The sequence below is a fragment of the Primulina eburnea genome, chromosome 17, assembly GCF_022965805.1.
Source record: "Primulina eburnea isolate SZY01 chromosome 17, ASM2296580v1, whole genome shotgun sequence".
Classification (NCBI taxonomy): Eukaryota; Viridiplantae; Streptophyta; class Magnoliopsida; order Lamiales; family Gesneriaceae; genus Primulina; species Primulina eburnea.
Genome location: NC_133117.1, coordinates 1,066,776 through 1,191,538, shown reverse-complemented (window position 1 = coordinate 1,191,538; position 124,763 = coordinate 1,066,776). Strand labels below are relative to the sequence as shown.

Here is a 124,763-nt window from a genome sequence, read left to right as displayed (position 1 = left end):
TAATGCTCACAAAAATTACTTCTTTTGCGCGACATTATTGATCTCACGATAGCAATGTTGAATAGATTCAATGTATCTCTGCTTCAATAGCAGAAGGGAGTCTTTACTAGACAACTCGTCTCCGGTAAGTCTCGTGCCATCCGAACAGCTTCTCGAACAACATACATTTCTGTCCTTTATGGTTTGAGTTTATCCATTATATAAACAGAATTAGTCGAAAGACAAAAACTTATGTGAGACGGTCTCTCCATAAGTTAATATAGCCTATATTATTTGAGTATATCTCTTGTGAGACGATCTCACGAATCTTTATCTGTGAGACGGGTCAACCATACTGATATTCAGCATAAAAAGTAATATTTTTAGCATAAAAAGTAATAATTTTCATGTATAACTAAAATAAGATATCTGTCTCACAAAATACGACTCGTGAGACCGTCTCACAAAAGTTTTTGTCTTTCTTGAAAGAGCTATCACATCTTTAGTAGTTCATTTTTTATTTATAGTATCATGTTTTTATGTAATTTTGATTCTCGTGTTTTATATTTTATTGAAGAAACATAATTTATTTTTAGATATATTTGAAATTTTTATAGTGTTAAAAGTGGAAGAAGTCGGAGAGATTTTTTTTAAAAAATTATATATAAGATTTAATGTCCAAAATAAAAATAAAAATTTTAGATCTCAGCCTAAAAGTTGTATTTGTTGAAATATTATTTAAAATGTGAAAAATATTTGTGTTGAAAATGTGAATGTTGAATGTTGAAAAATAGGTGTTGAATATTGAAAATTAGTGTGTGATGATGTAGGTAATGATGTATTTTATTTTTGGATTATGTGTAAAGATTTCCTATAAATAGATCTCTCATTTGTGAAGAAAATCACAATTGAGTAGAGAGAAAAATATTATAAAGTGTATAGTTTGGTAAATTTTGAGTGTTTGAGATTTTTACTTTTTACCATAAATTTTTACTTTTTCACAACACGTTATCAGCACGAAGCTCTAAAAGTCCTACATACTATTCAAAGCTCCAAACAGAAGAAAAAGGTAACAAAAGTAATAATATTTATTTTACTGTTATTTATTTATTTTGTATTTATTTAATATACAATATAATGTTATTATTAGAAATAATAAAAATAAATTTTTCATAAACTTGTTATAAATCCTGGGAGGATGTTAAGACGACATCCCACACTCCCGGCAAGGGATACGACAAGTATAAAAGCCTATAAGGTTTTTAAACAAAATAAATTATGACAGTCGTTATAATATTATGATATGATATATATAATTATTTAAACATGTCTAATATTATATATACCATATTATTACCATAAAATTATACAAATACATACATTTATTCTTTTATTCACCAACGGTCATAAACGGTAACAAAACGGCTAGTTTTTGCCCTATAAATATGATCTCTCAAATTCATTCAATCACCCCAACTTTCTCTTCTTCTCTAAAAATTATTCTTCATCAAATTTTCGGAGAGAAAAGAAGATGGCTTTCGCAAGGTTATTTTTAATTATTTTAGTTATCATACTCACGAGTCTTGTATTTATCGGAGAATATCCTCCTCGTGTGTTTTCTTTATTTTTACGAATACTTGTACTTGTTGTTTATCCATTACTTTGTATTGCAATATTCATTAACTAATAAAATACATCGTGATTTTTAGTACCACCATGGCAAACTTGACAAAGCTCGAATTCATCGCTCTTGACATTACTGGGAAAAATTATATGCCATGGACTCTCGATGTAGAAATGCATCTTGAGTCATTAGGTCTAAATGAGACCATAAAAGAAAATGGCATATGCACATCACAAGAAAAGGCAAGAGCCATGATATTTTTGCGTCGACATCTCGACGATGGATTAAAATGTGAATATATGACTGAAAAAGATCCCATGGCTTTATGGAAGGGATTAAAAGAAAGATTCGAACATATAAGGGAAGTTATACTTCCGATCGCTAGGGATGAATGGAATACGTTAAGATTCCAAGACTTTAAAAAAGTCAGCGATTACAACTCGGCGATGTATAGAATAATCTCGCAGTTGAAATTTTGTGGGCACGAGATTACAGAATTGGAAAAGCTTGAGAAAACATTTTCCACTTTTCACGCATCGAATATAACTCTACAACAACAATATAGAGTGCGTGGATTTTTGAGATATTCTGAACTTATCGCCTGTCTCCTTGTGGCGGAAAAGAATAACGAGCTATTAATGAGAAATCATCAGGCACGACCTACTGGTTCAACGGCATTTCCTGAAGCAAATGTCGTAAGCAAAAATGAATTTAAATCTGACAACCAAAATCAAAGTTATAGACAAGATTTTGGTCGAGGACGAAATCGAGGTCGTGGTCGTGGTCGTGGACGTGGTCGGGGACGTGGAAATAGTCGTGGTCGTGGACGCGGCCGTGGTTTTGAAAATAATCGAGATAGTTACTTCAATAACTCATCTCAAAGGAACGTCCCAAATCATCCACCGAAAAGGCATCAAGAGAACATGAGTGTAAATGAAAATCACTCAAAAAGATTTGAAAGTTCTTGTTTCAGATGTGGTACTCCAGGACATTGGTCCCGTATTTGTCGAGCCCCTGAGCACCTTTGCAAACTTTATAAAGAATCAATAAAGGGGAAAGAAAAGGAGACCAACTTCGCTGAAAACAGTGAACCTTTGAGTAATTCAACTCATTTTGATGCTGGAGATTTTCTGATTGATTTCTCAGACAATGATCAATTTGCGGGTGGAATAAATATGTAAAACATTTTATTTTTCATGTAATTGTATGATAATATTTTATCGTGTGTTATATTTTGGCATATGTATTGTATTGTATTTTTATAAATGTATTGTCAGTAATTTTATTTCATTGCATATTTTTTTGAAGTTCAAATATGGAAAATACTATGAACAAAGATGAAGTTTGCATACCTGATAGTGGTACAACGCACACTATCCTCCGAGATAAAAGATATTTCTTGGAACTAAAACCAACAAAAACAATGGTGAATACAATATCAGGTCATGTAGACTTGATTAAAGGTTGTGGTAAAGCACAATTTTTGTTACCTAATGGTACAAAATTTTTGATCAATGATGCTTTATATTCACCACAATCAAAAAGAAATTTGTTGAGTTTTAATGATATATATTCCCATGGGTATGATACTCAAACAATGAATGAAGGGAATGAGAAATATATGTGTCTTACCACATATAAATCAGGAAAGAAATATGTAGTTGAAAAACTACCAATGCTACCTACTGGATTGCATTATACATATATAAGTCCAATTGAATCAAACATGGTAGTTGATAATTCTTCAATACTGATCAATTGGCATGATCGATTAGGACATCCTGGTTCAACAATGATGCGAAGAATTATAGAAAATACACATGGTCATCCACTGAAAGACCAGAAGATCTTTCAGAATAATAAGTTTCAATGTAAAGCATGTTCTCTTGGAAAACTTATTATAAGACCATCACCAGTCAAAATCCAAACTGAATCACCAATGTTTCTTGAACGTATTCAGGGTGATATTTGTGGACCAATCCATCCACCATGTGGACCATTCGGATACTTTATGGTATTGATTGATGCCTCCAGCAGATGGTCACATGTATGTTTATTGTCAACTCGAAATGTTGCATTTGCAATATTACTTGCTCAAATAATAAAATTGAGGAATCAATTTCCCGATTATACAATCAAGAAAATTAGACTTGATAATGCTGGTGAATTTACTTCCCAGACTTTCAATGATTATTGTATGTCTATGGGAATCATTGTTGAGCATCCTGTTGCTCATGTACATACACAAAATGGATTGGCTGAATCATTGATTAAACGTCTGCAAATGATTGCTAGACCAATGATTATGAAAACAAAGCTCCCTATTTCTATATGGGGACATGCAATTTTACACGCTGCTTCATTAATTCGCATCAGACCAAGTGCATATCATAAATACTCCCCATTGCAGCTTGCATTTGGTAAAGAACCAGACATTTCTCATCTGAGAATTTTTGGATGTATGGTGTATGTGCCTATTGCACCACCACAACGAAAGAAAATGGGACCTCAAAGAAAGGTTGGAATTTATATCGGTTATGATAGTCCATCAATCATTCGATATCTTGAACCTCAGACAGGAGATGTGTTCACAGCACGTTTTGCTGATTGTCATTTTAATGAGGAAATCTTCCCAATGTTAGGGGGAGAACAAAAACATACCGAAAAAGAAATTACATGGTATGTATCATCATTGTTACATCTGGATCCAAGAACAAAACAATGTGAAAAAAATGTACAACAAATTGTACACTTGCAAAGAATAGCAAATCAAATACCAGATGCATTTGCAGACACAAAAGGGGTAACTAAATCATATATACATGCTGCAAATGCCCCTGCTCGAATTGAAATTCTAAAGAAACAAATGGAAGATACTCATGATGTCATTAAACGCCTGAAGCGTGGAAGGCCAGTCGGTTCCAAGGATAAAAATCATCGAAAAAAAAAATTCATAGAGAAACATGATGATCACAAAATAGAGAATGTATTTCCTGAAGAAACACATGATGATGAAAATGTTCTGTCAGAACCACAAACTGACGAGAATCATGAAATCTCTATCAATTACATTAATACTGGAAAAATATGGAACCGAAAAGATATAGATGAAATTGATGATATATTTTCTTATAATGTGGCAATCGACATCATAAATGATAATGAAGATCATGAACCAAAATCTTTTGGTGAATGTAAAAATCGGCAGGACTGGATAAAATGGAAAGAAGCCATCCAGGTTGAATTGGATTCGCTAAATAAACGTAATGTTTTTGGACCTATAGTCCTTACACCTGAAGGTGTAAAACCTGTTGGATACAAATGGGTTTTTATTCGAAAGCGAAATGAGAAAAATGAAATAGTAAGATATAAAGCTCGACTTGTTGCACAGGGTTTTTCTCAAAGGCTTGGAATTGATTATGAAGAAACGTATTCTCCTGTGATGGATGCAATTACGTTTCGGTATTTGATTAGCTTGGCGGTATCTGAAAATTTAGAAATGCGTCTTATGGATGTTGTTACAACTTACTTATATGGATCACTTGATAGTAATATATATATGAAAATCCCTGAAGGATTTAAGATGCCTGAAGCACAAAGTTCAAAACCCAGGGAATGTTATTCTGTGAAATTACAAAAATCATTATATGGGTTAAAGCAATCAGGTCGAATGTGATATAATCGACTAAGTGATCACTTGATGAAAAAGGGATATGTAAATAATTCAATATGCCCTTGTGTTTTCATTAAGAAAACAACATCCGGATGCGTAATTATTGCTGTATATGTTGATGATTTAAACATCATTGGAACGAATAAGGAAATTCAAGAAGTTGTGTCATACTTGAAGGAAGAATTTGAAATGAAGGATCTTGGAAAAACCAAGTATTGTCTGGGTTTACAAATTGAATAAAAAGAATGTGGAATGTTTGTTCACCAGACAAATTATACAGAAAAGATCCTTAAACGTTTTAATATGAATAAAGCAAATCCTTTAAGTACTCCAATGGTTGTTAGATCATTAAACATAGAAAATGATCCATTCCGTCCATGTGAAGATGATGAAGATATTCTTGGTCCAGAAGTACCATATCTAAGTGTCATCGGTGCCCTTATGTACCTTACAAATTGTACAAGGCCTGATATATCTTTTGCCGTAAATCTGTTGGCAAGATTTAGCACATATCCAACAAAGAGACACTGGAACGGAATTAAACATATATTCCGTTATCTACGAGGAACGACAGACTTGGGACTTTTGTATTCAAAAGATGCTAATTCAAGTATGATTGGTTATGCTGATGCTGGATACTTATCTGATCCACACAAGGCACGTTCCCAAACTGGATATGTATTTACTCGTGGAGGCACTGCAATTTCTTGGCGTTCACAGAAACAAACGCTCGTAACTACTTCATCAAATCATGCTGAGATTATTGCACTACATGAAGCAAGTCGTGAATGTGTGTGGTTAAAATCAATGACCCAACATATCCAAATCTCATGCGGATTATCATTCGATGAGAAACCTGCGATACTATATGAAGATAATGCTGCATGTGTTGCTCAAATGAAAGAAGGATACATAAAAAGCGACAGAACTAAACATATTCCTCCTAAGTTCTTCGCATTCACCAAGGAGCTTGAGAAGAATAAATGTATTGATGTTCGTCACATTCAATCAAGTGAAAACTCATCAGATCTCTTCACAAAGGCACTTCCTACGTCAATATTCAGAAAGCACATATATAATATTGGGATGCACAATCTACGAAATTTGTGAAGAATTGTTCATGTCAACATCAGGGGGAGTTTACGTGACTGCACTCTTTTTCCCTTACTATGGTTTTTATCCCAATGGGTTTTTCCAAGTAAGGTTTTTAACGAGGCAGTACAAAACACGTAATGAAGACATCATCGTATCATGATCATCATCACAAGGGGGAGTGTTGAAATATTATTTAAAATGTGAAAAATATTTGTGTTGAAAATGTGAATGTTGAATGTTGAAAAATAGGTGTTGAATATTGAAAATTAGTGTGTGATGATGTAGGTAATGATGTATTTTATTTTTGGATTATGTGTAAAGATTTCCTATAAATAGATCTCTCATTTGTGAAGAAAATCACAATTGAGTAGAGAGAAAAATATTATAAAGTGTGTAGTTTGGTAAATTTTGAGTGTTTGAGATTTTTACTTTTTACCATAAATTTTTACTTTTTCACAACAGTATTATCAAATAAAACTTTCATATAATTTCTATAAATATAAAATAATAATAATAATAATAATAATATATTAAATGGACACGTGTAAGAAAATGAAATGGGGTGGTAACCCACCTGATATATCGTAGGCCCATCCGATAAATCGGAAAAATGTTGACCTGTCCATATTCGCCAGTTGGCTGGCTGCCATTAAAGAACGATAGTGATCATAATAAATAGAGTAGTTTGGATATATATACTCGAATTATTTAATTTGATATATTGTGGTAAATTATGTAGAATATTACTAACTGCATCTCAATTATATAAATTTCATTTCATTTTTCAATTATTTTAAATATACAACACAATATTCACATTTTGTTTTAAGTTTAGATCGGGTTGACTCGTCTCACAAAAATAAATCAATGAGACCGTCTCACAATAATCCTACTCAAAAAAATTTCATCATCATACCGAAATTATTAGTTAATTATATGTGAATTAAATATGGACAAAATAGGAAATGTGTAAATATTTTCATTTCCAATGTTTTTCTAAATTGTGTGAAAAAAAACAAATAAATATATATTTTTAAGACGAATAGAGCAATTTTTATTATATAAAATGATTTCCGGTTTTGTTCCCACTGCTGACTCTTGGGTCAAACCAACCGCTGGTTGAATTGTTGGTTCAATTTTGATTAAAACCATTTTTTTTATAGTTTTATAATTAATTTGGATTGAGATAATTTTTTTTTAAAAGTAAAACTAATTCATTGCTTCAGATTATCTTGATTTATAATACTAAGTAATCAAGTTGGTATATCACCAGAACACCAAACAATAGAAGAAAAAACATCAGAAGCTTCACGAGCTGTCCCATGAGCAGCCCGGTTGGCCGATATCGGCATGTGATTGATAGACAAAAACGCATCTGTCTTCAGCATATTGAGAATTTCGATTGTAAGCACTCCACTCGGACCAATGTCAACTAAGGAGCTGCTAATGGCTTGAACATCAAGTATCGAATTTGAGAAAATATTAACATAGTGAAGACCAAGATTCAAACTTGTTAGCACATAACTCCGCATTTTTAACCGATCCCGGATGACGAATAATGCAAGCCGAAAGCTCCCAAAACTCTACTATTATTATCTCGGATCACAGCCCCAACACAAAACTGATTTCTACCTCCATCAAACCCAGCATCAACGTCTATGCGCAACTTATTCGGAGCTGGAGGCACCCAACAAAGACTCACAAATTTGGCCAAAACTAATTTGGTGGACAAAGTCTTACCATGCTGCCGAAAAACGCTCGGGAAGGAGTAAATCTAACTCTTAAAATTTTTAAAACCCAATACCTTAGACCATCTTCAACTCTATGCACTATTGTAGTACAATTTTTTCTTCAAAATGATATAATTTCTGTGAAATATATAGTTTTTTTTTTCAAACTCACCAACTCTAAACTCGACTCTGAAAAGCATATAATATTGTTTTATTTAGAAATGATTATTTTATTTCATATACTATTAATTTATAAATTTATTAATTAGAAGGAAATATTAAGCTTAAATTATTATAAAATTAATTTTATGCTTACGAACAATATTGAGATGCAATAGTTGTCTATGTAGATAGAACAATCGAAATATGATATTTTAACTGATCTATTGTGTACAATTTAAAATATTTGAATTTCACAATTACCATCGAATATAACTTTTGGTAAAGCGAGAAGTTTTCGAACTTACAAACAATTAAATATAACTTAATTTAATATACATTAAAATCATTAATTCAAATAAGTTTATATAAATTAGATTTATTAAATTAGTAAATATACCACAAATGGTTTAATAAAAAAAATAAATTAGCTAAAAAATTATTCCATGAAACTTCGTCGGTCTTTCAAAATATTCCAAGGTGTAGTTAGAAGAAAAGGCATGGGCAGCGATCACATCAGCCACCCCATTTGCTAGAGTAGGTTTCATGTGAGACCGTCTCACGGATACTAATCTGTGAGACGGGTCAATCCTACTCATATTCACAATAAAAAGTAATACTCTTAGCATAAAAAATTATATTTTTTCATGGATGACCCAAATAAGAGATTTGTCTCACAAATTGAATATCACATCATTTGTGCTCACATAAATATTTATAATGAATATACATCATATCAAAATTATATATATAACATAATTCGATAGACCTAGTTATAGGTGGCCGACACCAAGTTGAATGCAATTTATTCAATAAATTTATTAACTCGTTTCCAAAAGAAAATAACGTCCATTCACTCATAATTCCATTTGCTTTCGTTTTCACTTCCCATCTTCCTGAAAGTTTACTAATTATTGACTTTTTAAATAAAATAAAATAAAAATCACTAGTTTTTCCATAGAGGCGGTAAAATCTCGGTTTAGTCCCAAATCTTAAGTGTGTTTCTCGGTTTGATCACAAATCAATTTTTTGACCCAATTTAGTCCCAAGTCTTCACATTATTTTACCCCGTTGGTATTTCCGTCAAATTAGAGGTTGGAAGAGCGTGTTCGATTAGGGATTCTGAATTGAGGAAAGGTAGAGCGTGGTTCTCCCGTTTATTTCAACCTCTAATTTGACGGAAATACCAACGGGGTAAAATAATGTGAAGACTTGGGACTAAATTGGGTCAAAAAATTGATTTGTGATCAAACCGAGAAACACATTTAAGATTTGGGACTAAACCGAGAATTTACCCAATCTTCTATGATATAGCTATAATAATATTATTATTTTGATCTTCTAAATTCAATTTTGGCTACTGTATAATAATATAATTATTGATTTGGCGTGATTATATTGAAAATGGATTTATTTATGAATTTAATTATTATATTTTGGCTAATTAATATAGTGATTGAAATTCTGAATGAAAGATGGATTATATTTCTTTTTACTCATAAACATAATCAAGTGAGAAAAAGAAAGGAGAGAAAATTCGTTGTTCGGCTCGATTTGAGTTTGATAATTGAAAATTTATTTCAAATTGTTAAAATTTTATCTATATGTATCTTTAAAAAAATTGTAATTATTATTCCATTCCAACACATTTGTAGGATGAGATGACCAAAGAAAAAAGAATAAATTTAAATATAATTCTATTTTTTTTATTTTAACTATTGTAAAACTTACAAAAATTTTATATTGGTGTTGAATCACATCGTTCGAACCAAACAATATCATCAATCTAAGTAAAACAGAGCCTAATAGCTCGTTTAGTTCGTTCCATGCAAATGTTTAGTTATAATTTTAATTTATCTATATATTAATTATTTTAATCGATATATTAGGAAGAAGAAATCTATTATCGATAAAACATTATTTTCAATAATCGGAAATATAAATACATTATTAAGTACAATAATTGTTCCTGCTTGGTAGAACGATCGAACCGTGATTCTTGAGCTGCTGTGCGGTTTAAAATATTTGAATGGTACGATTACCATTACCTATAATTTTTGGTCTAGAGGTAGGTAAGAGCTGATCTTAACAATTGATATCAGAACCAAGGTCACGAGTTCGATTTCCATTCTCGGTATAGCGATCGAACTATAATACTTGAGCTGCTGTGCGATTTAAAAGATTTGAGTTGCACAATTACCAACAGCTATAACTTTCGGTAAAGCGGTAAGCGTTCGATCCTACGTATATACTTAGAAAAACAAGAATGTGGTAGGCTGTAACAAGTTGAAATAAATTTATCATGGAAAATACATACAATCAACAAATATAGGATCCAAACATGTGGACAACATGGTTTTCTTAAAGCTAATTCGACCAATCACAGGACAATATTTTGAAGAACATATTGACGTTTGTTTCTCATGATACAATGCCATAACCAACACCAAACAAACACAAATTGCTACTCAGATAAACATAATATATATCTAATTATAATCATTCGTTGGAAAAAAAACTAAAAGAAACCAAAAGCACAAAAACAAAAACTTTAGATGATACAAGAAAAATGTTTTTACTTAGAAAATGGACAACTCTAAGTATAGTTGAGATTTGAGACCATTAAACGTCATTTCAATTTCATTCGATAAACGGTTTAGTTTATTACACAATTAAAATTTATAGTATCACCTTCACTATATAGTTTTTATTTTAGGGATTTTGTCAAAAACTCCCTATTTCCATTCTCAACTTCCTCTTTACTCCCTACCCCATTAAAACTTTGTTTCAACTCCCCATATCCTTCAAATTTCCAAGTTTGCCCTTATATCTTTATTTTAAATAATTGTTTTCCTTTTTTGTAGTAAAAGGCCCATCATGCTTCCGTAAAATAAATTGAATCTTTTACCTTTTTGACTAGAGTACCACCGGGTTGTATCCACCGTTTTTTACGAACTGCTCCTCACAGTCCAACCACACGATCGCAACCGATGGTTACTAAGCAGATTCCTTCAGCAATACTTAGCACAGCTCTAATTCGTTTCCTACCTTAGAGCGTACAGCAAAAGATCAAATTTTTGAAAATAATACATGATAGGGGCTAAGAGCAAAGATCTCTTTTATTCAAACACAAACATTTATTTATTACATAGTAACCTCCTGTAGAGGAGGAGAAACTTGTTTAGCTACTTATCGTAGCTGAACTCTTAACACTCATAAAACTTGAAAGAAAATATTACAACCTTGTATGAAAGAAATGGAGAAAATATTTGATGATCTTCACTTCCTTCTTCCGGCTTTATTTATAGAAGGCTCTTTCGGATTTGAAACTCGGATTTCAAATCTTCATTAGCCTTTACAGCTTGCTTGGGGACCATGTAGTGGTTGAAGGGTCCCTGTCTAGATTATTAATCTGGACATTAACTTCTCATCCTCCTTTATCTCTTTTAGATACCATTGACGATGAGTTTCCAGGATATCGGCAGTAATTTCATCTTTTTTATACTCTTTGAAATGATTTACTAACCATTTAAGAGCTTCTGCTGATTTCCTCTTGTATGTTATCCTTCTTTTCAAAACTTTCAAATATACGCGATACATTTTTAAGTTTTGATTCTGGTGTGTTAACTGGTTTCCTTTCTGTCCTTATTTATGGATGAATTTTCGGGACCAGTTAATTTACTTTTACTTATTGGATTCCTTTTAGATTGGTATCCAATGCTTTGCTGAGTCATCCACCATTTGTTATTGGTGGTCTATTTGTCCTTTACCACTAATTAGTGGTTGTCTTGATTCTACCACTCACATGGTAGTGGTCCTGCTTTTTATAATGGAGGGTCACATGTCCCTTTTAATTTTGTCGAGGAATCTTCGGTTTTTTGTATCCTCGAGGAAAATGTGCATGTGGTCCTTCCCCACTTGTCCTTGCTTCGGTAAAATGCTTCCGATCAGATCTTGGTTTGAAACCTTTACCGAACTCTGGTTCTTTCTGTATTTGGCATTCAGAGCAGATGTTCTCCGACCATCTTCCTATGTGTGCCATATTACAGAACTTTAGGCGAGTCTCTTTGCTTGCCGGTAGCTTGCTGTTCCACAAGAGATTTCTTTTCTTTTCAAATAAATCTTCTGCGAAACTTGTTGTTTTTCCTGTCATGGTATTCAACAGGAATGATCCGTTCACTGAATGATTGTAGAACTTGAACGGAAACTTGACTTTGTCCATCTCAGTAAGACAGACCCATAAACCCCAAGCTCTTCTGGTAGAAATGTCATCTTCAGTGATTGAAGCAACCAGGGGTGTTTCTTCTGTTGGAGGATCCTTGATAAATTTTTGGACATTTGTATCCGGCCTCCTTAGCTTGATGAAATGAAAGGCTTCGTGAGAACCTTTCCCTGCTGGTTCTGGTGCTGCACTAAAGAAGTATAGCTCCAAAACATCTCCTCTGGACAAATAATCATTGTTTGCCCAAGTCTCGTGAACAGCTTCCTGGATCCACTTTGGTAAACCTGAGATTTCCGGAAAGCTGGGTGATGTAGTATAAACTGAGGCAAGAGCCCCAAATTCATACCAAGCTTTAACCTCCTTGGGATATGAATTAGGTTTCATCCATACCCTTGGATATTTTCCTGAAACATCAACCCTATTTGTAGCTGGGTTAATGCCAATACGTGTTTTTAATTTCTCCCAATTCTGCTGATAAACCTGAAATGGAGAAATTACACCTTCATTAGTACCAACCTTAGCTTTGCCTTTGTCAATACGAGGCCTAAGGTTGATCTCTCCCTCTTCAATCCCCGAGGTGAAGGGTTGGCTTGAGGACTCAAGATAAGGATAAGGAGTCTCAATTTTTGTTTCAGCCGACTCATCTCGTGATGATCCCGACTTAACACTTGTGCAAGGGGTATTTGAATCCCCCGCTACAGGTATAGAGTCCTGTACTCGAAAACTCTCCATTTGAGAAACCAGTGGTCTCTCAATGCCCTGGAGGATAGGCCTTTGCGTTACAGACCATAACTGAGTATATGCCTGTAAACATCCTGTAATTCGATCAGAGACAATTCTCTTATCAGCTTGTTGTAGCCTTCCCGCAACTTCTGCGTTAACAGCTAACTTGTTGAACTCGGTTTGAAGCATTTCAAGGTGTTCCCTCAAATGCCTCTGCATCTTGATAATAGCATCAATGTCAATGCTGTCCATCTCTTGTTAAAAAATCTGCAAGAATATTTTCATGAGATTTTATTATCATAATATCAAAAATATAATTTTGACATAAAGCTTGCCATCGTAATAATCTAGCCTTCTCCGGTTTAGACTCAATTCTATTCCTCAAAAAGGCTTTAACTTGAGTGTTATCAACTTTCAAAGTGAATTTCTTTGCAAGTAAAAATAATGGCCATTTTTCAAAAGCCCTCTTTACTGCATAAAATTCCTTTTCGTTGATATGCCATCTTATGGCTTCTGCATCTGAGAATAACCCACTACAATATTTGCATGGTTGTTCTCCATCTGGTGTGAGCTTTGTTAATACTGCAGCCCACCAATGATCACTGGCATCGGTATATAATACCAGATCATCCTCGTCTTGAGGAATAGCCATCTTTGGAAGATTTTTGCAAACCTTCTTTAAATGGATAAGTCCTTTTGTGTGTTCGTCTGTCCATATAAATCTAGCATCCTTTTTCAATAATGGACTGAACACCTTCCTGTGTTTTGCTAGGTTTTTAATAAACATCCCAGCAAAATTAACAACCCCTAAAAAACTTTGAAGTTGCTTCTTGTCTTTGAGATTTTCTGGAAAATTCTGCACCTTTTCTACTATGTGCTCTTGCAGAATTATTCCTGACTCATCGATTTCAATTCCGAGGAATTCAATCTTTCTTGTAGCAATGACTGCTTTCTTTTCAGATAAAACCAGTCCTTCTTTCTTGCAAACATTAGAGAAAATCTCCAAATGTTTAACATGTTCATTCATATCTTTGGATGCTATTAAAACATCGTCGATGTAAACAAACATAAACCTGAAATAATCTTTGAAAAGATTATCCATCTTTCTTTGAAATATTTGGGGTGAGTTAGCCAATCCCATTGGTAATACTTCCCAAATATAATGTCCTTGAGGTGTGGAGAAAGCTGTGAATTTCTTGCTTTCTTCCTGCATCCGAATCTGATAGAATCCAGACTTGCAATCAAATTTAGAGAATATCTTGGCATTGCGAATGCAACTAATCAAGTGTTCTCTACTAGGTATAAAATACCCATCAAACTCCAGAATCTTATTAATTTCTTGATAATTAATAACCAATCTGGGTTTTCCTCGTTTAATTTCACCATGGTTTCTTACCAGAAAACCTGGACTGCTATATGGTGACATACCTGCTTTGATTAATCCAAGGTCCAAATGTTCCTTGATTATAATCTGCATATCCCTCTGATCAATGATGTTCATTGGGATGGGTTTACAACGGACAAATTCATACTCTTTGCCTTCCTTGATTTTAAGGCAAGCCCTGAGTTGATTTCTGTCCCACCATGCCAAGGGATCTTCGTTATAATTTTCTTTGATCCTCTTCTTGACATCTTCCAGTGATACCTTAGATTCAAACTCTACTTCATTTGTGTGTAGAGTTATCTTAAGGCATTCTATATCTTCTGGTTGGAGTTCCTTATCTGCTCTTAACTGGAGCATTGTTTCTCCAAACCGTCTTGAATCCTTCATTTTTGGGTTCAGAAGTTTTCCTGAATCACCACGCTTGCTGCGAAACTGGATTGGCAATTTTCTGTAAAATGCCTCCCGAAGTCTCTGGACTATGATTTTGTGAGCACATGGTGTTGTGAATACTAATCTTCTAGTCTCATTTTCCTGTGTATAGGATTTGAACATTTGTAGGAAATTATTTCCTAACAATATGTCAGCTCCTGTATCATGAAAATAAATTGGTGGTGTCTTTACCTTGTACCAAGGTGTTTGTCCAGCACCGCCAATCATGATTTCAGTCATCTTAATCCCTTTACATAAGATTAAGATTCTTCTGGAAAAATCTCTTCCAGCAATCTTGGGTAACTCTTCTTCCAAATTATTTGGAAAAACTCCTCGTTTTGCTGTACATATTCCAGCACCTGAATCAATATATGCAGCAAAGTATTCTGCCTTATATTGTTCATACAACATTCCTACTGGAATGTATATGGAGAATGGACTTGTGGTCATTGGATTTTCCACATTTTATCTTCTGCCATAAACTCCATTCCATACTCTAGACGTTTCCAAGGTTTATGTTCCTCGAGAAACTCTAGCCCAAGAATCAATCGTTCTGATTCTTTTCCTGGAATTCCTTGAATATGAACCTCCAATTCTCCGATATTAATCAGTCCTTGGTAAGTTCCTATCATCGGTTGTTCCAAATAGTATATTGAATTACAAGGAAATTGATTCCTTTGTTTTGTAATATCAAATACTATTTCTACTTCCTTCCAACCTTCTGGGCATCTGAGCTTTCCTATTGTAGAAAAACTTTTCAGCTCCTGTTGGGTTTCTATGACAGGCTTTTTATCCCATCTGTAACTTGTAATTCTATCTCCTTGAAAAGATAGTCTTCTTGGTTCCAATCTAAGACTTTGATTCCTCTGTAGAATCGGTTTGTCTTGGATCTGGATATCTGTTTCCTGTATTAAAGGAAACTCAATTCTTTCTGGATAAATTGCCTGCGCAACTTTTCCAAATATCTCAGGGATTTCAATAAATTCATTTCTAATAAACAACTCAGAATGATGTGTATTAGATAGAGCATATGAAATCTGATAGGTAATAGAATATGGTCTATTGCCTTCTTTCATCAACCTTTTTTCCTTAAAATTCTGATGTAATGTCAAGGCTCGGCTGAAATCTCGATCTGCCAGGTTGTAGGCTATCCTTGGATAGATTACTCCTACAATTTTTCCTGCACAGAGGTTTCCTGAGATTGTTCCCAGTACTGAATCTTGTAGATTCCCCATTCTTTTATCGCATATGGCGATATCAATTGGTGAATCTATCCCTTCTTTGAAAGTAGCCTTTATCATAATCTGGATTGCTCCTATATGAATCCAGGACATAGTCCTTGCTACTTCTATCTTGAGTTTTTGTAATTCCTCCTTTATTTCTTCGGAAGGAATTAACTGCATCTCCATTCTATTTCCTGTAAGTTCCATTGGGATTGCCATTTCCCTTCTAGAAACTTTATAGATTAGATGATGCTTTCTGTTTCTTAGGCCAAGACTTCCTAAGAACTTTTCTACCTGTCCTGCAGAGAAACCTTGGTATCTCTGTAAACTCGGATTTTCTCTCATGATTCTTTGAACCATGTTATGAGATATTGTTGTCTGGCTAAAAAACCCAGACAAATCTTCATGTGTTTCGTGTCGAAACAGCTCGTCTTCAGTCAGATTCCGATTCTGTTCCATCAGATTCTTCTTGACTTAAGACGACTTCTTCTTCTTCATATATACTTTCATCTGAGGCGATATCCTCAAATCGGTATACTTGAATAAGATCTTGGTAATAAACTGCTTCTTCAATATCCGGAGTAGGATCAAAACGTTTAATACCTCTTTTCTCATTCTCTGGACAATTGGTCGAGATATGACCTCTTGCTCCACATGTCCAGCAATTACAATCCTTGAAACTTTCATTGGCTCTAGTATGAGCTCTTCTGAAAGTTTTCTTTGTAGGTGTTCTTCCTGTGCTTCGAGATGAGCTCGATGCTTGGGATGATATCCTACTTCTTGATGGTCCGCTTCTTTGTCCAGATTTATAAGATCTGGCTTTCTGTCTAGACCATATGGTTCTTGGTTTCCAAGAACTTCTTCCACTTCGTGCATAAGGATGAGTCCTAAAACTTTTCCTTTTATGCTTCTGTGGTTTACTTCCAATAATTGTTGGAAGATCATTTTCCTTACAACACAAAGGAGTTCTTTTGTTGATACCCCTTAGTCGTTTGTAATTCTTTTGTAATGCTGCCATGTGACACCATTCTGCTAATTTCCCTTTAAGGAAAGAGGCTCTTCTTGCCAATGTATCTGGATTACCAGGTACGTATTCCCTTATGAGCATTTCTCTCCAAGGGCTTGGCATTTTTGCGAAGAAAAGCTGCATAGCTATATCTTCTTCGACTCCTGAATTCCATCTATATTTGGTGAATAACATAATGTATTCATCTACCAAACATATATCATGTAATTCAAGACTATACAGAGCTTGAGTATATTTTTTCTTCTTCTCTGTATCTTGACTGTTGAAATAGTCTACCCCTATAAAGTGTGCTTTGAATAGGGTAGCCATCTTTCCAGCGATCTCGCTAAGAGATTCCCCAACTAGGACTGACTCTTTCATGTCTGCTGAAGTCATGTCCCAAGCAATTTTTACTGATCCCATAAGACTCATTTCCAAAAGTTTAATGAATCCTTCTTTGTTGAGATCAAGTGTTCCTGCTGCAATTCTCATAGCAGATGTCCAATCGTCTATGAGATCTTCTCTGTTTTTGAAGTCCAATACATCAAGGTTAAGCATAACCCCGTAAGGATGTATAGGATCTAAAACAGTTTTCCCATAGGGTGTTTGGTGCAAAGGAATTTGAGTTCTCCTTGCCCTTGTTCCCGCTGGGTGTGATCCTCCACCGGTATGGAAATCAGTCTGAGATTCTCTCATATTTACATTATGAGATCCCATACTTTCCCTTGGTGGTTCCTGAGAAGATGACCAGGTTATTGCAGGTGGTGTTTCACCTACTGCTGTATTCATCTTTAGATCTACTACTTTGAGATTTGCGAAAGATTCCGCAAGCTCTTGTAGATCCTCCAAACCAATCCTTTCTAAAGTTGTCATCAGATCAATTTCTTTTCTGAGACAGACTTGATTAGATTGATCATCTTTTCTTCTTCAGTTAAAGGTTTTGACACCACTCTGGCCTTCCCTTGTTGATGTAACAAAGGTTCGGTACCAAAGGATGGTGGTAACCAGCCTCCTGAAGTTCTTCTACTAGAACTTGGTTGTTGTTCTAGTTTCTGTATTCTTGTTTGAATATCCTTTAAGATTTCAAGAATTTCTTCTTGTTTTTCTAGGACCTTTTCAATCCTTTGAGGTACATAATATAGCATATTGCCATAATTTTGTACCGTTTTCTGTATTTCTCTAAGATCCAGAGAGAGCTTAGAGGAGTCTGGTACTATCTCCAGAAATTTATTATTCTGAATCATAAATTTTTACCTGAGGGTGCTGTTGTTTCCCTTCGTAGATCTTCTGTCTATACAGATCCATTGTTCTCTGAAGAATTTCTTCTGAGTAGATTTTGAAGTATGTTTTTACGGTTCTTTAAACCTTGTAAACGCATACCTTTCGTTCTGAGTTCAGTGAAGCATGTACTTCGCTGTAATTCTTGTTCTAATTGATTTATTTCCAGGGAAATAAGTTCAATTTCGAACTGGATGGTAGTCCCTGGCATATTTAACAGATCATTGAAGATCTGGTCTTTTCGGCCTGTAAGAGTCTACCTTTTGTGTATGCAAGGTTTTGCAAACACTGCTGTCTTTCATCAGGAGATAAATTTCCTGATTCAATGAGTTGTTTCAGATGCTTTATAGAACATCTGAATAGCTCTATTCGGAAACTAATGTTTCTGGAATAGAGATTGAAATGATTTCGGGGATTCCTAAATCCTTTCATTTCTTGATACATGACATATACCGTCATTTGTCTGATGTTTCCATCAGATCTGTACCATAACTTGGTGGTCACCATTGGGACATACCTCTGTTCTCCTGTTTCTGATATCTAACGATAGTTAGATAAACTTGTGTATATTCCAAAATATTGGAATAGTTCTTGTAAATTATTCTCCTCGAACTAAAGTTCGGATTCATAATTTTTTCGAAATTCTCCTTCTCATACATTTAGTTACTAGTAATAATAAAATTTTCGTGTTTGAAATAAATTAACCATGCTCTGATACCATTTTTGAAGCGCGGAGGATCAATTAAAAGAAAATAGAGAATAAGGGTAGTTTTGTCAATTTTATAGGTTTAGGGAGTTAAAAGAGAGTTTTTGATGGCTAGGGAGCTAGGGACAAGTTAAGTTTGGGTTTAGGGATTTATGAGCAATTTCTCCTTTATTTTAATTCATTAATTTTTAAAATTATAAAATGATAATTTATTATTTTATAACAAATTCAATCGATCAAATTAAACATATTACTCTATCCGTCTTATATATATAAAAAATTATATATGTTTTCATACATATTAAGAAAATGATTTGAACATAAAATTTTTAAATAAATTTCCTAATTTTCCTTTATTTAGTCAGAGTTTTTTAAATTTTTTTTTAAAAGATCATTTTTATCATGATAAAAATGGTTAGAAACAATTAATGTATTTTAATGATATGATAAATATAATAAAAAGTAGAGAAAAAATATTAAATATGAAAATCGAAATATATATTTAAAAATAAAAAAAATACAATCTCTTTATTTTTTTAAAATATTATTTATTGGGGATTTTATATCTAACTCAAATATTGTAATAATCATATATATTTATGACATCCAATTGCATTAAATGGGCGGTAAAAATGATATTTTTGGGTGGTTCTGTTCTTCCCTCTGACTTTTCAACGCCAACCTGTGGACTTGACTGGAGGGAGTTTAATCAAAGCTAAAATCGGGCCTGAATCTGCTTACAATTCAGATGGCTACAGTATTTTTGTGGTTCTTGGAACTTTCTCTTCTTTTTTTATTATTAATTATTATTTTATTATTATGTACTCTCTCTCAATCTTCCCTTTGTTTCTTTGCCAGGACAGAGGAAAATAATTTCTAGAAAGAATTATCAAGGGGAAGGAGAGGGGAGAGATAGAGAGGGGGAGAGATTACAGTAGACGCCAATGGAAAGCATCACAGGGTGGCAAGTAACTATTCTTTGTGGGATAGCATTGTGGATCGTGGTTTCTTCGATTTTAAATCTGACTGGAAAGATCAGATCTTTAACACAGCCATGGGTTTCGCACTGTGTCCTTTCCGGAACTCCCATTATTCTCAGGATCCAGGTTGGTTCATTGGGGTGTGTTTGTTGCAGATTTTTTTTTTCGTTTTGGCTTTTTTCATGGACGACTTTCATTGGGTTTTGCAGAAATGCCAGAATACGTATTTGGATGCCTTGTTTTCTGGGATGTCTTGTGTTGTTTCCGTGCCTTTTTACACTGCCTTTCTTCCTTTCCTTTTCTGGGTATGCTCGCTGTTACTCCTATATTGTGCGTTTTCTGTTTGTGATTGAGCCAGGATTTGGCTGAATTTTGAACATTCCACTCGTAGAATTGTTTATAAAGTTTTTCTTTGTTGTCTTTTAGACCGGGCATTGCAAATTGGCTAGGCAGATGACTCTCTTGATGGCCTTTTGTGATTACATTGGAAACTGTACAAAGGTAAGTTTCTTGCCGTACTTTTCATCGGATTAGACTCCTGCAGATAACAGCACCGTGATCTATTTTGTAGTGTGTTAATTGATTTATTTTTATGATCATCGCTAACAGGATGTAGTATCGGCACCTAGACCTAGTTCTTCACTTGTTAGGAGATTAACAGCGACCAAAGACGAGGAGGAGAATGCAATGGAATATGGATTACCTTCTTCGCACACTCTTAATACCGTTTGCTTGTCAGGGTATGAACTATGAAAGTTTTCTTGCATCACGACTCATGTTATTTTTGGCCTACTCAAGAGGCAGTCTGCCTTTGTTATTTTTGCGCGCCACGTGCCAATGGAATATTATGTTAGTATTTGTTGATGCGAGAAAATTGATATTGTGTTCCGTGTTATTGGCATGCTTCAGTTTCCCAATTCTTTATCTAATCTTCCCGAGTTTCTCTGTTGGGCAGCGCAGGTATCTGTTTCATTACATTCTGTCCTACTCTGGTTATAATGTCTACACTGCTGTAATGGGATTCATCATGGTTTGTCTGGTTGTGGGACTCATTGGCTTGGGTAAATACTATGTTTCAGAATTTTAATGGTTTCTTATTCTTGTCCTACATATCCTGATCTAAGGTTGCTGTATTTTCAGGAAGGATATACCTGGGAATGCATAGCTTGATTGATGTTATTGTTGGTCTAGCTATGGGATTGGGGATCCTGGCAATTTGGCTCACTATGTCTGAATACTTGGATAATTTCATAGTCTCGGGTCCAAATGGTAAGGATGCTCTCCATTGACGAGTCATCATTTTTACCCTAACCGCTGTCATGTCATAATTGTTGGGAATCAGTGTCAATCGTTTAGAGAAGCTAAAGGTGATGATTTTTAAAAAAATCATGGTTCAGAATTCAGACATGGTTTTGCAGAATTCATGTCCACTAGAAATTTTCAATTTATTTATTTATAGTGATGCAGAAGTGAGGTAGATCCTTAACAGTTGATAATGGCCCAGTTCTGTTGCCGTTCTCACTCCAATTAAGATACGACATGCCAAGGGTCGGTTCTTGGTGACACTATCTAGAAGAAGCCCATGAACATGACATGAAGAAAATGCAAAACAGTATCATATCAGAGGATATGAGAATGCACCTGTCTGTGAAAAATCGTTTTGTCAGTTCAAAGACCAAGAGCTGATTGCCTTTTGCCTTCATGTTTTAGTGTCCAAAAACGTGGAATTGCATGTGAGCCTTGCATGATGTATTTTGGATATAGTTACCTAATCGTGTTGTAGACCTTCCTTGTTTCGTCACCTTTTCAATTGATTTAGTTAAAGCGCATGCTAAATAAGGTGCTTGAAGTGTCAAATCAGAAGCCACTTTGCTTTAGCATTTTTAACCAGGGGAGCTCTTAGCATTTGACTCACACATAAATGTATGATAAAGTTGAGAATTGGACTAATTTGATAAGGGAAAACAGTTTTTTACAAGGGAAAACAGTTTTTTTCTTGGCTGTAAGTTATATGTTACAGAAACCTTGATCTGGGGTTGCTTTACGCGTTTGATCCCCAACTGCCGTTTGATTAAGTAGATTAGCTCATGGATATCTTTGATCTCAGTTTCCACCGAATACCTTGTTACTAGCATTGTAGCACCTTTATCGGTTCCTCTTCAGCAAATTTATGCAATTTCAACCACTACCTCTTAGAAATCTCAATTATGCGACTCAACCATTAATATTTCTTTAGATTTATTTTTGATGGATTCTTCAAGTGCACAGGTTTGTTTATCAAGTGGGAATCATACTTAATTTACAACCTTGGATTGTTTTTACAATCCATTTAACCAAGATTTGTTTATCTAGTAGATATTCTAAAAGTATTCTTTCAATTTTGAATGCCTTACTATCTATTTGATCCAGTTTGGTTGACATCATTAACTGGGAACACCAATATACCAAGAATGTGATTTCCATTTCTTCTTATTTAACAGCTAGTCATTTGTCAGTAAGGTAGAAAACCTGGAGTGGATGTTTTTTTTGTTTTCTATCATTGAAAAATATGTTAGCACCATTTTCGTTGTTATAGTATGTGAAGTGGACGTTTTTTTGTTTTCTGTCATCGAAAAATATGTTAAGCACCATTTTCGTTGTTATAGTAGGAATTGATGTGAATCTTGCCCTTCAGGAAAAATGATAAGTATAATCATTCCTAGATTCAAAATGGTGATGGGTGTATGCTTAGCCTGCTTTTTTTTTTTTAAATATATTTTGGTTGATATCTATAAATTGGATGTTTTTTTGTCTGCAGTTGCATCATTTTGGGCCACCCTTAGCTTCTTGTTACTCTTTGCCTACCCAACGCCTGAATGTTCGACCCCTAGTTTTGAGTTCCATACCGCCTTCAATGGTGTTTCCTTGGGAATTGTAAGTGAACAAACTTTTTTCCCGTTTAATTTCTCGGCTTGTTTGCTGCTGTAGAGGTCAATATATTCGACGGCCTTTTGTGGAATTCCATTGCATTAATGTCATCATTTTTTACCTCCTATATTCTTGTTTATACTACTTTAGCTACATATATATATATATATATATATATATATATATAGGTCTTCACGGCCTAACCACTTGACTGATGTGTTATGCTGTGTTCTCTTTCACATTGTTCAGATACGTCTGAACTTTCAGCCTATTTTGGTTTATAATCCCCACATGTATGTTACACCAGCGAAATTATTGACGGCAGTCATATTATTCAGGTAATTGGGGTCCACCTAACGTTTCATCAGTTTCACCATGAAAATGTGGCACAAATATTTTCCCCTCAGTTGCCAGTTCCCACATTTGTTGGTAGAATTCTTTTGGGCATTCCAACCATTCTTGTCGTGAAGTATTGCAGCAAGGCTATTGCGAAATGGATTATTCCCATTCTTGCGAATGCTCTTGGAATTCAAATAAGATCAACGAGCTATGTACCTGCTTTAAAAGGTGGGATGTCTCCTGATAAGAAGTTTGGTGAAGTGAAGCAATCAGGGTATGTCCAGAAACTCTTCTTTTTCTCCGAGCAGACTTCATTTGACGTTGATACTGGCATAAGGTTCATTCAGTATTCTGGTCTTGCATGGTCTGTTGTTGATCTTGTTCCTTCTCTATTTTCTTTCCTCGGCTTGTGATACCATGTACCATATGCTTTTTTTTATGGCGAGCTATTCTTTTTTGGTGCATTACTTGTAATATGCACATATGTACGTGGACGATTAAATTCTTTAACCGTTAATGCCATGACCAAGCAGTTTAGAAATTGGAAGGATAAAATTTTCATCAAACGAATGTTTTTGAGCCACTTGGGTTTGAAAATTCCTTGGTGTTGTATATGGTACAAGATTTGCAAGAAACGCTGCTACAGCTGGAGCTGGTGCTATGTATGCATCAATGATAGCGATCAATTAAAAACATGGGAGTTCTTGCAGATGTGGTTTAAGTTGTCTGCTGGATTGGTGATTCATTAAACAATACGTGTGTTCAAACAGACAAGACACACGTACATAGCTGATAATCTATATGTATTATCACAACAACCATACACTAGCAACTCTTATTTTTGTCTCTACTGGTATCAGGAAATTACACAAAAGAACTTGTAATATATTTGGAAGAAGAAAATGTTCAGCTGCTCAAACCTCTACCCTTCATCACATGCCTTCTCAACCCCGGAATATGAACATTAGAGATGTAATCTTTCCAATCTATATTCTCCACGTCAAATCCAAATTGCAGTTGTTCTTCGGTAGACATAGATCCCAGCAATCTTTTAGTGTTGCTGTTATCAAACCTGTCATATATTTCATGTTGAGGGAAACTATATACAGAAAAGCATGTTGGGATCATGGAAAACTTGAAAATGTGTACCTGCCACCATAGAATGTATAGGGTTCATAAATATTAGCCAGATTTTTGGCTTGCTCCACTGATTTTCTGCAAATGAGTTGGAGTTTTTGTGACAACTTTCCATCAAGATTGGACAAAGCCCCCAATCCAGTTCGGTTGATAGCATGCCTCCAAAGGTGAGAGGAGAAGTCATCCATGGAGCTGAATAGCTTCATCTGTGGAACACGAACTGGGACCCCTGTAGAGTCGATGAATGGCAGAGAATTGAAGTGCTCGAATACTAGCTTAGCCAGGTCCCTGAAAATTAGGGGGTTCACAACAGATGAAGCTATCTGATATATGCTAGTTTCTGCTTTTCCAGATGCCCCATGCTTAACCATGGCTGCCAAAGTTGCGTTCACAACCATATCTGCTGGAACCTGAAACAATCCCTTGACATATCAGACCTTTTAATCTCTATCTTCTAATTATATAATACTCTGAATATATTACCATTATTACTATACTGAAAATATACAAAAGTTGTCGTGATCAGACTTACAACATCAAGAACTCCATTTGGGTCAACCAGAAAACCCGTGAGCTGACCCTTTCCATAGTGAAGAATAACGGGATCCATCATCCTGGTGAAAAGAGATAAACTACTTTCATATCTGTTTATCCAAGTAAAGTTGTGATCTTTCTTGAAATACATACCTGTTCCCCTCCATCCAACCGGGGAATGGTTCTTTGTAAGTGCTCTCGATGACACTTGGTCTAATTACGACAACTGGTATGTTGCCTCTAAGATTATTTATCATCATCTCTCCCATTGCCTTCGTAAAAACATATGTATCTTGCCATCCAAATTTGTTTGCTCTGATGATCATAACATTGAAAACGATACAACAAAACTAGTTCTACGATATTTGAGCAACTACAAAACTAGATATTTATCAGAGAAAGAACTCGGCTGTTGTTAAATTACCTTTGCATCCCTAGATCTTTCATTTTCTGAAGCAGTGCTGCATCATCTCCAAGAGCTTGCTTTGATTCCAAGACTAGCTTTATTTCATCTTCCACATTCAATCTGTGGTGTATGTGATCACCTGCTATACTTTCACCTAAGCTGAAAGGCTTTTCCATGATTCTGCCTTGCCTTTGTCCATTCACATAAGCTGATCTTGCCATAAATAAACGAAAATAAACCATCTTCTTCAAGAATGCACATATGTAAATCTATCCATATCAAACATGGAACGTTCGAGCTTAATAACTACATTTAAATTTAGACAAAAAAATCCAACTTAAAGAACTTTCATGATCACGGTGGGAACTTTGATAAAGAAAAATGGAAATTTGGAATCATTTAAAAAGTTTGCATGACAGCTAATTAAATGAATACTTGCAACTTGCCTGTGGATATTTGCAGGAAGAGCTTAAGTTTCTGGCATTTTCTAGCAAAACTCATAAAGCGCATAGGTCCACCAGTATTTATGTCGAGAGCTGTATCATACCTGAAATTCATCAAACCTTTTACCTAAGACATGCATTCTTTTTGGTACATAATTGCGTCGTAGATATTAAATGAAAACAACACAAAAAACTAAATAAATGCTTCAAGTGTATACCTTTCATCAAAAGTTGTATTAGCTGCAGAATTTATTATCACATTAACCTGTTTGCTGATCAAATCAGACGCTTCCTCATCTAAACCAAGATTCGATTCACAAATATTTCCAACCACAGGAACCAACTTGCTCAGCATGAAAGCTTGATATGATTTTCCATGAGTTTGTTTCAGGCGCTTGAAAAGCTCCGTATTTATTATCTACGAACGTTTAGGGCCATTAACTTTTGCGTAAATTTAATGCAAGAAAATATATACACAAAGAAATCGGTGCTTAAGAACTTGCATACTTCATTTTTCAACCTCCCAATAGCAGCTTCTTTGTTCTTAGCCTTGATCAAGACAAATATACTATGGACATCTGGTGCTGTCCTGAGTATTTTCTCAATGATAACTGAAAATTATACGTAGAAAAGACATGTAAATATTAATTCATCATGCATATAAGTGATATATAGCAACATCATCTTCGTAACATAAACTATAAATCTATCAGTTAACTAGAAAATGGCATGGTAGAAAAGAATCGCTCGTGCACACATATTGAAAATTTCTCCTCCCTATACGTGCGTAATGTTGATGAAGAAAATTAATTTAGTGAAGCAAAGAGGAATTACTTTTTCCCAAAAATCCAGTAGCACCAGTGATAAGAAAGGACTTCCCTTGAAGAAACTTGACAATGCCAATACCATCATCGTGCATTTCCACATCCTTCCCTTCCGGACTTAAAACCAGACTACTAGCTTCCATAAAAGTGGTCGCCCCATGATCCGAGCTAATCAACGATGACGTTTCCGTGAAAACAGAAGAAATCCCACTGAACTTCCTCGCATGATTATTGCCACTTTGACAGAACACCACCACACTCTTGTTATTTTTATTTTTACTATAGTTTGAGACATTCACAGCGCCGTTTAACGCAACGGGGATGGAAGAACTGAGAGACAAAGCCTCCATTGTTGCCCTGAGATATGTAAAAAGATATAACAAAAGAATAATGCAAGACAACCCAAAGCTTTCTGTGAGCTAGGTGCAATAATGGTTGGCTGCAAAGTTAGCTTAACAATCTAGCTATTTCGTTCCTATTTTTTCTTCTTGAATTTTTTAATACAAAAACAAGTTAAAAGCTTGTTTGTATAAGATATGAGTTTGGTTCGATTTAAGATAAAAGATGGTTAGTTTGGGGGGTTTTTAAAGTGGAAGGAGATAAGAATTAGGAGAATCAAAACACGGCTCTCTTTTTGCATGCCTCCCCCTATGCTAGCTCACGCACTTACTCACAAACGACTATTTTGCAGGAATCCTAATAATAAATAAATTATTACATAATTTAATTTATAAATCAATATAATTAGATGTTACGTTGTAAAAATCTAACAACAAAAATACACCAGAATAAAGGGTGTGACGACCTAGAATATATATTATACTCACTTGCCCCAACAATCTATATCTATATTTCTATATTTTTCTATATAAAAGCATGAAAAAAATCTCTATTTTAATGTATTTATCAATGTCTACATAAAAGTAGACCAAACTTGTGTGAGACGGTCTCACAGGTCGTATTTTGTGAGACAAATATCTTATTTGGGTCATCCATGAAAATATATTACTTTTGATACTAAGAGTATTACTTTTTATTATGAATATCGGTAGAGTTGATCTGTCTCACAGATAAAAATTCGTGAGACCGTCTCACAAGAGACCTACTCATAAAAGTATGAATAAGAATCTCAATTGTGTTTTATTTGTATGCCCTTAACATTTCTAATTTTTCGAAATTACCATTGACTCTTGATCTTCCGAACTTTGATTTTCCCTATTTTAATTATTAATATTAATTTTATTTTTATTTTCTATATGTTAATCATTAATTGATTCTTTATCATATACATGATGACGTATTGATATAAGCTACAAAGTTTGGATATCGACTATAGAAGTTGGATGACGTATTGATAAGTTTGGATATCGACTCTAGAAGTTGGATAATCAATATCGATTTACACGTGCATGGACCATTATTTATTATCATTAAATTACATTATTAAATGGGTTAATGAGGTATCAGTACATTTTGAAAAAGAGTTTTGGTTCTAGTATTTGGAGAGAGAAAATTTATTTTAAAATGCTAAAAATACCCTCCTTCCCTATTTGATTTTAATTGATCCTCGCGCTACCGAAAATTGTATCAGAGCTTATAAAAAGCCCCTAGCCTCTATCGTGTGATCTGACACGAAGCACGACTCTCCGTAGGGGATAACCTAGGCTCTTCTACAGAGTTTGAGGTTAGCAAACTGATAGGTATCTTTGTGGGTGTCACCTCGTGATTGATCACATGATCCCTCATCTCCTTATCCAAAAGCCGGAGCTCTGAGTTGAGGCACTGTAAACAATTTTAAAAATTTTATTTTATACTGTACACTCTTAGGTAGGAAACGAATTAGAGTTGTGCCAAGTGCTGCTGAAGGAATCTGCGTCGGTAACCATCGGTTGCGATCGCGTGGTTGGACTATGAGGAGCAGTTCGTAAAATACGGTAGATATAATCCGGTGGCACTCCGGTCAAAAAAGTATAAGATTTAATTTATTTTACGGAAGCATGATGAACCATTGTTTGAAAAAGGAAAAATCAATTATTTAAAAAAGATTGAAGGGTATTATGAGAAGCTATGTACTAAATTTAAAGTTTAAAAGATTTTTGTAGTGATACGTAAGTTGCCCTTATTAAATTACATTCAATCCAATTGAATATTATTTAACCCATGTGTATTCTATGCAATTGCCATCTTTTGTGGCTTTTTTTCTTTTCCTTTATCGAATAAATAAATAATATATAATGAATATAAATCTTTAGTCCTAATGAGAAATAGAAGATCGTCGGCGGGATCTTTCAAGGTTTTGTGAATTCCTGTTAAGATATATATTGTATTTGTGTGTCTTAGTTTTCCAAATTCTATTTGCTTGCGATTATTATGTTGTTATATTTCTTTTTTGCATGTCTTATGTTATCATTATGGAGTGGATTAGTGGAATGTAATTTGCTCGCGATCCGCCTTCTCGTACTGTTGTTTATCAATCGGTAATAAGCAACCCGAAAAATTGAATCATATATATTCACTCATCCATATGTCGCACTTTTGAATGCGCTTATGTTGTGATTTTTACATAATGACAAATTTCTCAAGTCAGAAAAGATGTTTTTTTTATTCAAACACAAATCACAAAGAAAATTAATAAAAATTTATTAATAGAATAATGGATTTTTGCAAGTCACTATTTATTTAAAAGGAATGCTGACAAACAATTATAAAAAAATCTCATAAATAACAAAAATTATCGTACTAACGTTAAAATAAAACAACTAAAATAGTTATTAAATTCAATATCAATTATTCTTATACTAAATTTTTAACATTTTTGTTGGGATCGAAAAATTTAAACAACGATGAATTAAATCGAGTTTGGTTTTCAAACTAAGCAGAAGACACTCGAAATAATCTTTCGTAGAAATCGATTAAATATTTTGAAAATTATTTAAAATATACTCGAGTTTTATGAGTAACATATTTTAGTTGAAGCATTTTATCAAACATTTGATATGTAATATTTTGGTATTTGAAGAAAACATAAAATGCTTCAACAATGCATATTTAAAACAATGAAAATGATAAGTAATTCAATAAATAAATAGACACACATTTTTTTATGGATGTTCGGATATTAACAACTCTTATGTCATCCCTTCTTCCCCTTGGGAAGGATCCACTAGAAGACTTTGATTTATACAACACCTTGTACAACTTATTTCAACTTAGGAATTATCACTTGCCTAATTTAAACTCCTAACACACTCTCGATTGTAGGTCGCAACCTCATAATTTGCATAATGTTTAACGTCTCTTATGCCAATACTACAAACACAATCTTTAATGTTTTTGTGCAAAAACTCACTCAACTAAACTTTGAAGTTCAACTCTCTTATATATATGTGAGTGATTGTGTGTGAGAAATTTATCCTTTAAAGTGTACATCTCAAATGTATCTCCACACAAAGGCTTGTGCTCTCAACTAGCAGATTTCTTCATTCTAACTGTCAATGCTTTGAATCCCCTTCAAAAACTCTCGTTTGATTTTAAAGATGTTGTATTTATATGCCCCAACAATGATATATACGTTAGACACAAGAATATGACCGTTTGAAAAGTTTCTGTACTGTTTCTTGGAATTGTTACGGTCAAATTCGTCTTGTTGGACATCTTCCCGAGCTTAAACTGGTCATTCAGCGGTTGATCAACGGTTAAAACTGGTCAATGCTTGAACTGGTCAGCGGTTGAAAACAGTTCAGCGGTTGAAACTAGTCAATGGTTTAACTGGTCAGCGGTTCAAACTGGTCAGCAGTTCAATCTGGTCAGCATCTCAACCGCAGCTCAACCGGTGTGCTGCACAGAACCAGTAGCTTCATTGTCATTTATCAGCATCTTAAGCTTCAATTCAAACTTTGACTTTTGAAGTTGATTTGTAGATCATCATCTTATCTTTTCAATGCACACTGAATAAGTTCATTCCAATAAGCGAGTTGAGATATATGGCAAAAATACCGCAACTGCTCATACTCAACTGATTGTTGTTTTTGTGCAATCAGTTTGGTCATTCTGTAACCGGTTTGGCCTAGATACCATTCGATTTTGCCCAGCTGATGTGTAATACGACTTGTTCCAAATTGAGTTTTCTGAATCAGAAAAGTTGGCAGATTGTCATTTGAATCATCCAGCTGAGAGATATGCGCAAAATACTAACGCTGTTTGTTTTGAACCGCTTGCAGAATCCGAAATGTCTTGTCTTAACTTCAATAAACGGTTTGACCTAGATAACATTCGAACTGGTCCGACCGCCCTGAGATATGACTTGTAGATAATTGAGTTGAATTTCCAACCATTTTGGCCTTAGGTCATTTTGATATTTGTTTTGTAAGATATGCTCAAAATACTGCACCTCGTCAGAATTATATTTTTCTAAAATTCATCTAAAAAATTAAATTTATAATTTTTTATTTGTTATTCTTTGCATTGAACATAAATAATTAAAATGGACAACTCAAAGGGTAAGAGTATGGTTCAATCAAGGTAGATGAACAACTAGTTGCTCTTTTATTATAATCTGACAGTTAACTTATGGCTTGAACTTATGCCCTCTGTTCTTGGGTTAATGAGATGTTAAGAGTTTTGTACGAACTACATATCCAATGATCATCATTGATCCAATAGTAGTCATTGGATCCACCATTAAAGTAATATCCTCGAGGTAGATTGAACCATACCTTGTTTTTCCGATGATTAAATGCCGATAAAAGATTCAATGAATTGTTTCAAATGTGGTCTTTTTGTTGCAGGTGTTTTGTTTCAACGACTTTTGGTCTTCTGACTTTTGGGTTTGAATTCTTAAGTTGTGTTTGATTGATGTATTTTAAATATAATGATTTCACAACATCGAATTGTTTGGATATATAAAATTCACGTGGATAAGTCTAAATCAAATCATGTAATTTTAAAAAATTTCTCAAAAATAATTAGATAAATGAATATGGAATTATAAATAAATACAATAGAGAAATATGAATAAGCAGAATTGTGGGTAACTTAGCTCCTAATCGTTATTACAATGCAATTTGATTAAGATTAATTATTGAAAAATGAGTAAAAAATTTCTTTACAATAAGCCCAAAATGTGTCATTTATAATTATGATACTAAAAATATTATATGATAAAGTCTCGTTTAAACATATCACATCAGAAAATATGCCCACACATAATCAAAATCAACTACATACAACCAACTCATATCCTCGAGATATGCCTCGGTATATAGATACATATATACACTGGGATAGACCAATCAACCTCAACTCAGATGTGACTCTCTCTAGAAGTACCCTCGTCGGTCTCCTAATAACCTGGAGTACCTGCCATTGTCCACACACAAAGACAACAGGCCCCTCTTGGGGATGAGCAAACGCTCCGTATGGAACAACCATAATATATACAACATGTATCTACACAATTATATATGATATGCAATGCATGCATGTCGTATATATCAGGTCAAATGCTCATCCACTGAGCATGTATCAGAACCAATTGAATCGCTATCAAATCAATGCTCGAGCTGGCACACCGGCCTCAATCAAGTATAAGAGATGATCGTATGATAGCATCGATAAAGCGCCATCAAATCCCAAATCTCAATCAATCAATCATAAGGGCCACAAATGACTATGCTTTTAAGGGCCACATAATGCCAAACATAGCACCGTGTTCACAAACCCCAGAATCAAATCCAATGATATAAAGGTATCCAAGGATCATAGCTCAACGTGCATGTCAAGTAACAACGTGTGAATAAAATGATGTGTGTTAACAAAATATTTAGTTTATACATCGATATATTAATAATGAATGTCATGTATGCCACATCAACTCAACAAGTAAGGCATATAGACATATATTCTCAATCAAATCAATTAGACATATATCATATGACATAGATACCTATCGTATTTTACTCGATCGCAACATACCTCAATTATTCGTCTCCAGTCAATGTAGCTTTACGATTCAGTAGAGAAAATGTAGTAGCCCGAATTCCAAATTGGGTAATTAACGGATTAATGGTGATTAAGAAGGTTTAATGTGTAATTTTGACCGTGGTCATGATCGGACGGACCGAAGATGGTTCGGTAGCACCGAAGAGTTCGGACGATCCGAAGTGGGTTCGGTGGATCCGATCATGAGGTGTCAAGAGTTGATCGACACGTCAGTTTACATGCAAGTTCGGATGATCCGAAGTGTAGGTTCGGTGGATCCGATCATGAGGTGTCAAGAGCCGATGGACACGTAGGAGTTCGGATGATCCGAAGTGGGTTCGGTGGATCCGAACATAGCCTATAAATAGTGCTCGGATTTCCTCATTTTGCATTGCAAATTCTTGAGTTGTGTCTCATATTTGAGAGGTTTGGAAGGTTTCTAGGGTTAGTTGTCGGTCGAGCGATAGCCAAGAGCTGCCAGGATTGGTAGCGTAGCGACGCCTGAGTTACGAGGCAATCGACATCAAAGGGCTGTCGACGGACGAAGGTAAACCCTAAACCTTTGGTAGTACTGGTTTTGCTAGTCTAGCATGGTAGTATTGTTCATTGGGTATGCTTTTGATGCGTAGGCTTGTTCTAGACCTGATTAGCGGTGTTGCGTAAGGCTAGGCTTGCTGAGATAGAGGTACGAAAGTACTATCCGAGATATCCTGGTCGAGTATACATCCTTATATGTGTTGCATGATTATGTGGTGCATTGATATATGTCATATGATGCATGCTATTATGTCACGCTTTATGATGCATGTTGCATTTCATGTTGAGCCGTATCTCCTTCGAGATAGCCTTTACTGTTGAGCTGTATCTCTTTCGAGATAAGCTATATCTTGTGGGGCCGCTCAGCCCTGTCTTGTCTTGTGGACGCATGGACACCGAGAGTACACAGTGGCCGACGGGTCCGGAGGGCTTCGGTGATCCGGGACATTTTAGGTCCACGTCTGTTCTTGTAGTGGATGCAGTGACCCAGAGGAGTACCGCGCGGCACTATCCACTTGGCGCCTTTAGACTGAGCATTTTGAGATCCTTTGTGACTCCTATTTCTTGACTACCCTGGTATCATATCATAGCATGTGCATTTCATATAGGTTTGTATACTCATGCTTTTGTACTGGGCGTTCTTATCGCTCACGTCCTCGGTTTTGTTTATCTTGGACACCCCATTCCCACGGGGCAGGCCTCAGGTTGGACAGCTCAGGAGAAGGAGGAGGAGGACGTTGAGTAGCTGGTTGGTTTAGTTCTTCGGTATCTTTTTGTTTCGATATGATTGTACCGTATATTTCAGTTTAGTTGAGTTGTTCTGGATTTTCGATTGGGTTGTATAACTATCTTTTGGTGACAGTTTTCCGCTGTTATCTCTGATTATTATTAATTAAGTTAATTGCATGCTTAGTTTCTTGATTAGTAGGTGATTCTGGAACGGGTCACTACATTTATGGTATCAGAGCATGCTTACGATTTTGGGATATAGATTTCTGTTTTGGGATTTTCGTTGACCATTTTACCATTTTCCCCATTCTATCTTGTAGCGATGGCTGACCACTTTGGTGATGAGAGTAGTCAGGGAAGTGTAGGTCGTTGGGGTGACCAGGACGATCGTAGGCGTCATCGTGAACATCGTCATCGTCGGGATGGTCCTAGGCGTTTTGATTTGCACCGTTTCATTCAGATGGGGCCTAAGCCTTTAGTCGGCGGTGAGACTCCCGATGATGCTGAGGATTGGTTAGAGCGCATGGAGAGTTGTTTCCGTGCATTCCAGTGCACCGAGGAGCAGAGGATGGAGACCCTTAGTTTTCTTCTCGAGGGCCGTGCGCGCAAGTGGTGGCGATCGACTTCTGCACCGATAGTCCAGTCCCAGGGTAGGGTGACTTGGGCCGATTTCCGTGCGGCTTTCATGCAGCTATACTTTCCTCCAGCCCTTCGCCAGGCAAAGACGATTGAGCTCCTGAATCTTAAGCAGGGTAGTATGTCTGTTGATGAATATCAGCAGAAGTTCTTTGAGTTGTTACCTTTTGCTCCTCATATCAGTGGCAGTTCTGAGGCCAAGTATGACCATTTCCTTCAGGGTCTTAACCAGGAGATTTTTGATCGAGTCACTGTCTGTGATAATCCTACTTCTTATGATGGGTTAGTGAACTGGTGTCGCCAGGCAGAGATCAGTCTCTAGCGTGGTAGGGCTATTCTTTCTTCTAGACCTCCGAGTACTTTGAGCCCTCGATCTCAGTCTTTCAAGAAATCTGGTTCTTCTTCTTCTGGATCTGGATCACGGTCTAGCGGTGTTTTCCGCTTTGGTAAGAAGAAGGTTTCTTGTGTACATTGTGGGAAGAAGCATCCATCGGAGCAATGCCGATCAGCCGCGGGAGCTTGTTTTCAGTGCGGAGAGATGGGTCATCTCAAGAAGAATTGTCCTCAGTTGCGAGGTGGAGCAGGATCTGGTTCCGGATCTCAGACGACTGTTCAGCAGAGGAGGCAGGGTCAGGCAGTGGGTAGTTCAAATCTTCGACCTCGTGCCCAAGGTCAGGTTTTTGCGCTGAACCAGGATCAGGCTGCAGATGAATCGGAGAGAGTCATAGCAGGTACTTTTTGTTTATGCGGTATTCTTGCTTTTGTTCTTATTGATACCGGAGCATCACATTCATTCATTTCTGCACGATTTGTTAAGCGTCATAAGTTACCGTATGTTTCTCTAGACGTCATTCTTTCCGTTTCTACCCCGATGGGTCATTCGGTGTTAGCAAAGCGTCTAGTGATGGGTTGTCCCTTAGATTTTGAGGGTAACGAATTGGTTGCGAATCTTATGATCCTGGAGATGGAAGATTTTGATTGTATTCTAGGTATAGACCTATTGACTACTTACCGAGCTACCGTGGATTGTTACCAGAAGCTTGTTCAGTTTCGTACGACTGAGAGCTCTAGTTGGTTTTTCTATGGTGAGGGAGCGCGACCTCCGATGCCAGTGGTATCTGCTCTGAAAGCCTGTCGTGCTTTAGAGGCGGGCGGGGAAGGCTACCTCATCTATGCGATTGATTCATCCACAGGTAGTGTTGGTATAGAGGATATTCCAGTGGTTTGTGAATTTCCTGATGTTTTCCCAGATGAGATTCCTGGTTTTCCTCCGGTTAGAGAGGTGGAATTTGGCATTGAGTTAATGCCAGGGACTGCACCGATTTCTCGTGCCCCCTATCGTCTTGCTCCGTCAGAGATGAGTGAATTGAAGCAGCAATTGCAGGATCTTCTTGATAAAGGTTATATTCGCCCGAGTGTTTCACCTTGGGGAGCTCCAGTATTGTTTGTCAAGAAGAAAGATGGATCTATGCGATTGTGCATTGATTATCGCCAGCTGAATCATGTGACGATCAAAAACAAGTATCCATTACCTCGTATTGACGATTTGTTCGATCAGCTTCAGGGTACCTCTGTTTACTCCAAGATTGACTTGCGATCGGGTTATCATCAGATGAGAGTTAGAGATGATGATATTTCCAAGACTGCATTTCGTACTCGATATGGGCATTACGAGTTTCTAGTTATGCCATTCGGATTGACGAATGCGCCAGCGGTGTTCATGGATCTGATGAATCGAGTCTTTCGGGATTTTCTAGATCAGTTTGTTGTGGTTTTCATCGACGATATCTTGATTTATTCTCACAGTGTGGAAGAGCATATCCAGCACTTGAGGATTGTGTTGCAGATTCTTCGCGAGAAGCAATTGTATGCTAAGCTGAGTAAGTGCGAGTTCTGGATTGATCGTGTAGTATTCCTTGGTCATGTGATTTCCAAGGAAGGAATTTCTGTGGATCCCAGCAAGATCGAAGCAGTGCTGAATTGGTCACGTCCTACGACGGTGGCTGAGATCCGTAGTTTTCTAGGTCTGGCAGGGTATTATCGTCGCTTCATCGTGAATTTCTCTCAGGTAGCTAGACCATTGTCGCAGCTTACTCGGAAGGATGTTCCATTTGAGTGGTCATCTGAGTGCGAAGATAGTTTCAGAGAGCTTCGTCGACTTCTGACTTCTGCACCTGTTTTGGCGTTACCGTCAGGATCTGATGGTTTCAGTGTTTACACCGATGCTTCTTTTCAAGGCTTAGGGTGTGTGTTGACGCAGAATGGTCATGTGATCGCTTACGCATCCAGGGAGTTAAAACCTCACGAGGAGAAGTACCCTATTCATGATCTAGAATTAGCTGCTATTGTGTTTGCGCTAAAGATCTGGCGTCATTACTTGTACGGGGTTAAGTTTGAAATTTTTACTGATCATAAGAGTCTGAAGTATCTGTTCACTCAGGCTGAGTTGAACATGAGACAACGTCGTTGGATGGATCTACTTAAAGATTATGACTGCGAGATCAAATACCATCCAGGTTCTGCGAATCTTACAGCCGATGCTCTTAGTCGCAAGGTGAGAGTCTCTGCACTTCAGACCAGTGCTATGATTAGTATTATCCAGGATTGTTGTTCGTTGGGATTTAATTTCAAACATCGGAAAGGTATGGAGAGCATTCGTGTTGCTACCATTTTATCTGAGCCAGCTTTGTTCGCTCGGATTCGAGATGCTTAGATGTCTGATCTCAAGACTCAGAGATTAGCTCGGTTGGCTGGTGGAGATAGCAATTTCCATTATCAGTCTAATGGTCTTCTGTGTTTGTCTAATCGGGTTGTGGTACCAGAGGATGATACTTTGAGGGAAGAGATCTTGGCTCAGGCTCATCGAAGCAAGTTGAGTGTCCATCCAGGAAGCAACAAGATGTATAAAGATTTGAGGACACGATTTTGGTGGAAAGGGATGAAGCGCATCGTTTATCAGTTTGTTTCCAAGTGTCTTGTTTGTCAGCAGGTTAAGGCAGAGCACCGTCGACCGGGAGGATTATTGTTGAACTTACCTATTCCCGAATGGAAGTGGGAGCATATCGCGATGGACTTCATTACTCACTTACCATTGTCTTCGAGGAATAGTGATGCTATTTGGGTAGTGGTGGATCGACTCACCAAGTCTGCTCATTTTCTGCCTTATAACCGGGATTTCACTTTCGATCGTATGGCTCGATTGTACATTCAAGAGATTGTACGTTTGCATGGGGTGCCAGTTAATATTGTCAGTGACAGAGATCCTCGTTTTACCTCACGATTTTGGGGTAGTTTCCAGGCGGTATTGGGTACGTCCCTAAGTTTAAGTACAGCTTATCATCCAGAGACCGACGGTCAGACAGAGAGGACTATCCGTACACTTGAGGATATGATGCGAGCTTGTGTGATGGATTTCGGAACCGCTTGGCAGGATCATTTGCCTTTGATTGAGTTCGCGTACAACAACAGCTATCATCGTAGTATTGGTATGGCACCATTTGAGACGTTGTATGGGCGACGTTGTCGTACTCCATTATTTTGGGATGAAGTTGGGGAACGACATGTTGAGGGACCGGAGTTAGTCCAGCAGGTTATTGATAAGGTTGCAATAATCAAGAAACGGATTAAGATCGCTCAGGATCGACAGGCTAGTTATGCGAACACCAAACGTCGACCTCTTTATTTTCAGCCAGGTGAGAAAGTGTTTCTCCGAGTTTCACCTTTTCGCAGGATTTTGAGATTTGGTCTCAAGGGTAAGCTGTCTCCGAGATTTATTGGTCCATTTGAAATATTGGAAAGCGTGGGAGATTTGGCTTACAGACTTGCATTGCCGCCGTACCTATCAAGTATTCACGATGTGTTCCACGTATCTTTGTTGAGACGATACATAGCAGATGAGTCTCACATTTTGCCTCCCTCTGAAGTTCAACTAAATTCGGATTTGTCCTACGTGGAACGACCAGTGCGGATTCTCGATCGCAAAGACAAGGTATTGCGGAATAAGATCATTCCTCTTGTCTTAGTTCAGTGGCAGCGCAGAGGCACTGAAGAAGCCACTTGGGAGTTAGAAAGTCGTATGCGTTCGGAGCATCCAGAGCTCTTTTGAGTTGTACTATGGTTGTAATATGGAGGTGTGTGTGTTTTTCTGTTGTAATCCAAATATCAGTTGTATTCAACGGCAATTGAGATGTAATAACGATGTTGTTATTTCAGTTTTTGTTCATCCTATAAACTTGATTTCGAGGACGAAATCTTTTTAAGGGGGGGAGAATGTAGTAGCCCGAATTCCAAATTGGGTAATTAACGGATTAATGGTGATTAAGAAGGTTTAATGTGTAATTTTGACCGTGGTCATGATCGGACGGACCGAAGATGGTTCGGTAGCACCGAAGAGTTCGGACGATCCGAAGTGGGTTCGGTGGATCCGATCATGAGGTGTCAAGAGTTGATCGACACGTCAGTTTACATGCAAGTTCGGATGATCCGAAGTGTAGGTTCGGTGGATCCGATCATGAGGTGTCAAGAGCCGATGGACACGTAGGAGTTCGGATGATCCGAAGTGGGTTCGGTGGATCCGAACATAGCCTATAAATAGTGCTCGGATTTCCTCATTTTGCATTGCAAATTCTTGAGTTGTGTCTCATATTTGAGAGGTTTGGAAGGTTTCTAGGGTTAGTTGTCGGTCGAGCGATAGCCAAGAGCTGCCAGGATTGGTAGCGTAGCGACGCCTGAGTTACGAGGCAATCGACATCAAAGGGCTGTCGACGGACGAAGGTAAACCCTAAACCTTTGGTAGTACTGGTTTTGCTAGTCTAGCATGGTAGTATTGTTCATTGGGTATGCTTTTGATGCGTAGGCTTGTTCTAGACCTGATTAGCGGTGTTGCGTAAGGCTAGGCTTGCTGAGATAGAGGTACGAAAGTACTATCCGAGATATCCTGGTCGAGTATACATCCTTATATGTGTTGCATGATTATGTGGTGCATTGATATATGTCATATGATGCATGCTATTATGTCACGCTTTATGATGCATGTTGCATTTCATGTTGAGCCGTATCTCCTTCGAGATAGCCTTTACTGTTGAGCTGTATCTCTTTCGAGATAAGCTATATCTTGTGGGGCCGCTCAGCCCTGTCTTGTCTTGTGGACGCATGGACACCGAGAGTACACAGTGGCCGACGGGTCCGGAGGGCTTCGGTGATCCGGGACATTTTAGGTCCACGTCTGTTCTTGTAGTGGATGCAGTGACCCAGAGGAGTACCGCGCGGCACTATCCACTTGGCGCCTCTAGACTGAGCATTTTGAGATCCTTTGTGACTCCTATTTCTTGACTACCCTGGTATCATATCATAGCATGTGCATTTCATATAGGTTTGTATACTCATGCTTTTGTACTGGGCGTTCTTATCGCTCACGTCCTCGGTTTTGTTTATCTTGGACACCCCATTCCCACGGGGCAGGCCTCAGGTTGGACAGCTCAGGAGAAGGAGGAGGAGGACGTTGAGTAGCTGGTTGGTTTAGTTCTTCGGTATCTTTTTGTTTCGATATGGTTGTACCGTATATTTCAGTTTAGTTGAGTTGTTCTGGATTTTCGATTGGGTTGTATAACTATCTTTTGGTGACAGTTTTCCGCTGTTATCTCTGATTATTATTAATTAAGTTAATTGCATGCTTAGTTTCTTGATTAGTAGGTGATTCTGGAACGGGTCACTACAGAAAATATAGCTGCATAATCAACATATTCATTTAAATCAATGAAGTCATTTAAAATCAACAATTCAAGTTTCAAAAATCTTTTGAAAATTTGAAAATTTGAAAATTCATATCAAATTGAAATCAGAACATAATTCAATTCCGACTTTGAAAATTAGTTTCTTGTCGGTTATTCTATCTCATATATTGAAATAAAAATCAAATACATGATATTCTAGCGATTCAATAAATAAAAGTTCTGAATCAAGAAGAAAATTACCTTAAAAGAACGCTTTCAACACAAGGATTCCGAATATATAATTTGTTTCGAGTTTTGACAACGTTTCGAAGTAGATTCATATGATAGAACTTGGTTTCCAAACTTTTCTTTCAAAAGTTGCAGAGGAAAGAAGCAAACGTTATCAGCCAAACTCATTCTTATCAACTTTATATATTAGTGTGCACGCTGGGGCACAAAATAAGAGGCGCCATAGCGCACCGAATTCTGCCCGGAACATTTTTCTGCTTAACTGCGTGCGTCGTTCTGTCCGGATGGTTTAAGTCTCGAATTAGCAAAATTGGTCAACATAAATTAAATTTGTAGATATTTGTCTTGAATTTCACTGACCTCACTCAATTTTGAATATTGGATGCGAGAGTTATGCCTATTCTCCCAAAATGTGTCAGTGCAAGAACTTCAACGCATACGATACTCTTCGAGATGATTTTGCCCATATTTCCAAATGGATTTGGACAAAACTCAAAATATGAAAGTTTTAGTAATATGTATTAGCTTTTTAATGAAATTGGTTTCATTTCATTTGGACTAATACTCGTATAATTATGCTAAAAACCGTAACATGTGTCACTTATCTATTGTTGTTTAGCATACTATTTAAACACAAATAAATTACTACTACAATCTTTCTTTATCACAACATATTTTTTCAATTTCATTGTCACTTATATACTTCATACACTTAATAACATGACAAGTTCATAAATTATCGATAATCAAAATATAATTTACGATAATACGATACGAGGCCTTTACAAGAATATACTCGTTGTACTTGAGTTAATTACCATATTTTGGTTAATGATATCGTGAAAAGTATTGACTACTAAAATAATCGATTCAAAATAATATGGACAAGTAACATTTTTTAAATGTAAGTACATATATATTATAATGTAAGTAAATATATATTATAATTAATTTTAATGATATCCTTAAATTTCCTAATTATAGAGATCGTTTAATATTTTTAAATAATATGTGTTTCAGGTGCAGTGTACGTGTGACTTGCTAGTGTGTGTGTGTGTGTGTGTAAAATCAAAAAATCCAGTGGAGCTGTGGAGGTTAGGGATGGCAATGGTCCGGGGCGGGGGCGGGTTTGCCATCCCCATCCCCATCCCCGAATGCCATCCCCACCCCCATCCTCGTCCCAATCCCTGCTTTTTCGGGTTCGGGGAATCCCCAAACCCGAAACTTCGGGGATTAACTTCATCCCCGCCCCCGTCCCCGTTTCAAAAATATTAATATGATAAGACGATGACGGATTCAGAGATTTTCTCAAACCAAAAATTATTATTATCTATTATTATTGGAGATAATTTTAATATTAATATCAATATTAATAATAATATTATTATTAATATTTTAAAAAATAATATTATTATTATTATATTATTAATACTAATAATACTATTATTTTATTATTGATAATATAATTTCGGGACGGGTTCGGGGATTTCGGGGATGGGGATAGTAATCTCATACCCGCCCCAAACTACATCGGGGATTTTTTTAAATCCCCGAACCCGAACCCGAAAAAATCGAGGATCCCCATCCCCGTTTCGGGTTTTCCCCGCGGGGCCCCAAACCCATGGGGAAAATTGCCATCCCTGGTGGAGGTAGTTAAAGTTTCGATCGAAGTTATCCCGCAAGAAGATGATAGTGGATATGATCCAATGGAGAATCAACCAAGCAACTCGATATACATATCATCAAAACTCGTCAATACTCCAGAAAATCAAGTCTTTATATTTTAGCATAGTATATGAATTTTGAACGTTTCGAATTATATTTTCAATCTTCATTTTTTAAAATGCTTATTAAAATTTTAAGTGGCATAATTATAGGCATACTCGTAACTTTCGGAACTTTAATTCCGCATCTTTTTTTGAATAATTTTGTGTTTTTTATATATCCATTACTACTAAAGAGATTAGAAATGACAATCAAATTAATGATTTGATTTTTAAAAATTAGTTTAGTTTATGTATTTTGCACCTGGTACACGTGAAACCCGAAATTTGGATCAGATAGTTTGATATTTAGATGAATAAAAAAATAATTGAAAAACATCATCTCATTTATATAAATGAAAAAATGAAATTCGTCTACATGTAGCAAGAGTTTCAATCGTTTGAGATATTTTATTGTGAACATAAATTTTCAAGTTGTCGATGAAATATGGATGTGATTTAATTAATTTGATTTCATTTATTCCTAACAAAATATTTTTAACCAGTCCAATGTTATATCACCACTTGGAATAACAAGACAAAAAAACTGAAACCAAATATATATGGCAAAAACTTGTGTGAGACGGTCTCACGGGTCATATTTGTGAGACGGATCTCTTATTTGGGTCATCCATGAAAAAGTATTACTTTTTATGCTAAGAGTATTACTTTTTATTGTGAATATGAGTAGAGTTGACCCGTCTCACAGAATAAGATCCGTGAGACGGTCTCACATGAGACTCACTCAATATATATCACATTTTCTTCACTGCTATTATATTACATATTGTTCTTATTATTTTTAAAAAGCTATTACATTATAGATACATAATTTCTGGCATGGTCACATCCATTTCACACGTACGTACCATAAACATCATGATTCAAATAAAGAAGTTTTGGAAGTGGGATTTGAATTTGTCCATGTCCGGAGGAGGCAATGAAACTAAGGCATTGATTCCATGGCTGTCAGGAAAAATCCAACAGATATCCTTCCTATGGCTGGCCACCGGGCAGCTGTATAATGGCTTCCCCCATGGATACTCCACCTGATCAAACCCTAATTTTAGCCATGAACTCACCATATACTCACCACATGGGAGTAATTTGTGTATCTCCATCGAATCTATGACAGATCTTGCGTACTCACTCGTCACTCTCGCCGGAGCCGCTGACACCATTTCCACCAGATTTGAGAACGGCCCGTGTTCTATGTCTGAGCATTTTGCGGATGAATAAGCAAGCAGGACTGCGTTGCCGCAGTATGGCAGAGGCAGAGGTGGGTTATTCAGCCTGGACCTTAAGTCCACCACGTTCAGCAAAGTGGACACTCTGTCTGATTCTTCTTTGTTGTGCTCCTGCATATACGACAAGGCTTTGCATCGCCACACGAGCGCCACCACCACGTCGAAACTGGAGATCTTCTTCTTTGTATCTTTTGTTGCCTTCTGTTTTAGATAGGTGATATCATTTGGTGTGAATTTCAAGATTATGTAGTCCAGTGTTTCCTGTTTACAGTCGAAAACAGGTGGACTGGAATTGGGGAGTTGAGGTTTGAAAAACTCTGGATGTGGATACTCAACAGTGGGCGGAGATCTGGCAGCAAGGAGGCGGCGGTCGAGGCATGGAGTGAAAGGGAAGGGCTTGTCTTCGTCCAATGCTTGGGAAGCTAGAATATCACTGAAGGTTTTAGCACTTATTCCGTCATGCAGTATATGATTCACCGACATTCCAAATGCAAAACCTCCACACTTAAATGATGTTACCTGCAATTGCAATAAACTTCATTATTTCATGCCTCTGTTTTACATATATATATATATATATATATATATATATATATATATATATATATATATATATATATATATGATGCAGCTAATACGATACAGATAGATATATTTGTTAAAGATTGAGATTTTGACTTAACTCATCCTAAATGTTTTCTTAAGGAGGATTGTCCAAGTCCATATATGCAACTCTCAGATATTTTATCCAACCCAACGTTGGATAACTAACACACTCCCTCACTCCAGTTGACAAGACAATGTATGGTCCAACTATGGGCAGTTCATGACTACATAACAATGGAATCTGAACCTGATATAATGTTAAGATTGAGACTTGGAATTAACTCAACTTCAAAATTTTCTAAAATTTTTGTTCAATCCATGTAAAGCATCCGACAATATTCTTTTATTTGTCTCTCTCATCTCATATATAAATTGTTTAGTGTTTATAAGGAAAAAAGTGGTGCCGGGAGAAGATTTATTTGGAAGGTACATATACACTTGTAGTGTTTAGGAACAAAATATATTTTATAATTTAAATTTGTTTCCTTGCGGATGTCTGTTGGCACCGGAGCTGAGAGGAAGTTTTGCTTGCATATAATAACCTGAAAAATGCAGAGCGGTTGATCATCGTGATCATCAGCGGAAGACAGCACCAGATTCTTTAGAGAGTGGACAGCAAGTTGCTGGAATCCCAGATTGGGACAACCCAATTCGCCTATCTCTTCAAGTGAGTACTCAGAAGAGGCCACCACAAAGCCAGCCCCGGCCGAGTTGCACTCTATCTCCAGCCGCCCGGATTCCTGGTTCAGCTTCAGTCTTCCGGCCATGAAGTCGAAGAAGACGAGCACTTTTTCCAGCGCAGTTTTGAGTCTTTTGGCCACAGATTCGGGTGGGAACTTCGGGTCGGTGGAGAAAAAATTGGCTGTGGGGATTCTGTAATTCAGAATTTGATCTATGTTGGACAAGAAGATGGATTTTTTCTCATGAGCTGACTCTTGTGCTGGGAAAACCAGCGTGGATTCTTGGAATGTGACCTTAAGGTCTTGCATGGCAGAATTGGGCAAGATAATTGCCATGGCCTAGTCTTATTTCTGTATGAATTGGACAAAAACCGACAAGTTTTTGTATGAATTGTGCGTATAGAAATGTTATCAGCTACAGCTATTTATTGACAACTCCATGCAGGGTTGATTGTTGAATGGAACCAAGATGGAGCTCCCTCCATAGTGAAATCCCATTTTAATAATATATTTCTACATTGATTGCATCCCAGCACAATAAAGTCCCTTTTTTCCCAAAAAAGAGAAAATTAAATTGTTGATTGTTCGTTTTTTTTTTTTAAGATTTGGTCACATGTGTTGTGATCAAATTTCAGTTTTAGTCTCATATATTCTGATTTTTGGTAATTTGCAATTTTTTCAACGAAAATAATGATGTGAGAATGCACATAAAATTGTTACACTAATTTCGTATCGATGTCACATTAGCATCAGCATCATGTAAGAAAAATGAGTAAAATTGATTAAAAAAGATAGAGGATTGAGATTGCAATTTGAAAACACAGATAGAAAAACTTTATCTTATAAAAAACACAATTTTCTTAAAAAAAATGCATGTGGGTGTATGTATTATATAAAAAAATATTTTTCATGTTCATTAAATCATGAACTGATCCTAAAAGGGGCCCTGCCTTCTTGAATAATTTTTTTTAAAAAAATTAATTGAACATGTTAAATGTGCAACTATGTATGACAAGTATACAAAACTAACTAGTTAAATGTTTTCAATAAATTCTACACTAATCGCACCAAAAGAATGAGAAAAATCGGTTGGGCTTTCTTTTCAATTATATATAAATATGGGCCATACTTTTGGTGAGAAAGCAATTTTCATTAATTAGATAAGTTACTAGGAAGGAAAAAAGTATTTTAAAATATCTCTCGGAAGGTTTATTTCATCATACTCATGTGGGCATTATACTCTTAGACCAAGATTTATCCATGTATATATAGGACTCATTTTTTTTTTTTGAAAATTGAATGTGTGGCAAGATCTTACTCGTTGAAATGAAGTGAGGATAATATCCCACATAAGTCTTTTCTTTCTTTGATTGATTTATTTCCCTATTCAAAAGAATTTCTCCTCTCATTTATCAAAATCTTTTCACAAGTTTTTTTAATATATATATATATATATATATATATATATATATATATATATATTTTCATAAACTCCTTATCAAGACCGGAGTTCGCATGTTCAATTCTTTACCAATTTCGCTTGCTTGGTATTGTTTATCTAGTTAACGTAATTTGTATGCTATTGTATTCTGTTCGAAAATTTATTTAGTGCACATATGAATAACGGCTTCATGTTCCCAAATTTTCAAAATTTAATAAGATAAAATGTTTATTTCCAATCTCCGTTAGTTTCCAAAAAATTGATTATTCAAGTGTGAGATGGATTTATTATGCGATATAAGTAGCAATATTAAGTACTGGTAAATGAATATAATGATATCTAATATTAAACTTTTACTTTCAATTTTACCTTTTTTTCCGTCGGCTTCAAACGTTAGATTTTTTACTCCTAAATAAACAATAAAAGTTCATACTGATTATGGATTTTCTTTAAACAAGGAAATTAAATACCTGATGAAATTTAGTGTTTAATAAGAGTATAATGTTTATATTATGGATTTAAAAAACAATATTAAAGGTAGACAAAAACTTGTATTAGACGATCTCACGGGTCGTGTTTTGTGAGACTGATATCTTATTTGGGTCGTCCATGAAAAAATATTATTTTTTATTGTGAATATCGGTAGAATTGACACAGACAGATAAAGATTTGTGAGATCGTCTAACAAAAATGTAACTAAACATGTCCATAGCAAATATAAATAATAATAAACTTAATACATAATTCACCAAGTGCTAACGTCACTATCTTGTATAGCGACATAAACCTAATTTAACATGAGATAAACCTAAGTTCGATCCTAGCGATTGTGCGGCTGTGCCATCGCACTCTGTAATTTTTTTTAAAAATGCTAACCGATTTAAAAAGTAAAAAAAAAATATTTGAAATATAATTTTTTAAAAAATAATGATAAAAATTGACAAAGAAGTGAAAAAGGGCCTTATCTAGAGTAGCCCACATAATAGTGGGCCTGTCCAGGCTTAGATCGGAGGTTCGTTGGTTTGAGCCTCACTGCAAGGTTTTGAACCGGGTCAGCTCCTGATGTGTTGCAAATGTCTCCTTACCAGTTAACAATGACACAAATTGAGTCACTCGAGTATTATTCAACAATATTATATATATATATATATATATATATATATATATATATATATATATATATATATATATAATAACACCAGTTTTCTTGAATTATTTTGTTTGATAATTTAATTGTTGCTCGTGAATTTAATGTGTCAGGTAATCTATTTTCAATAGTGTTAGAATGAAAGGTGTTAGGTTTATTTTGTTCGACAGATATTATTAAATAATAAATATATCAGAATATGATGTAAAATAGTAAATTAGTGTTTTATCAGAATTAAATGTTGTGCCAGATGTTACAACATCTCGGACAACATCTACACGCAGCGGAAAATTAACTTTTATAGCACAAATTGATTTAAAATAAATAGATGGACAAGATTAAATATGCACAAGTATAAATACTTGTGCAGTGCCTTATGACAAAAATTAATCACTAGAAAACTACAATGTTTACACAAAAACCTAACACTAGTGATTATGACAAAAATCAATTTCCTCAACAAGTTGATAAAATAAAGCTTTCTAAAAACTACAAACAATATTAAAACGTAAATAAGAAAGCAAAACTTGATCCCGAAAAGCACGATCAATTAGATGTAATCTTCAGTCAACATCGTTACGAATGTTGTCTGTAGATGTTGGCAACATTCAGAGCAATACGGGATCACCACTCTTCAAAACACAGCACGTCTCTTGAATAGGATTTTCTCTGAAATTCTGAACGTGCACAAGTGAGTGAATATTGACCGAGGAAGAGAGACCACCACGAAAACTTTCCCACGAAGAAAACTCCAAGAACCTCACACGAAAACTTTCCCACAAAAAAACTCCTCCACTAAAACTCTATGAATTTCTCTTAGTCTCTCTCTCTCTACAATCTTCTCTCTATTCACACTCCATCACCTCACGTTGATACCTCTTATGTATAGCTTGTATCTCTCCTCAAGTTTATCTTTCATAAAGAAATCTATAAGATATGATAAACAAGAATTTTAATAGAAACAAATCAATAATATCATATCATGTAAATCACTATCATAAATATTATATCTAGAAGATATTTATCACAAAGATAATATCTGGAAAAGTAAAACAAAATATTCTACATGGTATTATATCACAATAAAATCTTAACATAATTATCTAGAAAGACAAAACTACAATTAAATATTATACTCAATCAAATCAACAAGGAAAAGATAATATTAGGGAAATCAATTTAATATGAAAATTATATTTCCCTTCAATCTCCCCCTTTTTGCCTTTCTGGACAAAATCAAATCAAACTCAATTTTTCAATTGACCTCTAGTTAACTCCTCCTTAATATCAGAATTTTTCTCCCCCTGAATAAAACCAAGTTGGTACGGGTGTTGTTCGTTGTGTGGGCAACACTTGAGACAACACCTGCAAAAATCATTAACCGTTCATTAAAACGGAAACACATCAGGGCAACAGAATCTTAACAAAGCAGAACATTAAAAACGAAATCAAGCAAAGGTATCAAATAGATGGTATCACGTGATCCTTTCAATTCACAGTCCCTTGAGTTTGAGTCGCATCTTCTCCCACTTTTTGTCCAGAATGGACATCTATCTTTATAGTCAAACGATAGTCAAAAACTAAGTTATCATAAGAGACAATATCAGCTTTAGTCCGTAATCACTATCCAAAATTACTGAGATAATTGCGTCAAATATCATTTCAAAAAAAATTCCAGAATTGAAACCCACATCGATTTTAACACCACTGGACCATCAAAAATCACAAATATTGGATTTCTAGCAAAATCCGGATTTTCATCGAATTTTTTTTTGTTGAAATACGCATACCCTCTTGACCAACAAAATTCACAATGTTATGTTTATGCATGACCTATTTATGCCTAATAACAGAATGTAACAGAAATGAAACATGGAAACAAATATGAGATATGTTCACAAATGAAGTGTTGGCACAAATGTTGGCAACATCATCTGACAACACACACAATTCCAGAAAAACAATTTTGATTTAACTTTACATTTGATGATTTAACAACTTTCTGATCATAGAAGTGGTAGCTCCTACACTAGAAGAACGGTCTTCTTAAGGACTCCTCTAGGTAGCTTTTTCTAATTTCTTCTATTTTACATTCTGTATGAAATTCAGAAAAGGTAGCTCCCACACTAAAAGCACAATCTTTATTGGACTCTTTTAGGTAGCTTTTCCCATCTTTTCTTCTGATACAGAGCATATGCATAATTGATTTTTCTTTTTACTCAATATTTTCAAGTCACTTTTCGTATGTGATAATGTCATGGAGTACATGAACATCCTTCAACTACTTTGTGATTTAATCAGATTATTAATCATATCCAAGTGTGTTAAGTTTAGATAGAACAAGAAATTGTAAGTGCAACAGAAGATTATACAACACTGTGATAACACATCATATAACAGTATGAATATAATGCAGAATGCCGAGATCCTAAAAATGCACATGCATGTTAGGTGTTGTCCGAGATGTTGTAACATCTGAGATAACATCTATGAATGATCACACAGAACACATGCTAAGAGATTTCCTAAGGTTGGAGAATCTCTCAAAGTCTAATGATTTTGTGAATATGTCAGTCAGTCAAATTCAATTCGAATCAATCTTTTTTCTACTAAATCTCGAATAAAGTGGTCTCTAATGTCAATGTGTCTAGTTCGAGAGTGTTTTACTGGATTTTTTCGAGATATCAATTGCACTAGAATTATCGCAGTATCTGATTTCTCTCTAATGAAACTAACCCATGAAATTTGTGAGAAATTATCAACATAGACTTGAAAAAATAAGAATCTCACCTTTAGATTTCTGAATAAAAAGGTTTTGTCTACCTCACCTCGTTTGAAGCCAATTTACAATAGATATTCACTCAATCTGTGAGTATAAGGAGCTCATGCAAATAAGTTCAGTCATCTTTCGGTAATCCACTTTTTCTTTCTGTCGAGTTTGGACACCTTCATGCATACTTCAAATTATTTGAGATGATGGATGATTTTTCTGAATTTTACTTGGAATATTCTGTCCATCATCGTTATTCGTTTCGTCCTCAGCTTTAGTGACTTTAGTGTCAAATGTTGTGTCAGATGTTGCAACATCTGGGGCAACATCTGCATTTTCCAGTGATATTGAAATTTCCAGAAACACATCCACATCATCTTCAGCTGTTTTCTTTTTGAGATCTGCAAGGTCATCAAAAACAATATTAATGGATTCCATAATAGTCCTAGTTCTAAGATTAAACATCCGATAAGCACGACTATTACTGGCATATCCTAAAAACAAACACGTATCACTCTTTGAGTCAAATTTTGCAAGTTGATTCCTGTCATTCAAAACATAGCACACACAACCAAAAACATGAAAATATTTAAGGTTAGGCTTCTTTCCCATAATTATCTCATAGGATGTCATAGTCGAACCACTTCTCAAATATGCCCTATTTGAAATATGACATGCGGTGTTAAGGGCTTCTGCCCAAAAACGCTTTGAAATGCACTTTGAAGTCAACATCACCCTTGCCATTTCTTCAAGTGTTCTATTCTTACGTTCGGCTATCCCATTTTGGTGTGATTTCTTTGGAGCATAAAATTCATGTGAAATACCTTTTTTGTCACAAAAAGATGAGAATGAGGAGTTTTCAAATTCCTTACCATGGTCAATCTTTATCCTTGTCACCTTCAAATTATGAAAGTTTCTAATCCTTGTGACCAATTATTTTAAATACATTGAAAGTGTCTGATTTCTCCCTAATGAAACTTATCCATGAAAACTGTGAGAAATCATCAACAAAAACAAATGAATACTTCTTACCTCCAAAACTTTCCACTTCCACAGGACCCATAAGATCCATATGTAGTAACTCCAGACAACATGTTGTCCCAGATGTTGGCAACACTGGGTGCGACACATGCGTCTGTTTTCTTTTTTGACAATCTCCGCACACAAATGGTATATCAAATGAAAGATTAGGCATACCTCGTACTGAATCGTACTTACTCAAGTTCTTTAAGGTTTTGAAGCTTGCATGTCCGAGTTTTTGGTGCCAAAGGTCAAGTTCGGTGATTTGCACATGTTTGCATGAAAGATCTTCACCTATTTGGTAGAAATTATCCGAAGACCTTGTACCTGTCATAATGCACATATTAGTTTCATCAAAAACTTCACAAGTATGTCTATCAAACTTAACAAGCAAATTATCATCACACAATTGGCTTATGCTTATCAAATTCGAATTTAATCCTTCAACATGAATCACATTGTGGAGCTTTGGTAGTCCTTCCACATTTAAAGTTCTCTTTCCCACAATCTTTCCTTTAGCTCCCCCTCCATATATTACTCTACCACAATTTTGTTCAACATAATCGATGAGATGTTCTCTTGAACCTGTCATGTGGCGTGAACTTTCACTATCAAAGTACCAATGACCTGCAGTGTTAGTTCTCAATGAAGTATAGACAATATTACAGTGAGTTTTTACTTTTGGTACCGAAATTTGTCTTACTGTAGGTCGATGGTGGGAGGTGTTGCGGGAAATGTTGGACAACATTCCGGGCAACATCCGACTCAACTTTCGATTCAAGCAGTCATCCCGGAGTTTAAAGCAGTAGGTCCTGATATGTCCAGGCTTAAAGCAGTATTGACATACGTACCTTCATTTTCTTCTCTTAGGGACATGTGTAGTATGTTGTCTTTTTGGTGGAGATATTTTGATCGGCGGTTTGGATTGTGGTTGTGTGGATGTATCATCCTTTCCCTTCACAAAGATAGTCGACTTGGAAGATTCACCAATCTCAAACACATTTTCTTTGAAGCCTAAGATTTTTTTGTCATCTTTTCCCATTAAAAGTATGGAATCAAACTTGGATGTGCTTGAATTAAACTTGGACAAAGTTTCTGTTGCCTTTTGAAGTTCTTCTTTGGTTTTACCAAGTTCCAATTTTTTTTTGCTCAAAATTACCTCAAGTTTGGCAACTACGGCTTTTAGATCAATGTTCTCCTTCATAAGACTTGAGTTCAACTTGTTTCTTCTGGTCCAATCTTCAAACAACTCTTCATAAAGCTTTTGCACACTCTCAAGAGTGATTTCTTCATCATCAGCTTCCACACCATCTTCATTGAAATTTCCAGAAGACGTGGATTTCATACAAACTGATTTTTCGCAGATGTTGCGGCCAGGAGTGGCAACACCTAGGGCAACACCTAAAGGATTCATCTGCAGCCAGCGATTTTCTGTCAACAGTGCAGTCAAGGAGGTGTCCATTAGATATTTCTGTCAAACAAAACAAAAACCAGAATCAGCACTTAGTATATCAAGAGTAGGCTCTGATACCACTTGTTAGGTTTTTTGTCCGAAAGATATTATTAAATAATAAATATATCAGAATATGATGTAAAATAGTAAATTCGTGTTTTATCAGAATTAAATGTTGTGCCAGATGTTACAACATCTCGGACAACATCTACACGCATCGGAAAATTAACTTTTATAACACAAATTGATTTGAAATAAATAGATGGACAAGATTAAATATGCGCAAGTATAAATACTTGTGCGGTGCCTTATTGCAAAAATTAATCACTAGAAAACCACAATGTTTACACAAAAACCTAACACTAGTGATTATGACAAAAATCAATTTCCTCAACAAGTTGAGAAAATAAAGCTTTCTAAAAACTACCAACAATATTAAAACGTAAATAAGAAAGCAAAACTTGATCCCGAAAAGCACGATCAATTAGATGTAATCTTCAGTCAACATCGTTACAGATGTTGTCTGTAGATGTCGGCAACATTCAGAGCAACACAGGATCACCACTCTTCAAAACACAGCACGTCTCTTGAATAGGATTTTCTCTGAAATTCTGAACGTGCACAAGTGAGTGAATATTGACCGAGGAAGAGAGACCACCACGAAAACTTTCCGACGAAGAAAACTCCAAGAATCTCACACGAAAACTTTCCCACAAAAAAACTCCTCCACTAAAACTCTATGAATTTCTCTTTGTCTCTCTCTACAATCTTCTCTCTATTCACACTCCACCACCTCACGTTGATACCTCTTATGTATAGCTTGTATCTCTCCTCAAGTTTATCTTCCATAAAGAAATCTATAAGATATGGTAAACAACAATTCTATTAGAAACAAATCAATAATATCATATCATGTAAATTACTATCATAAATATTATATCTAGAAGATATTTATCACAAAGATAATATCTAGAAAAGTAAAACAAAATATTTCACATGATATTATATCACAATAAAATCTTAACATAATTATCTATAAAGGCAAAACCACAATTAAATATTATACTCAATCAAATCAACAAGAAAAATATAATATTAGGGAAATCAATTTAATATGAAAATTATATTTCTCTTCAAAAGGAAATATTTTAACGTAAATTGTAACTTTTCAAGTTATTCACCACTAGAAAAAATTTGTTTGTGTGAGACAGTCTCACGGTTCGTATTTTGTAAGACGGATCTTTTATTTGGATCATCCATGAAAAATATTATTTTTATGTTAAGATTATGACTTTTTATTGTGAATATCGATAAGGTTGACCCGTCTCACATATAAAGATTCGTGAGACTCTCTTACGAGAGACCTACTCCAAATGGGTCGGCCTAGACTTTTCTCGGAGGAGAGAACAAAATATCTGATAAATGGACTTGGTAAAGAAACACCGGATAATCAAACAATAAAGATGAAAGATAGAGTATTTTTTATTTTGTGAGCCGGTAAATCTGATTCATACCTAACATTAGAAATAATACTTTTGATATAAAAATAATATTTTTTCATGATTTGTGATATTGGTTTCTAAGAGTTTTTTTGAAGACAAAAACTTTACACTAACAATACATACATAATAATTCAAGAAATTTTGGTGTCAATCATATAGCTAGAGTTGAAAATAAATTAACAATGCAATTAAGTAAGTGCTGTTTTTATCTATGTATTATCAGTACAATTATTATTACCTGAATAAGGTTGTTTGATTTCAATCCAAAGAGTCACATATAAACACTAATCTGAGGGGCACGTAGATGCTAAGAATACCAAAAGCTCAAGTAGAAGTGAATGTGAATATACCGAATAATTAATTGTTGCAAAAAAAAAATTGAAGTTTCAAAAGCGATGTAAGCTCGCAGTTAACTTGAATTGTCGAAACTCCTCCAACTATGATTGCACCAAGTGATTGAAGACAGTGATTTGATTTTAGTTGTATATTGGTAGTACATAAAACATCGTACTAATTGTTTTTTTTTTATAGTATCATTTAGTTGTATGAGGTTGTAAAAAATATAGCAAATATTTAAATTCTTAATTTAGTTTTACTTTTTTTCTTATGGTGTAGGTTTTTATAAAACGGTCTCACGAATCTTTATCTATGAGGTAATAGTTTTAACAAGAAAAGTAATATTTTTTTATGAATGACCTAAATAAGAGTCTGTTTTACAAAATACGACATGAAAGACCGTCACACGTAAATTTTTACCTTTTTTTATGACATGAAAACTTACAATTTTATTTTTCGATTGTATATTGTAATATGTTAATTACGCTGATCAAATAAATCGCAATAAAGCAAACACGGGCTAAGAATTTTCCAGACGGTCACAAATCTTACAATAAAAGCATAAACAAAAACAATATATTATGAGTGAGCGACAATAATGGTCTTTCAAATTTAGATTCATTCAAACAAAAGAACCGCCGTTGATCCGAATGATTTGTCCATTAACCCACGCGCCACCGTCACTCACCAAAAACCCGACCAGCGGTGCCACGTCGGTCGGCTGGCCCAATCGACCCATCGGACAAGCGTCCACCAACCTCTGGACCATTTCTTCGCTCTTGCCAGCAAAAAAAAGATCCGAAGCAACCGGCCCAGGAGCCACGCAGTTCACAGTGATCCCACTCCCCTTCAATTCCTTCGCCGCAATCTTCGTCATCGTCTCCACGGCGGCTTTTGAGGCGGCGTACGCCCCGTACCCTGGTATCAGTGAGCCCACGAGCGAAGATGTGATAAACACTATCCTCCCTCCGCCGCCGCGCGCCAGCCGCTTCGATGCCTCGCGGCAACAAAGGAACGAACCTTTGGTGTTCACGTCGAATGTCGTTTCCCAGACTTCGACGGTCGTATTGGCTATGGATGGGAACGTTGAATCTAAGGTCCCGGCGCAGTTCACCATGATGTGGGCCGGTGCGCCGAATTCTTGCTCTGCTCGATCGAAGAGATGCTGGACGTCCGTTTCGCTGGATACGTCGGCTTTGACTGCTATAGCGACCGTAGACGAAGGCGATTTGGAGTTAAACTCTGCGGCTATGAGATCGGCCTGGGTTGAGCTGGTAACGTAGTTGATGACGACCTTGGCCCCAAGGGATCGAAGGTGAGTCGCGATTGCACGTCCGATTCCTCGTGAAGCACCGGTTATTATGGCTACTCGGCCGTTGAGTGGCGGAACATCGACGGCGGTGCTTGTTGCCATGGTCAATCGAACAGTCTCGATGATTGTGGAGAGGTTTTATACGATGCACTGTATATATAGTTACATTCGTGGGTGATGTCAGCCAATGCGTCAGCAAAAACTTGACTAATGTGGCAGGGGTAATCGCAGCCACCACCTATTATTTTATTTTGGAAAAAAAACTTATTTCTTGTCGTTCAATCCTTTCCGCTGCTGAGCCCTGCGAAAATTACCCAAACCTTCATTCCAAGTAGAAATGGCACCTCCTTCAAGGAAATCTCAACCGAAATACCTCCGGAATCCATCCAGAAAAGCTGCGATATCCAAAGGAAACCTCGCAGCCGCACTGGTTCGTCGCAAAAGTTACCTTATGTGGCTAAGCATGGTAAATTAACAAAAAAAAGTCACCTTGCCTGGATGGAAGGCATATAAGTTTGTCTATTGAGTTATGATCAACATTAATCTGAAGATATTTAGGATTTGTTTCACCGAGAAAGACAAACAGAAAAGGGACAAACTAGATGAGTCTAGTATCTCTTGCTTCTGATATAATGCTTATAGAGAATCTGTAAAAATTAAAGGAAAGGGTATTGTTAAAGCGATGAAATCTTCCTTAATTTTGCCAGTAGATACCAATCGTTCCATGAGTTCAAAATGATCAGCGTTCCTTATTTCTGTAACATATTCTAGTTCCTTGTCAGAATTCTTCTTTCAAATTTAACAAATGCTTTCTTTATGCTGACGTTTTTAGGTGGGGGAAGATCTTTCAGAGTAGAAGAGAAAGACGAGATTGGATCAATTTTAGAAAATGAGATTAAGGCCGACCGCAGATCATTGGAGAAAAGAAAGAAGGGAAAGAAGATGCAAAAAAGGAATCAATCCGTGGAGGATGATTTAGGTTTCCCTATTTGGAGATGGAATTAAGGGTAAATTGCCTAGATCTTCCAATAGGATCACTTTAAAGGTATGATTTCCATGTTATTCATTACTTATTCTACTTAATTCTGTTTGGTAAATCCTATTGGGAACTTTTTTATCATGTATTTTGATGGAATGGATTATTTCAATTTAAGCTGTAAGTAGTTTATAAATATGATTGTTTTAATAAGTAGTGTGTTGGGAATAGCTAGATTATAGTTGGACACAACTTTTGGTGATTCAGGTAACTTGGTGTACAAAAATTATTTTAAGCTTGTGAACTCCTTGAAATTATAAAGATTGTGTGGATTAGTATATCATAATTTCTTAGCCTCTTAATTTATATATGGGCATGATGTATTGACTAGTAAATCTTGAAGATTATCAATTCCTGCATGAGTTCTGTAAATAAAGGTTGGAGTACACCTGAGACTCAGATGTTGAGGAAGTTTAAATTTTGGAATCTCTCCAGTCTTCATGGCCCATTAAGCTCATCGAGAGTACCTATGAGGAGCATGCACAAATACACTTATATGCATCATGTATCTAGCCTTATCTTCATGGTGTACATATCGAAGAGTTTTAAGTTTCTGATGTGTCTCATACTCCAACTAGGCCTATACATTTTTCAGAATATGGGCACTATAAGCGTACAATCTTATATATCAAGTGTAGTTTTATCTTTATCAGTATTACATCTTGTTTGGTACCAAATGATCTACCTACAGAAAAAAATCATAAATAATGAGGACCATTTTGAAAACTATGGTGTACATGCATGTAATTTTATTTATGTTATGCATGTGGACATGCATGTAATTTTATTTATTTGCAAATTTTGCTAATGTTTTTAACATATTTGAATATCTCACCCATTATCGAAACTTTCCAAGCTTTAGTGAGCTCTATTTGGTTGTAGAATGTTACGCCTTAAACGCATACAAATCTCGAGGATGAGATTAATGTTTTTAATGCTGTAACATATCCCAAAGTTTTTGTTTTGATGATACCAAAACTTGGCTTAAAAATGTACTAATGTTTTATATTGAGGCATGCAGGAAATTAAGAACAAAGTTACGTTCGGAAGATCCGAAGTTGGTTCGGACGTTCCGAAAAGGTGCCGATCAGAAGCAAAGTGGAAGCTGTTCGGAAGCTGCGAGGAGCCAGTTCAGACGTTCCGAAGACGTGATCGGACGTTCCGAACACAAGCAATCAAATCACTTCAATGCGGAGACAAATTGATATGACTGATTGATCGAGTAAGATTTCGGACGCTACGAAGGACATTTCGGACGCTACGAAGTGTTGAAGATTTCAAATCTCCGGAAACGCGGGAATGTTCGGACGGTACGAACTGGAGTTCGGACCTTCCGAAGCTGTGCATAGACGGTCTGAAAGAACTGTTCGGAAGCAACGAAGTTTGATCGGTTCCTCCGAAGCATATGTTCGGACCCTACGAAGTCAAGAACGGACGATCCGAAGTCATCCCAAAATTACGGAAATTGATTTCAATCACATCGGACGTTCCGAAGCATAAACAGAAGATCCGAACCTTGGCGTCCAAGACTAGTATAAATAGGCCTTTGAGGATGCATTTTCAATCATCCCACTCCACTCTCTCTTGTCTCTTACAAAGCTTTCTACTATCTCTTGTGTGCGTTGATTAAAAGAGTTGTAATATCAAAAGAGTTGTAGAAAAAGAGTGAAAGTAATACTCTCGAGTGGGTTGTAAAGTTCGTGGCTATCCTTGGAGCCCTCAAGGCCAAGTAGACGCATCGAGGCGTGGTTGTAAAAGCTAGCTTGGAGCTCCTAAAGCCAAGTCGATATAGTGATACCTCGATCCTCATCGAGAAGGGGAGACGTAGACGATTCTTCGTCGAACTTCCATAAACATCTCTATCCCTCTTTACTTTACGCATTTACTTTACTACGCATTTATTTTACGCACTTACTTTACGCATTCATTTTATTTGTGATTGTCCCTCAAGTCTTCCGCTTGAAATTTTTGCAAACTCGTTTTAAAAACGCTAAAGGGCCTAAAAGAACCTATTCACCCCCCCCTTTAGGTTCTTCAAGTGGTATCAGAGCAAGGTTTTTCAAAATCTTTTAAATGGCCAATCTAGCAAGCGAGTATGCCCAAGGACAATCCACAAATCGTCCCCCTCTTTTCAATGGTACTAATTACGGATATTGGAAAAATAGAATATCTCTATACATCCAATCCGTCGATTACGACCTTTGGAAAATAACGGTGAAAGGTCCCTATATCCCCATGAAAACGGTGGATAATAAGGAAATTCCTAAGGGAATGGATGACTTCACCAAGGACGATATGAAACTTATCTCTCAAAATGCTAAAGCTATGAATATTCTTCATTGTTCTCTAGATATGAATGAATACAACCGAATCTCGGCTTGCACCTCCGCCAAAGAGATTTGGGACAAATTGGAGATTTGCCACGAGGGAACCAATCAAGTCAAAGAAACGAAGATAGACCTTCTCCAACTCAAGTACGAGACCTTTGAGATGGAACCCAAGGAGGATATCGACACCATGTTCCGGCGGCTCACCCAAATCATCAATGAGCTTGCCCAACTTGGTGAGAACTACCCAACTAAACAAGTGTGGAGGAGAGCCCTTCGAGCATTACCGGCGGAATGGGATGCAAAGCGCACGGCTATCATTGAATCCAACAAGGGAGATGCGGCATCCTACGACCTTGATCAACTTCATGGGACCCGAAAGACCCATGAACTTGAAGTATCTACCCGGAAGGAGACAAAGAAAGATGACGACAAAGTAAAGGCGAAAGGGATCGCCTTGACCAGTCAACTTGAAGATAGCGACGATGAAGAAATGGCACTCCTCACTAGAAAGTTCAAAAGATTCATGCGGAGTTCCAACTTCAACAAGAAAGACAAAAAGTTTGAGAAGGAAGTGACCTGCTACAACTGTCAACAAAAGGGTCACTATGCAAACGAGTGTCCCTCCAAGAAGAAGGCCGGCAAAGACAAGAAAAAGGCCCTTCTAGCCACGTGGAGCGACAGCGACAACGAAGAGGAGTCTACCCTATGCTTCATGGCGAAGGAAGATCATCTGACCGACTCGGATGACGACGAGGTACCCTCTTACGATGAATTACTCTCCGCGTACACTAGTATGTACAATAAGGCTAAGTCACTTAGAAATGAGAATAAGCAACTTAAAACTGAACTAGAAGCTAGGATGCATGACAACACTAAGATCAAAACAAACCTAAGAGACTTAGAGAAAGCCTTCAACAAGTTCAATGTAAGTAGCGGTAAACTAGAAAACCTCTTGAGCATGCAGAGGTGTAACTTCGACAAAGGAGGTCTAGGATATGAAAAGAAATCAGTCAACTTCGCTAGTCTTATCGCAAAGGCAAAACCAAGAACACCACCAACATGCACTTACTGTTGTAAGATAGGCCACATAAGACCTAAATGCAAGAAACTTAGACACCAACACAACAAGAATAGTTATTGGAAATGGATCCCCAAATCCCCAACTACTACTAACCTCAAAGGACCCAAAGAAACGGGTACCAACTATCAAACTGTATCTCAACCTTGTAGGGACAAAGGGGAGACAAGTCATCGAGCACTTGGTATCTTGACAGTGGATGCTCTCGACACATGACGGGAGAAAAGAAGCTGCTACAATCCATTCGACCAAAAGAAAAGGGATCGGTGACCTTCGGAGACAACAACAAAGGGATCATAGAAGGCATCGGCTCAATAGGTATATCTAACTCTACTATTATTGATGATGTACTTCTTGTGAAAGGGCTTAAACATAACCTCCTAAGCATTAGTCAATTGTGCGATAGGGGTTATGAAGTCAAATTCACACCACACGATTGCACTGTATCACTCACAACTGACAAAACCATTAGTTTCAAAGGTTATAGAAGTGAAAATGTTTACAAGGTCGATTTAAAGATTTCATCTTTTTCAAAAATAAAAAGCCTTGTAACATTAAATGTTGATGACAACATTCTTTGGCATAGACGACTTGGTCATGTTGGGATGAGCACCATAGAAAAACTTTTAAAACTTGACCTAGTTTCCGGAATGCCAAAGCTGAATTTAAAATTAGATTCTTTTTGTGATGCTTGTCAACTTGGTAAACACACAAAGGAATCTTTCAAAAATAAAAATTTTGTATCCACTTCTATGCCCCTTGAATTACTTCACCTAGATTTATGTGGTCCCTCGAGGACAACTAGTCTAGGAGGAAAATCTTATGCTTTTGTCATTGTAGATGATTTTTCACGTTTTACTTGGACATTGTTTTTAGCCCACAAAAATGATGCCTTTGATCATTTCAAAATTTTTGTCAAAAAGGTTGAAAATGAGAAAAATCTTTTGATCAAACAAATCCGTAGTGACCACGGAACGGAATTTCAAAATGAAAATTTTTCAATTTTTTGTCAAAGCAAAGGCATTGGTCACAACTTTTCTTGTCCTAGAACTCCTCAACAAAACGGTGTCGTTGAGAGGAAGAATAGGACCCTAGTAGAGATTGCAAGGACCATGCTATGTGAGCATTCTCTACCAAAATATTTTTGGGCTGAAGCAATGAGTTCTGCTTGTTACATCATCAATCGCGTATCAATAAGGCCAATTCTCAAGAAAACTCCATACGAACTATGGAGAGGGAGAAAGCCTAACATTTCTTACTTCCGCGCTTTTGGATCAAAATGCTTCATCCACAACAATGGTAAGGACAACCTGGGTAAGTTCGATGCTAAATCGGACAAAGGTATCTTTCTTGGTTACTCTACTTCTAGCAAAGCATATAGAGTCTTTAATAAACGTACTTTACTAGTTGAAGAATCTATTCATGTCATATTTGATGAAACTAACCCTTGCTTGCCTAGAACTGTTGTTTCTGATGATGATGATATAGATATCCTTGGCGAAAAGTTGGAGTCCACAAGCCTAGATGATGTTCCTAAAGATCAAGAGGACGCACCTCTTCCGAAGGAGTGGACTACACACAAGGATCATCCCATGGACCTCATCATTGGTAGCCCATCGAAGGGAGTATCTACTCGCTCTTCTAATATGTGCAATTATCTTGCTTTTCTTTCTCACATAGAGCCTAAGAACATAGAAGAAGCTTTACTTGATGATTCTTGGATTATTGCTATGCAAGATGAACTAAATGAATTTAGAAGGAATAAAGTTTGGAATCTTGTACCTAGACCCACTGATAGACCTGTCATAGGAACTAAATGGGTATTTAGGAACAAGTTAGATGAGCATGGTACAATCACTAGAAATAAAGCTAGGCTAGTAGCTAAAGGATATAGTCAAGAAGAGGGAATTGATTATGATGAGACTTATGCCCCTGTTGCTAGACTAGAATCCATTCGCATGCTACTTGCTTTTGCTTGCTCTAGAGACTTTAAATTGTTTCAAATGGATGTTAAAAGTGCTTTTCTTAATGGTGATTTGAAAGAAGAAGTGTATGTTGAGCAACCTATTGGTTTTGAAGATGTGCACTTATCTGATTATGTGTATAAACTTGATAAGGCTTTGTATGGTTTGAAACAAGCTCCTAGAGCTTGGTATGAGAAATTATCTACCTTTTTGCTGTCTAATGGTTTTTGTAGGGGTAAAGTTGATATTACCTTATTTACCTTGACTAAAAATAATGATTTGCTGATAGTACAAATATATGTAGATGATATTATTTTTGGTGCTACTAATGAACACTTGTGTAGAGATTTTTCTAAGCTTATGCAAGATCACTTTGAGATGAGCATGATGGGCGAACTCAACTACTTCCTTGGTCTCCAAATCAAGCAATGCAAGGATGGTTTTCGTAGTAGCCCGAATGCCGAATTGGGTAATTAACGGATTAATGGTGATTAATCATGATCGGAAGGTCCGAAGATGGTTCGGAAGCACCGAAGAGTTCGGAAGGTCCGAAGTGAGTTCGGTGGATCCGATCATTAGGTGTCAAGAGTTGATCGACACGTGGGAGTTCGGACGTTCCGAAGTGTAGGTTCGGTGGATCCGATCATGAGGTGTCAAGAGCAGCTGGACACGTGCATGTTCGGACGGTCCGAAGTGTATGATCGGAGGATCCGATCATGAGCTGTCAAGAGCCAATGGACACGTAGCGTTCGGACGTTCCGAAGTGGTGTTCGGAGGATCCGAACATGGCCTATAAATAGTGGTCGGATTTCCTCATTTTGACTCGCCAATTCAGAGAATTCCATAGCATTTCAGTCGTTTCTGACAGGTTCTAGTCGTGTTCCGAGATTTGGGCACTAGCGGGGAGCTGCTGGTCTTGTAGCAGAGCTGTGCTCTAGTTGGGAGCTAGCGGCATCAGCGGGCTAGCGACGGACGAAGGTTTGGAATTTTATCAGTATTTATCTCAGGATTATCTAGTTAAGTCTGGTAGATAAGTTTAGTGATGGTTTTCACTTGATGAATAGGCTTGGATTAGACCTGTTGTCTGGTTGTTCCAGTGGATTAGGATTGCTGTGATAGAGGTACGAAAGTACTATCCGAGATATCCTGGTTGAGTATACATTCATATATGTGTTGCATGAGTATGTGGTGCATTGATATATGTCATATGATGCATGCTATTATGTCACGTTTATTACTGCACGTTGCATTTCATGTTGAGCCGTATCTCCTTCGAGATAGCCTTTGCTGTTGAGCTATATCTCTTTCGAGATAAGCTATATCTTGGGGCCGCTCAGCCCTGTCTTGTGGACGCATGGACACCGAGAGTACACAGTGGCCGACGGGTCGGGAGGGCTTCGGTGGTCCGGGACATTTTAGGTCCACGTCTGTCTTGTAGTGGATGCAGTGACCCAGAGGTTGGACCGCGCGGCACTATCCACTTGGCGCCTCTAGACTGAGCATTGTTGAGATCCTTTTTTTTGATTCCTGTTTCTTGACTACCCCGGTATCATGATCATAGCATGTGCATTTCATATAGGTCTGTATACTCATACTTTTGTACTGGGCGTTCTTATCGCTCACGTCCTCGGTTTTGTTTATTCTTGGACACCCCATTCCCATGGGGCAGGTCTCAGGTTGGATGGTTCCGGAGGAGCAGGAGGAGGACGTTGAGTAGCCGGTTGGTTTAGTTTCGGTATCATTTGATTCGATATGGTTGTACCAGATATTCTTTACCTTATTTTGAGTTGTTCTAGAGTTCGGTTGGGTTGTATAACTATCATTTGTTAGTTGTTTCCGCTATTATCTCTGATTAGTAATTATTAGGTTAATTGCATGCTTAGTTCTTGATTAGTAGGTGAGTCTGGAACGGGTCACTACATTTATGGTATCAGAGCATGCGTATGATTTTGGGATATAGATTCTGTTTTGGGATTTCCGTTGACCATTTTCCCTATTCTATCTTGTAGCGATGGCTGACCATTTTGATGACGGGAGTAGTCAGGGGAGTGTAGGTCGATGGGGTGACCAGGATGATCATAGGCGTCACCATGAGCATCGTCATCGTCGGGATGGTCCTAGGCGTTTCGATATGCATCGTTTCATGCAGATGGGGCCTAAGCCTTTAGTTGGCGGTGAGACTCCCGATGATGCGGAGGATTGGTTAGAGCGCATGGAGAGTTGTTTCCGCACATTCCAGTGCACCGATAAGCAGAAGATGGAGACCCTTAGTTTTCTTCTTGAGGGCCGTGCTCGCAGGTGGTGGCGATCGACTTCTGCGCCGATAGTTCAGTCTCAGGGTAGAGCGACTTGGGCCGATTTCCGTGCAGCGTTCATGCAGCTGTACTTTCCTCCAGCCCTTCGCCAGGCCAAGACGATTGAGCTCTTGAACCTGAAGCAGGGGAGTATGTCTGTTGATGAGTATCAGCAGAAATTCTTTGAGTTATTACCCTTCGCTCCTCATATCAGTGGCAGTTCTGAGGCCAAGTATGATCATTTCCTCCAGGGCCTTAATCAGGAGATCTTTGATCGAGTCACTGTCTGTGATAATCCTACTTCGTACGATGGGTTGGTGAACCGGTGTCGTCAAGCAGAGATCAGTCTCCAGCGTGGTAGGGCTATTCTTTCTTCTAGACCTCCGAGTACTTTGAGGCCTCGATCTCAGTCGTTCAAGAAATCTGGTTCGTCTTCTTCTGGATCTAGATCTCGATCTAGCGGTGTTTTCCGCTTTGGTAAGAAGAAGGAGTCTTGTGCGCATTGTGGGAAGAACCATCCATCGGAGCAATGCCGAGTAGCCGCAGGAGCTTGTTATCAGTGCGGAGAGATGGGGCATATTAAGAAGAATTGTCCTCAGTTGCGAGGTGGAGCAGGATCTGGTTCTGGATCTCAGGCGACTGTTCAGCAGAGGAGGCAGGGTCAGGCAGTGGGTAGTTCGAATCTTCGACCTCGTGCCCAAGGTCAAGTTTTTGCGTTGAACCAGGATCAGGCTGCAGACGAGACCGAGAGAGTCATAGCAGGTACTTTTTGTTTATGCGGTATTCCTGCTTTTGTTCTTATAGATACCGGAGCATCTCATTCATTCATTTCTGCACGATTCGTTAAACGTCATAAGTTACCGTATGTTTCTCTAGACGTCATTCTTTCTGTTTCTACCCCGATGGGTCATTCGGTTTTAGCCAAGCGTCTAGTGATGGGTTGTCCTTTAGATTTTGAGGGTAACGAGTTGACTGCGAATCTTATGATTCTGGAGATGGAAGATTTTGATTGTATTTTGGGTATAGACATTTTGACTACCTACCGAGCTACTGTGGATTGTTACCAGAAGCTTGTTCAGTTTCGTACGACTGAGAGCTCTAGTTGGTTTTTCTATGGTGAGGGAGCGCGACCTCCGATGCCAGTAGTATCTGCTCTGAAAGCCTGTCGTGCTTTAGAGGCGGGCGGGGAAGGCTACCTCATCTATGCAATTGATACGTCCACAGGTAGTGTTGGTATAGAGGATATTCCAGTGGTTTGTGAATTTCCTGATGTATTTCCAGAAGAGATTCCTGGTTTTCCTCCGGTTAGAGAGGTGGAGTTTGGCATTGAGTTAATGCCAGGGACTGCACCGATTTCTCGTGCCCCCTATCGTCTGGCTCCGTCAAAGATGAGAGAGCTGAAGCAGCAATTGCAGGATCTTCTTGATAAGGGTTATATTCGCCCGAGTGTTTCGCCTTGGGGAGCTCCAGTCTTGTTTGTCAAGAAGAAGGATGGATCGATGCGGTTGTGCATTGATTATCGCCAGCTGAATCGGGTGACGATCAAAAACAAGTACCCATTACCCCGTATTGATGACTTGTTCGATCAGCTTCAGGGTACTTCTGTTTACTCCAAGATCGACTTGCGATCAGGTTATCATCAGATGAGAGTCAGAGATGATGATATTTCCAAGACTGCATTTCGTACTCGTTATGGGCATTACGAGTTTCTAGTTATGCCATTCGGATTGACGAATGCGCCAGCGGTGTTCATGAATCTGATGAACCGAGTCTTCCGAGATTTTCTAGATCAGTTTGTGGTGGTTTTCATTGACGATATCTTGATCTATTCTCATAGTGTGGAAGAGCATGTCCAGCACTTGAGGATTGTGTTGCAGATTCTTCGCGAGAAGCAATTGTATGCTAAGCTGAGTAAGTGCGAGTTCTGGATTGATCGTGTAGTATTCCTTGGTCATGTGATTTCCAAGGAAGGAATTTCTGTGGATCCCAGCAAGATTGAGGCAGTGCTAAATTGGTCACGACCTACGACGGTGGCTGAGATCCGTAGTTTTCTAGGTCTAGCAGGGTATTATCGTCGCTTCATCGTGAATTTCTCCCAGGTAGCTAGACCTTTGACGCAACTTACTCGGAAGGATGTTCCATTTGAGTGGTCATCTGAGTGCGAAGATAGTTTCAGAGAGCTTCGTCGACTTCTGACTTCTGCACCTGTTTTGGCGTTACCGTCAGGATCTGATGGTTTCAGTGTTTACACCGATGCCTCTTCTCAAGGCTTAGGGTGTGTGTTGACGCAAAACGGTCATGTGATTGCTTATGCTTCCAGACAGCTGAAATCTCACGAGGAGAAGTATCCTACTCATGATCTAGAGTTGGCAGCTATTGTGTTCGCGCTGAAGATTTGGCGTCATTACTTGTACGGGGTTAAGTTTGAAATCTTTACTGATCATAAGAGTCTGAAATATCTGTTCACTCAGGCTGAGTTGAACATGAGGCAACGTCGTTGGATGGATTTGCTGAAAGATTATGACTGCGAGATCAAGTACCATCCAGGATCTGCAAATCTCACAGCTGATGCTCTTAGTCGCAAAGTGAGAGTTTCTGCACTTCAGACCAGTGCTATGATTAGTACTATTCAGGATTGTTGTTCGTTGGGATTTAATTTCAAACATCGGAAAGGTATGGAGAGCATTCGTGTTGCTACCATTTTATCTGAGCCAGCCTTGTTCGCTCGGATTCGAGATGCTCAGATGTCTGATCTCAAGACTCAGAGATTAGCTCGGTTAGCGGGTGGAGATAGCGGTTTCCATTATCAGTCTAATGGTCTTCTGTGTTTGTCTAATCGAGTTGTAGTACCAGAAGATGATAATTTGAGGGAGGAGATCTTATCTCATGCTCATCGAAGTAAGTTGAGTATTCATCCAGGAAGTAATAAGATGTATAAAGACTTGAGGACACGATTTTGGTGGAAAGGGATGAAGCGCAGTGTTTATCAGTTTGTTTCCAAGTGTCTTGTTTGTCAACAGGTTAAGGCAGAGCACCGTCGACCTGGAGGATTATTGTTGAATCTACCTATTCCTGAATGGAAGTGGGAGCATATCGCGATGGATTTCATTACTCACTTGCCATTATCGTCGAGGAATAGTGACGCTATTTGGGTAGTGGTGGATCGACTCACCAAGTCTGCTCATTTTCTGTCTTATAACCGGGATTTCACTTTCGATCGTATGGCTCGATTGTACATTCAGGAGATTGTACGTTTGCATGGAGTGCCTGTCAGTATTGTCAGTGACAGAGATCCTCGTTTTACCTCACGGTTTTGGGGTAGTTTCCAGTCAGTTTTGGGTACTACACTGAGTCTGAGTACTGCTTATCATCCGGAGACTGACGGTCAGTCAGAGAGGACTATCCGTACGCTTGAGGATATGTTGCGAGCCTGTGTTATGGATTTCGGACCCGCTTGGCAGGATCATTTGCCTTTGATTGAGTTCGCGTACAACAACAGCTACCATCGTAGTATTGGTATGGCACCATTTGAGGCGTTGTATGGGCGACGTTGTCGTACTCCTTTATTCTGGGACGAAGTTGGTGAACGACATGTTGAGGGACCGGAGTTAGTCCAGCAGGCTATTGATAAAGTTGCAGTAATCAAGAAGAGGATTAAGATTGCCCAGGATCGACAGGCTAGTTATGCGAACACCAAGCGGCGACCTCTTTATTTTCAGCCAGGTGAGAAAGTGTTTCTCCGAGTTTCGCCTTTTCGCAGGATTTTGAGATTTGGTCTCAAGGGTAAGCTATCTCCGAGATTCATTGGTCCTTTTGAGATTCTAGAATGTGTGGGAGATTTAGCTTACAGGTTAGCATTACCTCCGTATTTGTCCGGTATTCATGATGTGTTCCACGTATCTTTGTTGAGACGATACGTAGCAGATGAGTCTCACATCTTGCATCCCTCTGAAGTTCAACTTGAATCAGATTTGTCTTACGTGGAGCGACCAGTTCAGATTCTCGATCGCAAAGACAAGGTGTTGCGGAATAAGATCATTCCTCTTGTCTTAGTACAGTGGCAGCGCAGAGGCACTGAAGAAGCCACTTGGGAGTTAGAGAGTCGTATGCGTTCAGAACATCCAGAGCTCTTTTGAGTTGTGCTTTGTATATGTTTGTGTTTTTCAATTGTAATCGAGATATCAGTTGTATTCAACAACAATTGAGATATAATAGCGATGTTGTTATTTCGTTTTGTTCATTCTCTAAGCCTGATTTCGAGGACGAAATCTTTTAAGGGGGGGAGAATGTAGTAGCCCGAATGCCGAATTGGGTAATTAACGGATTAATGGTGATTAATCATGATCGGAAGGTCCGAAGATGGTTCGGAAGCACCGAAGAGTTCGGAAGGTCCGAAGTGAGTTCGGTGGATCCGATCATTAGGTGTCAAGAGTTGATCGACACGTGGGAGTTCGGACGTTCCGAAGTGTAGGTTCGGTGGATCCGATCATGAGGTGTCAAGAGCAGCTGGACACGTGCATGTTCGGACGGTCCGAAGTGTATGATCGGAGGATCCGATCATGAGCTGTCAAGAGCCAATGGACACGTAGCGTTCGGACGTTCCGAAGTGGTGTTCGGAGGATCCGAACATGGCCTATAAATAGTGGTCGGATTTCCTCATTTTGACTCGCCAATTCAGAGAATTCCATAGCATTTCAGTCGTTTCTGACAGGTTCTAGTCGTGTTCCGAGATTTGGGCACTAGCGGGGAGCTGCTGGTCTTGTAGCAGAGCTGTGCTCTAGTTGGGAGCTAGCGGCATCAGCGGGCTAGCGACGGACGAAGGTTTGGAATTTTATCAGTATTTATCTCAGGATTATCTAGTTAAGTCTGGTAGATAAGTTTAGTGATGGTTTTCACTTGATGAATAGGCTTGGATTAGACCTGTTGTCTGGTTGTTCCAGTGGATTAGGATTGCTGTGATAGAGGTACGAAAGTACTATCCGAGATATCCTGGTTGAGTATACATTCATATATGTGTTGCATGAGTATGTGGTGCATTGATATATGTCATATGATGCATGCTATTATGTCACGTTTATTACTGCACGTTGCATTTCATGTTGAGCCGTATCTCCTTCGAGATAGCCTTTGCTGTTGAGCTATATCTCTTTCGAGATAAGCTATATCTTGGGGCCGCTCAGCCCTGTCTTGTGGACGCATGGACACCGAGAGTACACAGTGGCCGACGGGTCGGGAGGGCTTCGGTGGTCCGGGACATTTTAGGTCCACGTCTGTCTTGTAGTGGATGCAGTGACCCAGAGGTTGGACCGCGCGGCACTATCCACTTGGCGCCTCTAGACTGAGCATTGTTGAGATCCTTTTTTTTGATTCCTGTTTCTTGACTACCCCGGTATCATGATCATAGCATGTGCATTTCATATAGGTCTGTATACTCATACTTTTGTACTGGGCGTTCTTATCGCTCACGTCCTCGGTTTTGTTTATTCTTGGACACCCCATTCCCATGGGGCAGGTCTCAGGTTGGATGGTTCCGGAGGAGCAGGAGGAGGACGTTGAGTAGCCGGTTGGTTTAGTTTCGGTATCATTTGATTCGATATGGTTGTACCAGATATTCTTTACCTTATTTTGAGTTGTTCTAGAGTTCGGTTGGGTTGTATAACTATCATTTGTTAGTTGTTTCCGCTATTATCTCTGATTAGTAATTATTAGGTTAATTGCATGCTTAGTTCTTGATTAGTAGGTGAGTCTGGAACGGGTCACTACATTGTCAACCAAGGGAAGTACATCAAGGAGATGCTAAAAAAGTTTGGGATGGAGTCTTCCAAAGCCTCATCCACACCTATGAGCACGACAGTCAGACTCGACAAAGATGAGGGAGGTAAACCTGTTGACCAAAAGTTATTTCGTAGCATGATTGGCTCCCTACTCTATGCGACTGCTAGTAGACCTGACATTATGTTTAGTGTTTGCTTGTGTGCACGATTTCAATCATGTCCAAAGGAATCACACTTATTCGCCTTAAAACGCATTTTCAAATATCTTTCAAATACTCCAAATCTCGGATTATGGTATTCTAAGAACTCATTTTTCGATTTAAAAGCTTACTGTGATGCCGACTTTGGAGGATATAAGGTGGATAGAAAGAGCACTAGTGGAACTTGTTTCTTTTTGGGAAATTGCTTGGTGTCATGGTTTTCTAAAAAGCAAAACTGTGTTGCACTTTCAACGACCGAGGCCGAGTATATGGCTGCCGGTAGTTGTTGTGCACAAATTCTTTGGATGAAGTATCAATTACTCGACTATGGTGTTACTTTTTCAAAAATTCCAATCTTTTGTGATAATACAAGCACCATATGTCTAACAAAGAATCCAGTTCAACATTCTCGTACTAAACATATTGACATTCGACATCATTTCATTCGTGATCACATTGAGCAAAATGATGTTGAACTTCACTATGTTGACACCAAGAATCAAATTGCTGATATTTTTACAAAACCACTAGATGAATCTACTTTTACTCGTTTGCGTGGTGAACTTGGCATGATTGAGTTGTAAACACTAGTCGAATACTCTCGTACATATTTGTTAAATTGAGGGGGAGTATTATTAATGTGAGCATTATAATGTCGGATAATACAAATTAATTGTATTTATCCATAATTATGGCTCAACATTCATTTATGTGCTAAATATTTTAAATTTTAGGTGTTCCTCATCTTGGCTACTTCGGAATCACCGCTCCTATTCGGATGCTTCGTTTCACTTCGGATCCACCGAACGTGTTCGGATCGTCCGAACCTGACCATAGGTTCCAGAACCTCCGATTCCCTCTTCGGACCATCCGAACACACATCGGATCGTCCGAACCGTCTGCCGATGTCATTTAATGTTCGCGCCTTCCCATGCCTGATTGTCAGACTTCGGACCCTCCGTTTATACTTCGTAGCCTCCGTTCTATGATCGGATTGTCCGATTGTGAATCGGATCGTCCGAACTGACTGCCAGATAACCGTTCCGTTCAAATTCCGGACCTTCCGAACTCATGTTCGGACCGTCCGAACATGGCCTATAAATAGGCGTTCGGATCCTCTGATTTATTTGCTCATTCACTCCTTCTTTCTTTCCCCACACAAAACACTCACTACTCACTATGCCTCCGCGCCGTAACGTAGCTGGCCGAAATGTTCGCCCTCGTCACGGTGCCTTTCACCATGATCTTACCCAACCACCCAATCCTCGTCCTACCCCACCTGAATTCGAAACCCGTAACATTCTGCCTGGTCGTACCCTTCACACCGATTATCTTCGTGCAAATTTCTTTACGTTGGTTACTCTTATTGAGTCTCAACGTTGGGGAAACTTCTTTCTACCTTCCGTACCCGATCTCATCTACCCCTCTCTCATACATCAGTTCTATGCGAACTTTTCCCTAGTTCTTGGTGGTGATGACACTCGTGTTGTTACCATTGTTCAGGGTCGGTTCATTTCTTTTTCTACCGCCGACCTCTCCACTTGGTTCGATCTTCCTCGAGACGGACCGAGTGAGTTCTTTTCTCAGTCTTGGACTGAGAATGACCCTACTTTTGATCGAGTCACTGCCTTGACCACCATCTTCGGTCGTCCGCCTACTCCTGCCGATGACCGTCCTCATGCGAAGGACCTTCCTCCTCAGCTTCAGCTTGTTCTGAAGCTCATCACTTCTTCTATTGTTCCTCGCAGTGGAGACCTCTCCACTTGCAAATATCTCGATCTGTACATTCTCTATTATTTAGTCTCCCAGTGTCCTTTTAACCTTCCCCGTTTTCTTATGTACGCCATGGAGTACGCGGCTTCTTCTACTCGCGTCTCTTTTCCATTTGGCCGGTTCATTAACCGGATTCTAGCCCATCTGGGCATTGACTTTACAGATGAAGAATCCTTATCTATTTCTCCTCGCGAGACTATCGACCATGATACTGTTGTTAAGATGGGACTCTCTTGGAATCCCGTCTTATCCTCTTGGGTCATCGACAAGGATCGCATCTTTGCGTCCTATCGTCCGACCGAACACTTTCATGTTCCCTTCGGTCTCCTTCCTCCTCACGTTCAGACGAGAGGATTTCCCGCTGGTCCCCCTACTACGGGTACCACTCCTACCCCTTCGGTTGATATTCCCTCTTCATCCCATCAGCGTGTTCCCGACCCTATTAGCACTCCTTTGATGACCATGGATGACCTTCCTCATGGCTTCACTCCGCCTGCTCCCTCTGGACCCTACGATCGGATTTTCGAGTATCTCGAGCGATTGGAGACTCGTTTCGACACTCGTTTCTCCCTTTTGGAGTCTACCTTAGAGCGTCATCATACTGAGACTTCCTCGCGTCTTGATTCCATCGAGGCTGAGATGAGGAGACATAGAGAGTCGCGGGATGCGGATTCTTAGATTATGTTTTTGTTATTTTTGTTTATTTTATCTTTATGCATCATTGTATAAAAGACTTGCATTTATTAGTGGATATTTTACCTGTTTATTTGTCTCTCTTTATGCTTATGTCTTTTTGCTTATCACAAAAAGGGGGAGAATTTATTTGGTTAAAATTACTTTTAAATGGTTATTAAATAAATTCGCCTTAATTCAATCTCTTAGACTTGTTATTTGATTAAGGGGGAGTTATTTAATAATAATTTAGATTATGTTGATTATTGTTTCTCAATTTTTAACCAAGTTTTGTGATCATCAAAAAGGGGGAGATTGTTACGCCTTAAACGCATACAAATCTCGAGGATGAGATTAATGTTTTTAATGCTGTAACATATCCCAAAGTTTTTGTTTTGATGATACCAAAACTTGGCTTAAAAATGTACTAATGTTTTATATTGAGGCATGCAGGAAATTAAGAACAAAGTTACGTTCGGAAGATCCGAAGTTGGTTCGGACGTTCCGAAAAGGTGCCGATCAGAAGCAAAGTGGAAGCTGTTCGGAAGCTGCGAGGAGCCAGTTCGGACGTTCCGAAGACGTGATCGGACGTTCCGAACACAAGCAATCAAATCACTTCAATGCGGAGACAAATTGATATGACTGATTGATCGAGTAAGATTTCGGACGCTACGAAGGACATTTCGGACGCTACGAAGTGTTGAAGATTTCAAATCTCCGGAAACGCGGGAATGTTCGGACGGTACGAACTGGAGTTCGGACCTTCCGAAGCTGTGCATAGACGGTCTGAAAGAACTGTTCGGAAGCAACGAAGTTTGATCGGTTCCTCCGAAGCATATGTTCGGACCCTACGAAGTCAAGAACGGACGATCCGAAGTCATCCCAAAATTACGGAAATTGATTTCAATCACATCGGACGTTCCGAAGCATAAACAGAAGATCCGAACCTTGGCGTCCAAGACTAGTATAAATAGGCCTTTGAGGATGCATTTTCAATCATCCCACTCCACTCTCTCTTGTCTCTTACAAAGCTTTCTACTATCTCTTGTGTGCGTTGATTAAAAGAGTTGTAATATCAAAAGAGTTGTAGAAAAAGAGTTAAAGTAATACTCTCGAGTGGGTTGTAAAGTTCGTGGCTATCCTTGGAGCCCTCAAGGCCAAGTAGACGCATCGAGGCGTGGTTGTAAAAGCTAGCTTGGAGCTCCTAAAGCCAAGTCGATATAGTGATACCTCGATCCTCATCGAGAAGGGGAGACGTAGACGATTCTTCGTCGAACTTCCATAAACATCTCTATCCCTCTTTACTTTACGCATTTACTTTACTACGCATTTATTTTACGCACTTACTTTACGCATTCATTTTATTTGTGATTGTCCCTCAAGTCTTCCGCTTGAAATTTTTGCAAACTCGTTTTAAAAACGCTAAAGGGCCTAAAAGAACCTATTCACCCCCCCTTTAGGTTCTTCATAGAACATGTGTGCACTTCTACTCACCGTCATCAAAAGATTACACCACACATATAGGCCAAGTTCGAGGCAAAGTGTCGGAATTCAGTAAAGTTTACGCTTTGACCATGAACGAGGCCCGGTGAGACTTAAAAAGTTTGAGGCCATGAATGTGAGATACACCTGTGTCCACTGAAACCATGTTTTAGTTTTGGTGTGTAAAAATACTCTAATGTTTCCTTTACCTCTCCATTAAATATGACAGAATGTTTATGGTTGATGTGCAATGATTTTTGATGGATAGTTTGTGTTTTGATGTTCCTCTGAAGATGTGCAATTTTCATTGGATTTTTATGTGGAAAACAAAAAAAAAAATCCTAACGATTTTTAACTTGACTATCATGTCGGTTGCATTGTAGCTTTTCAGTATAATTTTTTCGACATATCTGAGCAGGGAACAAGAAATAAGGGCTGCTGAAGAAAGATTGCTGGAAAAAGACATCCCAAAGAGTACCGATGATTTGAGAAACTTGTTCGAAGCTTGCCTGATAGTAGCTTTATATGGATAAAATATATGGCATTTATGCTCTCTTTGGCAGATGTTGAGAAGGCAAGATCCATTGCTGAGAGGTAAATGGTCAATATGTATTTCTTTCTTATTCTAATGAACTTGAGTTTTATAGGGTTTTTGGTTTGAGAAACATCATGCACCCTGATATGAATTTACTTTTGTCATTGTTGATCTGCAGTGAAAAGTTAATGTATAGAATGTTGCTACTGACGATGCTTTATTGACATCTAGTTGACTTGTACAATGTATAGATGCTAAAACTGATGTTGGTGCTTTATTAACATCTAGTTACTTATCTTTCAATTTTAGCTGTGCAAGCCATCACATATAATTATTAAAATCCGTACTTAATTAGCTTCTGTTTATTTTTTTGAGCTTCTCAACTTGTTAATCTCATCCTCACATGAAGTGCTAAATCATCTTTAAGTTAGTCCATCTTTTTATCTCATAATGTTAGGGCTCTGAAAACAATTAATATTCGAGAAGAATCAGAGAAACTGAATATCTGGGTTGCTTATTTCAACTTGGAAAACGAGTATGGAAATCCTCCTGAGGCACTAAAAGAAACTCCTTCGCATATCATTCATTTTTTTTTTGAATTTGTTGGGCTAGTCTTCACGCTACTTCAAAGAAGAAAATAGAATCATTCAAAATTCCTCGTCATTTTTTTAGTCTACAAAATCTTCCTTTCCAGGATGCTGTTATGAAAATATTTCAAAAATCGTTGCAGTATTGTGATCTCAAAAAGGTGCATCTTGCACTCCTGGGAATGTACCAAAGAACAGAACAACACAAATTAGCTAGCGAGCTTCTTGACAAAATGGCTAGGAAGTTCAAGCATTCATGCAAGGTTCAGACATAGCCATTCTTTTTCCATGTCTTTGCATTTTACTTCCTGCTGCTGTTCTGTCTTATAATTTATTTTTGGCATTTTCAGGTCTGGCCAAGTCGCATTCAATCTCTTTTGAAACAAAACTCTGATGGGATCCAGTGTGTTGTAAATCGTGCCCTTCTGAGCCTTTCTTGACACAAGCAGATAAAATTTATTTCACAGACTGCAATTCTCGAGTTTAAATGTGGAGTTCCAGATGGAGGGAGATCCCTGTTTGAGGGACTGCTCAGGGAGTATCCTAAGAGAACAGATTTGTGGAGCATTTATCTCGATCAAGTAAAGATGTTACACCTAATTCTCAGTCAAAAGATGATAAATAAATCAATCATTCAATGAAGAATACTTGAAATTACGAATCAATCCCCAATCAACCTAAACAACTTTTGTGTTTCGTTATTTCTTAATTCGTGTTGTTATAACTGGAGATCCGGATTCGATGATGGGGATGTAGTTCGTGGTTTATTTGGCAGGGCAATAAGTTTGCGTGTTCCCCCCCAAGAAGATGAAGGTGATTGCTTATACTTGGTTTAATCTTATCCCTTAACCGTCTCTCTTACGTGCATACAAGACTTTAGGAGTTTTTCTATATTGCAGTTCTTATTTAAGGAGTATCTTGAGTATGAGAAGTCCATAGGTGATGAAGAAAGAATCGAACCATTGGCTTACTGCATATTGGAGCGGGCCGAGCTAAGTTTTGTGGATTAGTTGCAAACACCGGCTCCCATCTCATGGAATTATCGGAGCTAACTTTGTGTTAATTGGAATTATTCATCCTTGGAAGCATAAAATCGACAATCCTCTTGGTGAAAATTTTGCCTAGCGTGTGTGAAATCAAAAATTTGTGAGATTATTGTAACTTTCATGTATTCGTTTATTATAAATACAAGTAATCAATTCAAATCTCATTTGGAGCCGAGGAAAATCCTAAACTAGTTCATATAAGTCGAGCACAAATATCGTCCATACATGGTATTCGTGCAAACGTTCCTCACAAGACATTGTCCCTAACACTAAAATACAGCTAATGTTTCTGAACATTTTGAACAAAAAATAGGCAAAATACATTTAGTTCCATGCATAATGTACTCGTTCAAGTAATCTGACAACTTGATTGATCATAACTGGCATAGACGTTCTAAAACTTAACATGACAGTGCTTGGTGATGCAAGAGGCAATGCCAACACAGCTTCTTGTTGCATCCTTGTTAGCTCCAGGAACTGACTCAGAATGTCACCATCAAGGATCGTAGGTGTCCCAACCTGTCCGCCAACCCCCAAAAAAAGAAGAAGAAAAGAAAATCAGTCGGTTTCAGTCCCTCACATATACACGTGCACGAAGACAGCACAAGATGAACTAAGTTCACAGGGGCTCACCAGATTTTCACGTCTTCGATACTCATTGTGGTCATTTCCTAAAATAGGAGCAGTAAGCGGGTGAATCACCAGCTTAGATTGAACTTCTTCCAGCAACGCACATTCCTCCCTGCAACGAACATATTCATGTGGACAACAGGTCAACAACCCATAAATAATTCCAACCAATTAACATGATAGCCTCGAAATAATACAGCACGGAGCCATATTTTTATACTATATTACAGAATAGAACCATATTTTATAAGGAAATATAGTACTCTTTAAAATCTAACAGTGATGCATACACCCGTAGATATTTAATAAGCCAATTTCAGACTGCTATATCCATGTTTGACAGTAAAGAAAATAATAAGAAAAAAATAGAGGAGAGTAAGATGCTGGAACTAGAAAAGAGAAAAATGAAAAAAAAAGAGATGAACAGATAGATAACATACCTTGTAAAGGGAATGAAGATTATTATGCTGCCCAACAGAGTAGATGCCATGAAACAGTTATGTGTCAGATTTACAACATTACTAGCAGCATCACAGTCCTTCGTTAGGTCATCTGCTGGGAGTTTGTACGAAAATGATCCCTGCAGACGTTATAAAAATGACAAATCACATATAAGAAATAATGACGTAAAGAACTATATGTTGTAGATCCTATTGATGTCTAGAGAACAAAATTGTTCTTGTTAAAAGAAAAACACCTTTATCAAAGTTTTGGTGGGGTATATATGTATATTAGGCACGGACCCAACCTTTAGACTGTTGAAATTGAACTAAGGAGGATAAGTCATCGAGTATGACATAGATGCCATCAAAGCTAGAAAAATACAAATTCCAATTCAAGGTCCTATCGAAAAAACTAGTTAGGGTAGAGTTAGGGACCATGAAAAAAACTTGCCACACGAAGGAGTTCCTAGAAGGATCTGAGAAAATATTTCATCAGACAGACCAGAGATTTGGCCCACCAACCTAGAAGAGGATTTGGCAAACTTGCATTTCTAAGAAGACAAGTGTGATCTGCACTTCAAATTGACAGGTTACAAGCCAGGTTTCATCAAGTCGGTTTTACAAGATCAAACTCAGTTTCCAGATTTTGGCTTATGCTCTCTCTTGCAGTCACGGATAATTTAAAGTCAATTAAGAATCACAAGGCCTGAAAATGGCAAATTCACGCAGTTGGTTTTCAAGGTGAATCTGAATAAATTCCATCCAACTTATGGACAAATTTTTCCATGTGGATCAGCTCATAATAAGTAATAAAGTTATACCGAGTTAAAAATTACAAAAATTGCAGGATACCAAAATCTTCAAGAAGTACAGTATCTCATTGGACTTTCTAGCATTCAACAAACATACCTATGGCTGGCCTCAGTACAATTACTAATTCAAATTCAGAAAAATAATAAGAAAAAGCAAGAACTTTATTTCAGTACGACCCTTGATTTACTCACATGCTGAACACATTTTACTTTCTACCATATTCTATATTCTGGTACTTCGTGGCATTTCATAAAACACAAGGAAAGAGACATGCATTGTCTAGTCCATGTTATTTAATAAGCATGTTCGCGTCCAAGCTATCAGAAACTATTGGCTCTTAATAAAATTTTACCTTCCTTATACTCATGGAAATCTCCCCCATATAGTAAGAACAACTAACCGTCAAGTTCCGCTCTGGACTTGCCTCATCTGTAACAGGAAGTTGATCAAATTCATTTGATCAAAAGATATATATTTTGTTTCGGTATGGGCTACACAATAGTCAGAAATGGAAATCATAATGTCTTGAACACACACACATAGCTGTGTGGTCATCTGAGCATTGAAAATCCACCCGAAGTCAGCAAACATCAAACTCAAGGAAGAATTTATTTAATACTGCATTTTTAACAATTCTGAAGTCCTATAGTTGGATAATCAAGTAAAGGGTAATGCACGTTTCAGAAGCAGCTTAAGATGCTCATAATTTAAAACAATTCCAAAAGGTCTTGGATAGGAGAGCACATATTTTCAGTATGCTAACAAAATGTACTAGAAACAGGAAAAATTATTAGAAATCAAAGAATATCTTATGGCATTGGATATGATATCATTAAAAAATAAGACGTATCTTCGGTATTTTTTATTGTAATTTTAGTATAGGAAAGATTTCCTATCATATTTAGGAGGAGATATTTTCACCTATATAAAGTAGTGTTTGAATTCTAAATCAAGATACACACACACATAACGAAGTTTAATAACTCTTCAATTTACCTTCTAAATGATTTGCACATGACACGACAGCAATACTCCCCTTGCAATCTGAAACAACAGCAGTATCTACATCCATAAGCATGCAGTCACCAACTAGCCATTGGACAGGATCACAGTTTACTAGCTCCAGTTTTCTGGAATCCTGGATTCAAACAGTAAATGGTAGTTTATAGTAATTCAACCAAATACTTAATAATATATTTCGATACTACCATCTCTAGTATTTAAGCTTCTTTTTCTTTCCATCTTGAAACAACACACACTTCTGGTGAAATGTTCAGATCAGGGAAAATGAACTGGTTACTACGCAGAATATAAACAGTATAGTTGCTGACCTCATGGTACAAATAGAAAAGAATACCATCACCACAATCCCCAACAACAATCCTGGTGAAATGTGCAGTTAAAGTCATGATTGTAAAACGCGTTCTTCCAACAGCCAATCTCCTGACCCTCTGAGAGTTATCATTTGGAAAACTGCAAACATAAAACTGAAAACAAAAATAGCACTCTTTACAAGATCCCCAACAATCTTCACCAAGGTTTCCTGTAGCAGAATAAAGAATTTCCCGACTTACAGAACTACCGGCAGAAGCCAAGAAATACCGATCAAGGTAAGGGCACACGGCAAGGACCATCCCAGGCCAAATGGTTGAATAAGCTAATCGCAATTTCCATGCTTCAGTTTCTTCAAGTATGATTCCATCACAGCTATTATCTTCCAGGCTGCTGCAGAGACTACTGCTTGAAAGCTGTTCTGCAGCACAACCACCAACGTGGCAGAAAGATGGATTTTGATCGGACGATGAACCAGTCTTGGAACATAGTGTGGCAGAACCACTGTCAGAATACTGCATACGTTCTAGGCAAAGAACCACCAAACGACCTTTTGTACTGTAAAAAACACACCACAGTTACATTCAGCATGTATATAAATCAAAAGAACTCCAATAAAATCTACTAATTAAAACCAAAATCAATACACCCTAAGTAACAGTAATATGAAAACTTCCTGGAAAATGCGTTAAAGCCCTCCACAAGGTAGATATCTAACCTTTCAGCTTCACCACTAGGCATTATGTCCGGACAAGCAGATAGGCTCGTCCCAACCACCAGCACATGCTCATTTCCAACTTTCACAAGATTCATGCATTCCCCTGTCTCCCCAAATTCAAATTTGAAAGATGAAAATAAACTGCCCGTCACTGGATCCACATAACAGATGTCAGATGAACATGAATCATTATCCAAATCCGTCCTCATGACAAGCAATAATTTGCTCTCATTGTGATATAACACTTTTCTAGGCGTGCCCCCAAGATGAAATTTCTGAACATTAAGCCTCTTACTTGGCACCATTTCCACCTATGACACAATTAGGAAGTATCCTGATGTCAAAAGCAAATAGAATAAATTTCTCGGCGTCTCAAGAGTCAAGTCATTATGAGCAGAAAGTTGCAAAGGCTAACATAATACCCGTCATTTCTCTCTAATAATGTCATACAGTTTCGGTAAACACTAAATATGTGCATTCTGAAAATAGAAGGTGCGCGACCATGAAACTTCTCGAGGGTGAATAACTTTGATGTTTATTTCAAAGGTTGAGGGGGTAATGGGGAAGACCTAACTGATCTACCACGAAGGATTTTCTTTTTATAATTTTTAGTGAATTACCTAGAAAGTAGGCCAATGCAGGCTTTATCAAAAAAATAGTGCTTCAGTCATTTCAGGCAAACATGTTTGTTGGATTTACAGGCCATCTGTGTAAGAATATGATTATTTTGGCACCAGGCAGTGTTCTACAAAAGATCTGAGCTTTATAAAATTTTCTCCAACTATACAGATTTACAACAACCAATTACACAATATGGTTGTAGTTCAGTGCTATATCCAGAATTCTTGTAGAACATTTTTTTGGCACAAACTAATACAACCACAATATAATTCATTATGTTTTCATGTTTGATATTATTCTCACGTATTACATCAACTGCTTGTACTAGATCCAACATAGAGCTAAAAATATAGGATTTGATAGCAAAACAGAGTAGAACAGTGAAAAAATTGGTACCAAATCAAGGGACTCAATTCAACCACCTCAACCCATTTCCCTTCAAGATGCAGGACACCTATGGTAGTTCTCAGCTTCAATTGCAATTTTCACAAAAACCAAAGAAATCGTAATTCAAATTTCCATCAAGTAATTTCTGACTCATGAGGCGTTGTACAGAGAATGGGTCATTCTACCAATGGATGATTAAGAATTGAGATGACCATTATTATATGGCAAAAGTAATATTCTTAAAATCTATTTCATGTCCATCTCAATCATTTCATATAATTATGTATGTATGCTCTCAAGACAGAGAAAGATACGCCCACAAAGAGGCCATTCGGCTTTAGCACCAATTTTGGAAAATAAAAGTGAAATGCAAAAGCTTTTCAAAAAGGGAAAAGTTGAAGCAGAGGCAGAATCAATCAACATCAAGTATAGACTTATTTTACCAGATGTAGACTGTTCTCCGCAACAAATAAAATTCCTCCAGGGCATTCCACTGAACACACAGGAGAGACATGAGTGGAAGGTTGAAAGGAGATGGAGGTATACGAGAGGCTATGTCTTGCAGTATGCACTAACCAAGGCCTATCACTGAGAGCAATTACATCAGCATCAAGGGAATCACCCAAGGAAACCAAGAAAACAGGCGTGATACCAATACGACGCACAGCAATCAGCTGAAGATTAATTGGAAACTCTCCTTTAGCCTTTCCAGATGCATTGGAAATGGATATTGGTAGTACTTTATGATTTGGAGATGTATACTTCCATGTGGCCTGAGTATTCACCATACAAGAACCAACAGCAGACTGCTGACAAGAAGACCTAGCTGATGATAGTGTAGAAGTAACAGGCCACTCGAACCTAAGAAGCATCCCATTCCTTAATCCCGAAAGAACATACAGACGATCAACAAAGACAAGCCTTACATCTTGAGGAACACAACCACTAATAGCAGCTCCCATGGTGTTCGTTAATGAAATAAACCCAATAGCAAAAATTTGCAGCCCCTTGTCGCATGTAAAGGATACAACTTCTACTGAAGGCTTATGAGTACCGATAACAAACATGTAGTCATTATTTCCATTTGTAAGAGGCGCCATATGGTGGTTATCTCCATAATTTACTAATGATTTATTCAGCTCAAGGTGCTTTTGAGGTATGGAAAAACAAGACACTTCATTCTGCAATTTCACGCACTGAATCTCATATACTTCGTAATGATGTGTCAATGAAGCTCTAATACCAAGGATGAATAAGAAGCACGGACTGGAAGTTGCTACAAGGATTATACCATCTCCAACAGCTCCAAGACTTATGGACATATTATCGGGGAACCATGAAGTCCAAATAGGAGATACAAGAGTGATACCTTTTCTATGTACAGCTCCACTAGGCAAACATAGTCTGACTCCATATTGGTGGATCTGGACCATCACCCCATTGGCCACAAGACCACAAGCCAAAGTACAGACATCAGGCTGAAAACCAACAGTATCAGTCACATCAGAAAAACTAATGCCAACAGAGAGCACCCTGGTTTCTTCAATGAATGACAGTACAAGAAAAGAATGATAGGGATCAGATGCTTCCATTTTTAATGTCCAAGTACCAGTAATACCCTGATAAATAGGAGCAGTTTTTAACGATTTTTCCACACTGATACCACTTCGAATGATTCGTAAAGATCCTTCAGGAGCCATCCCAGAGCAGGCGAACATTTGATCGAATTTCTCTTCAGGATAATCAACAAATGTCATATCCAAGATCGGCGCAATATTTTGAATCGGACTTCTGTGGCACAATAACCCCTCTTCAAATTTTAATACCATTCCGTCAGTCATGTCAACAATGGTTGCCACAAATCCACCATCAAGCCACAAAAGAGCCTTAGATGGTAAACCTCTGCAAAGAGAAGCAGATAGATTTACTCTGATGCGATCAGACTCAAAAAGAACTTCCATTGCATATATATCTCCAGAATCTGCACTAAAAATTATCCTGGGAATATATGAGTCACCAGGTTCCCAACTCCATGAGCAGACATAGTTGAAACCAGGTTTAACGCTACTGTAATCATCGATGTTCATCGGGTCATCATATTTATTTATGTCACTAAGCTCCAACAACGCAGACGCAGCAATGCTACACGTACATTCTTCATCCATAATATCTGGTATTCCAACATGTTCATATTTTTTTCCCTCAAATGGAGTAAAATTCAAACTTGTTCTATAAACACAAGAAGGATTATGAGCATTCCTAAAATCCATCAGGACAACATCACCAGCCCTAAACAGGAAGGCATATCCGTGAACATGAGGGACTTCAACAATATGATGTGCTAAGGGTCCAGCTTCAGCAAACTTATATAATACGTGGATTGCATGTTCCTCAATGTTCCATTCCAACAAAAGAAGTTCATTCCGATAAGAAGATCCCCTTCTGTAGAACAAGAAGAAAACTTCTAAGAATGGTAAATGAATATGCTTTATTTCTCGAATACAGCCAAAGCACCAAAAAAAAAAATCATTTGGTGCAAAGATAAAATTAAATGATAGGAAAGTAGTTCTCAATCTCAAAGCTAAGACATAAAACATTCCTATTTAAAAGAATGGCCAAAACTGGCTTATATTCCTTCCCGGGCTGAGAGTTTTCTTTTGAGATGAAGCACATGCTCCATATAGTTCCAGAGATATTAGTAGATCCTCTATCAGTTTGCAGAAATTCATCTTTTTCAGGAGGACAAGAGATTCTCTAAAATTAGTAAAACAGAAAAAAGAAGAGGTTAGAAAATTTTGTAGCATTTACTGAATATAATTTTCACACAACGAATTAAGAGGACAGCACCAATACAAAATCAATGGTGGTCGAGTATATGCTCAATCCCGACCTTATCAATGATTTGACCATTGGAGGAAAATGAAAGCGAGAAAATAACCAACTGGTCCTCATACGCACTGGCAGCAACAAAGCAACCACTGTATAGGGCAAAGCATTAAACAAACTACATGAATAGCAATTCTAAAATCTCTGAGTGGAAACTGATGTAGCTGTTTATCGTTGGAAAACTCAAGTATGAACAATAGTAGCCAGGGACTAAATCACCTGGAATCAACAGTCAACATCCTTCCAACTTCATGTCTCGAGTTTCCAGGAGCAGAAAGTTGTAAATGAGTCAATGGGAAAAACCTGCAAGATTTAAAGAATAAATAAGTAAGCAACCACTCTCACACGACTATTTTGTGAAATAAGCCTGAAGCTTCAAAATAGGAAAAATGATTTCAAGAAAAAGATAGCAATAAAATATCACCGAATAGAACCTGTGCATTTCATTGCAAAATGAAAGAAACGACAGCTTCCCTGAATCAGAAATGACAAGCAATATATCCTTCCCTCGTAACTACCAAACAATCAAGCAATTAATCCTTAACAATTTCCAAGAAAAAAAATTGGCAAAAAAAAAAAGAATTAGCATAAAAAACCTTGGAACTCTGTGCTTGAAATCTCTCATTCCAAGGAAGAACTGCAATATCTTTTATCGTACCAAACACAGGTTGTTCGGTGATAGATTGCATAACGACATCTTCATCGATTATCGCAAGTTCTATCGATGTCTCCTGAAACAAGGTTTGGCAGAAAGTGAGATTTTATGGCAACATCTCTGAACGACTTAGTCCAGCTCAATAAGAGTTATTAATTAAGGTTCATAAACGACTTGAATTCCTGTAAGGCAATTTTGTGATTCAGTCCCGGCATGCTGTATGTGGAAGATGCTGACATGCATATTTTTTTGGACATAGCCACCGAGAAATAGAATCCAGTCACTGATAAAAAAAATATAACATACATTGTTTGCCTAAGAAAAACCGCTAAAAAATCACTCGTTTTTTTTTCAGAAAAGCAGTTCATTCGGTCAGTTCATGAGCATCGTTACTGTTTCGGACCAAACCAATGGGCTCCTTTGAACTTAATCAATCACCAGTCACCCGTGGGGAAAAAAAGACGATGATTCCATGAAAATCAATCACAAATTACGAAACAAATGACTGAACCTAGTCACGCACACGAACACAAACACAGCTCAACGGCGACTACGTACGGCTTAAATGCTTACCTCGAATTTCTGATATCAATCAAAAGAACACTCAAGAAAATAAAATTCACATAGGAACATAAGAAAAACCTTGCCGAAGACGACGTCGTAGGAGGCGGAGGAGCGGAAGTGACCACGTACAGCTTGAAGAACGACGCTGCCTCTGAGTAATGTCTTTGCCAAATAACAAGAGCTGGCGTCGTTGCAGGAGGACGATCGCGAGTTACGGTTGGCGTTTTGCCTTGCTGATGCCGATGAAGAGGAAGATTCATATTCCGAAACCGCCATTTTTATCTCCGAGAGAAGGATTGGATTTGATTGATTGGGAGAAATTAAATTGTGAATCGAAGAGTTGGTTATGTCCCTCTATGAAGATGGGGAGTGACAAACGGCAGTTAGCGAGGGAAAACTACGGGTCAGTTAGCAAAATAAGTCCGGCAAACATTTTTTGAAAAAAAAAAAACATTTGAAGAGTGTCATTTATTATAAATAAAGTTAAAATTTTTCCATTTTCTGGCTCCTAATAGTTTTTTCCAATAAAATTCAACATAAACATCAAAATTTTGATATTATTACATAATACTTGAATATAAAATATTTTAAACCTGATATTGATATATATATATATTTTTAAGTATTTGAAAATGTATAAAAAATATTTGTATTAATTATATGTATTTTCTCATAAGAATTCGATACAAAAAATTGAAAATATAATATTAATATATGATATTGATTACAAAATATTTTTTTATCTAGTACTAATATATGATTTTGAGTATAAAAACATGTATGAAAAATATTTGTATTAATGACTCGTGACTTTTTCAGATGAAACCAGTACAAAATATTAAAAATGTTGTACTAATATATGATATTTCAGTGTCAATTATTTCAAATATGATATTAATATATGATATTTGAGCACACAAACAAGTGTAATGAATGTTGATATTAATATAGTTGTTCTAATTTTATACTAAAATTGTAATATTTTATATTGTATCTAAAACAATTATTATTTCAATATCATATTCCTTCGGATTTTCAAAGTTTTGTACCAAATTTTATCCGAAAAACACGTCGTTCAATCATCAATGAGTGCATGAACATTTTTTGGGTGAATCACATCAGAATTTTTCTTTGGTTTTACAAAGACTAAACACAAATTCAAATATGCGGGTGAGGATTTAAAAACAAGTGTCCCATGAAAGTTCTAGCGTGTAGTATGTACCAATGATATGATTGGTCAAATTCGATGCCTACTCTCAAATTACGTCAAATCATAGACAAAATAATATTTAAATATCATTCCAAATAATATAATAATTCGTCTAAATATTTTTTTGATAAACATTTGATCAATAGTTATGAAATTTTTATGAACGACTTAGTGATTATAAGTTGGATCACAATCAATTTCTTCTTTTTTTTCCCATATCTTGCAAATAAATTAAAGTAAAAAATATTGAGACATCTTTGTTTGATAATAGTAAGCATTCAAGTAAATGTGGTAAAAACCCAATTGCCAAAGAAAAATTAAGGATTTGCTCTATGCCTTCCCTTCCGTCTTTTATAAAAGGCAAAAACTTGTGTGAGATGATCTCACAGATCATATTCGTGAGACGGATCTCTTATTTGGGTTATCCATGAAAAAGCATTATTTTTTATGCTAAGAGTATCACTTTTTAGTGTGAATATGGGTAGGTTGACCCGTCTCACAGATTAAAATCCGTGAGACGGTCTCACATGAGACCCACTCTTTATAAAAAATAGGAAGTAAGTCATTATTAAGCATTTTTTTTCTTAGACATTCCCTATTTTGGGAAAAAACTTCTTATACCTCTCATTTTATTGTTCCTAGCGAACTAATTCTACGAGTGACTCCAAAAATAATAATAAAAAAAACTCAGACTCGATTCCAATGGATTTACATCTCTAAATAGTAAGATTGTGGACATGTCCACCGATTAATCTAATTCAACAACATGGTCGAAAACAATTATTTATCTATTGTTATGTGATCTATCTCTCCTCTTATCCATTGTTTCCTGGCCTCCTATATATAGTAATACAGTTGTTTTCCAAGAAACAAATAAACAAATATTTGATACGTTCACAGAGACAGGGAGAGCATTGTGATTCCATCCTCTCTCCCACCCGCTTTCTTCTTCTCCTTTTCTCTCCATCTTTCTCATTGGATTTCTACAGAGATTTGAGGTAACATATTACATACAAATCCATTATGGGCTATTGTTTGCACTTGGAAAAGATTAAGTTATATACATTCTAGATGTTGGTTCATGCATTTGATGAATGTATTTTGATTGATACATCTTGTATTCTTTTAAAAAATGGTATTTTTTTTCTTGCATGATTGCATGATTTTCCCTGTGTGCTATGGTTTTCCCAATCAAATGTAGAGAATATGGCCTTTCTTGTTTATGTTGAGCATCAGGATTCCAGTTAGTTTCTTCCTTTTCCCTCATTTATTTATTGATTAAATTTGTGAATATGGCAAGAAATCAATCTACCAGAGCATTCTTATTGGTTGGTTCTGGTTTTGAGAGGAATGGGAATGACATTTGCATGTTCATTGGATGATCTGGATAGCCGATTAGTGAGATCAGTCAGTTTTGGAGGTAACAACACGAGGATCGCTCCATCTGTTGGTTTTAACGTTGGAGAATCTAAAATGAAATCTTTCGGTTCGGCCAATATGATCCTTGAAGGATCCCTTAGCTTTAAGAGGAGGGAATTAGAGCCCAAAATCTCCATCCAGACTCCGGAAGAGCGTGCATCAATCAGCATGACAAGTAGCTACAAATTGCCCATACTCAAAAAACCACTGCCATATTCAGACAATGACAGACATCTGGCTGCTGTGAGGTTGCAAAAAACATACAAGAGTTTTCGAACACGAAGGCAACTCGCAGATTGTGCTGTTCTGGTGGAGCAAAGATGGTACCTACCCTTTATGATTTAGCTATTTAATATAAAATCTCATTCCATTGTGTTCCTGATTTGGAATGTTTGTCATTTAGGTGGAAGCTTTTAGATTTTGCTGAGCTCAAACGTAGTTCTGTATCATTTTTCGACATCGAGAAACCTGAAACGGCTATTTCACGTTGGTCAAGAGCAAGAACAAAAGCAGCCAAGGTGCTGTATGTACAATTACTCGTTGCACTTCGATGTTTTTCCATTTTCTTACGACCGAGGCTCGTTCTTCATTAATGTTAGGTGGGGAAAGGTTTGTCCATAGCTGATAATGCCCGGAAACTAGCTTTGCAGCATTGGCTTGAGGCGGTAAGTGTCTGTGCTTTGAGTTATTTTCAATGGATGATGTTCATTTATGAAATCATGGTATTTCTATATTGTGTTTTCAGATTGATCCTAGGCACCGCTATGGCCACAACCTACAATTCTACTATATCAACTGGCTCCATTGTGACAGTAAACAACCCTTCTTCTACTGGTAACTTTCATATACTACAAAGTGAAGAAGTTTCATTTGTCTACATCTATCTCTATGACAGTTTACTTTGAACTTCAGGCTGGACATTGGAGACGGTAGAGAAGTAAATCTAGAGAGATGTCATAGATCAAAACTTCAACAACAGTGTATCAAATACCTTGGTCCGGTAAGTTGCACAACCCCATGTAGAAGTTCTTGATTTTGCTGAATATATATCCATGATGGGCAATCTCTTAGATTCGACTTATCACTGGAAACCTCAACATGGCTAATGTGAAATAGCACATAATTGCCTTTTTCACCTGACTAGTTGAATTGAGCAAATTACTCCCTATTCAACTTTGTAGATGGAGAGACGCGCATATGAAGTTATCATAAGTAATGGGAAGTTAATGTACAAAGAATGTGCCAAAATTCTGGACACGAGGGAGGGGCCAGAAGATGTAAAATGGATCTTTGTGCTCAGTGTGTCCAAAATCTTGTACGTAGGACAAAAGAAGAAGGGTACTTTTCAACATTCCAGTTTCTTAGCAGGAGGTGCAACATTATCTGCTGGACGATTAGTTGTAGAAAATGGTGTTCTGAAGGTAAAGAATATAACACAATGCCACCTCTTTTTTCTTTTTCTTTTCCTGGGAATGTTATTCGTCTCCCAAAATACAAACACACTCTCTCATGTATTTTAATTTTCTACCCCGAAAATTCATTTTTCCTTCTTACATATTGAAATATAATCATTACATTTGATTTAATTTTTCAATGTTAATTCCAAGAAAAAACTTTATTACTACATTACATTATAACTCAAAATATATATTTCAAATTTTAAATAATACCATCCAATAATTTAGTACAGTAACAGTTCAGTTTTCCCAAAACAAAACCTCGCAAAGCCTATCCCTTTCTTCTTTAATAATTGGTAATTTAAACTAATTGCAAAGGTTCAGGTGACATGAAATGTATGATCTGCTGTTTTGGACACAGGCAGTTTGGCCACACAGTGGACATTACCTTCCAACAGAAGAAAACTTCGAGGAATTCATGTCCTTTCTTATGCAAAATAATGTTGATCTCAGTGTTGTTCAGGTAAGATACATTATGGACTTTGGTTGTACTTTTGTCAAACATGGAAAAAGCTAATTTCGAGTATGTTGCAGAAAGCACCGTGTAATGAACTTGAAGTTTGTGTTGGCCTGCGTAGTAGCATATCAGTACCAGATTTCCGGTATGCTGGAGGCCACGAGATAAAAAACGTAGAGGGCTCGAGGAAAAAACAATCAAAGGATGACGAAAATATGCAACCCCCAATATCAAGATGGTCCAGGAAACTACAGTCAAAAATCGCTCTCCTTCAAATCCCAAAGAGGGAGGAAGCGGTAGAGCTGTTCAGGACACCAAAACCAGGGTCTCCTTATACTCCAGATAGTCAACTGGATGATGGATACGAGACAGCAGACGAATACCTTTCAGATTCAGAGTTCTCGTTCTCCAAGCATAACTTATTCGATCAAGATACTGAAGAAGAGGAATACGAAAAATATGTCCCTCAAGAAAAGATAATAAAGAGGATAAACTCACACAAAGGGATGAAATCTTATCAGCTGGCTAATCAATTATCATGTAGATGGACAACAGGAGCTGGACCGCGAATTGGATGTGTCAGGGATTATCCTTCAGAGCTCCAGTTCCGTGTGCTAGAAGAGGTAAGTTTGTCTCCCAGAAGTGCATTGTCATCACCTCGTAGAAGTGCAAGACCAACTGTTACTATGGGATGGAATCTTACTCCTACCAACACCACTGCATGTAGAAAGAAAAGTCCATTGGCTATAGAATCATCATAATTCATCCACACAAACAAGGAAGAATTGGTGTAATTGACAAGTGCAGTCTTGGTAGTGAAAAACATTCTCTTAATTTATGAATTTGTTTTTGTTCCATCTATCCATGATTGCCTTCGTAAAATTTTCCTATGTAAAATACTTCAAAATTTGTAGGTCAGATAGTTTGTTGGTGTTTGACTCTTTATAGCTAAAAACTGTATGTGCCATCGTCATCCACGTCTTTCGATCATCTCGTATCACATTCCAAACAATCTATAAAAGTTAAACAAAATCTACCATTCTCATTTGAGTTTCTAGTTTGGATTAGATTAGGATGTTTCTATTTCCAAATTATTACAAAGTTTTGGAAAGGTTTTTGACCTAATCCCTTCTCATCCAATGTTCTTTAATTTATGTAATATAACTAGGTTTGAAAGCCCCCATGGCACCGGTGGTGTTTCGTTAAAAATAATTATAAACTACATACAGATTTATTGGGTTCTTTATGTAATAATTAAATTATATAAATACTTAACAAGTAATTCCTACTTCTCGATGAATGAGGATTTATATTCTATTTCATTTTCATTAATAATAGGATTCAAAGAAAATCAGTTGGTACAACTAAATTGTTTCATATTATATGAATATAATTATATATTTTGAAAATTTTTTGGAGCCAATTAAGTTGTGAAAATTACGATTAAATGAACGAAATGGATAGGTTTACTTCGACAAGGACTCAAAGCATACATAATGGCTGGAAAAATGAAATTGCCATTTTGCACGCAAAGAGATTTTATCTTTGCTTTTAAACATTACGCTCACAGGTTGAATCCAATTCAATAAATGGAATGACAAGTGTGGCTTACTAAACCTCCTCAATGTTAATGAAAGAAAACCGAATGGATAACGATACACACCGTTTGAAGTTGGTAGTGATTTTCCATAATCATCACTACTCCACATATTTGATGAACCAAAATGGCTGGTACAGCTGCATTTCCTCCAGTAGCAGTACAGTTTCCTGGTCGCTCCAACTATCCCCATCAACATCCCTGTAATATACCATGAAACTGGCCTTCATTTTAGGAAAACCAGTAGTGGCAAATTGGTAACTAAATGACTCAATGGTCCACATAAAAGAAATGAAAGCCATGAAATTACCTGAAGTGAGAATTGCGTAATTTTAACAAATAAAAGACAATGACCATTATATGTATTCATTTATCAATTTTTATACTATGGCAGCTTTTGTAACTAAATTTAGATATTACATAATAAACTAACTTGAAAGGATGAAGAAAAACCAATCAATCACTCTACAATTGGATATGCACGACTAACATGAGAGACCAGCTTTTGGTATCATGTTGACCAGTGTAAAATTAAGATATCTCAAACACAGGACTTCCACCATGGGAAAAGCTAAGTGAAGATATCATATAGAAGTATGTCTAAAGATTCAACGTCACAGGTGGTAAGGCAACCTTGTCAATAACAAAATCAATCCATAGTTAAGAGTTCAGTCATCCTCTCAAACTATATCCACCAGTTACTTCAGAATGGAGTAAAAGATTTCCTGAGTTATTCAAGTTAATAACTTCATTCAATTAACCGAACCCATGAACTAGAATATTACACTTTGTTCCAGAAACTAATCGTGCACACTAAAATTTCACAAAGCAAGATATAAACCGGCACTCCGACGCCTTTTATCAACCCTACTGTCAGGAATTGCTCTAGTTGGCCTGATCACGTGAAATTCAACCCATGTCATTTGCGGTATCCTCCAACGTAACCCCTCATAGAGCTGAACTATTCCAGAGTACAGGCCAGCAGCTGCCCATATGATACAGTCTCCAACATAGCATACCGCCATACCCTGATGTCCGTCTGTTCTCGACATTCCATGAAACCCTCTCCACTCTCCACTTCCACAATTCCGAGCACTGCTGAATGTGGTCTATTAACCACTATCTTAATCCAACCAAGAAATAATAAATTTTCAATCCATCGACATCCAAATCTTGAATCTCTTCTAACAGCAGATAGAAACCCCTGGGCCGTCACATTTATGTCGCATCCCGAGCCTATGAAACTGTTGGACACCAGAGTTTTCCAGGAAAACACTGGTGTGTAGCTTGAAACTACATTATATGCTCGATGTGAAGGTCTTATATGAGGCTCTTTCTTGGCTCAAAGATGGTTTCACCTTGATCGCCTCTTTTACCCGATTCTCAATACCACTTTCAACAAGCACACGAAAGCTCTTTTCTAGCAAATCCATCTTTCCGTTTGACTCTAGAGCATCACACACTAACTTATAAGTATACTCCCTAGGAATTGACCCTTCCTCGACAAGCTCAACCAAGAAATCCCTTGCCTCAACCACCCTCCCTGCTTCACATAAGGCATGAATTATCGGTGTATATGAACTTGAAGTTGGCACCCCATGATTCCTTTTTTGCATGATCCTCAACATCTCAATAGCCTTTTCAACCTCATTCACTACACTGTAGTATCTAATGAAGGAATTATAAGTAATTCTGTTAGGTACACATCCTCTTCTAGACATTTCATCAAACAGTTCCAGTGCCCTCCCAATCCTACTAGTCTTACAACAACCATTGATCAGAGAATTGTAAGTCACGACATCTGGAACAAACCCTTTAAACAACATTAATCGGAACAAATGATTCGCTTCCCACATACGTCTACGCGTAGCTTTTCGACATGCTGTTTCCATGGCATACCTACAATAAGAACTAATCAAAACCGTGTATGTAAAGGCATCAGGGGGATATCGAAACCCAGGCAACTCCATTTGTTCCAGCAAGAATCTCGCTCTTTTGAAAAAACCAACTTGACAAAGGGCGTAAATTATGGTATTATAAGCATAAACGTCAGGCTTGCAGTGAAATTGCTTCATCCTATAAAATGCTGACAAAGCCTCATTCGCTAAACCTTCTTCCCCTAAAGCTTTGATCAAGCAAGTCATGGTTGCAGTTGTAACAAGATTGCATTTTTCTGACCTCCGCGACATGTTTTTCAAGAAATCCCACAGTAAATTCAATCTATTCCCTTTAACTAGAACAAGAGCCATCTCCTTACAGGTTTGCTCATTGTGTTGAAACCTGAAATGAGTTTCAACCCAATAGTAAAACTCTAGTGCCTTTTCCAGTCCATGATTCAATTTCTTGGGGTTTCTATGAGCTGCCGGGCCAAGAATGAGAGAACCCTTCTTGTATTTAACGGATTCTTGTTTGAGGTTCCTTTGTTTGAGTGGGGAGCGGTGTCGGGAGGGCTTTTGCCGGCCGATGGATCTGAAGGATTGAAACAGGTGTAATGGGATAAACCTTAGGACTTGAATAACGCTTTCTGAGGTCCAAATGAGGTGGTGGTTAGGAAGAGCGGTGTTGAAGGGCTTGTTTTGGATTATTGCTTGCAGAACTTGTTTCGCGATGGTACTAGTTTGGGTGACAAAACAGCGGCGGAGCGGCGGCGATCTAAACATAAAGAAACTAACTGGTGTCGTCGGAGCAGGGCCTCGGTGGTATTGACTACAGTAGTTGTATTCTTCAAATTACATTTGTGCACATTGAATTTTATTTTACAATTAAATGTGAAAAACAATGGCATTTAACTTTTTTTAAAAAAATATTACATTCCAAATATACATTTAGTCATCTAAAATAACAGAATTTTATATCTCAAAAAACAGAACATGAAAATAATTTTTGTTTTCCAAATTTCAAAAATAAGTTTGAACAATCACACTCGAAACTTGCAGCTAACGCCTCGGCTTCAAATTCACAAAGCGTGAACTTGGGGAGACGTAGTTGGAATACATAAGTATAGTTTTTATTGTTTACAATGAAATAATATAAAATTTTAAATTCGCATCTTACTTATGTATATATATTAGTAATACAAATTCGAATGAATTTCAAATGACAAAATCATTAAGTAAATCTGAAATTCATCATAATTAATATGAAATATTATATAAACATATAAAAGATTGATATGAAGCTTATGTTCTTACTTTTTTGTACAACAAAATACTTTTGAAATTCATCGATTCAAACGCAACTAAAAGACTTTTGCTCTTAAAAAACACTGAAAAAATGACTTACACGAAGTTTACGCTAAAATTCAGTGCTAAGTTACTTTATTAGTTGTACGATAGCAATATGTAACTATAGCAGTAGGTCTTGTGCTCTTAAGTTTCAGCATGAACACCGAAGATCAGTTAACAAAAAGTAGTGGATAAAGATTAAAGATCAATGATTAAGATAACAACGATGAGATATTAGTCACAAAGTAGCCAATGGGCAAGAATCGAGATGTTAGTTCAATGGTCAGGGTGTTACCCAGTAATGTGCGAGATGTTCCTCCATTATACTTAAATTTAGCTTGAGTTGAAGTTCGATTGCTAGGTTTAAATATTTGGATATGTTTGCTAGCCATTAAAATTATTATTTGAAAAGCTAGAAATAATTTTATTTAATATATTATTTTATCATATCAATAACTATTAAACAAGTCGATTTTGACTTTAATTTATGTTGAAAAATATTTGAAAATTTCGAGTTCGATTCAAATTCAATAATTTTGGATACGAATCAATCAGACTCGAAAATGTCATGAACGGTTCGAATTATTGACACCCTACTTCATACAAGTTTGAAACAACATGAATATCAATCGAATTAAATTGTGTGAAGAAAACATATATGCATTATTGTGTGAAGAAAACATATATGCATTCCCTCGAACGTCCTTGCTGGTCAGATATGACAATTTTCCAGTGAGTTCGGGGCTCCGTGAGGAAAATCTGAAACGAGAGTGGTTTGGGACTAATTTTCAAGTTCGAGGATTTTTTTTGAATCCTCAAAATAATTCGAGCGGATATGGAGATCTTATCTACATCCTCAAACATCACCTCGATAATAATAATATTATAATTATTATTTAAAGTATTGATAATAATTTTAGATTTGGGGATTCCTGAACCTTCTCCTACTCTTGTCTCATTTTTATTTTTGAAACAGAGATGAGAATAGGGATATTCTAGGGTTCGGGTTCGGAAATCACCAAACACAAAAGAAATGGATATGAAGGCAGTGATACAATTCGAGGACGAGAATGATGATGACAAACCTACCCAGCCTCGTTATCATCCCTTGACAAGAGCTATGTTTTAGGACGTTGGTAATGCGTAACAAAAAAATAGGAAGAGTATGACAAGAATTAGACGCTATATTCAGATATTAATTTATATTACAAAGAGTAAAAACAACAAATAAAAGATTCTTTATCACTAGACTAGGCAGATGGGCACATAGTTGAGTTTATTTTAAACAGATTAGAAAAATTCAACATAAAAACCAAATTGGAAGATAGTGCCAAATTAGGCCTTTAAGCTCCGAGTTTAAAAATTCACCAAAATAACTAAATAAAATTACAGCATTACACTATTTGAAAAGGACTTTCAATCTAGGGGAAGTTATTTAAAAATCCCCAATCATAATATTTCTTTGCATTCACTCCCTACCCACAAAATTGTGGTACTATTTCATACAAAATGTGGTACACTTCATGTGGAAATGTGGTACACTTCATGTGGAAATGTGGTACTAAAAAAGTACCTAGGGACTGAAAACAAAGAAAAAAAACGGCTGGGGACTGAAGCCAAATTTCCCGTTCAATCTACTCTGTTTGACATATGCAGAATGGCATCTTGTGTTTAGAATCTATATATTATTCCATTTTGCAAGAGAGATGGAGACTAGTTGTATCCTATTTTGCCTCCATTTGGCAAGCTTTCCTGCCCTCACTATTCTCTAATTCCACAATTTGACTTATATTTTAAGTTAGGACAAAAAGGCAGTCCAAACTTAAATATTCACTTAAATTGTACCAAAAAATAGTTCCTTTAATATGCTCTTACAAAATAATATAGTAAATAGTTTTATAATATATTAGAGCAAAACAATGTGGATCCAACATCTTTTCTCCCACTCCATGATATCTTCTCCTTTTTTTATAGTAGCGTACGCCTTTAACTAATTAATAACAAGTTTTCAACAATCATGAAACATCACTATTAAAGTATAAACAACATCGTCATAGAACCGTTGTTTTTCTTGTTAAAATCGATCGAGTCGAAGGCTGACGATAATCAAGAAAATTGTGATCGATATCATGTTACATCTCGAATATCATTACACAATACGAGTTCTTCACATTTTGCTAAAAATTAGCATCATATGTTCATTGATGATTCTAATACAAAACTTTCACGACATTAGGAAAAAAATACTCTATAAATGTAACATATAAAAATAGAAAATTTGCGTTTTGTTTTAAACAAAAAATTCTAATAATTAAAATAAGTGATGGCCTTTATCCCATTAATTTTTTTTGGGAAAACATAGTGATGTCACTGCAATTAAAAAAAAAAAAGACAAACAAATAATTCAAAAGAACGACCACAACAACAGAAAGTAAATAATTAAACATTGATCATCTTGGTGCACATATATAAATTAAAGATGGTGATTGTGTACATTGACAAGCAAAACAATTGATTTATTTACTTCAACTCCGAGACTGATCATTAGAGGCAAGAATGGAGATTCAGTTCGAGCAGAAGGAAAGCAAGAACGGCAACAAAATGTTGAAAAATGGAAAGAACAAGAGCAGAAACAAATTCGTAGGAGTGAGGCAAAGGGCCTCGGGGAGATGGGTTGCCGAGATCAAAGACACGACGCAGAAGATTCGTATGTGGCTGGGCACTTTCGAGACGGCCGAAGAAGCTGCCCGCGCCTATGACGAGGCGGCCTGTCTCCTGCGCGGCTCCAACACCCGCACGAATTTCGTCACATCTCATCTTCAATCCTCACAAAACTCCCCGCTTGCATCCAGGATCAGGAATCTTTTGAACACCAAGAGAAAATCCAACACCATCAATTCGAAAAACCAAGAATCGTGCCTTACCACTACTGCTGCTGCTGCTGACGATTGTCAAGACACGAGCGGCGCTACTAGTACAGATACTACTACCACCACTGCTGCTACAACCATTTTCGAGTGTGCTGATGATCATAGTAACTATACGATGTTCGAAGATGTGTATAAGCCGGATTTCAGCCATTTTGAACTGCCCTGGACAGAGATTATATGTGGGGGCGGCGGCTTTGCGACGATGTTCGATGATAACATTTGCTTATCAGAATTCGAGCGGATGAAAGTCGAAAGACAGATATCAGCATCGCTTTACGCCATCAATGGTGTGCAAGAGTATATGGACATGGAGATGGAGTCTACCACTGATCATCAACCCACCTTTATGTGGGATCTTCCTCCTATATGTCCCCTTCCATGTTAAATCCATCCATTTATGTCATTTACTCCATGTCTGAATTTATAAAATCTAATATATCTCCATTTCTTCCATCTCAATATGTGTGTGTATTTCAAAGTTTTGCAGTTTTCCAATTCAATTAACCCATTAATTACATGATTATCTTAAAAAATACACACACACAAACATATATATAAAAGTAATAGAATACTATCATAATTAGTGTTTGATTTGAGACATTTAAAAAAACGAAAACGAAAACGAAAAAACTTTATTAACATTGATATAAGGGCAAAGATAAACGATTGGGTTTAATATGTACAACTTAGCTTACTAATTGTCACACTCTTGAACAAGATACAAGTACAACTCCTCCACAAACCATTCAGAAAAAATTGAATCATGGGTAATGTAGTTATTATTTCATTATTTACGTAAACAAATTTCAGTTTTAGACTAATATTTTTGGCAAAAAATTATATGAGATGATGTCACGGGTTGTATTTTGTGAGGCAGATCTCTTATTTGGGTCATCCATGAAAAAGTATTACTTTTTATGCTAAGATTGTTATTTTTTTTTTTATTGTGAATATCGATAGAGTTGATTCGTCTCACAAATAAATATTCATGAGACCGTCTCACAAGAGACTTACTCGTATTTTTTGAGATAATTTTAAACTATTTCATAATGATGTAGTACTATATTGTTAACATGTTTATTAAAAAATGATTAAAATTGTGAATAATTAAAAGACATGTGATCATTTCTGAAATTTAACAATATAAATAATAAAAAATAAATATATAATTCAAAATTTTATTTTTCATCGAGATTTAAATTTAAACCATGTTGGCCCAAAAATATTTTTTATGGTTTTCGGGCACTACTAACTATCATAATTTGTTTCGCCAATTAGAATAAGCTCGAGGGATTTTCTTTAATTATATATATATATAATTAATTTTATATTATATATATATATATAAATATATATATTTTGAATAATTAATTTTATATTTTGGAGAAAGTCGGAAAGAATAAATATTCACATGGTTATAGTCTGTCCACCCCAAATAAAAAAACAAATTTAAAAAATAAATAATAATAATAATATTTCTGTTCTTATCCCACTAGCTAAACAATGGGCACAGTTAAAGCGGTGGCAATCATCTCCGGCGCCAACAACGACGTCAGAGGCGCCGTCCACTTCATCCAGCGCACCACCGCATGTATAGTTTTCGCTTCTTTTCATTTGATTTCGATTTGCTGTCTTTGATAAACTCTTTAGTTCAAAAACAGGCGGCGAAGGTACCCAGGTGAAAGGAAGAATCAGTGGGCTGAGTCCGGGTCTTCATGCTTTCCATATTCATGCTCTTGGTGACACTACAAATGGCTGCATTTCCACTGGTTAACAGTTTTTTTATCTTGACGGTTTTCTCTGCTGATACTGTAAATTTCAAAGCGTTTTAACCCAAATTGATATCATGAATTGTTTAGTGAAGATTTCGACTTTGTCTGTTTTTTAACTGAAATTTATAGATTCCAAATCCATAAAATCTTCCAATCCAAACATAGCTCTAAGAAATTCAGGATCTTTCGGCTTCGATCACTATCTTAAGAAGGGAAAAAAATTCGTGTGGCCCCAATGGGATTTGTTTGGTGTTTATGGAAAATGATGCTCGATATTTCTGTAGATGTTCGTTTTCCCACATTAAGTAATGACTGTCTATGTTGCCTTAGGCGAACTCTGACAAATTGATGAACTCTATAATGCTTTGAAGCTACGTTCAGTTATCTACCCAGGAATAGAACTAGGCCAAACTATGCATTTCCGACTTTTGGTTTAGCTGTTTGGATGCAGTGATATGATTCAATTTCTTGAGTTATTTAAATTCAATTATCAGGGCCTCATTTCAACCCGTTAAAGAAGGATCATGGATCTCCAACAGACGAAGAACGTCATGCCGGTGATCTGGGGAACATAGTTGTTGGCTCAGATGGTGCTTGTTTAATTGAATGCGTTGTTTTATTTGCAGAATATTTATCAATTGTCAGTTTGGTTTGATACACTCGACTTTGGTGTTCCAGGGGTTGCTGAGATTTCAATAATAGACAAGCAGGTATATATCTTTTTCAGTTTTCCTGGGACTATTTTTAACTATTCCAAGAAACATTGTAAGATTCCAATATAATTCTTCTACAAATTCATATTGCAATCCACCACTCCATTAATTTGTTGGATTAGTAGATCATGTTGATTTATATTCTTTCTCTATTTCCTGCTGCACAATATTAGTTAGCATAGTTTTTTGACAAAATGGATCAAATTTTATACTTTTGTAAGTCATGTCTCGGTCTAGACTTAGTTAAAATTTTATGCTTGGTTTTCAAAAGTTTTAAGACATTGTTATTATGAATAGAAAGGATTCAGGTTTAGCGCTGTTTATTCCATTTGTTCCAAAAATCTATGTCTCAGCACTTCTCAGTTGAATGAATTCAACAAAAAAGTTTATTTGTACCATTTAATTATTCCGTTCCTTTTCAGCACTTCTCAGTTGAATGAATTCAACAAAAAAGTTTATTTGTACCATTTAATTATTCCATTCCTTTTCTATCAAATTTTTATCTGTTCCGTTTAAGTTGAAATTGACTCTTCACTAATTTTTGGGAAAATTGGAAATGAGAGATCCCACTCAGTCATTATTTTTGCTTGCAAATAAAATTCTAAGTGAGATGATAGCATTGTAATAAACAATGAACAAGGTGGATGGTTGGTCTCTTCCTCTGGGATTTTTCGTTGAAACAGGAGGTGATACTGATTGTCTAGTTTCAGTGATTATTTTGAGCAGGAAAACTCATGTTTCATTGATGTTGTTCTATCTTGGTTTTAAAATAGGATAAAGGTTGGTAAACTAATTTTTAGAACCAGTTAGCTAGAATGTTTTGGTTTATAATTCTTTTCTTATTTGCAGATACCTCTAAGCGGCGTGCATTCCATTTTGGGGAGGGCCGTCGTTGTGCATGCTGATCCTGATGACCTTGGAAGAGGTGTTGTATACCACCCTTACACTTTATCACTCTATAAATTTACTTACTTTTGTATGCTCCGCATGACATGAATGAAACCACTGGGGGTTTGAACAGGCGGACACGAGCTCAGCAAGACAACTGGAAACGCTGGTGCAAGAGTAGGATGCGGTAATCTCTTTTGAGCATATATACTAATTTGTTTCTCTTAGATATCTGGAGCTATGCATTTCCTTGTCCACAGCCCCGGTGTGGCTAAATGTTGGAGGATGATCAGATATTTATTCTACCTTAGTTACTTTGATCAGATTGTATTCAGTCTTCGTAGATCCATCTCAGGTTTTTGCCAGGTTGAAATAAAAGAACATAAGAATTAGAAAATGACTTCTTGATGATAGCACGCAGCTAAAATATTATGAAATGCTGCTCATGGTACAAACACCCCATGGATCTCATTTCTTTCTTCGTGAATGCGTTCTTTTTTGGCGTGTGTGAGCCTGGAAGGAAGGTGGCAGCTAAAATATTATGAAATGCTGCTCATGGTACAAACACCCCATGGATCTCATTTCTTTCTTCGTGAATGCGTTCTTTTTTGGCGTGTGTGAGCCTGGAAGGAAGGTGGCAAGAAAAAATTATGCTGTTCACCATTGTTGTGGAAATTGCTAGTTAGAATATTAGCGTCAGATTTTCGGCTTCATAAAACCTCTATGTAGCTATTTTGCATGCTTTTCTCGATGCTACTGTTTATATTTTTTATATCATCGCATCTTGTTTGTCACAATCTTCTGTCCGAATTGCTTTGGCTAACAAGTTGAATTTCATATTTGGCAGGTATCATCGGGCTTCAGTCATCTGTGTAATAAAATATGTACTCCATACAATATGATTGGCGAATCAGTCCCGTGTATCACTTCACAGCTTATGCATTTTCTGTGAAAACCTAATGATAGACCATAGTATTATTTAAGGAAATGATTTTTTTTTGCTTTTTTCTCCATCTTGGTTAGAACATGAACGTGTTGAGTGATGATGCCGACACTACTCCAAATGGAATTCATAAAAGTGGATAGTGGACGACAAAATCAACACCAGGGGTGTCATGATACATGGAAATCAAAATACATGTAGTGAGTTATCTCAGTTAGCTCAGAGCGAAGGGAAAGGGAGAATCAACGGTTCACTGTTATTATTGTTCCCTATCCTCTCAACCAAGTGTTACGGTACGACGAGTGGTCTCGTAAGGAAGCATCATGGGGCTTGTATTCCATTACATAGGTGTGAGGAATTTTCAAATGCCTCTTGATAGAATCCCTCAGCCCCATCACCGCCTGCAATGCAAAACCAAATCAATATAACAGAATTGCAGATGATGACGATGAGTGTGATTCGGATAACAAAAACCAACCTGATTATCAGATGCATTGCGGTTCCACACACTCAATATATCCTCATTGAAACGAATACTTAGGACTGCTCCACATATGTTATCACCGTAATCAAGTTGATCTCCTATCAAAGCTAGAACCTGCAAGCAGGTGTGTTCAAGAAACACAGGTAAGAACCATTTTTTGGACGAATGACACTGCATAACTTGGAGCCTATGATGGATAGTGGATTCTAACGGTGTATACAAAATTGAGACAGTCAAAATCATATATAGGTGAAACGAGCACTAATACAACGAACATTGAGCCAATATACAAAGTAAGCATGAAAGAAAGGTTTACATGATAGTCATACAAGTGGAGCCAAGATTCAATAATAGCAAGAACACATTACATCGCTAACATTTAATCACATTCTTTTCTCCATAAATGATTCAACTGCGTGCTTTGATATTGTTGATCTATGTGAACAGATTTAGATAGGTTAATCTACATACATTAGGATAGGCACCTCTTTTCGATGACCCCATGAAGGCAGATGGGTGGCTACTGGATATTTAATATCAGAATTAAAAAGGCTTGCAGTTTATGAGAGAAATAGAAGAAAGTCAAAAGACAAAAAATGCCGGTAAGAAGTATCGCATTCTTAAAAATTAACTGTTATCATTATCTACATGGCAAAGTTGAACTCTCGAGTGTAAAAAATATTACTCTCTTACCCATATGATCACAATATAAAGAATGCAATTCTTTCTTGCTTTCGCTTTGGAGGATTGTGATTATATTTGGCAACAGTCCGCAACGCCATAGAGATTATAGGATTGTTATATATAAATGTTGTTTACAAACATTAGACAAAAAATGGGATGCCAATTTACGTCATAGTCTGGAATGTTTGTTCCAAGGTATTCAAACAAATAGCTGATCAGCGTCGAATAAACAGAACCATCAGTGATAGAAGGCAATCTAACAAAAATAGCAACAAAGCTTAAAGGATTTTCTGGTTGCGGTGAATAAGAACTTACTTTCAGTACATAGTCATACACCCAAACCTTGACATGTTCGATTTACAAGATGGGAAAGGTATAAAAACTTAACGCGGATAGCAAGCTGGGAACTGTAGGGTGTCAGTCTAACACAAGTTCTCAAAAGAATGATTTACTAGTAGTCTGATACCAGGCTAGATGATGCAAAATCACATTTTTATGTAAAAATTTCCATACCAGGTCCTCCCAGAAACGGCCAGACACAGCCTTTTTAAATCTAATAATCCACTTCCCACCATTGCAGTTAGCAGAATCCTGATGAAAAGAAGCCATGATTGAGGAAACCTGATTAATTGAGCTAGGAAAAGGAATTATTGACCAGCTTAACATGAAAGAGCATACCTCCCATAGAGGACGAATGCCGTCCTTGAACAGATGCAAGTCAGTTGGACTAGGCAATGTTGAGGGGCGAGCTAGGTGACAATAGCAGATCCAGAAATCTTCGACCTGAAGTCGAGCAATCCATAAAAAAGGTGCACTTAGAACACCCAGAGAAATTAAATCTAGGATCCATATAGGAGTTACAAAGGCCACATGACCGCACAGAATGAATCTGAAAATAGATTCTTACTGTACTAAAGTCCACAATCTTCTTAATATTGTCCTCATATGACGTTTGACTTCTGACTCCTGGAGTCCGACGAGTATACCAAAACACAAATTTGTGCTGAAGATCACAATGAGATGAAGTTGCATTATAACCACGTGCATCATATGAAAAGATTACATACAGCATACCAACACATGGAAAATGTAGCAATGAACTAGTCGGAAATTCATACACCTTCCAAACTCTGTCGAACTAGTTTTGAAGGAATCACGTGACATATTTAGGAAAGAACAGGGTCAACCTCACATATCTTGAATCATTTGCTCTATGACCTACGTTAGATTTAGAAAAGGTGCATTTGGACTGATGTATTTGGAATCTCCACGATAGTTTCAACATAAGGGAACCCAAAATCAAATTTGTCCATCCATACACAACCTATAGGAATTTGACGAAATACCATCTCAATCGAAAAGCTTCATATATTTATCGGCATTATAAAAATTTACATATTTCCTGAAAACCCTTCGACTTCATGTTTAACTCAAATTTTGGTTCATTTTGAAATCGGTTGATTTTTATATGGAATTATGAATCTTTTATGAGCAAAATATAACCCACCATTCCCTTTTTTGGCCCAAAAACAAACTTCACATGAAACTGTACAGTAAACAAGTAAAACCAAACAAAACCTGACTTGAGCTTGCAAGATAGCTGAAGACTCAGCGTGAATTGTGAAGAATAAAGGTTTAATCAAAAGGAATTTTGACTGTGGATGCCTTCTGGAGTAAGATGCCAATATCAGCGCGATCAAAGAGGCTATATTACAAATATTGTCCAATGAAAGAAAATTTCAGGGGAATTTGCAGCTTCCTCACAAAAAAATAGAATAAATAAATTGAAGATGCCAGTAAAATAGTGTTTTAAAGTTTAAACTACCCAATATAACAACTCGTAAGGAAACCCAAACTGTAAGTTTTTCTTTCACTTCAGATTATATAACACAAATACTGCGAGGAATCACTTATTTTCTACAAATTTAAAGTGCCAGCACACGCTTGCCCTCATTATTTATCTTTCACTTGGACCTACCACTACTTCTGCCCGTTTTTCAGCGATACATCAAGAAACAAACAAGTTCCCCCAGTTTAAACGATAAACTAAAACTTAACCGAAAAGGAATAAGCAAATGGTAAACCAGGCATACATACGCAAAATTTCGAAATCAAAGAACAACGATCCAGCAAACATGCATACACGAATCGTAGATATGGAATGGAGAGATGAATCAACGAGATACCGAAATAAAGGAAGCTATCGGGTAAGAGAGAGATTGAAGGTTTTACGAACTTTGAGAGGGTGGAGTTCCAGGGCTGCGATTTGCGAATTCACGTCAGCAGCCGGAGGCGGTAGAGGCATGCCGTAATCGGCCTGTTTCTGATCTGCTGCTGCCAATTCCATTTGTTCTTCCTCCTGTGTGTCGGATAGTCAGTGGGAAAGGAAGATGAAGACTGGGGAGCTCCTCGTTGGTTGGTATCTCGTGCATATTTGATTATTGTTTGGGCTCTTGGGAAGGCCCAGTTGGAGAGCTGTTCCAGCCCTTCAAAACTTCCTTTTATTTGTAGACTTGTCAAATTGGGCTCAGCCCAATTCGTCATAGAAAAAGGATGAGTTGGGTTGATAGGGTGGACTGATCCAACGGACTCATCTCACTTTGACTATTCTATTTTTAGCTAACTACATTTTTTCTATAATTGGATCTCGAACTCAATAACTCGTCTCCAACAAGAAATAATGGTGTTATATGAGTTATAAATCATTGATTCTTTAAAGCTTTAGTTTTTTGGAATTGGTTTTTATTCTTATTTAAAAAAATTGACATACACTCCTATTTCATCAAGATTTCACCAAATATAATTCTCTTTAAATAACCAAAATATCCTCAATTTTTTTTTTGAAAAAAATCAAATTTTAATACCTAAACTTAAACGAATTAAAACTGATTAATTTTTTTATAATTTTTTAAAAAAAGAAGCCATATTCAAAACTGTAACGTTATCATTTTCATATTCATTGCTTTTTTGATAAAATTACATAAAAAGTTTCTACTGAGTTGACGAAATAATACTAATAATAATAATAATAATAATAATAATAATAATAATAATAATAATAAATTACATAAAAAGTTTCTACAACTGGAAGAGGTTCCTTCCTTCCCCCTTCGGTTTAAGTGTTTAACCAAATCCAAAAAGACACGTCTAATTTTGAGGGTGGCATTCATTATTTCCGATAAAGTTGGTTAGCTAATTGGCTAATTGACATATATAATATAAAGAATAATGCTACGTATGCATGTATGATTAAATTTGTACAATAATTTTTATCATATAAAAAATTCAATAAAAAAATTTCATTTATTTAAATCTCATGATAATTTAAGCACAAAATCTCATAATATAATAACAAAATATAATTGTTGTAAATATCGTAGTATGATATATTGGTTGTACATGTAGCATTACTCTAATATAATACTAATTCTTATTGACATGTTAGGCGTGTTTCTATTTTAAATTTTTTGTTTAAAAAATATATATTATTTTTATTAAGACATGATACTTATATTTTAGCTAACTTTTAGATAAATTAGAGACAAGCTGAAGAAAAATAGGAAAAAATAGAGGTATATGGGGTTTTTTTTAAAAATAATTTAAATTTTAAAATTAATTTCAAAACTAATACAATCCGCGCTTAGCGTGCGTGGAGCAGCGTCTGTGCTTCGTAAGCGCGGACGCTGCATATGTGGAGTCACGTCTGCGCGACAGAATTTTTAGCGACAGAATATATTCACAAAATCGTCGCTCAAATCAAATCAGCGCCGGTTTTCAACAACCGTCGCTCAAATTGAATCTGTGGCGGTTTCAAAATCGTCGCTACCATTAGCGACGGTTTACAAACCGTCGCAATTTCGAAATTTTGGAATTTCCTTTAACGTGATATTTTGTTTAATTAATTTAGACATCATATTTAAATATTTCACTAAAAAAATACGTAAAAAGTTAATATATTATATTTTACAATATATTTATATTATTAATTTAAATAATTATATTAAAATCGAATTAACCGACCGAAATAACTGAACCGTTTTGGTAGAAAATCGAATCAAACCGAAAGAAAATGGTTCGTATATCGAATTATATATTTCTAAAACCGAAACCGAAAAAACCGAAAACATAACCGAACCGACCGATGAACACCCCTACCCACAATATGTGAACCTCAATAAACAAGTCTCGATCTTTAAAATTTATATTAATTTTTTACCCACATTTTTTCTCATCCTCGTAAGAGATATGACAAAAATTCATGTGAAACAATCTCACGGGTTTTATTTCATGAGACATCTATCTTATTTGGGTCATCTATTAAAAATAAAAAAATATTATTTTTTAAATAGTATTATTTTTTATTGTAAATATCGATAGAGTTGACGTGTCTCACAGACAAAGATTCATGAGACCGTCTCACAAGACCCTACTCTAGAGATATTATGTTTCTTATTATTATTACTTAAAAAAATTTTAAGTTTTTAAATATGAAATTATATCTTATATCTATAGAATAATTACCTTCGAAACACAATCGTTTTTATCATCGAATTAATCTCTTTTTGAGAAAATAAAATAAAAAAAGCTCTACTATTCAAACTCGTATTTTCAAGAACCTCTATTATTCAACATAGAAAAAACCAGACAAGAAATTCAGTCATCCCTGAATCACTGAAAAAATCAAGTTGAATAGTAGACGTTCCTGAAAAAAAAAATTTGTGATGAATTTTTCTTTGTTTTTTTTCTCTCTCTTCACTACTACAAAAATGGCTTTTCGCAGGACACAAATTCATTTTCCGCAGTGCACATTGCATGCTGCAAAGATGCAAGCCGTTGAAAGTTCAAGATTATCCGCGACGTACATGTGCACGCATTTAATACTATTATTTGCGGCATGCATATGCATGTTGTTAATACAATTATCCATAGCGCGCAATGTACCATCTTTTCCAAAATTTCGAAACCGCGACGGTTTGTAATTCGTCGCTAATAGTAGCGACGATATTTTCCAATAACCGTCGCTAAATTTTGCGACGGTTTGTAAACAGCAACGGTTTGTAAAAACCGTCGTGGAGTCGATTTTAGCGACGGGTTTTTGAATATAGTCCGTCGCTAAAAATTCCGTCGCACAAACATGCAGCGCGATGTGTTTGTAACACTTTTTTTTTATTAGTTTTGAAATTAATTTTAAAATCTAAATTATTTTTAAAAAACCCAGGTATATGAAAATTAGGTTTATTATTATTATTACTTTAAAAAATAATAACTAATTTGGCTGGCGACGTTTTGCAGTAAGAGTACCACAAAACGCCACCAGAAACTGCAGACGATGCAAAATGATTTTGCAGCATTGATTCAAAGTCGTGATTCCCGCAAAAGCTGTTTCATTTCCAGCACGATTCTCGCATTGAATATACAGGATTCATGCGTTAAAGTTGTGTTGTAAACTTTCAAAATCTACAACACTTTGTGAACGACGAATTTTTCCTCACAATTTCTAAATCTAACTTTCATCGCATTTGAAAATTCTTCTATCGATTTTTTTTTTGAATTTCCTCTTTCCGAAATTTCTGATTCGAAATGACTAGTATCGATGTACTCTTGATGTTATTGTCGAGATTTTTGATCGATCAAATATAGTGTTCTAAATATTAGACCAATACGAATACTACGCTCTAGTTAGGAAGAGATAACAACAAACAATAGATATATAAAAATGCCTTTAATTTTAATTAGTCACATATATTTTTTGCTTGTTCTATTTTTTTTTATTACAAACTAATTGTTTTATTCATTTTTTATTTCAAAAACTAGATGAATGTAATATAAGAATGACATCGATAATTAGTACTAGTTACTTTGCACACATTATGCGTATGTGTGCAGTCTTTTTTATCATTATCGATGGACTAAAATGAAATTTGACAAATTATATAGGGACTAAATTGATATTTAAATTGTTCAAATAAAAAATACAAATACAAATACAAATAAAAGTGTTTGTTGAAATTAAAAATAAAAAATAAAAAAAAAATGTAATATTAGTATCATACAAGGGTAAAGTTGAGAAAAAAATTATTGTCTTTTCTAAATAGTTACTATCATACCCTCACTCTGAATAAAATAAAATAGATGAGATGTTCAAGTTTAAAAAGTAATATTTTTTCATGGATGACCCAAATAAGAGATCTGTATCACAAGTACGACCCGTGAGACCGTCTCACACAAGTTTTTGCCTTGTATAAAATATATTGTATTGGTATAACTCTGTTTCAACATATTTTTTATCTGTTTTTTTCCTCATAATTACCCAATGTGTGTGTGTGTGTCATACGTTATTTTAAAAAATTTAATATTAAAAATTCATGATGTGTATTATTAATTAGTTGAAATAAATATTTTAGAAAAAAAAAAATCAAAATATTGAAGTAATGTGGTTATTCATAAAATACACCAAAAAACGAATGTGGTTATTATGTCATGATCTTCCATAATAATAATAAGAGACATATAGTATAGATAATCTAAAAGATACATCTAATTTTGAGGGTGGCATAGATTAGTTCCCATAAAGTTAATTAGTTAATTGACAAATATATATAAAAGAATAATGGGTGACAAGTAGTTAATTGATTTTGTGTGTCTCTACATCTATAAATAAAAATTCTTATGAGACCAACTCACGAGTCAATTTTGTGATAAAAAAAATATTACTTTTTATGTAATAAAAATATCAAAAATATGGACTGGATCAATTCATCTCGCGGATATTGATCCATATATTTATATGAAATATATCTAAACGAATAGTTCAAACTTCTTTTAAATCCTCGTAAAATAATTGTTTTTCACAAGCAATGCTATACTTAATTTGTGTTCGAATCCCACCACCCCTAACTATACATGCCATAAATCTAATTGAATATTTCTAAGAAGATGTTGTAATCAAAACGAAGTTATTATAAGACGGGATAATATGTGAATAATCATAAAACTATTTTTTCAAAAAATCGATCGACTTGCGAGATATGACGATTATGAATATCTATAATGTAAGGATAACATATTTATATTTAACTTCAATTACCGTAAAACTCGAGTTAAATGTTACATGAATCAAGAAGACTTGAGTCTTATGTTCAGACCAAATAATAGTGCCTTAATATTATATTTGTTGCAAGTTTTATAGAGGTAAGTGTGCGCTGTATTAAATTAATGAATGACAATTTCTTAATTGCGTGTTTGCTGAACGGGGAGATTTGAACACTAATTTCAACAGAGATGGAAACCAAACAATTACAATCATGTATACCGAAATGTTTTAGTTTGTCATATTTTATTGTTTGTTAATATAGACTAAAAAAAAATTCATTTCAAATATATTCCTATAAATTCAAATATTTCTAATCAAACATTTAATATACGCTGATTTAAATTCAGAAGAGAAACCGAGAAACTGAGACCGTATAAACGAAATTTGAACTCAATACAGCATGAATCTTGAGATTTCACTCTATAGATTCATTTATTATATACAACTAGTACAACGACGCACGCGTTGCGTGCTTGTACGATATGTTTTTATAATTTATTTGATTTATATTTAAATGAGGATCAAAATATATTTATAAGAAATAATGAGTGGCTACATTATAATTTTGATATATGAACTAAAAAATAAATTAAAAAAGACCCAAGCAAAAATTGAACCTACAACCTCATGATTAAAAAACATAGGTTTTAACCACTAAACTACATGTGACTTACTTTTATTTTTTAACACTTTATTAATATATATAATTAGTAATGTAGAGAGTGGGGGTGAAGGGTATTTTAGGTATTTTAAAAAACAGACCAAGGAAGTTACTCTAACCTACTCAGCCTTAATAAATAGTAAGAGATGTAATACTAATGTATTTTATATATGGCAAAAATTTGTGTGAACAATCTCATGGGTCGTATTTTGTGAGACGGATATCTTATTTGGATCATTCATAAAAAAATTATTTTTAATGTGAATATCGGTTGGATTGACTCGTCTCACAGATAAAGATTTGTGTGGCCGTCTCACAATAGACCTATTATACACACACACACAAACAAACATACCTGTCCCTTTACATCTTTCGTATTGGTTTACATAAAAACATGGTTAGTAAGACCAAAACAAGCATATAAACCGTGGAAGATTGTTCCACGAGTTCTCTAGAAAAGTCAGCATTTCACCCATTCAACAATATCAAACTTCCAAAAACCGAATAAATCGAGTTTTTTCCATTGACATTGACCCGACCTTTTACTAAAACCGGGCAATTTCGGAAAAAACCTATTCATGTACTAATCGACTCAAATTAATGAAGTTTGACAGTTTAATTTGGTTGAATCAAAATCTTAATTCTGAATTAATCCCATAACATGGGACCAACTTAATTAATATCTTTAGACTATTTCTATCCACAAGTAACAATTTATTTAATTTTCAAGAGTAATGGTAATTTGGGAAATTTAAAAAAATTGTGGAATTAAAACAAAGGTATAATAAAGGGACCAGGAATAAAGAGAAAGTTGAGTATAAAAAGAAGGATTTATTGTAAAGTTGACAGCCAATTAACCCGAAAAAATGAAAATATGGATGGTATAAATATCTAAGGTAGCAGGGGCAAAATGGTATTTCTGGCTATCTGGGGACCATATTGGCACGTAGCCCTGTCCTGTCAGCTAAGTGAGAAAGAAGATACTTTGCATTTATTGATTTCAAAAATTTGTGTGACACGAGTTCAAAGGTCGTATTTGTAAGACGAATCTCTTATTTGAGTCATCCATGAAAAAGTATCATTTTTTATGCTAAGAGTATTACTTTTTATTGTGAATATGGATAAGATTGACCCGTATCACAAATTATAATCCATGAGACGGTCTCATATGAGACTCACTCTTTATTCATTATATCACAGCATCCACGTCAACATCATGGGCTGCCCGATTTTCACTCGAATTCCTCACTAAACTCCATGAACAGTTATATAATATACCACCATTAACGACCAAAAGAACTTCAGAGAAGATGGATATTGAAGAGTGGGAGCTCCTCCCCGATGAGGGATTTCTTGGAATACATGATGATGGAGGGAAGAAGATTAATCCCAAGGGAAACACTGTTTTCCACATGAACTACTTCATATGTCCTTCGAATGTCGTTGATTCTGTTCCCCAGCACCATCCCAAAAATCAGCTCCCACCTCTCTCTGTTCATCTTCTGGAACCAAGAATCCCGAAGAAGCCACCAGATCAAGAATCTGCTGTACCACAGGTGGAGATCAATAAGAAGATCACGCCTCCACCAACATCAACATCAAACCCTGTTTCACAAGTTTGCTTCAAGAAAATGAAGGAGACTGAATTTGTCGAGATCAAAGTGGACTCACCATGGTCCGTTAATGCTAGCAGTAGGGGATTCATTCCCCAGATCGAAGGCGGTGCGGTTTTTCAATTCGAAGAAAAGGAGGGCCAGAACGCCGTTCCTCGTGATATTTCAGATATGGAGATCAAGGAAGACGATACCAAAGATTCAAAGAAAGGCGATGGAGGTGGATCGAATATATGGAAATGGAGCTTAACTGGGATCGGTGCTATTTGCTCCCTCGGAGTCACTGTTTGCTGCATCATCGTTTTCCGCAGCAGCTGCAGGATGAGTAACAAAAATCCTCAGCAGAATCAAAAAGCTTCAATCACAAATTCGCGCAATGACAAGGTTAGAACCCAAAAAATTAAGCATTCACTAGCTCATTGCATTTCGAACAGAGGACAGGTTTTGTTGGGTTTTTTGAGAGGTACTAAACATTTTTAGAATGTTTGCAGAGCAGCAAACAAGGGGTAAACCATGCAAGTAGGCTCAGTGAAGCAGTTTGTGCGATGAGAGGAGTTCCAATAGCTAAAGCACGCATCACTTGCGGGGGTCACTACGATCATGCAGCTATCTGAGTACGAGAAGAATTATGGTATAGGATGGATCAAGAAAATAAGAACACACATATTTCTTATGTTTGTATTGTTATTATTTTCAGATTAAAGCAGTATCCATTAGTGTGAAAAATCTATTCCCAGTGTATGCACATCATCATCAATGTAACAAAAGGGCACAATGGTTATAAATTATACACATGCAAGTTACCCACTGTCCTCCTGATTATATATTCCGTACAGGATTCCTGGGAAAAGCCTTTAAATAAACATCACAGTTGGTTAAATTGGCAAATCCATAGCCTTGTCCATATATTACATGATACCAAATTCTGATTTTACTATGCTACTAAACAAAAAAGGAAATGAGATAATACTTAGACATCTGTCCCAGTGAGAACAAAATAACGTACCAAGGGTATTAGGAAAGTATTCTCAATTTGGAAATCTATTAAGTTGTGCTTGAATATTAGAATTTGAAGTCATGGATTTGACATCCATGGGTTTCAAATCCATAGCTGACCCAAGTTGATGGAATGTTAACTCTACATAATTTGAAAAGACGGCTTCCTGCTCCGATCCAACCCCCTCGCCGAGGTGATTTCTCTGAACTTCACATAACCAAAACAATCTCTGTTCTTCTGTCAATTTAAAAAATCCCTCAAACATATTATCACCAACTCAAGAAGCGCCAATGTTTCCTACCTAGTTGCCAAAATTTGCACCATTATTCTTTTGACATAAGGTACCTCACACCCCTTCGTACCCACAAGATAACATCCAAAGTACCCTTCTCTACGACTGAAATACATGAAACTACTCTTTAAATAAACGAGTTTCACAACAGGTAGCACACAAACATGTTAGAATTCTAACTGTAAACATCTGATTATGATAATCTTAAGGAGTACTAGGTGAAAGAGATGCCTCGCAGATACAGGAAGAGAACACCAACCAGATTCACAAAAGGATTTAATCCTTGTTCTGATCCCTCAAAACAAATGGATTAATCTTGCTTAATTGATGTCCTGCACTCACTAATTTTCCAGAAACTAATTTCTTCATAGAGAATACACACACATTTAGACGCAATTACCCACATGTTTAAAACAATTTCATACTGAATACGGAGTATGTCAGAAGTATTAGCTGCAACGTTCTATTTTAACTGAAAGAATTCATAGTAAATGTTCATTACATCGAGAACAGAGTCTTCAACAGAAAAACCCACGACAAAACACAACCATTCCCACCTTATCAATCACAAAAATGGAATAAAAGCATCAAGAGTGTCTCAAATTCACCATGGCCCTCGGGAAGAATATCAAGTTCCCAAGACTGGAACTTAACTTGAATCAGATGATGATCCGGACTCAATCACAATGTAAACAAACTTTAGACTTCATACAAAAGAACGAATTAACGACTGATAAACAAAATAGCAGACAACTATGCATACAACGACATGAATAATTGCTTAATCTGAGTGCAGGTCGTCTTCTTGGAAATGGAAATCCGACGAGGATGATGAAGCAGAAGAGGAAGAGGTGAGATAAGAGCTGTCGGGGTAGGGGAAGCAGAAGAAGGTCCAGAGCCAGAAGGCGAGGCGGCGGAGCTGGCGCAGCGGGAAGCAGAAGAGTAGATGGAGAACTTGATCGGTTGGCAATCGTTGTGGGTTGCACGCTATGTACTGACAAGCATTAGCCGACACTTTGGCCACCCCGACCACCGCCGCGCCGCTGAACACCATCTTACGATCCCGATTGGATCGAAAACAATAATAATAACAAAAAATAACGTAAGACGTGCAATCGCCGATGAGGGATTTTGTGTTTCAAATTGAGATTGGATTTTCTTCAGTGGCCATGTTGTTCGTCTTCTTCTTCGGAGTTCAGATTGGGAAGTTTCAACTTTGGTTTGCTAAGTCGTTTATTGCTTTATTTTTATTATCTTTTTTTTAATGATCATTTAATTTAAGGGTGAATGTGATAATAATTATTTCAACTCTCAGAATTAGTTAATTTATCTTAAAACCCTTCCAGTTTGAGGCCATTCTCAGTTTTACCCCACAAGTTTTGTTTGTGTCTCAACTGATCACAATTGTTAGATCAAAGTAAAGAGCTGTGACCGACACACGACTATGAGATCACATGACTTCATTATTTATTCCCAAAATTGAGCTGCAGACCGACGACGGAATGGAGGTAGATTTGGAGATACCGGTGATTAACTAATTGAACAATCAATACTTATAAAAGGAAAAGGTAAAGCTATTTGAGTAAATACATTAGTAACATTTCGAAAGAGACGAAAAAAATTAAGGATCATTGCTTAATGTATGGAAAATATAGATATATTTAAGTGAGTGGGTTGGTGATCACAGGGGAGTCAGCTATGAGATATCCTTTATCTTCTAGGTAAGATACCACTTCACCAGCCATCTCATTAGGTGTGGGGCAGATTCCATCCTTCTGTTGTAATTCAATCTGAAACCATAATAACTTAAGTGAGGGTAAGAGAAAATGCAAGCACAAAGATCAACTGTTGTATGTATAACTCCTGATGAATCACCAAATATCTGTTGAATAAAATTATTACAAACCTCACAGTTCAAAGGAGGTTCATACGGATCATCCACTCCGGTAAAACCTGAAACTTAATCATAATGCTGATAAAAATCTGACCCAGAAAAAGGAAAACAAATCTAGAATTGCTAGCATACAAGGTTTAGTCAAGAGAAGATGGACCTTTGATCTTCCCAGCCCGCGCAAGCTTGTAAAGACCTTTTGGATCTCGGCCTTCACATAACTCAAGAGGCATGTTCAAAAAGACCTGGAAATTTTGAATTATGAATTTTGTTTAATGCCTTCGTTATATGTATAAGGATGTGCTTGGGATTGGAAAACTAATTCTTGCCTCGATAAAATTTTCTTTTGGTAAGAGGGCACGGCAAGCTTCTCTGTCTTTACGATAAGGAGATATAAGACTAGCAATGCAAATTAACCCACCATCAGCAAAAAGCTTTGCTACTTCACCTAAATGGACAACAAAGAAGATACATCACTAAACAAGCAGTAAGTAATCCAATACCTACACCTCATGTCCCTAACTGCAGTGCAAATGTCATCATTCAAGCATTATGAAATAACTGCTATACCAAGAACCAACTGTCATCAAGAAAATGGATTACTGGAACATAGCCTTCATCAGAGGAAAAGTTGGTGAGGCTTCAACTTTAGATATTATCTGATAATCAAACATTTCGATTATATATTTTGGTGTTCTTAAACAGGCTGCAACAGTAACCAAATGAACATTGGGGAGTTTCAGGTTCATTATCGACATGCTGTAGCTATATTTGGTCTAGATTATGAGAAGTGAAGCTCTAAATAGGAAATACAGAGGATAATAGAGAAAAAATACATGAATATGTGTCTTGTTTGCTTAACAATGTGAGAAAGAGGAACGGCAAGTATCATGTTTAAATAGTAGATGAAATTTTACAACTTCCCCTACTGTTCTAATCCCTTTTCCAAGTCTGCAGGCATTGATAATTTATAATTCCAAACCAAAAAACTGCATACTTACCAACCCTGCGTATATTTTCCATTCGATGTTCTGGTGAGAAACCCAAGTTCTTGTTTAGACCATGCCTAAGGTTGTCCCCATCGAGAACATAGGAAAGTTTACCACGGGAATGCAACTGTCTGCCGAGTGAACATGCAAGTGTGCTTTTTCCTGTGCCGCAAAGGCAACAAAATTTTTACAATTCAATCACAGTCTGTGATAGCTGAGATGCGGTTAACAATCTAAAAAATGGTTTATCTACATTTTACAGCAATTCTTCCTTTTTGTAACGCCTGTTTGCTTGCATTTCCGGTACCTCTGGAAATATTTTATGGCAACATGTAATTCATGTTTGGATGTTTAATTTTGAGTATAAAAAACTATTTAAATTATTTTTTTAATTTCATATTTTGAGTAGGATATAATATGGTGATAAAAATTGTTCTTACGTGTGCTGAGAAGTTGAATTAAATAATGATTATATATGGGAATATAGGAGTCGAATGAAAAAATATTTTACCTTTTAAATTTTTTGAAACAATATGGATTATGTTTGTTTATGTTTCCTGAAAATTCAAATTATTCCTGAAAAGCATAAACAAATATTGCCAATATATTTCTATATAACAATAAAAAGGGAGTAGCCGGTATAGGAATTATTCAAATCATTGTAAAGGTACCAATAAGGACAATGTGAGGGCACAATGAAGTTAAAAGAATACAAATCTAGTGAGTTGACAGGACATTTTACTCGAAGCATATACAAATAAAACTAAACCACAATGAACTGGATGAGACTAAGTCACTAAAAAGACTGTAAATTGAAAACCACATACAAACATTAACCTGATCCACTGAGACCAGTGATCCATACGACACATCCCTGTTGATTAAGCAGCTTTTCCCTATCTACCTTCCCGATGGGACATTCGTGCCAAAAGATGTTAGTTGAGTGGCCCACAGAAGACATTAAAATAAAATACTCTTCTTTTCCTGCAAATAGAAGAGAGGCATTCGGATTCTTCATGAAATAAATCATTAAGAGTACTTAGATTATGAGTTTCAACTTATTTGGAAGACTTTGGCTAAGATAAATTTCAAATTCATCCCTTCTCAATCCATACTCATCTGTTAGTTAGATACTAAATATACTGATTTCAAATCAAGTTTGAAATCTGATCCAAATCAAACCATTCGAAGGTGATCAATCAACTGAGGCCTAAATATGCCAAAAAAAAATTCTCTTTTAATTTATATTTTGGATCGTGGCTCTACTCATGGCATACGCTGCAGCACTTGGAATCAAATGATCCATTGGTTAATGGTGGCAGGGGAAATCTTCTTTGATCGCGTTACATATGAGCGGATAAAGGAAAATCTTCGCCAAAAATGGCAAGCGTTTCTCATCACATTTTAGATCCTTCAACAATATCGACACAAACCGATCAAGGAAACCCGAATGGCCGACGATTCTCAATTTCTTAGTCTGTTGGCGAACAAAAAGGTTCCATTATTCGGCTGAAATGAGCTAGCATATGAAAGACGAAGCGAGAAAGTACCCGCATTCATTTTCAGATGACTAAACAAAAACACATGATAAATCATGAAAATAGTACAAAATAGATGAGCAGAGCGACAGAAAATGCAGGAAAACGATGGCGTAATCATGTACCTGTAAGCGAGGGAAGAAGGGGATCGGAAAAGAGGCAACTCCTCGCAGTGATTCCGGGATCTGGTGGGACTGATTGAATGTAGACGTGATTTGGGCAATGGAGAAAATGGAGGAAAGGTGGCGGAGGTAACCAAAAGTTACTCTCTATATTCCCGCTTGGTTCGTCGAATGAATAAATATTAATAATTTCATTCAAAAATGTTAAGAGTTTAGGATATTTTTTGTATTTTTTTACCAAAAGAGATAGATACATACATATATACATACAATAACAACCCTAGCCCCTGGCTCACGCGACTCCTGCCAAGAATGGCGCTTTAGTTAATGCGTATACACTAGAGTGTACAATCGATCAATTATGCAGGCCTACGGTTACTTTGTGTTGAACCGCACCACCTCCCAGAGCCGGAGCCGACCTCAATTCACGGCGTACGCCGCCGCCAGCGGCCGGAGGAATCACTATGCCGTGCTGGGGGTCTCGCCTAACGCTTCGACCTCCGATATCAAGAAGGCCTACCGTCTCCTCGCTCTCAAGGTATTTCATATATGTTGATTTAACTCAACTCTTTATGGAAAATTTGTTAATGTCAACTGTGGGTAGTTAGAATGTTCCGATTCCGACCAAGTTTTCTACTTTCCAAAGTCAGTATACATGTGCTCACATGATTTGGTTCTCCAAGCCATTTCTTTATAGATAAAAACGTGTGTGAGAGTTTCACGGATCGTATTTTATGAGATATATCTCTTATTTGGTTCATCAATGAAAAAGTATTATTTTTTATGCTAGAGTATTTCTTTTTATTGTGAATATCGGTAGGGATGACTTATCTCACAAATAAAGATTCGTGAAATCGTCTTATAGATAAAGATTCGTGAGATCATTTCACAGAAACCTACTCTACTTTATTTAGGTATAGGCAAAAACTTGTGTGAAACGGTCTCACGGGTCGAATTTGTGAGACGGATCTATTATTTGAGTCATCCATGAAAAAGTATAATTTTTTATGCTAAGAGTATTACTTTTTATTGTGAATATAAGTAGGGTGGACCAGTCTCACAGATTAGTATCCGAGAGACGGTCTCACATGAGACTCGCTCTTAGGTATAATACTAATTTCACGATGGTGTAATGTTTACGTCAAATACAAAACTCGTCTCCAACTTCATCTCATCAATTCTAAATTTTATGTCAAAAAAATATTCTCTATCATTTTATTCACACATTTATTTCACAAAATAATTTTAAACACAATAATTAAAATATCAACAATATCAAAAATAATTTCGATATTGATAATGAATGAAAAAAAATTAATTAAATGTATATTAAGAATTACTTAAATTTTTTAAATGTTTAATCTTATTATTTAAATACTTGCATTTATTACTTAATTGAATGTAATTAAATTAACTACTCAAAAAATTTACAATCATATATAAAAATAATCTGAAGATAAATTACTTACATACAACAAATATTAAAATGATGCTTATAAAATATAAATGAAACACAAATATCGAAGTTCTAATTAACTGAATTTACTATATAAATCACATAAATAGTTGATCACTGCATCTCGTAATGCTGAAGTGAACCTACTATCCCTTATGTTTTTATACTGAGCAAGAAATTCTTGAAATCTTATATTTTGATCCATAACCATTTCCACATTCGGAGTGGTACTTCCATTGCATCTTGTATAATTTAAAAAATTTCAAGTTTATTGAAATAATAAAATCAGATTATTGAAACTTAAAATCAACACACATTATAATTAACCATCCACAAAAACTCTACTGTTCCTGGGGACTGAGTAATTAGCACCCAGTGTGGCAGCAAAATATTTTTTTATTGATCTACCTTCTGGTGGACATACGTATACTTCAATCATATACTCCACCTAGATAATTGATTTAATTACGGAAACCTTTTTGGTAGTCTAGAAATTTAGTTTTGAATTTTCCATTGATTCAGCTGCTCTTGATTTGTTATTGCAGTATCACCCTGATGTTAACAAGGAAGTAGGAGCAAACGAGGCTTTCAAGAGTATCCGCCTTGCATATGATGTGAGAAATTTTTTGATTCTCTGTTTCTTTCAGTGATGTATTACGAATAGTAAGGAGATGGTGATGATAATAAGAAATGATTTATTTGGTTTGACCATGATGATCTACATTTATGGTATATTGTGATAAAAATGATATTAGAAATTTACATGACATTTGATTTCGAAGGTCATATTTAATTTTTATAACAGTTCATATTTCTTAATGTCCATCTTTTACTTGTGTGTGATCTATATAGTTACGAGAAGAGATTGTCCATAATCTGTATAGACGAACTTTTTACTCCCAAGTCCCACCACTGGAATTCGATTGTAGTCTAACATTTAATATCATCTGAGTGGTTCTTCCTGCTTTTGGTTTTTATGTTAATGTTCACATATAATCATTTTTCATGGTTTATTTCTTTGTGGTGACATCCTGGTGCAGACCTAAAGGCTTAAACCATATGATGTTTGATATATAGGAATATTTTTAAATGTTGTTCTTCAAATTTATCAGCATTATGAAAAATAAGCTGAGAAAAGAAGTCCAACATGCTACATGTTAGCGAATTTCTTAAATCTAGTCTCATTTAATTGCAGTATGGAAAGTTTGTTTTTAGTATCTTGATTCCTGAAGAGTTCATTTCTTTCTCCATGAAAAACTCTGCAGTCTCTTGCATTATTGAATGTTGTACTGTCGAACCTCCCACATTACTGTGGACTTGGTAAGAGCTGATTTTAATTTTCTATCTCCCGAAGTCAAGATATGTTTTATTTTGGAAAATAAAGGAAAATTAATTTTGTGGCAGATTCTGGTTAAGGAAACAACAAGAAATGAGTATGATCAAGCCCTGAAACATCAAGAAACTGGCAGAAGGCCTTTGGGTGATGAATGGGGCTCTAATCTGGCTTATGAAGGTGGAATAAAGTTTTATAAATGGGCTTATGATAGGCGTAAAATGCGAAATGAAAAGTATTGGGAGCAGCAGTATAATAAAGAACAGCAATATTATAACAACCCTAACAAGTTTTCTGAGAAAGAAAACCTAAATGAGGAAAGAGACTCTTTCGTCGAGGTGCTAAGATCAGCTTTCCTCTCTCTGTTTCTGATGCAGACTGTGGGAGTCCGATTATCTCTCACGTTTAGCAGCCTAGTGGCTTTGATTGACCACAAATTGGATGGAGGATATAAGTTTGGTTATTTATTCGCGTGGATATTAGGAGGGAGAGGTGGTATTTTGCTTACCATGTTCCTGTCATTCGCAAGTTGGGTTTGTGGCAAAACAAGTAGCAGCGTTGTTGCTCTGGTGGTAGTTGCCATGTGGTTTGGCGCAACTCTTGCAAGGTATATTCCACTTCCCCAAGGTGCTCTCCTTACTCTTTTGTATATGTCAATAAAGCTACAAGTTGATCTAAATTAAAGCTGCTGCTGTTGGCAATGCTGTTCTGTAATGGATATTTGTTATCCTGGATGTTTGTGTATATAATTTTATGTTTATATTTCGAGGTAAAAAATCTGTTATATGATCTACTCTTGTATTTTTGTCGTGACCACAAACGCACTATTCTTCCTCGTGTTTCCTTCCATTATGGTCCGTGGCTGGTTCTGGGAGAGTTTAATCGTGTTTTCGACCCATCCATCCACAGCTGTTGCTAAACATTACATTAGACTATTTTTCATGACGTTGTATAAATTGGAAGTCAAATTTTGTGGACAACAATGGCATGAATGAAGATGAGCCCCCAACTCACACCTATCTACCAAATATGAGTTCTCAAAGAATAAACATTTTCAGCTTTTCTCTGCTTGTCAGCAGGAACAATCAAGAATGCGAACATACACAATTTTTTCCATATCAAATTCACAGGTCTATGTTCTCAATGACTTGAGACAAGTACTAATTAATGTCATCGCTCTACATAATCGGTGATAGGCTGGAAATCTAACTTGCTGCTAGCCCTTAACACTTCCCGTCTGTTGAATTTGTTTGATGCTCCGCAACAGGTGACGCCCGCTTGCCATATCGATCAACACCCAGAACCCATTTTGCATCATCTGAACATATATTCAGAAATTGAACGTCAGGGGGAAATAGAAAAATAAAAAAGAAAGAAAGAACGAACATATAGAATGAAAAGCAATATACTTACGTACCTTGAAAAAGTGAAATCGTCGTATGTGTTTGGCGGAAGAAGTTTCACTATCATGTTGGGATAAATCTTCTGAAGATGTGCATTCCTGGGAAGGAATTAAGGAATTCCATGCCAAATAAGCTGCCAATATTGCCGAGAACACCACCAAGATGAATCTCAGAGGGCACATTTCTTGTCTGAAGTCAGGCTTTCTAAATTTGGATTATTTAAAGAAATTTGAGTATTCTTACAATGAGAAACAGACACTACGCGTGCGTTAGATTACGACTTGGGCAATTTGTCTCTTTTTCGGACCAAGTCCAAGCTTTGGTACCAACTCCAATTTTGTAATATAATGGAAAAAAAAAGAGGGTTATTGTGGAAGATCAGACTGGATCAACCTGTCTCGTAAGTATGAGTTGACTTTTAACTATTTACATATTCCAACCAATAATTCAAGATCTTGAAACATTCTAAAAATGTTGTTACCATGGCAATACTTTTCAAATTGTTAGTGTAACGCCTCAGATTTGAGGACTGTCCTCACTGTACTAAGACGAGTCTTTTTCAGCGTGCTTATATCCTCACTCATACGTACCCTGAGAAAACTTCCCATGAGGTCACTCATCCCAAAATTGTCCCAAGTCAAGCACGCTTAACTTTCGAGTTCTTATGTGATGAGCTACCGAAAAGAAGATGCACCTTTGTGATATTAGTAGTACCAATCAAATCTTTTAAGCCCTCTTGAACTGTACAGTACTCCATTACATTGAACAGTCTCGGAATCCCTCTCCTTTCGGTGTAAGAACCGTTCATTCATGTTCTCTCCACCTAGAATCCTGCCATGAGCCGCTCATTGTCTGTACCACCTCATGGCACCGGCGATCATCCCTGCCCTCTTCGACCCCGGGCCTCACAGTTAGAGTAGGCTTTAAATATGTTTTCAGCAAACAAAACTACCAACATTGGGCTCGAATAAATTTTGGAATGGGCTGGCCTAAAACCATTTTAACAGTATATCCACGGGCCCAATTTCGTCTAGCTGCTCTGGATCAGAAGGATTCTTTAGTACCAGTCCAGTTGGAAGAGAACGATTTAGCTCGCCAATTAAGGACTTGAACATGGGCTGAAGCATAATGTGGGCGATGAGCCCCGATCCGAAGATATTCCAACAAAGATGATGAAAATTGCATAGTGGTTAGCCCAAATCTTTTGAAGCCTACTAAGTACTAACAATAGAAGCCCTTAAAATACGAAGAGCCCAATGGACCAGCCCGTGAAGAGATCAATTGATAACCACGATGGGAGGAGTTGATCAACGGTCGGGGAAGATGACTACACTGTTCGGTGGAGTGGAACAAACGCTCAGAGGAAGAATTGGAAAAATCTCTCGAAAAACATTTAACAAAAACAGCAGCAAAGCTTCTTCAATTTCTCTCAATAGTTTATCTGTATATTTTCCAATTTCCAGCATTCTAGTTTCTTCATATTTTGGCATATTCCTCCAACTTTCTAATAAAAAATATCGTTCAAGTTCATAACAACATATATATTTGATGTTATTCATGAATTCTCTCTACAATTTTATCATATTCCCCAGTTTATATTTTTAGTTTTGAAGTCATACAAATGAATTAGAACAAACAGTCGAATCAGGACACGCAACGTTTGATAAAAGAAGTCAGATCATTTCACATTTGACACGATCACGTACCTGACACATCCCACAAATTTTCGTGAGAAACACATACAATGCTGCTTGTTTACGTTTAATGCTAGATATGAAGTACTTGTTCACGAGTTTCCGTCCATTGCATGATAAAAGTAATACGAGGCACAATTGTTGACCCCTTTTGGAAATATTGG

The 124,763-nt window shown here is 36.6% G+C and overlaps 14 protein-coding genes and 1 long non-coding RNA gene across 22 annotated transcripts; 7 read left to right on the top strand and 8 right to left on the bottom strand.

Moving 5' to 3' along the window:
• The first annotated feature begins 20,016 nt into the window (after positions 1-20,016).
• Positions 20,017-24,012, top strand: LOC140818090 (lipid phosphate phosphatase delta-like). Its single transcript, XM_073177927.1, has 8 exons — positions 20,017-20,337; positions 20,421-20,516; positions 20,638-20,712; positions 20,821-20,951; positions 21,172-21,272; positions 21,352-21,480; positions 23,009-23,124; positions 23,457-24,012. Exons 1-8 carry the CDS (start codon positions 20,176-20,178, stop codon positions 23,868-23,870), a joined length of 1,224 nt encoding a protein of 407 aa, XP_073034028.1. The 5' UTR covers positions 20,017-20,175; the 3' UTR covers positions 23,871-24,012.
• Positions 23,671-27,342, bottom strand: LOC140818089 (fatty acyl-CoA reductase 2, chloroplastic-like). The gene is made up of 9 exons (XM_073177926.1): positions 26,812-27,342; positions 26,485-26,588; positions 26,196-26,395; positions 25,981-26,081; positions 25,553-25,742; positions 25,282-25,443; positions 25,127-25,208; positions 24,607-25,004; positions 23,671-24,529 (listed from the first exon to the last, which is right to left on the bottom strand). Exons 1-9 carry the CDS (start codon positions 27,149-27,151, stop codon positions 24,364-24,366), a joined length of 1,743 nt encoding a protein of 580 aa, XP_073034027.1. The 5' UTR covers positions 27,152-27,342; the 3' UTR covers positions 23,671-24,363.
• Positions 27,343-42,860: 15,518 nt separating this feature from the next.
• Positions 42,861-45,405, bottom strand: LOC140818493 (acyltransferase GLAUCE-like). The gene is made up of 2 exons (XM_073178461.1): positions 44,801-45,405; positions 42,861-44,171 (listed from the first exon to the last, which is right to left on the bottom strand). The coding sequence occupies exons 1-2, from the start codon at positions 45,272-45,274 to the stop codon at positions 43,290-43,292; spliced, it is 1,356 nt and encodes a 451-aa protein (XP_073034562.1). The 5' UTR covers positions 45,275-45,405; the 3' UTR covers positions 42,861-43,289.
• A 9,707-nt stretch (positions 45,406-55,112) lies between these two features.
• On the bottom strand, positions 55,113-56,021 carry LOC140818187 (NADPH-dependent aldehyde reductase-like protein, chloroplastic). Its single transcript, XM_073178072.1, has one exon. It carries the CDS (start codon positions 56,019-56,021, stop codon positions 55,230-55,232), a length of 792 nt encoding a protein of 263 aa, XP_073034173.1. The 3' UTR covers positions 55,113-55,229.
• Positions 56,022-56,253: 232 nt separating this feature from the next.
• On the top strand, positions 56,254-76,854 carry LOC140818189 (rRNA biogenesis protein RRP5-like). 2 transcript variants are annotated; one of them, XM_073178074.1, is made up of 7 exons: positions 56,254-56,349; positions 56,752-56,964; positions 74,941-75,116; positions 75,515-75,611; positions 75,752-75,907; positions 75,995-76,457; positions 76,544-76,854. In XM_073178074.1, exons 3-6 carry the CDS (start codon positions 75,061-75,063, stop codon positions 76,082-76,084), a joined length of 399 nt encoding a protein of 132 aa, XP_073034175.1. In that variant the 5' UTR covers positions 56,254-56,349; positions 56,752-56,964; positions 74,941-75,060; the 3' UTR covers positions 76,085-76,457; positions 76,544-76,854. The 2 variants fall into 2 exon arrangements, with proteins under 2 accessions (XP_073034175.1, XP_073034174.1); XM_073178073.1 differs by having other exon boundaries at positions 56,254-56,385.
• Positions 76,855-76,866: 12 nt separating this feature from the next.
• Positions 76,867-86,156, bottom strand: LOC140818190 (DNA damage-binding protein 1a-like). The gene is made up of 15 exons (XM_073178075.1): positions 85,818-86,156; positions 85,117-85,251; positions 84,955-85,034; positions 84,740-84,823; positions 84,525-84,612; positions 84,226-84,388; positions 82,078-84,074; positions 80,627-80,937; positions 80,151-80,466; positions 79,908-80,063; positions 79,573-79,714; positions 78,929-79,005; positions 77,761-77,900; positions 77,324-77,432; positions 76,867-77,209 (listed from the first exon to the last, which is right to left on the bottom strand). The coding sequence occupies exons 1-15, from the start codon at positions 86,013-86,015 to the stop codon at positions 77,015-77,017; spliced, it is 4,191 nt and encodes a 1,396-aa protein (XP_073034176.1). The 5' UTR covers positions 86,016-86,156; the 3' UTR covers positions 76,867-77,014.
• Positions 86,157-87,822: 1,666 nt separating this feature from the next.
• LOC140818048 (IQ domain-containing protein IQM6-like) lies at positions 87,823-91,139 on the top strand. The gene is made up of 9 exons (XM_073177862.1): positions 87,823-87,947; positions 88,250-88,691; positions 88,772-88,886; positions 88,968-89,033; positions 89,114-89,202; positions 89,281-89,368; positions 89,550-89,789; positions 90,187-90,288; positions 90,360-91,139. The coding sequence occupies exons 2-9, from the start codon at positions 88,300-88,302 to the stop codon at positions 91,041-91,043; spliced, it is 1,776 nt and encodes a 591-aa protein (XP_073033963.1). The 5' UTR covers positions 87,823-87,947; positions 88,250-88,299; the 3' UTR covers positions 91,044-91,139.
• LOC140818049 (pentatricopeptide repeat-containing protein At1g77405) lies at positions 90,846-94,620 on the bottom strand. 3 transcript variants are annotated; one of them, XM_073177863.1, is made up of 2 exons: positions 91,946-94,620; positions 90,846-90,999 (listed from the first exon to the last, which is right to left on the bottom strand). In XM_073177863.1, the coding sequence occupies exon 1, from the start codon at positions 94,537-94,539 to the stop codon at positions 93,178-93,180; it is 1,362 nt and encodes a 453-aa protein (XP_073033964.1). In that variant the 5' UTR covers positions 94,540-94,620; the 3' UTR covers positions 90,846-90,999; positions 91,946-93,177. The 3 variants fall into 3 exon arrangements, with proteins under 3 accessions (XP_073033964.1, XP_073033966.1, XP_073033965.1); XM_073177865.1 differs by lacking the exon at positions 90,846-90,999 and adding an exon at positions 91,714-91,902 and having other exon boundaries at positions 91,942-94,620; XM_073177864.1 differs by lacking the exon at positions 90,846-90,999 and having other exon boundaries at positions 91,714-92,080; positions 92,513-94,620.
• A 3,002-nt stretch (positions 94,621-97,622) lies between these two features.
• On the top strand, positions 97,623-98,445 carry LOC140818585 (ethylene-responsive transcription factor ERN1-like). The gene has a single exon (XM_073178592.1). The coding sequence runs from the start codon at positions 97,660-97,662 to the stop codon at positions 98,416-98,418; it is 759 nt and encodes a 252-aa protein (XP_073034693.1). The 5' UTR covers positions 97,623-97,659; the 3' UTR covers positions 98,419-98,445.
• Positions 98,446-99,476: 1,031 nt separating this feature from the next.
• Positions 99,477-102,394, top strand: LOC140818132 (superoxide dismutase [Cu-Zn] 2). The gene is made up of 7 exons (XM_073177991.1): positions 99,477-99,624; positions 99,695-99,802; positions 100,300-100,395; positions 100,484-100,515; positions 101,368-101,443; positions 101,540-101,593; positions 102,254-102,394. Exons 1-7 carry the CDS (start codon positions 99,537-99,539, stop codon positions 102,280-102,282), a joined length of 483 nt encoding a protein of 160 aa, XP_073034092.1. The 5' UTR covers positions 99,477-99,536; the 3' UTR covers positions 102,283-102,394.
• A 52-nt stretch (positions 102,395-102,446) lies between these two features.
• Positions 102,447-105,931, bottom strand: LOC140818131 (eukaryotic translation initiation factor NCBP-like). The gene is made up of 6 exons (XM_073177990.1): positions 105,754-105,931; positions 104,425-104,520; positions 104,196-104,300; positions 104,031-104,108; positions 102,828-102,947; positions 102,447-102,750 (listed from the first exon to the last, which is right to left on the bottom strand). The coding sequence occupies exons 1-6, from the start codon at positions 105,862-105,864 to the stop codon at positions 102,619-102,621; spliced, it is 642 nt and encodes a 213-aa protein (XP_073034091.1). The 5' UTR covers positions 105,865-105,931; the 3' UTR covers positions 102,447-102,618.
• Positions 105,932-112,475: 6,544 nt separating this feature from the next.
• Positions 112,476-113,687, top strand: LOC140818076 (uncharacterized). The gene is made up of 2 exons (XM_073177907.1): positions 112,476-113,268; positions 113,376-113,687. Exons 1-2 carry the CDS (start codon positions 112,582-112,584, stop codon positions 113,496-113,498), a joined length of 810 nt encoding a protein of 269 aa, XP_073034008.1. The 5' UTR covers positions 112,476-112,581; the 3' UTR covers positions 113,499-113,687.
• A 1,969-nt stretch (positions 113,688-115,656) lies between these two features.
• On the bottom strand, positions 115,657-118,981 carry LOC140818202 (adenylyl-sulfate kinase 3-like). 4 transcript variants are annotated; one of them, XM_073178090.1, is made up of 8 exons: positions 118,717-118,854; positions 118,320-118,530; positions 117,891-118,037; positions 117,066-117,215; positions 116,394-116,512; positions 116,225-116,309; positions 116,080-116,132; positions 115,657-115,963 (listed from the first exon to the last, which is right to left on the bottom strand). In XM_073178090.1, exons 2-8 carry the CDS (start codon positions 118,357-118,359, stop codon positions 115,835-115,837), a joined length of 723 nt encoding a protein of 240 aa, XP_073034191.1. In that variant the 5' UTR covers positions 118,360-118,530; positions 118,717-118,854; the 3' UTR covers positions 115,657-115,834. The 4 variants fall into 4 exon arrangements, with proteins under 4 accessions (XP_073034191.1, XP_073034192.1, XP_073034189.1 ...); XM_073178091.1 differs by having other exon boundaries at positions 115,658-115,963; positions 118,331-118,530; XM_073178088.1 differs by lacking the exon at positions 118,320-118,530 and having other exon boundaries at positions 115,662-115,963; positions 118,717-118,981.
• An 85-nt stretch (positions 118,982-119,066) lies between these two features.
• Positions 119,067-122,264, top strand: LOC140818203 (uncharacterized). 2 transcript variants are annotated; one of them, XM_073178093.1, is made up of 4 exons: positions 119,067-119,251; positions 120,715-120,783; positions 121,435-121,489; positions 121,574-122,264. In XM_073178093.1, the coding sequence occupies exons 1-4, from the start codon at positions 119,075-119,077 to the stop codon at positions 121,582-121,584; spliced, it is 312 nt and encodes a 103-aa protein (XP_073034194.1). In that variant the 5' UTR covers positions 119,067-119,074; the 3' UTR covers positions 121,585-122,264. The 2 variants fall into 2 exon arrangements, with proteins under 2 accessions (XP_073034194.1, XP_073034193.1); XM_073178092.1 differs by lacking the exon at positions 121,435-121,489.
• Positions 121,553-123,139, bottom strand: LOC140818204 (uncharacterized). The gene is made up of 2 exons (XR_012114921.1): positions 122,920-123,139; positions 121,553-122,820 (listed from the first exon to the last, which is right to left on the bottom strand). It is a non-coding gene; the product is annotated as an uncharacterized lncRNA (long non-coding RNA).
• Between the last annotated feature and the right edge of the window lie 1,624 nt (positions 123,140-124,763).

Excerpts from the sequence above, each read along its gene's own strand:
- LOC140818585 (XM_073178592.1), top strand. The coding sequence starts at position 97,660 with ATGGAGATTCAGTTCGAGCAGAAGGAAAGCAAGAACGGCAACAAAATG.
- LOC140818189 (XM_073178074.1), top strand. The coding sequence starts at position 75,061 with ATGGCATTTATGCTCTCTTTGGCAGATGTTGAGAAGGCAAGATCCATT. Across the intron at positions 75,117-75,514 it reads GCAAGATCCATTGCTGAGAG|GGCTCTGAAAACAATTAATA; the intron begins GTAAATGGTCAA and ends TCATAATGTTAG. Across the intron at positions 75,612-75,751 it reads AGTATGGAAATCCTCCTGAG|GATGCTGTTATGAAAATATT; the intron begins GCACTAAAAGAA and ends CTTCCTTTCCAG.
- LOC140818049 (XM_073177863.1), bottom strand. The coding sequence starts at position 94,539 with ATGTTTAGATCGCCGCCGCTCCGCCGCTGTTTTGTCACCCAAACTAGT.
- LOC140818089 (XM_073177926.1), bottom strand. The coding sequence starts at position 27,151 with ATGGAGGCTTTGTCTCTCAGTTCTTCCATCCCCGTTGCGTTAAACGGC. Across the intron at positions 26,589-26,811 it reads TACTGGATTTTTGGGAAAAA|TTATCATTGAGAAAATACTC; the intron begins GTAATTCCTCTT and ends TATAATTTTCAG. Across the intron at positions 25,444-25,552 it reads AAAGATCTAGGGATGCAAAG|AGCAAACAAATTTGGATGGC; the intron begins GTAATTTAACAA and ends TATGATCATCAG.
- LOC140818076 (XM_073177907.1), top strand. The coding sequence starts at position 112,582 with ATGGATATTGAAGAGTGGGAGCTCCTCCCCGATGAGGGATTTCTTGGA. Across the intron at positions 113,269-113,375 it reads CAAATTCGCGCAATGACAAG|AGCAGCAAACAAGGGGTAAA; the intron begins GTTAGAACCCAA and ends GAATGTTTGCAG.
- LOC140818202 (XM_073178088.1), bottom strand. The coding sequence starts at position 118,981 with ATGTATATATGTATGTATCTATCTCTTTTGGTAAAAAAATACAAAAAA. Across the intron at positions 116,310-116,393 it reads CAAAAGAAAATTTTATCGAG|GTCTTTTTGAACATGCCTCT; the intron begins GCAAGAATTAGT and ends CAAAATTTCCAG. Across the intron at positions 115,964-116,079 it reads AACCTCCTTTGAACTGTGAG|ATTGAATTACAACAGAAGGA; the intron begins GTTTGTAATAAT and ends TTATGGTTTCAG.
- LOC140818187 (XM_073178072.1), bottom strand. The coding sequence starts at position 56,021 with ATGGCAACAAGCACCGCCGTCGATGTTCCGCCACTCAACGGCCGAGTA.
- LOC140818203 (XM_073178092.1), top strand. The coding sequence starts at position 119,075 with ATGCAGGCCTACGGTTACTTTGTGTTGAACCGCACCACCTCCCAGAGC. Across the intron at positions 119,252-120,714 it reads ACCGTCTCCTCGCTCTCAAG|TATCACCCTGATGTTAACAA; the intron begins GTATTTCATATA and ends TTGTTATTGCAG. Across the intron at positions 120,784-121,573 it reads GTATCCGCCTTGCATATGAT|ATTCTGGTTAAGGAAACAAC; the intron begins GTGAGAAATTTT and ends ATTTTGTGGCAG.
- LOC140818131 (XM_073177990.1), bottom strand. The coding sequence starts at position 105,864 with ATGGAATTGGCAGCAGCAGATCAGAAACAGGCCGATTACGGCATGCCT. Across the intron at positions 104,521-105,753 it reads TGGAACTCCACCCTCTCAAA|CACAAATTTGTGTTTTGGTA; the intron begins GTTCGTAAAACC and ends TGTGATCTTCAG. Across the intron at positions 104,301-104,424 it reads AGATTGTGGACTTTAGTACA|GTCGAAGATTTCTGGATCTG; the intron begins GTAAGAATCTAT and ends GCTCGACTTCAG.
- LOC140818493 (XM_073178461.1), bottom strand. The coding sequence starts at position 45,274 with ATGGCAATTATCTTGCCCAATTCTGCCATGCAAGACCTTAAGGTCACA. Across the intron at positions 44,172-44,800 it reads AACCGCTCTGCATTTTTCAG|GTAACATCATTTAAGTGTGG; the intron begins GTTATTATATGC and ends TTGCAATTGCAG.
- LOC140818132 (XM_073177991.1), top strand. The coding sequence starts at position 99,537 with ATGGGCACAGTTAAAGCGGTGGCAATCATCTCCGGCGCCAACAACGAC. Across the intron at positions 99,625-99,694 it reads CATCCAGCGCACCACCGCAT|GCGGCGAAGGTACCCAGGTG; the intron begins GTATAGTTTTCG and ends GTTCAAAAACAG. Across the intron at positions 99,803-100,299 it reads AAATGGCTGCATTTCCACTG|GGCCTCATTTCAACCCGTTA; the intron begins GTTAACAGTTTT and ends TTCAATTATCAG.
- LOC140818090 (XM_073177927.1), top strand. The coding sequence starts at position 20,176 with ATGGAAAGCATCACAGGGTGGCAAGTAACTATTCTTTGTGGGATAGCA. Across the intron at positions 20,713-20,820 it reads ACATTGGAAACTGTACAAAG|GATGTAGTATCGGCACCTAG; the intron begins GTAAGTTTCTTG and ends CATCGCTAACAG. Across the intron at positions 21,273-21,351 it reads TGTGGGACTCATTGGCTTGG|GAAGGATATACCTGGGAATG; the intron begins GTAAATACTATG and ends CTGTATTTTCAG.
- LOC140818048 (XM_073177862.1), top strand. The coding sequence starts at position 88,300 with ATGGGAATGACATTTGCATGTTCATTGGATGATCTGGATAGCCGATTA. Across the intron at positions 89,203-89,280 it reads AAACAACCCTTCTTCTACTG|GCTGGACATTGGAGACGGTA; the intron begins GTAACTTTCATA and ends TTTGAACTTCAG. Across the intron at positions 90,289-90,359 it reads TTGATCTCAGTGTTGTTCAG|AAAGCACCGTGTAATGAACT; the intron begins GTAAGATACATT and ends AGTATGTTGCAG.
- LOC140818190 (XM_073178075.1), bottom strand. The coding sequence starts at position 86,015 with ATGGCGGTTTCGGAATATGAATCTTCCTCTTCATCGGCATCAGCAAGG. Across the intron at positions 84,075-84,225 it reads TCTTTTAAATAGGAATGTTT|GGGGATCTTCTTATCGGAAT; the intron begins TATGTCTTAGCT and ends TGTTCTACAGAA. Across the intron at positions 77,901-78,928 it reads TTTCCATGAGTATAAGGAAG|GGATCATTTTCGTACAAACT; the intron begins GTAAAATTTTAT and ends TAACGTCTGCAG.